The sequence below is a fragment of the Rhinolophus hipposideros genome (assembly GCF_964194185.1).
Source record: "Rhinolophus hipposideros genome assembly, chromosome: 3".
NCBI classification, from domain to species: Eukaryota; Metazoa; Chordata; class Mammalia; order Chiroptera; family Rhinolophidae; genus Rhinolophus; species Rhinolophus hipposideros.
Genome location: NC_138049.1, coordinates 11,465,552 through 11,609,730, shown reverse-complemented (window position 1 = coordinate 11,609,730; position 144,179 = coordinate 11,465,552). Strand labels below are relative to the sequence as shown.

Genomic DNA, 144,179 nt, shown 5'->3' with positions numbered 1-144,179 from the left:
ACATTCCAGCATATCCCATACCTCACAAGCCAAATGTCAATAAAAACTGTGTTAATAATAAATAATGTAGTTGGGTAGCACAGAATAAGAGAATATATAACAAAGTTACTAATTGGTAAAGGCTTTCCTTTGGGGAACATAGTTCCTTTGGGGAACAAACTATTATCCTTTGGGATAATAGTTTGAAAACTACTTCAGTCTCTGGTCTCAGCCCTCCTCTCATTTTTTTTTTTATGTTCATTTCATGAGAAGATAAGAATTAAATTAAATCTATAGAAGAATGAAAGGATTAAGAGTAGATGCTGTACATTTTGACCAGGAATAAAACAAAGTTCTCTCAGTGGCTTCTTTTTATTTTTTTAATTTACCCCATTTTTTTAAAAGATTTTATTGGAGAAGGGGAACAGGACTTTATTGGGGAACAGTGTGTACTTCCAGGACTTTTTTCCAAGTCAAGTTGTCCTTCAATCTTAGTTGTGGAGGGTGCCGTTCAGCTTCAAGTTGTTGTCCTTTCAGTCTTAGTTGTAGAAGGCACAGCTCAGCTCCAGGTCCAGTTGCCGTTGTTAGTTGCAGGGGGCGCAGCCCACCATCCCTTGCGGGAGTTGTACTGGCAACCTTGTGGTTGAGAGTCCATTGGCCCATGTGGGAATCGAACCAGCAGCCTTTGGAGTTAGGAGCATGGCGTTCCAACCGCGTGAGCCACGAGGCCGGCCCCTCTCAGTGGCTTCTTGTTTGCATAAACTTCTGTTTCTGGGACATGCTGCCTCATCTTATCCCTACATTGAATTGTCCTCTAGTTCTCTGCGTTAGGAGCATCCAAAAGTACTAGATGATATTAAAATGGGCTCATATTTATTTTGATGCCATCATCAAAGACATCCTCAAAGGGCCTGTAATTTACAACTATGGGGCCCTGATTGGAGCCACTTAAACTCTTGGAGCATAATCACTTGATTTATAGAAGTGGAATAATCCTCATCGTGGCTGGACTTTCAGTTCAAGATGGACTGATCACAGACTTCTTTTTTTTTTTTTTCGCCTCTTTCCCTCTCTCCCAAGACTCTATTAAAATGATACAACAGGTATAAAAACTATGTAAACCCACAATAACAATAGTGAGGCTGGAGGAAGAGCATTAGAACTCAAGAGATCTCAACAGGTTTCTGGAAGATGGGATTAAGAGAGGAGGAGTGAGAGATGGAGAAGAGCAGACACCCATAGTGTTCTGTCAGTGAGGACACTCTGGTGGAGAACATGGCCATCTGTGATGCAGAATCCCTGAGAGCATCAGCATTCCAAAGGCCAAGAGACCTCAGAAACTCTGAACAAGTGAGGAGGATGGAAATAGGAAGATGAATTGAAAGTCTGTAAGAACCAAGTCTCGCTCCCAGACCCCTCTTTCAAATATCTCTCTCAGCCCAACCAACGCAAGCCTGCAGGCGGCAATTTCACCCCACTCTAGACAATATCATGGAGGATTCTGCTTTAAAGAAATTGAAATTGCGCAGAGATTACAGCCAGTGTGGGTGGATATGGGCACTCTCACACATTCTGTTATGACAGTATCATTGAGCATGTGCTGGGGTAACGTCATGTCCCTGTTAGATAACCATGAAATGCTTTAGAGTGGGGAAAAATGGCTTTCTAATCAGTATCCTTGCAGAGTCTCATGAAAATATTATATCCATAGAAAAGGAACAGGGTGCTAAGAAAAAGATAAATAATCTGAGAACAACAAAGAACCCTTGGATATTATAAATATGCTTGCCAAATAAAATTTATCATCCAAGCCTTCCGTTAAAATCTTTATTTGTCACGTGCCACTTGTGCCTTCTCAAGTCCCTGTCCTTAGAAGAGCCCGTGCTCAGTTTAAGGCTCTGGCATCACCCTTTCAAAATTCTTAATAATCTATGAGTGAGAGCCCCGTGTTTTCATTCCAAACTGGGCCCTGCCATTTCTGCAGCGGTCCTGTTTGTAAGTCTGGCTCCTAACTGGACTGTCAGCTCTTTGAAAGTAGGGATGGGTTAATTTTGAAATTCCAGTGAACTAGTCTAGGGCCACCAGTAAAGGACAGTTGGCCTAACTGATACTTATATGTACTTTACATGTAAGGGCTGTAATTTTATACTCTAAGGTCCAAGAACACAATTCATCTTTCAGGAAAGCTATGATTTATTCTATGCCAGAAGTCCCTCTAACGCCGCCGATAAAACATCTCTGACTCTCTCTAATGCCTCTCTGAAATGCCATAATTACAGTTTTATTCTTTCCATTTTAAGGTGTTTCCCATCTCTTGCACTGTCAATCCTTCTGGGACTATAAACTTCACTAGTGAACTTTAACCAAGATGAATTTGTCAGATTTCTTCAGTTCAGACAGAACCAACCCTAACCCTATGCCAAAAGCAAGAGATTCATGGTAGGTCCACACTTTGAACACATCACACGCAGCTGTATTACTGATTTGGGACTACGTTGGTAAAACATCTATGCAAATAACTCAAATAGCTTCCTGAGCCTCAGCCACTGCAAATCAGTGAAGTGAAAATTTTAGTGTTATACATGAAACTATATCAATACTCTATATTTTTTTGAAAAATATACATTGTCACCAACACCTATCACATCTCTAATTTATGCCTGAAACGTTTTTTACCTTTTCCACTAATCAATATAAAACTTGCCTGGTTACTATTCAGTGTATTCATGGAACATGTTTCTTGAGTGATGATGTACAAGGCACTGTATTAGAACTTGGGGGTTGTGTAGCTAGGAGAGGAGGAGAGCTCAAAGACCCAACTGACAGATGCCATGGGACTGATGCAAAATTAAGGACTATGAGAAGTCAGAGATGGAAGAATTCTGGTTGCCTCTACATGGGCCAGCGTCACAGAGGAGACAGGATAGGTGCTGGTCCTTAAAGCCCAGCTAAAATATTGACAGGAAAGATAGAGTAGGACATGACAATCCATACAGGGAGAGAAAGTTCAGGAGATCAGCAAGTTGATGGTCAGCTCAGTGTTTCTCACTGAGCTGCTACCGCCCCCTAAGGGCCATTTTGGAGACTTGTTGACTGTGACATTTCCCTCCTATAAATAAAGACCCTTGGGCTCACGGGAATTAGCCAAAATAATCCCTTCATTTCAAAATCCTTAACTCAATCACATCTGTGGTCTCTTTGCCATAGAAAATAACATATTCACATGTTCAAGTGATTAGAACTGGGACATCTTTGGGAGGCCATTATTCAGCCTACCAGCCAGCTTCTGGGGTACACATTTTTACCCTCACCTAATTCTAATGGTTTGTAATACACACTTGTTCATATATTCTTTTAGTAACTAGACCTCATCCAGAATGTGAGATGTGATAATGTCATCCAAATCCATAAGTCCATTAATGACACCAAGTACGCCACAGCAGGGAAGATATTAGATTTTCTAGAGCCCTCTCTCTCCTCACAAGTAAATCACCGAATTTGATCACTTTAACCATCCTCCCAATATTTTTCAAACCCATTCCCTTCTTCCAATCCTGCCCCCTCCCTCCGTCTTCAGAACTCATCCTCAGCAGAATAGTGATACTTTTCCAGCCAGTCTTACCTGCCCTGTGGATCTCCCCAACCATCCTCCATGATTCTGAGTAATCTCTCCAACATGCATGTCTGTCACTCCCCAGGAAATGCTCATGGAGCTTTGAGAACATTTGCTGAAATATTTGTTGAACAGAACTGGTGATAATAGATACTTATTTGGAAAATTGTTCGAAAAACAGATCCTATAACCTGGGATCTGCGACTTCAGTCCTTATTTGTAAGGGATTATTTTGATTGGATTTCACCTGCTTCTACCTCATGTGTCAGTTTGGGAAGAAAGCCCTATTACTCTGGTCATTTAGTTCACATGTCATCCACATGAGTCATATTTATAATATTAGACTCCCAAGATTTAGAAGGTAAATCACAGGACTTTGTGATTGACTCCTCAGTCTGGACTAAACTGATCACTGCCACCAAGTGGCAAATGTTGTCACTGGACACAGCAGCCTCTGCATTCACTCATTCTGTTACAGCCTTAGAGACAAAAGGAAGGCCATGAAATGGGCCTCAAGCCTTCATCGGCCCAGTGAGGAGCTAAAGTTTAGAACAGCAATTTGCAGGATTTTTATAGCAAAGATTACTTGTGTGCTTCACTATAGAAATTAGTGATATTTTCCTTCTAATTCCTTTCCATATTCAACTTGGCAAAACACAATAATAAACAATGTTTACTTGACATTAAAAGGAATGTGACGATCTGGAAGGTTATTGTCAAGGTAGCTCAAGCTTATGTCTTTAAGGATTAAAACGTGTTCACATTTTATCCATATATAATGGGCGTGTAGAGAAGGAATCGAAGTGAGAACAAAATGATGTGCCGCCGATGTTTCTCTTGGTGCCGCCGTGGAAGGCCTGGACTGCCAGGAAGTTGGCAGTATAAATCCACCACTGCCCAAGGTCAGGCCCTTCCTTGCAGGCACATGTCTTGGGGTTTCTTGACCACAGGGAGGCTGATTTATCCTAACCAAGCCACACACAGAAACCTGAAAGCTGATGTATTCGTTTGAGATAAGAGACGTAACACATTATATATTGCCATTAGCCTCACTCCTCTTTCCTATAGCTGTATCAGGGGTTGGGGCCGGAGGAGGAGGAACGAGGAAGAGGAGTCATAGACGCACCCTAACAGAGAGAAGCAGACAGCTGGTTTCTGATGCCATTTCTGGTCCTGTTCTAGTTCATGGAGCTTGGCACTACGCCACCTTTTTCTGCGAAATATATGAGTCTCTGTTCCTGGAGGACAAAAGGATGAGCTGAAAATACTATTAAACATAAGAGTCATTAGGGACGGTGTTTTGACATGTTTTGCTTTGTTTTACGGTTGTTTTTAAGTTTGGAGCATTTGAGCATTTTTTGATATTGTTTAAATGTTCACTATTCGTTTCTAATTTTATTGCAAAACAGTAAGAGAATGGAAGCTGTATAACTTGTGCTTTGTAAAATAGATTCACATATTCTTAATGTCCAAGTATAAGATTAATTGTTCAATGAAAACTTTAAAAATGGTCAGTTCTCTGTATTGTAAATCATTTATATCTATTAATTCAACCTCAAAATTATGTCACTGCTCTTAACTAAATCTTATTTCCTTTGTCTACTTGATCTGTCATAGCCTGAGGGAGGTATGTTCGTTTCTATGACATTTGTCAATTTCTCTTTGTATTTTCAGTAAAAGTTGTTTATATGTTTTAAGTTCATGTACGAGAGCTCAGATAGGTTTGTGACTATCACTTATTCCTTGTAGATTCTACCTTTTATCTAAAATGACAGTCTTATCATAGGCTTTTGCCTTGAAATTTATCTTATCTGAAATACTATTGTCACTCCCTCTTTTCTTTGTCTGCATGACGAATTTAACACCTCTAAGTAATTTTGTTTTTGGTTGTTTGTAGTATATAGTTTATAGAAACTACTTTAAAACTTTTATCTGCTTGTGTTTGTTAAAACAGCTGTGTTTGCTCTTCTGCCAGCTTGTTTTATGCCTTCAGCTTCTCTGTGCTCTATTGATTCTAGGGCTAGAACATGTGACTCGGCCTAAACCATTCAGAGAATTCCATGTGTGAGCTGGTCCAATCAACATGATACCAGCATTTGTACAGGAGCTCTAAGGAAGATAATCTTTTTCATGCTGAACTTAAACTTATCAAGCTGTGAGATTTAGAGCTTCTATGGCCATCTTACTGGACTGAGAATGGAATACACACGATAGAAAAAATAACTGAGAGGTAGAAAAAGCAAGAGTCCCAGAGGCTTTGTTTCAACACAAGAATTCAGCTCTACTTGAAGATCTGTCTACCTCCAGGCTCAGCACTGTCCAACAGAACTTCCTGCGATGATGGAAATGTTTTATGATTTGCACTGTCCAATATGATAGCCACTGGCCACATTATGGCTATTGAAATTGAGGCTAGTGCAACTATGGAATTGATAAAGACAGTGTATTATTATAGGGAAAGGCAAACAAAGATTAAGCATCTTGATTAAATTCACAGAATTAATCACAGAGCCAAAACCAGTAGCCAGGTCTCCTAGAATCTATGCCTGTGCTCTGAATACATGCTCTGAGATTTGCAATAATTAGTTAACAGGGGAGCAATGTGGAACTGAAAAATAAGGTCTATATTTGATGTGTAGATTTCTGATCATTTCTTTTCTGTTTTTTATTGCTTATGTACCCTGGCATCAAATATAAATAACAGCCTTTGGAGCGAAATTATCTCTAATTATGCCAAGTATGAACAGATTGCTCTTATTATGTTTCCATCTATAAAACTGATGTGTTAATTGTTGCTTAAGATATACTGAGGGTCTTGTTTAGAAAACTTTACATGACTCTGATGCCATATTCTAATTCCTAATTTATATCAAATGCTTATTCTGACATATGAAATTACAGGATAGAAAATGTGATTCTTAAAGAAATAGTAATGGAATAGCTTCTCTATGCTACTTGGGAATAACTGATGTAAAAAGCTACTAATACACACTTTACATAATATTGACTAAACTAAGGCGCGTATAGTGTCAGAATCACAACATGGTTCATTTTCTCTTTCACACAGGCACTGTCCATTATCTTTTGCCTCTTTGCTTTTCTCTTGTTTAGTTCTATTTAGAGATCTTGAAAATATTTATAATAATATTGTATCTATTTGGATTATAATTCTTGGCAAAATATCTGTTCTCAATTTTGTCTGAGACACAGCTAATAACTTGGGAAATTTCTGGAAATTTCTGAAGCCAAGAATATTCACCTATGACCTCTCAATGATTAAGCTGTTACTGCCCCAAATATGTCTTAAAGGGGTTGCCAAGAGGCCAGGAAATCCAGGGAACAGCAAACATTGAAATGAGCTAAAATGTAGACTGAGTCTTTTTTTGACATGACATTTCTGACTTCAATTTTTGACCCAAGTAAAATGGAGAATATTTTTACATGTTGATGATAATTGGGGGTGGGGAATGAGAATCAGAACCAAACTAGTCAGGTTTAGGGCTCAGGCTGCATAAGTAAGACGGAGAGCAGAGAAGCAGCAGAACACAAACCATGATGAGACTGGCAGCTGGGAGGACAGCGCGCTGCCTGTCAGGCATAAAACACCTGAGACTTAAAGCCATACAGCTCTCAATTGTCAGCAACGTCAATAATGAAATCTCCCTTAGAAAAGTTCTTTTTTTTTTTTTTATATATGGTATTGACTTTAGTTGGGCGGCTTTCATGGAGCTAAACTCAATTAGGACAAGTTAAGACCCAAGGAAAACAAGCCTGTTTCTGCTTTCTCCAAAGGGACAGAAGACTGTCCTCGATACTGAAATTTGCATGAGGAGGCTCAGAGGACAGAAATGACAGGACGTCATGAAAGGTAAAGGGATTTCTTTCTTCTTACAGAAAAAGATAAACTCCTGAGCTCTGATCTGTTTAGACTGGAGTCGACTCATTAAAGGTGTTTGGAAATGTTTCTCAGTTTGGCAAGATTTGGATCCCAGACCTTCCTCAAGCTGTGGATATGTCAACCATTACACTGAAGATCATTGCCAGCCATGCCCCCTCCACCAGGGAGGAGGTACTGATTTAGACTGCTGGGATGACCATCCCCAGATAAAGCATATAGTTGTACAAATCGATCTATGTCATAGGGAATGGAAGCCCAAGGAGGGCCAGAGACCCCCAGATACATCTGGTGGAGGTCATGAGGCTGAGAATCCCGTGATGCATTCCATACTGAGGTACCCCCTCCCCCAGGTTGCTCAATACTAAAAGGCTTAAGTGGTTCATGGTCATTGGCATCCGAAATGCTGAAACTCATGGGACGACTGTTTGTAGAAGTTACAGGTAAAGGGTTCTCTTCCTTCACTGAAATGATCTGGTTTGGTGCTTCCAGTGACAGACTTGGCTGAGTTTGTAGCTGTTGTTTCCTCCTTTTGATGCGTTGGTTCTTGAACCAAGTCTTTATCACTAACTCATCAAGATGAGTAGCTGAAGTAAGTGTCGCCGTGGTAACCCAATATGGGTACATGTTCTTTTCGAATGTACCTTTCAGTATTCTAAGCTGTTCTGGACTAAAGGTGGTGCGATACGGGCAAGTAGACCCTGGCTTTCCTGCCATAATATCTTTTAGAGGTAGAATGATCCCTTCAGCTGTATGTGTTTCTGAGCTCCTGAATTTTGTTTGTGACTAATTCCTCCTTTTATCATCAACTCCCTTGCTGTGGGACAACCTCCTCCAATTTTCCTACAGATTTAATTGTTCAAAGTTCTACATTTCAAGGAGGGGAAAAGAATCAGAGCATCTTCCTCAAGGCTCACTGCTCTCAGCCTTGCACGACCCCTGGGCCGCCCTGCTCTGACATCCTTCCAGACAATAAGAAGGGAGGGAAAAGGAACCAGATATGTGGTGAAACTCACAAAACACAGCCAGGACTCACCAATGAGCAAGAGGCCAAAGTTCTCTTCCCACCACAGAGTATGTGAGCTCCCCAGACTTGTGCGGCCAACAGCAGACAGCCCTCCTGAGTACGGTCCAGGCTTCCTTCTCTGGAGTCTGTTCATCCTGCTTCTGACAGAAGTTTATAAAGAGATCCTCACAGGCACTGAGAGAAGGAAAACAAAGGCCAAAAACCATGGCTCTGTTTGAAAGACTGAGTCCAAACTGAGATTAGAAGTAAAAGGCTATGATTGACAGCAAAGTGCCTTTAGGGATAAGTCAACATAAAGTTGGATGTAGAATTCAAGATCACATCGGTAAGTTTCACCTCCATTTTTGAAATTAAGAGTACGGGGAGACCAAGGCCACTGGGATCATTTTTGACCCAGAGAAAGAACAAGTTTGGGGAGAAATTGCATCAGAGATTAATGAACTTTATCTGTAACGATAGCTTTTTGCAAATAAACTTAAAATTTTATATTAGAATGATCATCTGTAGGTGGCTTTATTATATGATTGTCACTATCAAAAATTAAGAACTAAATTCATCCAGTTAGTGTTGCAAGCTTTGTACAGGTAGTCCACATTTTGCATAGTTCTAATACATGAGCAGACATTTGGTCTTGTCCAAAACATTTATGGAGACATTTGGTCCATGCCAAAATGTTCTTGATATGGGGTCCTGTCCAAAACATTTACAAAGACATTTGGTCCACACAGTTAATATAAGTCTTCTGCAAAATTCAAACTCTGACCCATCTACTTCACCTCATGTGCCAATACCAGTGAGGCTACCGAGTGAAGAAGGGTTATTGTTGGCAATATAGCTGAAACACAATTATTGGACCAATAAAACATGATAGTATTTTTTATGTATTAATTCTGTAAGCCAAAAGTAGAAATAAATGTTATGGGACCCAGGGACCTTTTTTTTTTTTTTTTTTTTTTTTTGCAAGAGAAAATAACCAAATTTAACACATACATATGTATGGGAACCCCACGTGTGTGAGAGAGTCAGAGACCCCCATATGCACAAGAGCTTCCCCAGAGACTTTTGTAAGTTGTGGACACTTTCGACAGGACCAAATTTCGAGGAACTTTTGGCATAGACCAAAGGTCTCCATGGATATTTTGGACAGGGCCAAATGTCCTACAAGGGTACCAATAGCATGAATTCCAGTTACGATTCTTTCGTTAAATGACAGCAGTCATACAACATGGTGCAAATTTCATTTGCCAAAGTACGTTAACTGTGAGAAATTGCATTATGTACAAACTTCACTGCTAGCTTTTCAGTCCCCTAATCACTCCATAAATAGCAGATGAACATTACGATCAGCAACCAATCACGTCACTTCTAGAGTCTATCAGTGACCAGTCACTGTACATCTGTTATTCAGTTCACACAGAGCCAAAGTGCGTACGAAAGTGTGTAGAAAAATGGATAATCAAAGGCGTAAAAACAAAAGTGCAGCAAAGAAACAAAAAGTAATAAAGCTGGAAGTAAATTTCCAAGCAAATGTAAATGGAGTTACAGAATAAGCAGCTGATCAGGAGAATGTGGACACCGCCCTGGTCCTGAGATTCTAAACGTGCAGCCAGAGGATTAGTGAAGGAGAAGCTAGCCGCATACATAAGAATGTGGTTGTGACACAAAACATGAAGATATGCCAAAGGAGGTAATGTGGACAAAACAAACATAATCACATTAAAGAACCCTGAGAGATATTTCTAAGCTATTCCAACAAAGAATAAAATGTTGGAAGCTGACTCAAACTTAGAAAGGAGGGTGACAGTTCTCCCAGACATAGAAAGATACGAAAAATTGCCAGCGCCATACAAACTCTTCTTGATAAGTTTTTTACAAAAAACAAAAAACACTTTCATTCTCAATGTTTCTAACATTTTAAATTACATGGTACTAAATATATATCAGTTTTACTATTGTTTTTATTTCCCTACACATTTATCTGACAGATGATTTGATGTTTTGACAAAAATTTTCAAGTTCACACAAGAATGGTAACTTTTCCCATTGATTATTAAGATCACTGCAAAGTGGCAGCTTGCATGGTCATATTTATGTGCAAAGAACATGAATTCCAGGGGTTGATATAAGAAATGTTCAAACCTGTAAAGAATTTTTGTAAGATTTTGATTTGAACCAAAACTTATGGCAGTTGCTGGGAAGCAAGCTGTCAAATGCTTCAGAGAGTAACAGTTTTGTAGTATCTTTTATGCATTTGAGATTAAGGAGAGAACATAAGGAAAATGGGAGAAAGCAAGGCAGGGAATGGATTACAGAATAATTAACAAGATTATGTGCTCTCCTGAGGGTGGTTATTTCAAAGGTATATTAACCTAGATGCACAAAAACAACGGACAGGTGTAATTATGCTAAATATTGCCAAGTTGTCCTCCATGAGGGTTGTGTCTTTTCACATTTTCATTAGCAATGTATGTGACTAAAAGGCGATTTATAGAAAGGTTTTATGTAAAAGTGATGTAAAAATTCTGGTCTTAGAGCTGTACTCTAGCAGCCTCCATGAGAAAGGACAGTGTTAAAAAAAGTAAAGCACTAGGAAGTCAGAGCTGAAGAGGCTGAATTATAAAATCAGGACATTTATTTAAATGGATAACGTGAAACAGAAGAATAAACAATGTTTCTTACTTCCTTTGTCATGTAACAGAACAAAAGAAAGACATACCCTCTCCTGAAAACTGTGGGGAAGTGAGAACCTATCAAGCCAAGTGAGGGGGAGTAGAAGGAATGAAGAGTATATTACCCATTGCTAACAATTCAAGGTATCTCCGTTCTCCAACACCATTTTTCCATTCAAATAAATTTTGCAACTACCAACTTTTTCTATTCTAGAAGTTTTCCAGATTTTTACCCTCAGTTAGAGAGCCCTGTCCACTCTTTCTGCTTCTCCCCAGACCCAAGGGTCCTGATTTTCCCTGACAGCAGCAGCGTCACTTCAAAACTTTGAAATTGGAACCAGGTAACCCAACTCCTAGGCCGGATTTCACCTGCCCAAATTCCTAACTCTGTTTTCTGGGCTCTTTGTGGGAACAGGTCAGGAAGGCAGGTTGTGTTCTTTTATTTATTTTTCCATTTTGGTTTAAATAAAAATGCTACATACTTATGAAAATTACATGTAAGTTATGATACGAACACAATCCACCTGGTAACTTAAGAACTAGAATATTACGATATCCTTGAAGCTACCTGTGTGTCCCTGCTTCGTGCCATCTCCTTCCTTTCCCGAAAGCCTGTTCTGAAGAGGATGTGTTTGCATTGGCTGAGAGTTCGGTGATTACTTGGGCCACTGTTACCTCCTTTGAGTCCTTATGGGTGAGACCTTGTCTTGTGTGGGCAAGACACAACCTCCACATCCCAGGGCTGAGGTAAGAATGTGCCCTCAGGACCACTTTCCTGTCCATTTCTGACTCATTATTACTGGCTCGCTGTTGGAAGTTCCACACATTCTTAGAAATCCAGCAATGCCTCAGAAAATATCTTCACTGTGATTAATGCAAGATTCCGTTGTCGTGTAGCAGGGGGGGCTCTTCACAGGACCTTGCAGTCCGCGTTGTGGTTTCAACATTCTTGCCTCTGGTCTTGTGATAGGATCCTCCCTTCCTTGCTATAGTCTAAGGAAGGATTACAACAGATCCTATTTCAAGCGCTACTACCCTTTACAGTTTGATTATCTATGATAGTTTCAAATAGTTGGTAGTGGTTACCTGAACTTCTATCTTGAAGTTGAGATTTTTTTTCTAAACTCTTCAGGAATGCATGTTCAGTTTCTACCGTGAGCAGGCTTGCAATGAGTGACAGCCTAGCAAGAATTTAGTCTTGACCACCTAAGGCCCAACTTCTGCATTTTTCAGATGAATATATATTGCTTGGTATTTAACTCTTCAGTGATTAGTCCTTGATTACCTACATCGACCTTCTGAACCTTAGTCATTATTAGTAAGGTCGTAGGAATTTTGAAAACAATTATTTTCTCTTCCTATCCCGTTTCTTATCGCATCCTTTCCTCATTCACTCCCAGCTATAGCTCATGCAGTCTTTACAACCAGCCTCCCCAAACTCAAGCTCTTTGAATCACCTTGATTTCCTAAATCCTAGCAGAAATTATGCAATAAAGAAACACTTCATGATCTGAACTTGTCCCTAATCTCAGGTCTTCTGATCATTCTTAATGGCTAATTCTGATTCCTAATTAATAATCACCATTTGATAAGTTGTGTAACAAATACTCTAAATTATAACAGTTTGGAAAAGCAATAAACATGTATTTTCTCACCCCGTTTCTATTAGTCAGAAATTTGGGGATGGTCAGTTGGTAGGTAGGGGTCTCCTATGAGGTTCCTGTCAGGATGTCAGCTGGGCTGCAGTCCTCTGAAGACTTGATGGAGGAGAGGATCCACTTCCAAGCTGGCTCACTCACAGGGCTGGCAGGTCGATGTTGAGTGCTGCGGGAAACCTCAGTGTCTTGGCACATGGTCCTTTCCACAGGACTGTGAGTGTTCTCACAATGTGGCAGCTGGCTTCTTCCACATTCAGTGGTCCAAAAGAGAGCAAGATGGAGGCCTCAGCATCTTCTGTGACCTACCTCAAAAGTCACACGCTGTCATTTCCACATTGTCACTGTTGGTATCACAGGTCCTCTCTATTCAGTGTGGGAGGAAATTACACACGCAGATGAACACTTGGTGACAAAAATCACTGGAGGTCTTTCTGTAGGCTCACTACTGTACCTGGCAAACACTTTCCTTTGAAAGGGGTGTAACACCAAAGGTCCCCAAAGCCTGAAGCTTGATAGTTTGTAAACTATTGCAATGTGCTGAGTAAAGAGCAAAAATAAGCTTTTACATTTCCGGGGCAGAAGAAAATGATTTCACATTTTTGCAAGAAATGTCATAACTTTGGGGCTCATCACCATATGTCTTTTTTGAGATTCCAAAGATGAAATTACATTTCATGGCTAAAGAGTGAGGAGCAGCAGAGTGGATAGAAACAATGCATGGGGTCATGGCAGAAAGTTGTTATTCAAAAGTTCCTAAGTATTCCTCTTGAGAGTCATTAGATTTAGTTATTTTCCACAGAATAATAAGCTCCATTCAATGAAAACTTTTTCTGGCCCTTCTACTTCTGACAGTAACTGTCATCATAAGATAATGGTAGACTACCTTTTGTTTTGTTTTGCTTTGCTTTCTGGAATGCGTGATATGACAGCACCCACAGAGTTTCTGGAATTTCTTCATAATCTTCTAAGGAGGTAGAAAGCCATATGTCTAATTATAAAACAATGTTAGCCTTGTCACTGCTGGGTTAGCAAGCCAGAAATCTGGTGAAGTTCAACAAAGCAGTGGTTTAAAAATATTTACATACAGTAAAACTTTGTTTAGTTGCCAAACCCCTGAAGAACCAGTGGGTTTTTCCACAAGGTGCAGCATCATCACCAGATAATATTTTTTAAGCCCTCTCCTCTTGAATAATCACATTCAAGAGATGTTTATGAGAGAATCTACCACCAGAATGTGCCAGACATATTTCCAGGTTTCTAGAAGACATCCACAAAGCTCCTATCCTGCCCTCCAGGACCTAGCAGATCTGTGCTCACTCTGGGGAAACTCTTAGGCCAGCAGTGGGTTTTCATGTTACCCCCTACCCTTTAGCCACTTGTGATAGGACATAAAATCCAGTGATACAGGAATTCAACTAGGAGGCCTCCTCCTTACTCTTCCTTTTCTACCTCCCTTCACCCCCTACTTTCCTGGGCAAAGCACACCTGGTTCTAGGAATACTCTTCCCTCCCAATCTTACATGTTCAGAGTCTCATTCTGTCTAAACCTTGCCCCAAATCCACTCAACATGTATTGTGAGCCTACTCAGGCATTACTTTCAGATTTTAGACCCTTCATCTTGCCAAAGTTGGAGTTTGATGATGTGATAACAACCGGAAACAAATCTCAGCCCCTGGTGACTCGCGCAGAACGGATGTGTCTGTCCTGGTGACAAAGAGGGACAACAGGACAACCTTCAGAGGGAAAGAGAGCAAGAGTGGCAGAAGCAATAGCTTTTTCAAATGGACTCTGAGCTGACATACATCCTACGAACTTTCTTCTTTTCCTGAGGAAGACAAAAGGAATCCTACCCATCCAAACTAAAGACTCACTCCAAGATAAATTTTAAAAACTGGCTCACTCCATTTTTCAATCCTATTTGTATGCATTCACATCCCTTCTCCTGCTCTTATTTATCCTTCAAATCACTCAGAATTCTTTGACAAGAACAGGACACAACGCAAAAGCACCTCGGTTCATGAAGTAGATTACTTAGTCTATACCATCTTGAGATATCTAAATTTCCTAAAGACATCTTTCACTTTTTTAATTGAGATATAATTGACATATTATATTAGTTTCAGGTGTACAACATTATGATTTGATATAGGATATATTGCGCCATCATCACCACAGTAAATCTAATGAACATCCATCACCTCACAAAGTTACCATTTTTTTTCTGGTGATGAGATCTTTTAAGTTCTAGTGTCTTAGCAACTTTCAAATACACAATACAGTGTTATTAATTGTAGTCACCATGCTGTACATCCCCAGGACTTATTTATTTTATAACTGGAAGTATGTATATTTTGACCTCCTTTACCCATTTCATCCACCCTCACTCCTGCCTCTGGCAACCGCTAATCTGTTCTCTGCACTTATGAGCTCAGTTTTAAGATTCTACACGTAAGGGAGATCATATGGTATTTGCTGAAGACATCTTTCTACATTATGGATTAACAATCCTAAAACCTTCCATTTAAAAGCAATTTTAAAGCACTTGTGGATTTCATAAATACAAAGATTTATACAAAGTTTTTAGTATTCCTCCCTCCTTTGTCCCTCTTCCCTAACAAGGGACACATGCTTCCTATACCATCCTTCCACCTGTCAGTCCCTAGGATCAAAAATGACAACAGTTGTGCCACCCCCCAAAGGTCCAAAGCAAGGTTCCCCTGTGAAGCTCTTCAGTTTTTAAATGGGACTAAGTTATCAAAACCTAACGTTTTAAAGGGCGGGGAAAGAAAGTCTCTGGACAAATATGGCAATTATCAAAACATGGAGGGTAAAGTACTACATTCCAATGGAAAAGAATGATTAAAAATGTGCTTACCACTGTAACAATTGTCCTGTGAGTGTGCCAGATGTTTTCTGTTTGTCCCTTCAGATCTACTCGTCACTCCCCCGAAGCTCCTCATCCCCCACTTCCCCTGCTTTGGGTCACAGGAGGCTGCTCTCCTTGGACCACTCCATCCACAGGGCTTTCCTGCCCTCTGGCTTCTGGCTGTGTCCTGTCAATGGAGAGGTACTGACAGAAGGAGAGAAAGGTCAGGACACATATTCTCTTCTCTTCTCTTCTCTTCTCTCTCTTCTCTCCCTCTATCCCTCCCTCCTTCCATCCCTGCTATGCATTATCAGAGATCTTCCACCAAAGATCATGGCTCCTAAAGGAAGTCCCCTCCCCTCTTCTACTGCCACATCCTCACTGGGTTCCAGTCCTTCTTGCTGATCCCATCATGCTTCGCCATCCCTTGTGGAATTTCTGCACCTGCTGACACTTTTATAAATTACCGGTTCATGAGACACTGATCGATGACCCTTTTAGAGGGTGCTATCTGTTTCCTGCAGTGACCATGACCAGTACTGCACTTGACTGACGTTTTTAGCCTTTGTAGCAATGCATCAAGCACTTCACTCTTTCCCTGATGAAAAGTAAATTATAAAAGAAAAAGACAGCTAACCACAGGGTACACAACTTTACATAACAAACAAAATAACTTAGGCATTGTTGCAAAGAAAATTAAAGAAAGATGTTTTATTGTGTACATTATTTAATTGAGGCAATAGGAAAGGAATGTTAGAAAAGCAAGAATGCTTGTCAAGTTCAGGGTCCATGATAACCACAGCTTGCTGCATGTTGTGGCCATATGCGTAATTCACAATGGATATGAACACACGTATGTGACAATTCTTCTACTTTTAATGAAACATAAGAAACTGGCAAGCCTTGGAAATTAGAAACATATGTTTTCAATTATTTTATTAGGACTTATTTAAAAAGAAAGTTTTCTATAATCAAATGTATGGTACATTATTTTGTTAATGTCTGAAATAATAGCTTATGCATAAAACCGGTTAGAAATTTAATAGTTGAATTTTTACAAAAGAGTTGATTCTTTCTCTCCACTGAATAAGTTTAAATTAAATTTTCAAAACAAACGGCTAATTTCCTGGATGTAAGGAAGAGTATGGGTTTCTCAGAATTGAAAAGCAATTGTTATTCTCTTTTGTATAGAAAAACGAACAAACCCATTGAGTGAATCAATTTAATCTTTGATTATTTACACATCATCTTAATCATTGATTCATGCTTGTCCTCTATGTTTTTTTATTTTATTTTAAACATAAAATGAATACCTATGTACCCACTACCCTAACCAAGAACCAGAATATTACTGACCGGTCACGAATCTCGTGTGCCTCCTTCCATCCACTGAACACAACCCCGACCCAGAACCCCCACCCACCACCATCTCAGACCATCGTCATTTGCTTTCCCTCAGCCCCTGCTCATGCCTGACCAACTCACCTGGGCTACCTGGTTTCCTGTCAGGGCTGATCAGGGCAGGGTGTCCCCTTGACCATCAATCATGCAGCCAGACCAGCCACCTATACACCACGGTTTCTAGCTCCCCCTCCCCTTTATGGACTCAGATGAAAGGCCACTCTGCACAGCATGAGTTTGGGTGTCTTGAACAGCCACCTAAGAGGCTAGGTGACGCAACATGAAAGTACAGGGAATCTAATTATCCATGAGCAAACCTTGACCAATGGGAGACAGGAGAGGGGAGACACCGGAAGACAAATTCCTCTTCACCCTCCCTCTTTACAAGTTTCCACAGAAGCCCCACTCAGTGGGACACAACGGCCTGATAGCCCACTGTGTGTCTCTTCATGGCTTGTCTTGAAGTGGTAGCTGACAAGGTTGTGCTTCACTTGGTGTAGTAGTCTGCTCGGGCTGCTGTGACAAAGCACCACACACTGGGGGACTTAAATAGGACTGTATTTTCTCACAGTTCTCAAGACCAAGGTGTCAACTGGGTTGGTGTTTTCTGAGGCCTGTTTCCTTGGTTTGTAGATGGCCGTCTTCTCCCTGTGCCTTCACACACATCTCTGGACAAATGTCCTCTTATAAGGACACTGGTCATACTGAATTAGGGCTCATCTTAAAGACCTCATACCTCTTAAAGACCTTACCTCCAAATATGGTTACATTCCGAGGTACTGGGGGTTAGGACTTCCACATATGAATTTGGGGGGGGGGCACAATTCAGCCCATAACGCTTTGTTTTGCTTCACATCTTCTTTTGCCCCACTTCCCTTTTTTCTCTCTAGTTGCCCTGGGTTTTTATCTTCCAAATAAAGCATTAATACTTTTATCCTTGGCTCCAGCAGGAATCGGGCTAACACAACAATCCATTACATGTACATCCACCAGTGGGTTCCTTCCTTTCCCACACTCTTGCCAACACACCAAATATAACCAACATCCTGAACTTGGTGTTTACCATTCCAGTTTTGTTTTGTTTTTTTCACTTTTCACTTACATGTTGTATCAATAATATTTTCTTCAGTTCTTCCGGTTTTAGAATGTTATAATCAAATATATGGTGATGGAAGGAGAACTGACTCTGGGTGGTGAACACACAATGAGATTTATAGATGATGTAATACAGAATTGTACACCTGAAATCTATGTAAATTTACTAACAATTGTCACCCCAATAAATTTAATAATAAAAAAAAGAATGTTATAGAGTGTTATACTTTATGTGGAATTTTGTTTCCACTCAACAATATGTTAATCAAATTCAACTCTTGAATGTGAATGGCTAGAGTTCATTCATTTTCACTTGCGGCACATATTCCATTGTAAGAATAAATCATAATGTAAACATTATTTAATTGATGGATATTAGGTTGTGTTGTACAAACAAAGGCAGATGGCTAAGCAGTACAAATAGGCCTCCTAGAGACCATTGGTTGGGGAGACTCAGGAAAAAAAAAAAAAAAAAGCCGAGGGTGTGCCGGTCCCCTGTTGTCCATTTCATCTGGCGGTAGACAGGTCTACCTGAGCCCAATCTCAGACTACTGGAGAGAAGCCTTGTGGGACTTTTACACTGCATGATTAAGGAAGCACCAGACCCTCCCCTGGAATGAACAGCAGATGTGTTTATAGCTGAATGACACTGCCTAGTATGAATGAATATTCAATGCTAATTTAACCTCACACCAGCAATACATATGAGGTCCTACTGATCCTCCTCGTACTTCCTCCTAGTATTTTCTAATTATTTCATGCCAGTCAATTAGGTATGGAAGAGAATCTCCCTATGATTTTGATTTAGATTTCCATGATGACTAATGAGTATCTTTTCATATGCATATTGGCCACTTGCTTTCCTTTTTGTGAAATGCTTTTTGCTCATTTTTGTATTGATTTGTCTTTCTCTAGCCAATTTGTAAGAATTATTTACTCTTCTTGATTTATTCATAATAAATGTTATTTATTAATTTAGAATTATTAATTATTCTTGATGCTAATCCTGAGGATTTATCTACTCTCAATTTGTAGCCTTATTTTCTTTGGTGTCTTTTGATGAACAGAAGTTCTTAACTTTAATGTAATTGAATTTATCAATCTTTTCTTTTAGAGAAAAGATGGGCCCTTTTGTTGTCTTGTGCGAGAAATTCTTCCCTATCCCAATGTCATAAAAATATATAAACTTCAAAATGGTGCACAGACCGAAGAATAAATCATAATGAAAATTAAAAATTAGTTGGATTGAATGATAATAAAAATACTACATTATCAAACCTTGTGAAATATAGCAAAAGTAATGTATTGAGGGAAATTTACACTCTTAAGTGTTAATATTAGAGAAGTTATCTATTACTGAGCTAAGTATCCGACTTAAGAAACATGGCAGAGACCATTAGTCCTCACCAATATTCCTTTCCCAACCTCTGTTGCAGTGAAGGTAGCTATGATTGTCATTTCTAGGCCAAGCTGTTTATGCACTTTCACTTTTCCATGTCCCACACAGCATTCTACCAGATGGATAATGCCAGGGTAAGCTTGAAGCCCCAAACTGGAGAAACCATAAGATAGGAGTGGCCTGAGCCCCTGAGTCACGAGTTGGAGAAGGTTCATCATGGGGCGTTGCCCAACCTGGAACATCCACAGTAGACTTTGCATGAAGAAAATGTAAACTTTTAGTGTGTTACATCACTAAGATATTGGAGTTGTTATAGCGTGAGCCTAATACAGGAAGTCAAAAAAAAAAACAGAATAAATACAAAGGAAATGGAAGGAAGGATAAAATAAAGGAGCAGAAAGCAATGAAATGGGAAACAAAGAAGCAGCAGCAAGGCTCAACAAAGGGACAGCTGTTCCTTCCTGACCTTTAGAAAAGCCATCAGATAACCTCCCAGCTCTGGTCTTAGTCTCCTTTCTAAATGTGTTTTCATCTCCCCACGCTGTCCTACAGAGGAACGCACTGAGAGCCTACGTATATAAAGCTGTATGGGCTATCACATTATATATATAAAATTATAGTTGGCATTCATTAATGTTTAGCTTCTGATGTACAATGCCATGATCAGGTATCCACAGTATCCCTGAGGTGGTCTCCCAAATAGGACGCATGTCCATCGGATACCCAACAAAATCTTTACAACATTATAGAATACCTTCCCCAAATTAATTTTCAAAAGAAAAACCCTGAGGCCATCTTGTGGTTACCAGCTGCTTCCAAATCCCTTCACCTTTCCCCTTATCCCCAACCCCCTCCCACACACCCATCTAACCACTCTCGGTTTTTTCTCTGCGTCCCCAAAACTGACTCTGATTAGTTCATTCACATAGTCTTTTCTTTAGATTCCATATATAAGTGAGATCATATGGTACTTGTCTTTCTCTTTCTGACTTATTTCACTTAACATAATGTTCTCTAGATCCATCCATGTTGCTGCAAATGATAAGATTTCTTTCTTCTTTATGGCTGCGTAATACTCCATTGTATAAATGTACCACAGCTTCTTAATCCAGTCATCTACCGATGGGCATTTTGGTTGTTTCCATATCTTGGCTATTGTGTAAATGAACGTCTAAGTATTACCTTGTTTTGTACACCTGAAACTAATAAATAAATTAATTAATAAAAAAAAAAAATAAAAAATAATATATGTGACATAAAATATACAATTTTAATAGACATAATATGTTAGGATATGTGCTTATATAAGTAGATGTATACATACCATATAAAATATATAGAAAATGTGAACATGCATATACATTGTAATATACTATGTGTACTATAGAAAATATAAAATACATGTTAAAAAAAAAAAAAAAAAAAAAAGCTGTATGGGCTAGACTATTTGCTGCTTATTCCTCCAATTGCCAAATAAATGTGCTGGGTTTTCTCCCATCACAAGAACCAAAGGATGGGAGATGGACTACACACAGAGAATAAATCTGGGGAACAGGGGCGACTGTGGTTTGAGCTGCATCAGGAAAACACAAAGGCAAAAGAGCAGAGCAAGAGGCCAAAAGTCAGAGAGTAAAGGTCAAAAAGGGAAAGAGGAAGAAAAGTGCACGGAGCAGGGATGCAGGGCTTTCTGGGGCACTCAGGACACGTGCTCCCCATGCAAGAAGAAAAGACAAAATCAGAATATTGTCATTGGTATGCACCACATTTTCATTGCCAAGAATAGAATTTAATCCCATTTCCCATGTCAGTATAGTTGACACTTTAAGTTAATTCTACAAGCATGCTTTTGATAAAAGCACCCAGATGTATTCATCAGCGAAAAGCAACCATAAAGAAGCCCAGTGATTGTCATCATTAACTGCAATTTGCAAAGGAGTTTCTTTATTTAAACATCTGATATTTCTTCCTTTTAATCTTTTGTTTCTTTGTTGAACTGCATCATAGGTGAACGTCTCCTGCTATTTGTCATCTATTTGGAGTGCAGGATGCCTGGGGGAGCAGAATTCCTGCTTGTTTTCATACATCAACCAAGTAGAATCCCACAGGACAATGACCAAAGGACAACATTATTTTAAAACTAGACTCTCATGTCGCAAGCAGTATCAGGAGCATTGTTTGTTGTCTCTAAAATGCAGCAACAATATTCTCAGTGGTTCCATCACGCAACCCCTTGGGATGAAGGTTCTTAGCAATATTTCACTATCTAGCCAACCACCTTAATATGTACACACTTGGTTTTCTCGGGTCCAAATTGCTCTCTTTCAACCAGACATCATACAACTGGAATGGTCCTCCAGCTTGCCCGAATTTATAGAAACATTCTTTTGCCCTACTCCCCACTATTAATTTTTCTATGCCTAATTGAAACTGCCTGTATAAGTCTTAAATGAGTCCTCTGTAGACTTCTGAAAGGGCTTATATTCTCAGCAGTTACTGTAATCCTGTAACCAGAGAAGCTGTTGTTGATGGCCAAGGTTTATTCTTCCTATAAATATGATTGACTTTTGACACCTGGTAAAAAAATTTTCTCTAGAATGAGAGCCAATGTAATGAAATTGTAGCAGTCTGAAAAAAGAAAAAAGAACCTTAATATAAAATCATTTTTTTCCACAGAAAACTCTAATATTTTTTCTAATTTTTTTCTGACTGCACAGTCATTGATTTTACCCTCTAGTTACTTCAGTAATATTTGCTCTACCTGCCATGTGAGTTATACAGAAAGGTTTTAGAAAGGCTCTTAATCCAAGCTGAAGAGCCAGACATCTAACAGGATGAGTCAATGCTTTAGAAACACAGGAGAGATCAATTAATTTTGTGCAGAGTGTGGTCAAGGAGAGAGAGCCTCACAGGGATGACCTTGGCAGTCACCTCGGTGACAGGACCTAGAAGGAGGAGTTCATCCTCGGGATTTAAAAATCCAGAACTAAGTGCTAAGGAAGGGATTAAGGAAGAGCATTAGCTAAAAATAACTAGTTGTTAGTTAAAACTAACACACAAACCAGCTCTTGCACCCTGGTATCTGTATTTCAGGCTGTCTAAAGCGTATAATTCAATGAACATCATTGAATAGAATACATTCTAAGGAGGCTTTAGTGGCCTTCCTTCATTAGGGAGAAATCTGAAAATGTGACACTTCCAAGTAAAAGTCCTCTAAACAAAATTAGCTTAAATGTTCTTCCACTCATTTAAATGCCCTAAGAGCAAAAAGAGAAATAAATCTTGAAAAGTCTTGGTTTAATTCTTTTCTTCTCCAAAAATCAAGGCCTAGTTTTTTTGTTGGTTTGCTTGCTTTGTTTTGTTTTAATTGCTAATCTGATCTGACCGCCTAAGGCCAGTCATTGTCTAACTGCCATGAGCACAAATAATATAAATTGCCAAGCATCCAATCCACCCTGTTTGTCCTCCCTTTTTCCTAGGAATTAAACAGATTATTTCCTAGGAAAGAAACAGATGAGTAAAATCAAATTTGAGGGTTATTAGGTGTTCAGGGAAGTGGGGGTGAGCGATCCAGGGAGGGAGACAATTAGTACAAAATGCAACTATGATACAGGGCACAGAACAGAATTGAGTTTTACTAGGAGAAAGGCAGAGAAAAATATGATCTCTGTCCTCAAGGCATCTGCAATCTACTAGGTTGAATTATACAGGCTGCTGATTATGTAGGCTTTTAGTTTAGTATGGCTGAATATCCACATATTCAAATAGTCCCACCTAACAGAGGAAGGAGACAAACACAAGAGCTGAAGCTGGAAAAGGGCTGGGAATTCACCTTAGAAAGTAGAGCTCTAGTTCCACTCTATTCCCATGGCACAGATACATAAACCACGACTCATGGGAAATCATAACCAGACTCTGCTCACAAAGTCTTTCCAGAAACAACATTCACGACTAGTGTCTGCATTAGCTAACATTTGTTGGTCTCAGTCTGGCTGATACACTGCACATGCCCAAATAGTTGAAAGTCAGGCACAACTCAATAAACCAAATGAAAGCCAAACCTACCAACCATTTTCCAGCTCCCTTTGTCCCTCTCATAGTTTCTCTCCCTATTTTTCCCTGGACCTACCCAATCATTAGTTGGGGGAGACATCCAAGGACAGTTGTTTTCAGCTTCTGCAAAGGCAACAAAATCGGTTAGTGTTATATTTACGGAAGAGTTCTTTTTCCTGAGGATTTCCAAAATAGGTACCAAGCTACATGATTCTTTTTTTTTCTAACCACGTGAAACACAGAAGTAAGTTTAGGGGTAACACTTCAAGCCGGGGGTGGGACACAAAAGTCATTCAGCCACCTACGAGACGGGGGAAATGCTCAGATGTTTCCATACATCATTTTGTTGAAGAACGTTGGGGGGAGGAATTAAAGAGAGAAGATATGCTGATGATAAGTCAAGTCAATGTTAAAATAATACTCTATTATTCTGAGTGTGTCCAATCATAGACTTTCATCATTTCCTGAGTTCTGACTCAGCCAAAACCTCTGGGTAGCTCAGATTTGTACCACTAAAAACCAAATTTCCAGGCCACAGACTACAGAGCAGTCTTCTGATAGTGTGACAATGGCATTATTTTGCTGGTTACAGACAAAAGAATGAGCAATTCCCTGCTGACTGGTTCTGAGGGCCTTATTTACTAGAGGTTAAGATGCCCTAAACAGTACTACTAGAATATTAAGTTCTGTGAGCTAGACTACACTCAGGGCCTTGCAAACATTATCTCCTTTAATCCCCATAAGCACATGAAGTAGAGTCTATTATTATCCCCATTGTGTAGATAACTGGGGAACAGAGAGATAAGTAACTTGCTTCAAGTTGCAGAGCTTGTAAGTGGTAAAGTGGGACAGCTGGATTATCTGACTTCAAAAGCTGAGCTCCCAACTGCTTGTAACTACTTGAAGCCAATTTCCAAAAATCAAAGACTTCTAAATTATCGTGTTTCCCTGAAAATAAGCCCTACCCCGAAAATAAGCCCCAGTTAAGATCGTCAGCCAGATGGACGCATTTAGTATGTTATGACGATGTTCCAGAAGATGACATGACTGTATTTGAATAAATGTAGGTTGTTGTAGATGAAAAAATGAGACATCCCCTGAAAATATGCCCAAATGCGTCTTTTAGAGCAAAAATTAATATAAGACCTGATCTTATTTTGGGGGAAATATGGTAGTACTAATTCCTGAAATCTATCCACTCTGATCCCAGCACAGCCTCAGCTGGAATGACAGAGAAGTGACTAGGAAAACAGAACACAACACCCTCAAAATTAAAAGGACAGCTTCTTAGTCGATAGACAATATTACTTTATATTAAACTTCATTTTTAAAGCTCTTTCATGTCTAAAATATATCAAAATGTTCAGACCATAAATCAGACCAAGATGTCCAAATGGTGAAAGACTATCTTAAAATCCAGTCTTTGTCACCCTAAAAATAAAGGTACATAATAAATCCCTTAAATGATTTTTTCCCTTTTTCTCTCCTTTTAGTCATTCCTTCACAAACGTTTGAGTGCTTACAATGCTCCAAACCAGGGGAGAAAAAATGATGAGAATATCCGTATTCCTAGCTGGCTGGATTTCAGGAGGGCAGTACCCCTTCTTCTTAAAGTAGCTCTGAGGTTTCTATCTTCATTTTCCCCTACAGATTCAGTTTCACAACTTTTCAGAGAAACCAGCCAGCTCAGTAAAGGAGAGTGTGTGTGATATTCGGCTGTAAGCCTGACATGAATACTCAAGCTGTGAACTGTCTTCCTCGGAGCAGTAGCGGTGACTCCAGAGAAGTCGGTGGGGTTCCAGGAGACGATGTAGGATGAAAACCCACCTTCTTCAGTTGTAGCCTATGAACAGTTGATTGACTCAAAAGATGAGTTTCAAAACATAGCCATACATTTTCTGATTATGCCTAGGGATGATCAGGTTACAACCAGGATCTAGTTCCTAAAAACCCAAGACCACGTGCATTTCTACCTAAGGAGAGCAGAGTAGGTGCCCCAAAGATTCTGAAAGACTATGTGACAGCTTCCTGGCTAAGTGACATTATTTTGTTGATTGTGGACAAGATCTCTCTCCTCTTTCCAGATCCGTAAGCCATAGGACATTATTACAGAAAGGCTTTCGTAGTAAGAAAAAAATTCTCTTACACACACACACACACACACACACACAAACACATATGGTTTGGGGCAAATCTCACATCCCTAAAACTAGAGAAAAACATAGCCCTCTAGCAAATCTGAATTTGATGTAATAATCTCTTTTTCCTTTACTTACTCGTATGTTAAACCTTACGTTTCTCATACATTTGTCAAACCAGCACACTCACACTTCCAGCAATAATTCTGTCCAAAAATAAACAAAACCCCAAGGCATAACTTAGCAGCTGAGAAATATCCAGAAAATTATAAGGTGAATTTTATAGTAAGATCAGTATATTTTCTAATCCAATATCATACAGGTTATAAAACCTATGTTTAAGTCCCACTAGGTATCACCAAACATGTACTATGGTCTTACTAGGCTTCACCATGCAATGCCTCTCACATAGTTGAAGAAACATCAGAAATGTCAGCTTCTGTGTACACTTTAAGCCAGTTTTTAACCAACAGATTTTTAAATACTCACCTTCCACGTGATTCGCATGAATGTATAAAAAAATTACACAAGCAGAGTTAACTCCAAACATGAATAAAATCAAGCATCATTGGCCAAGCCCAAACGTGGCCGTACCAGAAATAGTTTATTCCTCTTCAAGGCGTCCACCTCCCACATAATCTCCAAGGAAATAGCTGGCGATAGTCTCATCCCAAAGGAAATGATACAGTGATTCCATTCACTAGGGTGGGAGCAGAAAGGGAACCACTTGTCTGTAAAAACTAATCACACATATGCTAAGTGAAAACATCTCAATTCGGCCTCTAGGACCATCGCATTCATGCCATGGTGGCAAAAAAAAAAGCAACACGATGGTTATTCTTTTTTGTGTGTTTGTTTGTTGTGTTTTGTTTGTTTGTTTATGATTGTTATTCTTTGCTCGTAATATTCAAATGTCAAAGAGATTTACTTACTGGAGCTTTTTAGAGGATCAAAATTTATGTGTAAATATGTCTTAGGATTCTCTGAAAGCTAACAAACTGAAATTTGGGGATATTCGTGGTCTTTGGACCAGAGGAGGCAACAACTTCTTGACTTTCACGGGGGGAACAGTAACAAAAACAACGCCCACAGTTCATTCTGCAACTTCCGGTTTGGTATGGAAAGAACTAAGCAGAAAGAAACAGATTAAAAATGGACAAATACTTAACAAGAAGACTGAAACCCTACTTAAGGACGGTAACAGGATTTTTCAAAAATCATTTGTTCTCCAAGGGATGGTACTGCTCCCTAGAGGCAGTTTGGGAAATGTGAGGGCTTTTAAAGTGCCCGTGACTGGGAGGGCCACGAGTTGCTAACAGATGGAGCTCAGATGCTGCCTAAGCCATATGGGTTAGACCCTTGACCCCCATTAGAAAGAGGTCCCCCATTAGCACAATTGCCCCACTGAATGCTTCTGTAGGTGGAAACCCAGTTTGGAATTACAGGAGGCTCTAGACCTTATTTTATCTATAACCACACAGGGGATTCTTGGTCCAGTTTGAAAATGTGTTGGATTTTACAGGAACGCTATTATTCTGTATGTTGAGGGAAGCCTAAACAGCAGTGAGTATGCACAAAGACACCAGAGCTAGTCTGCTTCAGATTGAATCCCAGCTCTGTTGTTATCAGCTGCGTACCCTTGGGTAACTCCTGACATGTAAAACGGGAATGACAGTGGCACCCATCTCATGAAGCTGTTAAATATTTATGAGGTTGGTGCAAAAGTAATTGCGGGTTTCGCAGTTTGTTTTTGTTTTTGTTTTTTAACCTTTTAAACTGCAATTACTTCTGCGCCAACCTAATAGAATGACGCCCAGCACCCAGCAAACACTCTATGTGTGTTGCTATCACAGACTTCTGTTTTGTCTAGAGCTTTATCAAGAATTTGCCACATTTTAGAAAATCACATTGTTGATGTCAATCTGTCCCTGGTATTGAGATGCCAATATAGCAGGCCTCTACTGGTCTGCATTTGTAGCTGCCACATCCATGGTGATTTTATACATAGATATAAGAATGAGCCTTGTGTCATTATTTCACCATATCTTGTAACATAATCATGCTAGAGCATTTACATATTGAAATAATTATTTCATTATAAACTATTTATATATTTATATCTGTTTATATTTCCATTAGGATATTAAATTGACATATGTGTACATAGGGCAGTTATAATCCCTATTAATTTCATTTTGGAATAGTAAATGGGGGCGACACTTTTGTGTGCAAAGGTAGGTTTTACCATCCTTGATTTTCATTTAATGACTGTAGTGGTACTATAAAACATTTATTATAAAAAGGGGTGAGTGTTGAATTGGGTCTGGTAGTATTTTTTTAAATCACTGTTTTAAAGTATCATGTCAAAAAGTGTGATTCTGCATCTTCATATGTGAACACATGTCCACCATTAAACCTGGCTTACTATTGAGGCAAGCACTTTCTATTAGTTTCTAAGAAATCAGTATTAAACTATTATTTATATATCTCAGCAGTAGAGAAACACATAAATTTTTTTAAGAAGCAATCTATTTCTCAAACACTATTCAGGAGAAAACCCCAAATAAAAATAAACATAAAGCTGTGGAGGCTGACTGAAGGTAGAGAACCCAGAAACTTTTCTGGCCTTCTCATAAGGCTTCAGGGAACAGTCTGAAAAAAACACCCATCTGTTACAGTCATTTAAGTTGGGCACTGCCTATAGTTAAGACTGACTTCTGAAAATTCATTTTCAGGATGGTCATTTGATCACAAGTGGCATTTTCTCCACAGAAAAGGAGTTAATCTCCAGTTAAAACCCCAAAAGCTATTTTACTCATTACTCAGCCAAACTACAGCGCTTAGACACCTCCCCTAAATCCAGGGAGTGAGAGGAAGTGCTGCCGCCCCATTTTCTGGGCATAAAGCCAGCTCAAGCTAATAGTAAAATGGGCAGGGGCTGGCTCCTTTTCCACAGCTCCCTCCTAGTCACCAGGGCCCTATTACCAGACCTCCTGGCCCCCACACTTGGCCCTTACGTTGTGTTAAGCACCTGATGAATCACAATCACACATGCCAGCCTCTCCTGCTCTTGGTTTACCAAACTCCTTTCCAGCCCCCATGACACATTCATTCTCACTGCAGTTCCCTTAGAGGTAGACAACATGCTGCCTGACTGAATTTAATCACACAAATACCTGTTCCCTTAACCCCACCAGAAGCACTTTAAACGGAAGATGTTTACTAACTCTAGGAATCTCCGATGCGCTGAATTTCAGTAAGTTCAGCAAAGTAAACAATTCCAGTGGTATGAGGTGTGGTAGTGTGGCGGGGGAGATTTTTGAGTAGGGGATACCAGCTCTGCCTAGGGAGATACCTCAGAATAATTCTCCAAATGTAATGTTCTCTACACATGTTTCCTGGACACTCCCATTTCTAATCCATAAAATCCCAAAATGCGTGGAAGGGTTTATTTTGTTTTTTAACAATAGCACCCGTGGTGGCACCATCTGTGGTGGTGGCTGGTAAATCTGAAAACACCTTGAACACTTTTTTTCATTAGCTTCGCGTATGACGCAAAACAGAAATATTTCAATTACATGTGACTAAGAGTAAGAAAAATATACAACTATATTTAAAACACTTTAAATTAATGAGATAGTACTTTTCCATTCTAACAAAATATCATACATTCAGTTTAAACAAGAGTTAATATATCCAGACACACTTTTCCAAAATACCTGATGCTAGTTGAAAAGTTGTGACCGTGAGACTTCCCAAGATATTTCTCATTAGCAAAACGTATACAATTTTGAAGACCTGTCCGCTCTTTTCTGGAAGATAGACATTGAATAGGCCAATGTGCAAACTCATGTATCTCTCATCAACCTAAGACTTGTTGCTCCACTTTTCTGAATAATACTTTGGCTGCCAGCAAATCTTACAGCTTCTTCTCCTTTGAAGACAATAATATATAACAAAAACAACACCCCTCAGAACCATCAAATTCTCTGTGTGTAATAAGCCCTATCTCAGTGTGTTCCTGTCTTTCTGTATTAATTGACCTACATTGAGACTGTTATGAAAAGGGAATCAACCAAGTGTAACATGCCTACACTTACACATGTGTTCTGAAAGAGAGGCAGACACTTCCACATGTTCTTTCAAAGTCAAAGCTGCTACACTTACAAATGTGGGGTGTGGCTTGAAAAATCAAAACCAAAATGCTTCTCCACTGCCTTTTACAGGTGAAGAAGTTGGACCGCAAACCAATACGTCTGTGTGACAATGGCCACCAATTTTATCTTGCCCCCAGAATGAACAATACCCCAGTTCCTCCTCAACTCCTGGCAGAGGCTCAGGTTTGTAGAGTGTGACTCTGCGTCCCCACTCTAAGGAAACAAGAAAAAAGAGACCCTACCCATTTCTTTCCTTCGGCCTCCACAAGCCATCACCTAAGGCTCTCTAGATTTGTTCCCACCCAATTAATTCAAAATTCTGAGAAGGGTGGCATACAATTCTCCCCGCAAAAAAAAAAATTTTTTAAAGAATTTGCATATGGTCTCTACATAATACTGTGGATGAAAATGACAACAGGTAGTCCACTGAAGAAGCAAGGCACTTGGGAGCCGGAGACAGTGAGGGGGTCTCCAGGAGGGCAGGGCTCAGTGAGTCAACAATTTCAGGCGAGTAAACCAGCTGACCAGCAGGGACGGTTCTGTGGAAGACGACTTGGCCCCCGAGGATACGGCTTTCTTTTTGGTCCCTTCCTCCTGGAATGGAATGGTGGCGCTGCTGTGGAGATCTGAACGGATGTAGCACCTGCTCCCTCGGATGTAGTCTGCGCCTCGGACCAGCTGCCTCTCCGTTGTGGGCCTTGAGAAGCGGTATGGGGAAGAGGAGCTTTCCTCGATGATCGGAGGGATCCGTTCATTGCTGAAATACCGGCAAAGAGCATCCTCACCTGTTTTCAGACAAAGCCCGTAAGTCCATTAAAATAACCATCCGCCGCGTGGCGCTGTTCAGCGAGCAGGCTTCTGATGTCCCCTGAAAGTGGGCGCCCTACCCTACCCTCCTCCCGGGGATGGGCTACAAGCTTCACTGATGGCCAAGCCCTCCCCACTAGGTGTTCAGAAAGCAGAAATGGAAGAAGGCCATCATACTTCAGGCTGCTTTTGCACCTGAGAAGTGACACAGGGCCGAGCAGATCAGAGGGCCTGCCCTTCGTTTACCACAGTGAGAATTCTTATAATTTCACTTGAAATCAAAACACAGAAAGAAAGCTATATAATTCTATTATTCCTTCCCCATCTATCCTTTCTCAGTGCCTGCCACGTTGTAGCACATGCTTCTAGAGCAGTGGTTCTTACCCTGGAGCGTCCCTAAGGACCATTTAGAAAGGTGGGGGTGCCTTCAGTTGTCACCCTGAATGAAGGGCAGGCACTATTCACCTTTAATGGATGGGGTCCAAGTCCAAAGATTTTAATGCTCTGCAATGCTTGGGACATTTCGGAACAAGGAAGCATGAGCCTACCCTAGATGCCAATAGACCCCCTGGGATGGGGGTGGGGGGTGTTTACAATACTGAATAGAAACCCACAATGCATAGCATTCTTTTGACCCAGAAATCCCACTCCTAAAAATGTACAAACATCTATGTACAAGGGTGCTTACTAAAGCATTATTTACAATTGGGGGAAAAAAAACAGAAATAACTGAAATGTCCAACAACAGCAGACTGAAGAAATAGGGGCTATACCCATAAGATGGATCACTAATGGAGCTATTTAAGAAAATGTTCTAGATAATATTCACCTTACATAGTATTACTGAACATCTATTTCTTCCATTCTGCACATTTTTTCTAAGTGTATGATATGTATGTATAGGAACAACAGGAAAATACACAAAACATTCAGAGTGATTATTTCTACATTGGGGATGCAGATTACAGCTGAGTTTTATTTTCTCATACCTTCTGCATGTTTTTCAATGTACTGGTTTGGTTTTGTAATCAAAGAGAAAAAGCTACTTTCAGAAAAGGCCCATTGTCAAAAAGCCACATATTTATATGAAATGTCCAGAATAAGCAAATCCGTAGAGACAGAAAGTAGATTAGTGGTTGCCAAGTGCTGAGATAGGAAGGAATGTGGAGTGACTGCTTACGGGTCTGAGATTTCTGTTTGAGAATGATAAAATGCTCTAGAATTAGATAGTGGTGATGGACACACAACTCTATGACTATGCTAAAACCACTCAATTATACACTTTACCAGGGTGAGTTTTATGGTGTGTGAGTTATATCTCCATAAAGCTGTTTTTTTTTTTTTAAGTGCCCATTGTGCAGACACCTTTTTCATTCTAAAATGATCATACAAGAAAAATATGGAAAGTAGGACAGGAGGGTCAAATATGTTTCCATTTACTGATTTCACACTCCCCACCCCACCCCATCTCTCAATATGTAAAGGAAATAAAAGGCTAACTCGGGGCTTAAAAGCCTAACAGAATGGCAATGAAGAGGTTGACATTTTTAGATCAAAACAAAGGACAGCCCTGCCACCTGCTGACTGCTCCACAGATTTTCACACGCCAACTAGAGGTATCGTGGACTTAGACACTTGTCTTCTCCCTTTGCCACATTAGCATAGACCAGGTGACATGGGTACTTGGGTGACACACTTTATTTACCAAGTCCCAGGGAGATGTCAAGGTTGATCACTTTGGAAGTTGGACCTCCAGAACGTTTTTCTTCTTCCTTTTACTATATGAGGCCTGCTGGACTTGAACTTTTCACCTGCTTTGTTTCAGCACTGCAAAAGCAAAGTTATAATACCCTGCCAGTGTTGATAATCAAATATAAACTGGCAAAAAAAATTATAATATTTATAAATTTCCCTCAAGACCAGTGTAATAACCAGTAACTGATTCCAGGGTGAATTAAACACAAATTTCTTTTCCAACAGTAATTACTCTCTAATACAACAAGGATTTGGGAGGGGAAAAAAATCCATATCTGGTCATAAAAAAAAAAAATCAGACTCCAATAATCAGTCGCAAAATTTGGGATGAGATGGTTTAATGAATAATTTCTTTCTACTTGCTTAGAAATGGGACCGTTAGTGTCTACGGCCTTTTCAAAGCACACAATACTAAATTAGGAGATTTACAATCACTAACTAGGATTGCATAATTGTGCCATTCTAAAAATAAGTAGGATCCGAGAGACCTTCAGCATTTGAGAAGATGGGACTCAGAAAAGCTAAGTCCTCTATCCAGTTAGCATACCTTTAGGAACAGGGCTGAAACTAGAGGCTGGGTCTTTCAAAGCCTTATATGATGCTGTTTGCTTAAACTTACCTTTCTTCCCATGACCTCGAGGTCTGGCGAAAGGGTCCACAATCCCCATCCAGCTCCCATCCGCAGGCATGGACAAAGGCCGGGGCTTGCCTTCAGAAGGAGTAGAAAGAAGGTGACAGAGGATGAGTTTGGGGACTTAGAGAATCCTTCCTTTCATTTGCAACTTAGACCGCCACCCCCGCAATCTCACACTCACTTAAGCAGAAGCAATAACGTATTTTAAAATAAGGAAAGTATTTTAAAGCATCGTATTTCCTTAGCAAGCAATCAGGACAGGGGCGTGCTGAACTTGAGTCTGTGGGTGTACAGAGCAAAGCAACTCCAAAGTTAAAAACGCAGCCTCTGAAAGTTAAAACTGTAACATGATCTCACCCACTGGGCTTTGGGGCCAAGCAGAGCAATGACTCAACAAGGCTTTGCTTTAGAGAGATGAATAAAGGTCTCATACTTAGAATTTCATTGAGGTTTATGTTTTCCTCGGATTACCCTTGGAGTCTGCCAAATTCATGCAACTATTCCAAATAAGGAAGGGGGTGGGGAAGAGAAGAACAGCAAACAGCAGAACAAAACAAACACTCAGAAACACACCGTAAGATGGTGTTTTCTGCCTCATTTTTGTGAGCAAAACATTGGTTTCCATCGAATAGCCAGGCAACTGATCAGAGTCAGCAATGGTAAATCTCCGTCTTCTGCTTTCCTGGTCCAAGAAGGAATTTGGGGACTCCGAGCCCTTAGGACCAGGCAATGATTGTTTACATTTACTGAATCCGCCATAAACAGAACTCCCATTCTCATCCCTGGAAGACAGTAGGCAATAATGAAGTAGCTTACAAAGCTCCTCTCTTACTGAAGAATTATAGGAGACACAGACATAAGAAAATGTACATCCCCTTTTCCACTGCAGGGAAAAAGCATTACTTTCTCAGTCCCAGTTGCCCCTCAAATACATAGAGATCCTCTTAAATAGGACTAAATATCACGATCCTACTAAATTAGGGAAAATGAAATTATTTTCGTATGTGTTCAAATGGTACTAATATGTCTTTAAAAGACATCCTTGGTTTCCCAGTATAACTGTCCTATCAATCAATCGCCTGTTTACTACAACTGAAGGGGTGATCTATCGCGAGAAGCATCTTTGCCAAGGTCCAGCAAAGAAGACACTTGATGCATAATGAAGTTGTCAGATCTGAAAATTGTCAAAAAAGACAAAGGGGCCTTTATTGTCCCCAATGGAGAGTGTCTGTTTTCTGAACTAAGTACGGAAACTGGCAGAAATTGGATCATCCATTCCAACTTAATTCTTTCTAAATGTCAGTTTATAATAAAAAGTTTAAATTAATTTTAGTTGAGTCCAACTTACCAGTTAGTACAATTTTCTGCATCTAGTAAATTCCTTTCAATGATCACTGTAAAAACTGCTAGACAGAACACCGAATCGACTGCGTTCAAACACAATCGGAAGATCCGCCTAGCCTGTGTGGCATTCCCAGCGAGCCAGCGGCCTGCATACCTCTCCCCCTTGAGTGAATCTCCTCCTACACTCTTAAACCTGGCAGACGACTTCCCCATTCACAAAGCTTTCATGACTCACCACACTCTGTACTCTGTAACCATTTGCATTTTTCAATCCTCAGAAAATATCTTTCACTAATGGTGTGTGTGTGTGTGTGTGTGTGTGTGTGTGTGTCTCCCCCAGGTAGATAAAAAGCCCCAGTTCCACTTCTCCCTCACTATGAACATTACCTTTTTTTCTTTACCACTGCTTCTGTGACCCATCACTGAAACCCAAATAAGAACATTCAGGGTTGGGGGATGTCCCCCCCGCTACAGTTTCTGATAGAACAACCCACAGACTGGTCATTGGTGAAAATGTCTTTTCCATATGAACAGGCAACTACCTATCACTTTAAACACACTTAAGATCCCATTGCCACATGACTCTGGTCTGTGACCAAGAATGGCCCTGATCACCTAAGGTAACTACTCTACACACTGTAATAAGTTCTGGGCAAACCCAAGACTCAAAGAAGAAGAAAATGACATTAATTCTTCTTTGTGCCCAGAGCAGAAACACAGCAGAAGCAAACAGTTCAGCTAACAACAAAAACAAATAAAAAACTCCTCTATAAAGTAAAACATCATTCTAAGTTCTGCCTGAACTTTGTCTTCTGAAATATTATAGCATAATTACGTATTTCTCAATTTATTCTTGACCAGTTGACTAAGACATTGGCAGTTCTCTGGGGGCAAAAACTACATCTGTTTTGTGTAAGATGGTAACCCAGGCCCAACACTAAATAAATGTGTGTTGAATAAATGAGCCAGATTCTCTAGTTTTACCAACATCTGTAAATATGTAAGTTGATATAAATAAGCCTATTATTTCATACCTAAACCATCCCCTAGGTACAACCATTCTCATTATATCATATCACATTTGAGATAGTCATTAAGAAAGCAATGATCTTTAAGAATTTAGAATACACACACATAAATATACATGCATGTGCAAATATAGTGCCCCCACACCTACATTCACATGGTTTCATTCAGTGCTATGAAGAACACATGTCCTTCAGCAAAATAAAGCCACAACTTTAGTTAATCTCCCCAAAATATTTATTATCTTCCTCCCCAGAGATGAATTTACTACGTAGTTCACGAAACTTCAGCTTTAGGGACCCCCAAACAGCCTCTTACAATGTCAGGGAGAAACCAAAACAATTTCCCAAGAGTACTTGCTTTCATAAAGAGCCCCTGTAAAGCTGTAAAGCTTCAGGACCCACGAACCCCGGATCTGTTTCCACACTACCCCCTAAAGGATCACACTTTCATTGAGATATCTGTTTCATTGAGATCACCGTTTCACTGAGATATAATTGACATAACACTGTATTAGTTTAAGATGTACAACATAATGATTTTAGATATGTATGTGTTGCGAAATGGTCACCCCAGTAAGTAAACATCCACCACCTCCCATAGTTACAAATTCTTTTTTTCTTGTGATGAGAACTTTTAAGATCTACTCTCTCAGCAACTTTCAAATACAAAAACACAGTATTGCTAACTACAGTCACCATGCTGCCTATTATATTCCCAGAACTTACGAATTGCATAACTGGAAGTCTGTGCCTTGGACCACCTTCATCCACTCCTTCCACTCCCGCACCCAACTTCAGGATCACACCTTTTAACAGCCATTTCAAGACTCAACCCTGTGACACTGAAAATTTCCTCTCGAGATCCTCGTGATCTTCACACCACCCTTAGAATCTCCACGGACAGGAGACAAGCACACCACGAAAATGGACACTGACATACCGGGGAGAGTAGGGAACGGCTGGTGGGGGAGGGATATAAAGATCCAGGATGGCCGGCTTCTCCTTCTTCAGAGAGGTATCCATGGTGCTTTCAGGAGACTGGGTAGTCGTGGGAGGAGGCGAGGTCTGAAACGGGAACAAGTATGAAAGGGTAGAAGTTACCTCAGAGATTACTCTTGGTGCACGTCTCCCCTTCCCCAAAGCCAGCACCAGCCCTGTGTACACAGGTACACAGGTCATGCCCATGTTTATAGCTATTAGCAACAGTCAACTTGTATTCTTTGAGACACTCAGCATTAACTGGGAGTTCTGAAAGACTAGATGCATAGTGAGAAACAGAGGGTTGGGAGCCAGGTGCCCGGGTTAAAATTGTAGCTCTGAGCAAGTCATTTAAACACCTGTGCCTCAGTTTCCTCCTCTGAACAGAGCCATACTGACAGTACCTCTTGCATAGGGTGGCAGTGAGGATTAAATAAGTTAGTGCATACAAATTACTAACCATGCGACCACTGACCAGGAGTGTGGGCTCAGGACTTGGGATTGCTGGATACACTCCTGGCTATGCAGCAGTCCCACTTATATGTGGGGGGTACATTCCAAGACCTCCAGTAGCTGCCAGAAACCACGGATAGTACTGAACTCTATATATACTATGGTTTTTTTCCTACATATACATACCTGTAATCAAGTTTAATTTATAAATAAGGCAGAGTAAGAAATTAACAATAGCTAATAATAAAATAGGACAACTGTAACAATATGCTGCAATAAAAATTAAGTGAACGTGGTCTGTCTCTCTCCCTCTCTCAAAATATCTGATAGCCAATCAGATAACCGAGATGGGTACTAAGGGACTAAAGGGCAGGTAGCGTCTACAACGTGGATACGCTGGACAAAGGGATGATTCACATTCCAGATGGGAAGGAGCAGGACAGCAAGAGATTTCATTGCACTACTCAGAAAGCGAGCAATTTAAAACTGAAGAATTGTTTATTTCTGGAGTTCTTCATTTAATATTTTTGGACCACAGTTGACCACAGGTAACTGAAACCGCAGGTAACTAAAACCACAGAAAGTGAAACCGCAGATAAAGGGTAACTACTATACCTCTTACTAACTGTGTATCTCTGGGTAAATCACTGAACTTCTCTGTGCCTCATCTATAAAATGGGAATAAATGGGGGCGAGAATAGCACCAACACAGGGTAGCCATGAGAATTAAGTGAGATAATATATGTAATGGGTTTAGCATACTGCTTGTCACGTATACTGTTTAATTTAGTATTATACACATATACACATACATACAAGTTAATTTTTAAAATATGAAATCCACACAGCTTAATGTTAATTATGTTATTGGTGTCAAAAGACCTATTTTTTTAAAATCCCATATGAGAATCTTTTCTGTAGACTAACAAAAACAATGACAAACTTTTTCTGGTTGGCAAAGAAACAGCAAGGGAATCTCAGAGACAAGGCATGAAGATGTTTGGTGAAGGCCAATGGCAGGTACCACATGAGAACTGTGCTAGGCCCTGGGCAGACGTAAAAAGGCACCTCAACTCTATCTAGCCCAGATGGTGATGGATGACCCCAAAGTCTCCCCAAAGTGAGCTAGATTCTACGCACTGGAAGGACTGGAATGGCCAGTGCATTCCACTGCCATTCCAGCCAGAGTGGCAGCCCCATTCTCAGGGGAGACACCAAGGTGGAGAAAAACGGGCTCAGTCCTTCGCCTTCTGTAGCGTAACACCCCATCCTGGATGCTGGCCATCAATTGATGTTAATCAATTACATATTGAGTACATCATCTGTCAAGTGTACTCAATATTTAATTGACTAACATCTCAATCTGTTAATCTCGAACAATGTCTGAAAACACGGGGCCAGGATCCAGGCCCTCAACAAGTAGAAGAAAAGTAAACTGGAGCATTTTCCCAGACCAGACACTCAACAAAAATTTCAACATTGATGATGACCTCTGGATTGATAGCTCATTTACCACGACTGTGACCTAAAAGCAGAACAATGACAGTGGCAGGATAATACTAATGATGTTGACAAGAATTAAAGAAGCTCTCTTTACTTGAATTTTCCTCTATCACTTCAAACTCCGTGATGCTCAAAAGACCTAGTATCATCTCTGCCTTCCAGATGGCTCTTTTTTGACGTTCGGATATCACCACCCAGGTTCACTGCCACGTTTCACACCTGCTGTGCTTGTTTTCTCCACCCCCCACCCCAGAACCTTTTCTAACAGTCAACACTGGTAATTAGAAAGATTAAATACCTTGTCTAAGGTCCCACAGCTAATAAGTGGCAGAGCTGGGATTTGAACCAGAGGAGTTCACCTCTGAGCCGCCCTCCTTATCACTATGCTGTGCTGCTTTGTGAGTCTTCTTGATCCATCTTCTAAATAGCCTCTTGCATTAGTCTTTCACTGTTATCACCCGTCACGAGCCTTTTCCAGAACCACATCACCCACCAAGTAACGTGCAACAGCTCCTACCTGGTGTTTCTTCTGTTTAGATAGTGTCACCAGCTGAACTGTGACCCACCCCCGCCCTCAAAATTCCTATGTTGAAGCCCTAACCCCAAGTAGCACAGAATGTAACTGTATTTGGAAATAGGATCTTTAAGACATAATTAACTTACAATGAGGTCATTAGATTGGGCCCTAATCCAATATAACTGGTGTCCCTATAAGAAGATGAGATTAGGACACAGACACACTGAGGAAAGATCATAGGAAGACAAGGGGAGAAGGCAGCCGTCTGCCAGCCCAGGAGCGAGGCCTCAGGGGAAGCGAATCCTGCCAACACCTTGATCTCAGACTTGCAGCCCCCCAAAATTGTGAGAGAATAAATTTTGTTTTAGTTACCCAGTTTGTGGTTCTTTGTTGCGGCAGCCCTCGCCAACTAATTCAGATATAATGTAAAACACAACAGTCAACCTATTACCTGTGGAATGAAGTGCATGCTCCTTAACCTGGTACTCTGTATGGTCTTTGCCCACCAGTCTTCTCTCCTACCCTCCGCCCTGGGAGGGTCTCATCTACATGTACCTGCAGTAGGACTGTGGTGCCCATATACCACAGCCCCTCTGCCAGCCAGGGAACCCGGCTGCCATGAGTGTCAGTTGCTGAAAGCTCATAGCTGTCCCCTTCTCTGGAGAATAACCCTCAGCTGACAGCTGCCCTCCTGAGTACAGCTACCGTGTTGCCCCACAAATAAGACCTAGCCGGACAGCTCTAATGCGTCTTTTGGAGCAAAAATTAACATAAGACCAGTATGTTATATAAGACCCAGTATTATATTATGTTATATAAGACGCAGTATTATATTATATTATATATTATATTATATTATATTAATTATATTATATTATATTATATTATATTATATTATATTATACTATATTAGATCCAGTCTTATATTATATTATATAAGATCTCGTCTTATGTTAAAATAAGATGGGGTCTTATATTAATTTTTGCTCCAAAAGGAGCATTAGAGCTGATGATCCAGCTAGGTCTTATTTTCGGGGAAACATGGTACGAGAGCCTGTTACTCTGTGTTTAATACCTGTACAACAGGCCAAGGCTAGACTTTACCTAAGACACCACCTCGCTGGCTTCCTGCTCCTTATTCTGCCTCTCTCCCTCCCTTATAAGTTCTACCTGAAGGACACACCCTCAAAAATCATTTTCACAAGAATCTGTGCCACAGCTGCTGCTTCTAGGAAATCTAGCCCAAGACACCACCCTTCCCTGATGGCAGCGTATAAACGGTTTGGGGCGTGTGTCTAAAGAACTGCATCCAACTCCTCCGTGCAGTGCCTTCCCATCTGCCAAATCCTACCCTGCCTTCCAGACTCTAAAGTGAGGATTAGAGCAGGACATCTTTGGACGTCACCTCCAAGGGAAGAGGTACCTTCACCTACCCAGTTCACCCCTATCACTCCTTCAGAGCCCAACATTTACCCCGTGCACTGGGTAGCTGGAAGAACCAGCATGTAGCAGGCACTCCCTCAACTACTGATGATGAATTAAGACATCTACGATGCTAAGTAACACCTTCTCCCCAATTTTAAAGATGTCACACCTGCACCGAGCAAGCAAACAGAAGTAGCTAGGGCATGATCGACACACGCAGTTATTATTTAAGAAAAGTGATTTTAATTCCATGTCCCTCCTTGCTGCACCCTCCACCACTAAGTTACACAGGTAGGCGTATTTCTAGTGCTCTGTGTATTAGGAAGTGTCCAAATAGATGGCTTGAGGTTACCCCTGTTCTTTCCATTTGAAGATAGCCAATGAAATCACAGACAGTTACATATAAACTGCAATCACAATCTTACAAAAGGGCATTAAAATGTCATGGCTTTTCATCCAATGGTTTAAAAATAAACACTAAGGACCAAAGGCATAACAAAGCATTGGTCAGTGAGCATGGTCTACCCAGGTGCAGGCAATAAAGGAGTAGACTGTTTGTAGAGAATTTAAATAATAAACTCATTAAAAGGCAGTCTGCGTTTTATCATCACCCAAGACTGGCAATTTTAAACAATGTCTAAACAATAGCAATAACAAAGAACCACTCGCTCACCCCTGTGTGGATTATTCCCACTGTCCCAAGCCCCGCCTCGGTAAACCAGTGCCAAGACCTCAAGCCCACGTGGTCTCTCTAAGGTTAGTGTTCAAAGTGGATACATTTATATAAGTATGGGTTTGAAATGAAGATAGGAGAAGGACTAGAATGAACTTTCTGAAGTGATGGCAGCTACTAGCCATATATGGTTACCAAAGATCTGAAATATGGCCAATGAGACTGAGGAACGGAGCCTTTCATTTTATTTAAATAGTCATAGTCACATGTGGCTAGTGGTTACCATACTGTTCAGTGCAAATCTAGAATGTATATTTTCATATAAGTAGGATAATAGGAAAATAATGCATACATAAATTCCTGAAACCAATCTCCTTCCAATTTTTATCTTTCTTTTTGGAGATCAATCAAACATTTGACATTGTTTGTGCACTGATACCAGAACACTTATACAGATAGTGGAAATAGACCAAATACCTGCACAAGCGGTGGCTTCCACCGTAGGTTTTTCAGGGGAGCAGGAGTGAAGTTGAAAGAACCTGTGGGGCGCTTCTTAAGCAGTAATACAACTCCTGTGGGATTCTCTCTCAATTTTCTCACCAGATTTTTTAGCTGCCATCCCACCTTCAAAGAAAGAAAATGAGGAGAGGGGACTCGCTCATGAATAAGGAAAAATCAAACCTGTGACTATATCTCAAGGAAATCAGTCGTGAGCAAACAGGTAGACAAATATAATACAAGTATGTTCATCTTAGCACTGCTTAAAATTATGGAAAATTGGATATAAACTGCAAATTTTAAAAATTCAAGCAAAATGGTGTTGGGTTTAGTCAAAATTCTCGAGGGGACTATTAGGTCTTAAGTCTCAATGACAAACTCACCACAGTTTGCCGATTAACCTGAATGACTTCATCACCAGCATGAATCTTCTGAGATTTGTCTGCAGGAGACTATTAGAAACAAACAGAGAGACCTATCTTAGTTTTTAACCTTCTATTTCTTTCTGCTTCTATTTCTTCTTCCTTCTATCTTCTGTAGACAATGAGCAATGGAAATATAATTTTCTCAAGAAATATTACAAAGTGTACATGAGTTCACTGAGACTACCTAGTTTGTAGAAACCTGTTATCTATTTAATTAGTGGTCTATTATAACAGATAATCTGTCAATTGGGACAGCGATTTCATCTCACCTGTCAGGTGAGATGTCAGGGAGAGTGGGACACACTGTCGCCAATGATGAACTGAAAAAAGCCACTAGTTCATCTAAAGATACCTTATATGAACCTTATCAAAATTAATCTTACAGAAGCTGACCAACTGTTTAACATGTAAAGACTCACTGTAACTCTGTCATCCCATTTCCTTTTAAGCAATTATTAAAACGATCTTCTTTTATCACAATGCTACTAAAATAGGTAGATGGTGAAAATAGAAATTATATTTCTTTAGAGAAAATCAATTTAAAATTTTTCCATTTCAGGTTGAATTTAAAATAAATGAGTTTTCAGTAATAAAACAAACTTCCAGACGTTGTGTTCCCAAAGAATACTTTGCAACAAATTTGCAAGTAGACGTAGATATAGATATATTCACATGTATGTATATATATAGATAGATAGATAGATAGATATAGATATATTAATGTAATGTATTTGTCAAATATTTTTCCCATAGTATTCTTGTTCATTTAGTCAAACTACAACTCTTTATGACTAAGAAACCTAATCTGAGCAAAAGAGAAGGAAAGGATAAACCTTTGATTTCAAACTATAATCAAATGTTATCTAGGCCAGACTATTTTATTTGGTAACTTATATAACTGGCTGAATCTTCAATTTACAACTATCCTCAAACAAACAAACAAAAGAAAGAAATAGCACCTTTGAACATGTTGAGGGTGGTAGCAATTAAAGCCAAGATACACTTGCTGAATTTTCTCACTCAACTGTTGTGACAGTCTCAACAAGAAGTGAGCAAGTGACATTAAACTGTAGAAACATTCCCACTGATTTATCTAGGTCCAACACAAAGCACAGGTGTGACTGTTATTTTTAAAAAACATTTAACCTGCCTCCATAACAACCAGCAGTGCCTCATCTGAGAGACTAGTATCATGGGTGCCCCAGGGCGGTGGCCTAACTCAAATCTCTCTCTTAGACACTTATAGAAACAAAAACAATGTGTCAGTGCTCCTTTTCGATCCTGTGTGTCAGATACTTAACCCATAGTTTTCCAGTTAATCTTCCTGGACTACAGATTCATTTATGGTTGGCTTCACATTATAAAAGATGGCCCCAAGGCCAGGAAGTCCCTATTTACAGATGGGCAATTTGAAAAAAAAAAAAAAAAAAAGCCCCAGTGTCCTGAATTGACTTCCTTTCCTAAGGATCCTCATGCATTCATTTCTCAAATGTCCTACCAAGCGATTAAGAGTTGTGCTTGGCAGAACACTGGTAAAGAGAGACCTTGATACCAAAATTCTCCCTAGGGCAGTAGCTCTTGCCTATCTTCACCATGAGCCAGACTACTGAAAAATGATGCTCATTTTGGTTTGGGGCAGAAGGGTGATGACCTGGAGAAGAATGTATCCATTCTTCAGAGGCTAATCTAATTCCCACCTCATCTTGAGGGTAGAGGATGGCAGAACGGATCGGATCCTGTCGAGATCCTGTCAAGGTCTTGAGCATCATCAGAAAAAGAAGCCAGCGAGAGGAGAATCTCTAGATACTGTTTACTCTGACGTTGGAATGATCCTAGCTTCTCAGATAACCTCAGAAAACAACAAAGAAAAAAGAAAAGGACCAGAGGACGGAAATGGCCTCTGGCATTGGTTCAGCCTACAATCCAAGACAGAGGATATGCAGACAACTGCTTTGGCAATGCAATGACTGATTTCCCATCCACTACCACGCACCACACTGGGTTTCCATGAAGACATTCTGACTCTGAAGTCTTAGCAACCTTAAATGACAACTGGAAAGCTTTCCTGGTTCTGGCATTCTCTTTCGTCATTTAAGTGTAAAATATCCAGCATGAAATATAAAACATCCAGGTTAATCCCTGGATAGGCTTAGGTAAGAAGTGGGTTCTTACCTAACTTCCCACCCTCATCTATGAGACTTAGCAAGAGTTCAGCATATTCCAGGTACTCAATGAACACAGCTGAATGACTGAAAGTATGAGTAACATTTTCAAATGGATTACCACAGGCAATAAGTTTTCCTTTTTCTGATCTTTAACTGGATGGAAAGCACCTTCCTCTGGGATGACTTATACACAGTCCTTTCTGGGAGTACCAGAGTCAACTACATTCAGGTCAACCCTGAATCTCTCACCCAGTCTTTTAAATCTGGTAGGAATTCTAGGAAATGTATCATTACATTTGACAGACATTTCATTTGATTCAAAGCAGCTTGTCTAGTCTCTCATTCAACTCTCGTCTTTAAAATAAAATGGGGGGTAGGAGGGAGGGATGTTTTGAAGAGGAGAAATCTGTGTGCCTTCTGATAGCTATATTAGTGTTCTATACATTTGCCAAAGACGGAAATTGCTTCAAGAAGACCAGCGAGAGTCTAGAACCACAGAGGTCTGCTTATTCATACAATCACCAAAAATTGCTAGATACTTATTCATGCAATCACCAAATTGCTAAATGACATTCACCATCTTTTTGAATCCACCCAACTCCAAAATAATACACTGGGTGGCTACTACGTATGCATATTCTTGTCATGGTTCAGCTGAAATATATTAAGTCTATGACAAGAATAGGGGATGAACTGTGTAATGCATTATGCATTTTTTCTTTTACACCATCCCCAGCTTAAGAGGCTATTATTGCCTCTCAGGTGAGGTGATGTAAAATTTCCTCGTGGTTCTCAGTGTGTTCTCACTGTTGAACAACAAAGAATGCTTAAGGACAATACCATCTACTCATTCGTCTGCCACAACCACACAACTTATTTATAAGTCATTGACTGCCTTAAGCAATGTCCTTTTTTTCTTACTACAAAAATCAAGTGTGTATAACAAACCCTCATCAAAGATCATGCCCTTTTATTTTATCAAAAGACCAAGCAGCTGAAGCTCAAAATGCAACACGTATTTCCACCAAACAGATTAGAAAAGTAGGTACCAATTTCTTCTATTTTAAGGAATTCTTTCCTCTTGTCTTAGTTGATTAAACAGATTAATTCCACAGACACATGCTTCTTTGACACAGATCCTGGAAACTATTCAAACATTTTAAGCTTCATATCAATGTCATTTAAAAGCTAGCCATATTGCAGGTTGTAAAAAGAAAGCACTTAATTAGCTCTACTTTTCACAAATTCAAAGAGCCAGGAGAGCAGTTTCCAGGCTCTCGACCTCACGTGGAAAGGTGCTGGCTCCGTTACTAGATGGCCATCAGCTGTGGCTGGGAGGCATCAGCTGTTGCCAGTTCGCCATTGGCCATTAATATAACTGCCGTGACTACGCTAGTTGGTTGGTTTGGTTGGTTGGCAAAGAAGCAGACTGAGGATCGAGGCTAGCAAGTGCGGTTAGCAAGCGGATTATGGATTGTGGATCGTGTTGATCCTACTTCCTGTGTCTCGCCCAGCCACCAGCGAGACGGGGGTGCAGGAAGACCCCATGTTGGGGTACTGGCGGATGTTTGCTTTTGTGTCTCCACCAGCCGCCATCGAGAATATAGTAGTATGACTCCCCTATCTGTGGCTCCGTTGTTGTTCCTTTTTGGCCTCACTATATTCTGTGTCCACCCGCTGAGAGCGGGACCAGAGACCCTGCATGACACACACCTTTTGTGTAGCAGAATTTCCAAAAGACAACAGTCTACAAAGTGTCTCACCATTCAAACAGCCCTGCTTTTTTCTATTCAGAGGATTAGAGGGGGGAAAAAACTAAATTTCAATATCATGCCAAATATTATGAAATACAACCCTACAAAAAGAATCTATGTCATGCAAAAATCCTAAAATAGTTGCTCCGGTGACACATAAATTCCATGAGACAAACAAACAAAAGATATTTACACATTTGGCTAACAATTACAGTTCTTCTAGGAGTGATTCTCAATGGCAAAGAGATCATTGTTTTTGTATTTATGGACTAACACTTCTGGGGTGCAAAAGGAATAATTAACACAAGGGTGGGGGTGAAAAGCTAGGCAAGGTGCATGAGCAATAAAGGACAATTTAAATAATAAATTGACAACAGCTGGTGATAAGCAGTGTCCTAGCAACAGAAATAAACAAAACAGGCACCCTCGCTCTCACTAAGGATAATAAAACAGCATGCATACATTTAAATGAAAAGCATGGGGACTCTGTGTCAAATTTGCTTAAACATCCAATACCTTTTACATTTAACGAACGAACAGGCACTTACATTCTCTGTGGTTCCAGTAATCACGTGCAATCCATCATAGGTTGATTTGATGTACATGCCCTAGAGTGAATCACAAATATTATTAACTCTTTACACCACCACGTAGAAATACAGCCACCAAGTGAGACTTGAACTTATAAAACATTAAAGGCAGAACAATACTCATTTTTAAGCCGCCTAAAACATTGTGAAACAAGATCCAAAGAGAGGTGAGGGCGAACTCAACAAACCAAAATACTAGTGAAAGAAATCAGAAACGAGATCTCTTTGATATTGTCATTTGTGTGCCAGGCACACCGAATTTTGCCATAACTCTGGGGACTCAGGAGGCATCTTCTCAGCCCTGAAGAATGAATGAGGCCTTTCAAACAAGGACTGTTCTCTTCTGACCATCTCTTTGTCTAGTGACACAATATAATCAGTTAACTTTGGTATCAGCAGTCATTACAGGGTGAGTTATTCAAGCCACTCACAATCCAGACCAGGATGTATGAACGAAGGTTGTTAAATAACACAACATAGGAAATAAATTAGAAACAGGTACTTTTCCCTTTTAAGGGAAGCATAAGATACATACGCTGCTTCCTAAAAGGCCTGATAAGCAAACTCAGGGGTGAGTGCCCTATCGTCGAAGAAATATTTCTGTACTCTGGCATATCATGTATAAAAAATATTTAATAAATTTTTATAAGATGAGGAAAGATAGCAAAAAGTAGATTGGGCAAAGAGTAGTTGCTCACCTTGGTATCAATATCACAATAATGCATTCTCCTAAAAAATCATTTTGACCCCGAACTTGCCCCTACACCACTCTACGATGAGAATCTCCTCACATACTGACACCTTCAAGGTTCTCCTTCTTCCTCTCCTTTCCGGTTACCTTCATTGCCAGAGTGATCAGATTCTCCCTCCATGCAGTACTCCTCTTCCCTGAGCATTTGCTTGTACAACTTTACCATCTGAAATGGCAACTCTATTTCTGCTCACGCAGGCATTTCTCTGCTTCTACGTGACTATAAACTCACCTCCCGAAAGCCTTCCCTGTCGAATCTATTATAATCTATCATTTACTTTGAAGCCGAGCAGCCTCCATATGCATTTCTCCACTTACTACGAATGCAGCCTTGTCATCATTTCGTTGCTTTTTTGTCCTGAGAGCAGAGACTGTCTTGACGTCTCCCCATAGCTACTTACATGCTAGGCATGCCCCTCATCATGCCCCTCATGAAAGCAGCTACAGCAGCTGCGGCCACCAATCACTACTGCACATGTCCTGTGCTGTCCCACATCGGCCACTCAGCATCCATCATCTAAATTAACACTTTCATCAACCCTGTGAGACAGTTATTAGTATTCATTTTTGACGGATGAGGAAATTGACACATAAAGCGGTTAAGTCACTTGAGGGCTGAGATTTAAACCTTAACTCAATGCCTCTAAGTTTATCAATGGGCCTCACAGCTTCTTCACTTAAATTTCAGCAAATTCATCTCATTGGCTGCATGCTAGGGACTGGGAGAGCTAGGTATCTGGGTGCTGATCTAGGTAGTTAGGTTTCTACCTACCTGTATGTATTCTCAGGGCTTGTTCTCATAGAGCTCGTACCTTACTAATGAAACATTTCTGAACACTTTCTCAGAATCATTTCTTCCAAGGAGACTCTTCTCATATTCTTCCAAAGTGCTAACAGAGACTTTCAGAGCAGATGTTCTTATGTACCCAGAGACCATCTTTCCTTTGTGTAAATGCTTTATATTTCCTTCCATTGCTAAGTCCTAAAAATAAAACTGTTACGATAATTCCTTCAAGATATGAGTGTACAGTTTTTAAATTGTACTTATTTTTATACTTTGAAGACATAAAATATGTCAACAGTTCAAGATGGTAAATTTCTCACTACATGGTGGAAGACAGCCTAATATCATGCTATTCAGAATTACAGTGAAAGCAATAAGGAATTATGGGGGGAAAAACTTTAATAAATGACGATGTGTTATTATTTGAAAATAAAATATGCGTGGGTCAGAATTCTTACCAGGCCTTCCCCAGGTTTAATGTTTGGTAAGTGAACTTCCTCCAGACAGGCACACTGGCTCATAAGAGGGTCCCTGGTAGAGCGGATTGTTTTGTCACAAATGCCATTTAAAACCTTGACCTAGAGTTGGAGAGGCAAAACGTCAGGAAAGGTTCAATCATTAATGAAGTTTATCTCAAGCTGAATTTTAAAGAAATGCACTTGACTTATAATCTCTAGCTCTGGCCGGCAATCATTTTGATAATACTGCTCAACGAATGCATAGCACTTGGACTCCATATTTGCAATCTGTACAAATGGTACCAGGCATTTCAACTTTGTTTAGAACATGCAATTTTTATATTATCTCATTTACGACCACTGAAGAGCACAGGCAGGGCAGAAACAGAAACCTCCTTTGTGACAGTTAAAGAGAATCATGGATTCCCAGCCACCTGTATTTTTTGTAGTGATCACTCATATTCTCTACATACCAAATATTGACAAGATTATCTTGCCTGCACCTGTCTTTTTTTTTTCAACAGATTTTATTTTTTAAAGCAGTTTTAGGTTGACAGAAAAAATGAGCAGAAAGTGCAGAGTTCTTATATACTTTCTATCCCACCCAAACACAGTTATAGTATTATAATATAGTTAATAATAACAAGATATTATTAACACTTTGCATTAGTGGAGGTACGTTTGTTCAAGTTCAATTGTTGTAAAACCATAGTTTACATTAGGGTTCTCTTTTGTGGTGTGCAATTCTATGGGTTTTGACAAATGCCTCCTGTCCTGTATCCACCATACAATGTCATACAGAATAATTCTGACACCTAAAAATCCCACGCTCCACATGGTCATCTTTCTCCTCCTGCCCCACTGTGAATCCCTGACTTTTTTTTTTTCTTTGTCTCTGTTATTTTTGCCTTTTCCAGAAGGTCAAATAGTTAGAATCATACAGTATGTAGCCTTTTCAGATTGGCTTCTTTCACTTAGTAACATGCATTTAAGTTTCTTCCAGACCTTTTCACGGTTTGAGAGCTCATTCCTTTTTTTTTGGTGAATGATATTCCATTGTCTGCCTGGACCACAGTTTATTTATCCATCACCTACTGAAGGACATCTTGGTTGCTTCCAAGTTTTGGCGATTATGAATAATCGTGCTATAACACTCTGTGCAAGTTTTTGTGGCTATAAGTTTTCAATTCATTTGGGTAAATACCTAGGAGTGAAACTGCTGGAATGTATGGTAAGAGTATGTTTAATTTGTAAGCAACTGCCACGCTGTCTTCCAAAGTGTCTGCACCATGTTTCATCCCCACCAGCAACAAATCAGAGTTCATGTTGCTCCACATCCTGGTCAGCATTTGCTGTTGTCATGTTTTGAATCTTAGTTATTCTAACAAGTGTATAGTGGTACTTGTTGTTTTAATTTATAGTCGCCTAATGAAACATGATGTTGAACATCTTTTCATATACTTGTTTACCAGTTGTATATCTTTTTTGGTAGTGTCTGTTCAGATCTTTTGCCAACTTTTTAATTAGATTGTTTGTTTTCTTGCTATTGAGTTTTCTGATTATGGAGTTTTATATATTTTGGACACAAGTCCTTTATCTGATATGTGTTTTGAAAATATCAAGGCTTATTTGATATAAGCCTGTCTGAGGCTTATTTTTTCCTTCTCTTAACAGTACATTGCATGGAGCCAAGTTTCTAATGTTAATGAAGTCTACCTTACCGATTTTTTTTTTCAATCGATCGTGCTTTTGGTGTTGTATCAAAAAAACCCATTGCCAAACCTAAGGTCGCCTAGAATTTCTCCAGTTTTCTTCTAGGAGTTTTACAGTTTTGTGTTTTAAATTTAGGTGTACCATCTTTTCAGTGATGGAGATGTTCACATTCTCTGAATGCAAACACTAACAAAGTAAAACTTTAGAAACGATGTGAAGACCCTTATTGAGTAGTCTCTGTGTAGAAATCACAGTGGTTACGTGTGGTTACTTCCGCCAATCAGATTCATCTAACCTTTCAAAATTAAACACCCAAAGAAGTCAGGAAATTCCAGAGTGACTTTTTTTTTCCGAGGGGGAGAAACCAAGAAGTGACATTTTGCACATTCCTCCAATTTGTTTAGCCTCCCTATTTATGGAAAATATATTTATAGCAGTTTCATTGCTAAATTCCTCAACATCAGTAGGAGGAAGGCCTTATCAAAAGAGCACAGGCTGGCTTATGTCAAAAGGAGGAAGCGATGATGAATAGTTATAAAATGCCTTTAAACAGTCACAGTACATCCCCCCTCCATCATAAGGTTTTTGCCAAGAATATTTTTTTAATCAAAATGGTCCTGAAGTGAAATTTGCAGATCAGTTCATCCTTGATTAACAAGCTGGGTATCAATTTAAGTATAACGGCACTCTAATGAAATGTTCAGAGGATGAAAAAAAATAAAGCAAATGAGAAACCCCAATATATCCTATTTCAGCACAGGAATTTTCACAGTAGTTGGTCTTGTTGTTAAATGACTTTATTCTTCCTTTTCTGTCTAAATTAATAGACCCATATCCCAAAAACCAACATTTCAAAGTATATCCTGAAGTAATTAACCACAGTGAATTTACTTTAAGTAATGTGATTCCCACTGGTTTGGGGAAAGGAATTTTACGATAACTTTCAGAACATATACTTACTATGGTTAGAACTTTATCTTCCATTTCTGCTACAGGACAATCCTAAAGAAGGGAAGGAGAAAAAAATGAAAACTAAATTTAAAAGCTTAAAACTTCCAAAAATTGTTGGCTTGCCCGTCTGGATATTTCCTGGAGCCCAAGATGGTCCCTGACATGTCCCCCACCCCCACCCTGAAGCCTGAACAGTTCTGGATGGAAAGAGACCTGGACAGAGTGCAGCGTATCAATGGAGCCGCCATTTAACTCCTCCTGAGGCTCTGCTCAATCCTGACCCCAGGAGTTTATCATCCCAGGAACCCATCTGACCAATTATTTAATCTGAAAACCTACAAAAATCATCAAGCTGAAATCCACCTACTCTCCAGACTGTGCAGAAGTTAGTAAGCCAGCAGTCAAAGTCCAAGAAACCTGACAATGGCTCCTAAATGGGATCCCGGGCTTCACAAGCACTGGACCAACATGCCAGGCGTCTTTAGCTCTGGACCTGCTTATAAGAATAGCTTTCAAATGAGGGCTTAAATAAGCTCAGCCACAAAAGTTTATTTTAAGCACTACTGAGATTAAATCAGATATTTCAGTCCTTAATAGATGAAAAAGATTCAACAAAACATTCATTTAACACACTGCCAAAAAAGTGGTCTTGAGGTATGCTATTGATGACACTAAATAAAGGGCTGGAACGCAAAGCACTATTTACTCAGCTTAAGAACAAAAGACTGGGAACTGTTAGCTGATTATAGGAATCACCATTGTCCTGTCTAGAAGCAACCAAAGCAAAACTGCCCATGTAAAATTCTCACAGTTAACCTAGAACTTGCCTGCAGCAGAAGAAAAGAGAGACTAACCACATTCTTCAGAGTTTTTTTAGCACAGTTAAGTATAATCCTAAACTGGGTCTTTCCAGAGAAAATGCTGATTATTTTATATACATGAAGGGTATCAATCAATTCTGTTGAAATTGTCAGTTTCACTTCAATCAAAAAGTCATTTTAAGTCATGAAGGGGGGTAGAAATAGCTAACAATTTCTACCCTATGTGATTTTTTATAATCAGATTTTCAGTGTCTTTAAATTTTTTTTAAAAAATTCTCTACTAGGTAAAAATCTGAGAAACAACTGTAGTTTCTCACTGCTCCCAAAATTTACACTGACTCTCAGGAAAAAAGTAGGCAAGTAAGAAAATGCTTTAAAAAAAAGTTATAAATTTAAACTACAGAAACCTCTTCTATAAAATATGAGTGATAAAAGCTCAAAAACATGCTTTTCTTCCTCCAACTTGGCACTAAACCATCAACTACCATGATGGCTCGTCCCCTATTAACACCAACTGAAGGACAAATTTATTAAACAAATGGCAACTTGAGAAAAACAGAACACGACGGTGGTCCTGTGCTAAAAATAAAACTAATAATTTGTATTTATGATCTTTCATTACAATCCCCGAATGATACGAGCATTGTCATCGCCGCCAGAGAGCTCCAGGGCCCAAGATTCAAGGTGGATGTGTGACCTCACTGTTCCTGATACTGGAGTCTTTGATGGATCCAAGTCACTTAGAAAACGAGTTCCTCATTGTGGCGATGGAGGCCCTGGGTGAGGGGAACTCTGCTGCCTCCCTGAATGGTTCGAGTCAGCATATGAAAGGGCTCACTTTTTATTTTACCTTCCACCACCATGAACGTGGAGATTCCCACACCCATTCCTACCAGCAGGAAGCAGCTGCAGGAGTGACTTAGTGTTGTTTGGCATGAAGGCCACGGAATGGAAAAAAAGGAGCCCTGGAAATAAGTCACCCCCTCATGAGTCAGATGGTAGGAGGAACTTTGCCACATTCCTTGGTCACCCTGATCAGCACACTCAAGCCAGCCTACCTGGCACAGACCTACCCTGGGCGGCTATGAGGTACCGCTTCCCTCTGCCACTGCTCTTCCTTATTCTATCTTCTTACTACCTAAGTAGCCCTGGACAATCCATTTAACTTCTCCATGCCTCTGTTTCCTTCTCCATAAATTAGGGATGATCAAATCTACCTCAGAAAACTGCTGTGAATTAAATGTGGTAACACGTGTCAGCATGTAACACACAACCGATTCATAATCGGCACGCACGGCTTTTTCCTCGTCTACTTTCATGGCTATCCTTCTTTCCATTCAGTTTTCGTGGGCTTGACATTGCTCATTTCCCTCATTTCTTTCCACACTAGAATTCAGCACCTACCACTGTCTTTTTGTCTCTTGCCATTGCGATTCCAGTTTTCATGTCATTGCAACTTTAGGAGGAGAGATTAAAGATAGAGACCATGGTCCCTTCCCACCTCGGTTTCCTTCATCTGAAATTATAGCCTGAAATCTGGACAGAATATCAGTCCGTGGACTGAATGTGAGGCTGTGGCAGAAGCACGGTTAACAGCAGTGTGCACTTTCCTCACAGGGGAGAAAAGCAGCAAATATTTACCCTTCCAATGGGGAGACTTACATGTTATCAGCAAAGGGAAAGGAAAGTGACAAGAAAGAAGTAGGGGACAGCACCTATGTTCTCTGATTACTACAGAAAACACATGTTCACCAAGAGCTAAACATGTTTTTTCAATCTAAGTTCATAAAATGATATTCCCACATACCGTGTTTCCCTGAAAATAAGACCTAGCCGGACAATCAGCTCTAATGCATCTTTTGGAGCAAAAATTGATATAAGACCCAGTCTTATATTATAGTAAAACAAGGCCACGTTTTATATTAATTTTTGCTCCAAAAGACGCATTAGAGCTGATTGTCTGGGTAGGTCTTATTTTCAGGGAAACAGTATTTTTATATATTGCCAATCTTAATCCTTAAAAATTGTTCAAATTTAAATAAACCAAAAAAAAAAAATACCAGAATGTAAGAGTAACATATTTGTTAACTTCTCCTTAAACCATCAAGTCTGGTTCTAGAAAACTAATACAAGGCAAGATTTTTATATTCCCTACTATCAGCTACTGTTTCACGGTGCTTTGCGTATGTTATATCGTATTTAATCTTCCTAATGATCTTTTGAGGTAGATATTATTTTTTTAAAGTTTATATTATTTCTCTATTTTTAATTTTACATGAATTCACAAATGTGATGATCCACACACTTTTTGTAAATGAAAAAACTTTTCCTTTTTTTTTTTTTGGCTTGGTGCTCATGTGCGTGCCTTCCCCACTTCTCTCCCTGCCAAGGTAAACTCGTTCTTCTTCCAAATTGTCCATTGTACTTATGTATTCCTTTGTGTATGGTTTTTTTGGATGTATGTGTGTATTACAAATACTTACATACATACATTTAATATTTTTTGGTCACCACTTGTCTTCATGTTATACTTTTCCCTCTTTTTTCTTTCTCAACAATAACTTGTAGAAATCCCACCAAATCACCTGGTAAGGTAAATATTAGTATTTCCATTTTATAGATGACAAAATTGAGACTCATAACTTTTCAGCGACTTGTCTAAGGTCCCAGGGCTAATTAACGGTAGGGGCAGGATTTGAACCTATGGCTGTCTGTCTCTGAAGCACATGCTCAATGAACACCAAAGGCAAAACAAAAACAAACCACAAACGAACAAAAAACAGGGTTAAATTTATCCGAAGAGACAAATTCTCATCAGCGAATTTGTCAAAAGCATTATCTCATTAGTTTAAACGCACGTTTAAAAATCACCATTAATCATGTGCCAGGTGTCGTGAAAACCCCGTAAGCAGGGGCATGATGAGATGGTGCAGTGGGTACCACGTGACTGGATCCAGATCTCCACCTCCCGGGGGTAGATTTTCTTAATCATTATTCCTAACAATCAACACCTTTATGAATACAAGGAAAACATCACCTGACAACGCAGTTAAGCCCATTCCTTTGGGACAAGCACTGAGTCACACCGGTCAGATCACTCAACATCACCTTTTCAATGAGGGTTATTCTAGCCACATATCTAAAACTAGATTCCACTCTGGGTACTTCCTGTACCTTCCCTCTTCAGCACTTCTCTAACTTGATACATAGTTGGCTTATTTATCTTTTAATTTTCTCTTTCCCCCAAAGACTATATGTTCCATGAGGTCAAGGATTTTTTTTTTCAATCTGTTTATTCACTCTAGAATCCCCACTGCCTAGAAGAGTGGCAGACACATAGTAAGTGCTAAATAAATATTTATGGAAAGAATAGTCCAAATACCTACACAGCCAACATCAACCTGCTTAGGCAAAGCAGATTGATCTTGTGAAAACAAATACTACCACCTCCACCCTGGACTTCATCACTTTCTCCTCTTCTCCCTACACTACAGCTGAATCAGTCACACGTCTAAAGACCCTTTAAATAATACAAAGAAACACCTGTGAGCAAAACTTGCCCGTTTAACTCTTACACTGTCCTTTTAATTGATAGCAAGTAAATTCTTTTAAAAATCAAAACAGAAAGCAGAAGGAAGAAGAGAAGGAAAGCTCAAGGTATCAGAAAAATAAATGCCTTCCACCACAAGTGCTAGGACTTGGTGGCTGTCTGATTAATGTGTCACTATTGGTATCAGACGCTTTTGGTGAAAATTTCTTTACGCATCATAAAAAAGCAGAAACGCAGATCCACTTTGGTTGCTCTGAGGTTTTTTTCTAAGAACATGGCCTCAAAAGCATGTGATGAAGTCACATGTGCCTTAAGTTTGATGGCTGCTCAGGACTGGACCTCAAACAGCTGCCACATGCAAAGCCAAACTTCACTCTTCATGTTCCAGAAACAGGAGGAAAGCACATGGCTTTTCAGAACTGCATGTATTATATGGCATGGTCAGGATTGAGGAAAGGACATTCTTTACTTTCTGCCAAATCGGCAGTGGAAACAAATGTGGGATCACAGAATTTTGGAAGCAAGTGGGATGTGAAAAAAGAACAAGCTCTTCCTTATATTTTATAGCCTCAATTCAATTCAAAACTATTTTACAAGTGCGTGCTAGGTGCCAGGTAATGTGACAGGAAGTGATCTTAGGAGCTGATGGTCTAATAAGAAATATTTTTAAAGTTCAGATCACAGAAACTAGTTAAGTTACAGGTTGACTAATATCAATCTTCCTGGCCCTTACTAAGATACTTGGGGCTGGCCAACGAGCTGCAAGGGAAATTTACAAACCAGAACATTTGTCAATGTTAGAACCTCCGAGTTTCTTGTCCCTCTGACATGGGGACAGGGAATGAGATACTGTTTGTTCTGTCAGCCTACATCCTAAACAAAGATTATAGTGATATTTCGTTACTCCAGAATGAATTTCTATTTTAAAAAAAATTAGGTGCTGTTAATATTTTAGAGAAAGTACAGGACGATTAGCTCAACTATTTTAAAACCAAAGAAGGTAATATTTCAGATAAAGGCCACTGGTCATTTTTCAGAAACCATCTATACAACGCATCTAATTTAAAGCCTTTCATCTCTCCCGAGTTCTGCTGGGAAGGAAAATGGAGAGATAGAGAAAGAATGGCACTTCATACCTGCATGTAAACCCTTTGATGAAGAGGAAAAAGGGAAAAAACGTTTAGGAAGCGACAATAATGCACTCACCTTCTGGACTGTAGTGGTCAGGTCCAAGCAAAGCTGAATGATTTTGTTCTTTGTTACTGAGAAATCGGTGATCCCTGTAAATGGAGCCCTAGAAAGCAACAAAATTCTCTTTAAAAATAAGTGTAAGGGGGTGGAGGAGGAGAACCCATCGGAACCCACACTGTCTGCTGACAAGCATAGATACACAACGGGCTCATTTAAATTATTTGTTATGTAACTGTTTCCTCTCATGTAACACACAAATGAGGAATCTGAATGAGACAGAAGTGCTAGATTAAAAATTAAAAAAACACATTAAATAAACGAGCCAAGAGAATGAACATCCCTTCAGGAGCTGACTAACCATCATACAACCAAATGATCATTCACATCTAACCTCAGTAAAACATTTTTAGCAGTCTTGCTCTTCTCTAAGCTGAGGTTAATTTGTTCCTGTGAGTCACTTTTCAGTCACTTCCAAAGAGACCCTACAATCTACCACTGATGCAGAACTACTGAAAAGGCCCAGTGGAAGGGAAAAGAAAGAGACGATGGTTCATTTTTCTGAGACAAAGTACAGGCCTCTGTGCATCTCGGGCCCTCCTTTTGTGGGACAGTAGAACACACAGCAACTCACCGGTCCAGCCAAGATAGCAAGGCCTTGGCAGCGCGTATAAGCTCCATCACAGAAGTCAGGAACTCATTGGGGGGCTTGTGGGACGTGTTCCCATCATAAGCCGGACTTTTCCGTCGACTACTTATGTAATTCTGTAAGTTGTGGGAAGACGCTCTCAGTTTCAGAACCAGGTTCTTCATATTATCAGTTTCAAGGCTATAATTCTGTGGGGGTAGGGAGGAAATCAAAGAGAAAAAAATCAAAACAATGTCCAAACTCATAATAATTCAAAAATCCCACTGAGTCACTTGAATAACTCCTACAACAGCCACAAAACCCTACATGATTTACCCGCAGGGCTGATCTCACCCACCATGGCCACACTGGCCTTCACTCTGTTCCTCCCACAGCCTACTCTTGCCTCAGGGACTTTGTTCTTGTTAGTTCCTTGTCCCAAAATGCTCCTCCCACAGATTTTGGTGCGGAAAGCTCCTTCTCATCACTTACATCCTTATTGGGCCAAACATCACCCCTCGTCCTTGAGGCTTCCAGGGCCATTTAGAGCAGAGGTTCTCAGCCTGGACCCTACTGACATTGAAAGCTCAATAATTCCTTGTTTGGGTTATGGGGGGAGGATTCGTGTACGTTGCTGGATATTCCTTCTACTCATTAGGTATCAGAAGCATCCCCTCCCCAGCATGACAACCAAAAATGCCTCCAGCCATTGCCAACTACCTCCTCGGGTCACTCTTTAGCACCTCACCTATCTGTCATCTCCCCGAACCATCTCGCTTGCTGCTGTCTGCCTCGCTGGGATGCAAGGTCTGTGAGGGCGGGGCACTGCACATCGCTCACGACTGCATCTCCAGCACAGCAGACAATAAAACAGTGATTGACTAGATGGATTTCCATCGGATGAGATTCACACAGAAACAGAGCAGAAGTGACTGCACATCAATTCACCTAAAATGTAATTTCCATCTTGGGAGCCTCTAACCTGTGTTCTTTCTGAATAATGTTCAACTTACTTGGGTGCTTCCAAAAAACCAATTCCATGTGACAATATTGCCTAGACTCACTTTCAGATCAAGAACAAATCCCAGGAAACGACACATAGATCTAAGATGACTTTGACGGAAGGCGGGAGGTGAATTTCTGTGTTATCATCTGTTTTATCATTTTAACAAAAAGAGAAGCTATTTCTGGGGTATATCATACTGTGTCGGTAGCATCCCAAAGCAAGAATGTGGTACCATTTTAAAACTGGGAATAATACAGTGGCCTACGTGAACACAGGAACACGTCCTCTATGCCGGGAAGTGGGTTAAGCGCTGGACAAGCATTGTCTCAGGTAAATAGCCTGTGAAGCTCATAATGATATTATCTCATTTTATAGGTGAAAAATCTGAGACACAGAGACATTAATTCTCCAGACTTCCACAGCTAATCAGTGATAAGGGTGGGGTTCTAATCAAAACAACCTGCACTGAGGGCACGAGCTTTGGATCACAATGCTATATGTCCCTCCTTCCACACTCCCTGCCCAAGGAAAGGCAACGTGATAAGACAGAAACCAGGGTGGGCAGTGGACAAGAAAAAGAAAAGTGGCCAGTGAGCCTGGAGCTTAAACCAACAAGCGGGTTAACTTCCCCGAATTCCATGCTGACCTGCTCCATGCCCTGTGAAGTGTTAGCAGCTTCTTTCAGCTGTCTTTAGCCATCCAGACCTAATTTCTGAGAGGCCAGTAGGTCACAACTAGATCTGAGCACTGCTTTTGTCCCTTGCATGTAGCCTGTCCCTCAGCCCCTCCTTTCTCACAGCCCCCATCTCTAAGGCCCCAGGGAGGGTGAGCCATGTCCCAAAATCAAGATATATAAAGCATATCGACCTGAAACATAAATATAAATATACCATGAATATACGAGGGAGTTTGGGAGAACTTTTTTGGGTAGGGAGGGGCAAGATGTTAAGTAATAACAATAACATGTTAAACCTAATGAAAACAATCTTCACTTTAAGTAGATTTTATCTGAAGTTTAAATTTATGTTGCTTCCTAGCATAATAAAAAAATCTTTTTTTAAAAAAATTTAGATAGACATTTTTTTAAAGTTAAGTTAGTATAAACATTAATAAAATCTTCCCAGATCTATTAACTGAAAAATGTTTTCTTCAAGCTTTAAAAAGAAAAAGGAATTTCATTAAAAAAATGAGTGTCCTGTATGTATGTTCTACCTAAACCTTATGTTTCTTTTTTTTCCTCACTGTCACTTTCTAGAGATTAAAATATAGGATTGTCCTCCAATTCAGAGGTAAAAATTTAAAACATGGATTTTCATCATGGCGTTTTCAATTCAGAGAATCAGACTCTCGAGGGAATGGATAAAGGGCCATGTGACACAGCTTGCTCTAAAAGACTGGTGCTATGATTAAAAGGAACTGTCTCCTCCTTCAGTATCACGCAGCCTGTCAACTTATATCAAGAGTTCTGAACTAAAAGCAGGACAGACAGCTTTCTAGATAGTCAACGTCACCACAAATTACTTGGAACTTTCATTGCTATACACATTTACTTCTTGAACTCAAATAGGATTACATGCATGTCAGTGTTGCTAGAACATTTAAACTTCAATCTACAAACCTACCACTTTTAATATTAAAATAAAGGGGAATGTAGCTTCTTATTAACTGGTTCTGTTCATTTCCACTCAATTTGCTCTGATTCTTTTTATTTTTCCCCCAAAACAAATCATGGGACTGGAAAGATGGATAGATATAACTATAATAAAGAATAATTTTTAAAAGGAGGAAGGAAGGAGCAAAGTAAGGAAGGAAAATTCCTTCCCCTTGCACCCCATTCCACAATAACAAGGGAACAAGAAACTGATTATATTAGCTCAAATAAACCTCTACTGTAGAAACATAATCAGGAAAGGATTATTGACTTAAGTGCCCCACAATGAAAGACAGAAAATGAATAATTTCTCAGACCAGATTTGATTATTTTCACTAGTCTTTTCCCTTCTGTCTCCTTCAGAAATTGCTTTAGGATAAGGTATCAAGAAAATACAAACTAGGTAAGAAATGAAGTGAGTCTCCAAAAATCTACAAACATACGAAAATTTTCCACCGAGATCTCACTTCATGAGAAGTCAGCCATCAGCTGACTAGGTCATTTCCTGGTCTAGTAGAGAAACAACACAGGGGACAGGAGAAAAGGAAACATAGATTCTCCCCGTTCTGGTACCTTCAATTATACACATTTTAGCTGAGGACGAATCTTACACAACTTCTCTTCTACCTTCTTCTCCCATTCCTCCTAGCTCTGTTCATTATCTAACATATGCAATTAAGAGACCCACAATCAAAACCATCTTATTGACTTAGGTCACTTAAGTTGCAACCTAAGAAATACACTTCACAGTTTTCCTAAAGGCATTTAATTAGCTCACAAGCAAGATCAAGTTAAACACAAATTGCCAGCAAAGATTATTCCTCCTGCATGGTTTCTCCCCATAAGAAACAAAGGATAACAGTTTTCAGTGATTTGCCATGTGGGTAAATGATGAACAGTGAATACTCTTAAGGGTACAGAGTGTACAGAAGTACTCTGGGCAGGTGGATACATTACAGGTATTTCATTTAATTACACATTTACGTGGCATCACTTAATACATGGACTGATTCAACCTTGATCACTTTCTTAGACTACTTCAACCTGAAAAGCACATCTGCCCCTGCCTTGGTCTTCAGGTAACTAGGGTCTGGTTGATTTGGCAAAGAAAACAGGTGCCAATTATACTTTCTTAACTCTCAACCACATCCCCTAGACCAATGCTGTTCCACAGACCTTGCTGCTCTGATGAACACATTCTCTCTCTGCACTGTCCAAATATGGCCATCAGTAGCCATAGGAGCTACTGAACACTTGAAATGTAGCTACTGTAACTGAGGAACTGAATTTTTTTTCCATTTTAAATAGTCATATGTGGCTGATAGTTCTCCTACTGGAAAGAACAACTCTAGAGTCTGTCCCAGCTGGCCACTGCCCCAGAGATAGAGGGAGAAAAACTGGGCTCCGACTCTGAATTTAATCTTGGGAAGCGGTCTTGGTTCTGCCTCACGATACAAGTCACTGTCTTAAGCCACCACTCCAGCCCTCCAAGGTCAACATTCACAAAAGGCAGTTTCTCTCCTTGCTCTCCACCCATGCATGACCAGCTGTCTGTGGTCCATCTGCTCACTGGTTTCGGAATCTTAACCAATAGCCAGTCCCTATTTTAGGTTCCTATGCATTCTATCTGTCCTTTTCTTTCCAAAACTTTCCAATGGTTTTGTTTTTTCCTCCCCCTTCCTTACTTCTAACTCTATTCATTTCCTGTACATCATAAAATTAACATCCGCTAAAGTCAGTTTACATAAAAACCTGTTTTATGACACCAGGACCAACTGCAATACACATTAACTACCCAGGGGATGGACTGTTCAAGGCAAAAAAATATCACACACACACAAAAAGATTACCAACTTACATATACAAAGATCTATGTGATCTAAGTGGATCAAAGAGACAGTGTAATTAATATATGCATTATAACAAGACTATTTTAAAAGATTAGATCAAGACAAAAAGCTATTTTAGTAAAACTCTCTAAAATCCTCCCCAGCTCAGAAAAGGCGTATTCGTTCGCGAACCCTCCCGTGACCCTCCTGTCAGATGCATTCACTGGCACTCTACTGCACAAAGCATGTCCAGAACGAGTCTGAGGTCAAAACTTTGTCTACAAAGGAAATGAGAAGGAAATTGTAGGAGATAAAACACAGCTTTAGGTTCTGGCGTTTGTCCAGCTTTGTTCATTTTAGTTCTAATATTTTAAGAGGTAGGGAAGGAGGAAAGCAAAGAGAGGCAGCTGTTACATGTATTATCCCACTCGCTGTACACAGCTTGCCTCCTGTCTGCCCTTCCTCCTCACCTATTGTGGATTTCAAAGTAATTTACCTGTCCTCAGAGTCCTAGCACAAAGTTGAAAGAGACGATTCAAATTAGCAGAAAAGACCAAAAGGCATTGTTCCCAGAGAGCATAATAAAAGTCAACTCAAACACGTTTCACTGTATAAAAGAACATACAGTTTTAAGAATACACTGGACTCTTAGACATCTTCTGGGCAGTGCAAAACACTTGCACGCTAGTACACGGCCACTTCCAGGGGAACATTACTGTACAGATGAGGAAAACAGACACTACCGTTTCCCTGGAGGTCGCAGAGTGAAAAGCGTGTAGCAGAGCCAGGATGAGAACGCAGAAAGCCTGCCTCCAGGGCCAGCACTCACACCACTTGGCCACAGCGTCTCCCCTGTGGCAGCTCATTTATCAACCACAAATAATTTCCCCATTACTTTCCTAAACAAGAGCAGCGCATCTCAGAGCCAAAGACAAGCCTCTGTCCATTTTAAGAAAAAGAACACGCACAATGCAGCAAGTGTTATACAATCAATGGAACGCAGACCAGCAATGGCAAAATAATCGGGGGTGCATTCTTTCCCACCATTCTCAGTGATGTATTGTCTAGACCCCTGGCTCAGGTTCATGGCGTTACTAACCCAGCTTGAATGCTGCCCAGTCTGTCCAAATCCTGACAGTTTAGGAAACTCCATCCTTAGCATGGCACCATGACAGGCAGAGTGGATCCCACCCTATGCCAACCAGTTTATAAACACAATGCCCTTACAGGTGTTTTTTAGCCCACAACTACAAGAGCTACACCTACAGCCACAGGTGTTCATACACGAGTCTAGAATCTGGCAGGGTTTAACTTAGTCCCAGTCAAGCCAAAGCTCAGTCATCTGCGAAATGGAACTGAGTTCACATTTTTCCCCACTGAGCTACCATTTCATAGGTTGATTATTTCAAGCATGAGCATCAGTTATTTAAATATCACAAATAGCTGTGAAATATAAAAACGCTTTTTATAGTAACAAAAACAGACACGAAAATCGGAACCCGTTTCTCATCTCAATTTAAAGGATATTTTCATTGAGGACTAGTTCCACCTTTTTATTTTTTATAAAAGATAAAGAAGACTAACACAGAGTTTTTTCCATAAGAGGCAAACTTTAACCATTAAGGGCAAGATAGAAAGCATTTTAGGCTTTAGGAGACCATAGATCCCTGGTACAAACTACTCAATTCTGCCATTGTGACACAAAGCAGCCACAGACAACATGTAAATGAATGGACATGGCAGTGTCCCAATAAAACTTTATTTACAAAAACAGACAGTGGGCCAAATTTAATCACAGGCCACAGTTTGCCAAATCTTAATCTAGAAAATGCTTTCTTTTCTTCCCTTCCTATGTTCTCTTCAGCTCACTTCAATGGATCATTAAGAAAATGATGATATGTTCAATTGCAAACGATGATTTAAGAGCAAAAGTTTTAAAACACGTCATCATGGTACAGAAACCCTTGTCCTGAACTAACCAGTGCACAGAGAAGGTCGACGGCCTCCAACACAAGTTCCTGGTGTCCAATTCGTGTGACACCCAGCAACTCAAGATCCTGATGGGAAATCTGCAGCAGCTGCTCTCCATTTATCTTCTCCCGTTCAAACTTGTGGACATACTGCTGCAGGCAATCATCTAACCCTACCAAAAAAGCAAAAAAGGCCATTATTGTAATTTTGTTCCTTTATTCCCAAAACTGCCCACATTTCAGTCAACCTAAGAAATCACCAATTATGTTTCACTATTTGACTGTCTGCATAACACGTATCCCACCTTATGGACACCATTCAAGTGTGTCCTCATCTTCTAATTTCATACAGATTTTAAATGTGCAGCTTAAAATTTCCAAATGGATTTGGCAGTTTTGTGAGTTACATTCCCATTCCCTTTTAGCTAAATGAATGAACACCAAACCCCTGTGGACTTGAAATGTTAATTTTCTGTACTAGACATATATGACTGTTTGCTAAGCAACTTTTCCCTTGGGAAACCATCCCTCTCCCAGCCCATGTGATGCCAGTGGGCCTACTGTCAAGATGCTTTGCCACAGTGGTTGCCCCAGTATTTCATCTACCAGACAGTATTAGGTAGTTGACCATGTGACTCAAGCAGAACCAATTAAAATCTTCTTGATATTTGATATATGGACACAGGAAGACAGAGGCTCTTCCTTTCCAAATGGAAGTCACAAGGACACAACCTTGGCAATGCTGGCAGTCATTTTTCTGATCAGTTTTCTGGATATAAATCCATTTGAGAGAGAAAAAAAAAAAGCCCCAGTAATGTCCTCTATATCTGTCCCTTGCACCTGAAAAACTTCTAATGTACACAAAATCTAAAGAGAAGGTACCAGCAGCAGTACACAAAAAGACAAATTAAATGGGTTAGCTTGTGGGATTTTTCCAGGCCACATACTACTGCCAACAGTGTTGCATTCTGGTGTTCTTACACAATTATTAAAATTGGAAAGCCATAAACAACTTAGGAATCTGTATTTCTATACAGGGAACTCTCTAGTCAACATGTTTTAATGGTTTTGCTGGAATAAAATTTTATCTGAATTAATTGAACTATTGATGTCTAATAATAAAAGCCATCATAGACGTCATCAAAATGGCGGCATGAGGTGAGCCTCAGTAAAGCTCCCCAGGAATTTATAACTAATCGAACAACAATAACTCTAATAAGGAATCCCTGCACAGCAGACAGGCAAGACGAAGAGGCCCACTACTAAATTCACCTAAAGGAGGGAGAATCGTGGGAGCCGGAGAGGATGGAAGGAAAAAGTGCAAAGACGGAGCCGCGCGGGAACAGGACACAGATCAAGCTCAGTGCTCCAAGCTCACTACATCCCGGAACTACCGCAGCTGCGGGAGAGGGAAGGACTCGGACTGCTAGGGCTCCGCTTACGGCCCACAGGGCTGAGGGGGCAGCATACAAAACCGCTGAACCCAACTCTCGCTCACGGCAGACCTCGGAGCAAAGACTGAGGGAAGAGGGCTGAAATCGGTGGTTTAAGCCCTCACTGCCGAGCGGAGAACGGAAGCCTTAGGCACGGAGACTAGCCGCCCTCTCCCAACACTCCCAGAGCTCGACCCGCCCCCACCTGCCCGGTGCTAGAAGCGGAACAGTAAACTGTCAGATCAAAGAACAGAATATTTGCTGTTCTGAGAACTGTGGACCGCAGACACCGATTCGCAGCACAAATAGTTCCGGCAAAGGGGAGGGAGCTGTGGAAGCGGGACCAGCTGTGGTGGTGGTCGCAGCCATTGCTCTGGGCCACCTCTCACAACTCACCCCGCCCCTGGCCCCACCTATCTGGGCGGATTCCTGCAGGAGTAAACAGAACTGCTGAAACATACGGGCTCTGAATCGGGTGCAGAAAGAGCTTTGGAACTTCAAAAGCTCTCCGGATACCTACACGGACACTGCGCCCTGTGACCCAGGCAAACTATTAACAGGGGAGAAGCCCGTCTCCCAGGGAATCCCCCCATTGTGTAAGAAGCTGGAATACTGCAGAGAAAACATAGCACTACTGTGTGAGAGAGAAAAAAAAAAAGGCTGCAGTCGGAGAGAAAATAAAACATTCTACCAACAAGTATTGGAAAACAAAAGAAAGACCTCTTCCTATCAACCTGTTGCAGAAGCCACTCCTGTAGATGTCTAGAAAGAGAAATAATAAATCAGTAATTGCCATGAATAACCAAGGCAACAAGACAGCTCAGAAAGAAAGTTAAAAGTCTCCAGAAAAGGAACTTAAAGCTATGGAAATATGTGACTTAAATGACAGAGAATTCAAGATTGCAGTTCTGAAAAAACTCAACGAAATGCAAGAAAACACAGAAAGTCAGTTTAATGAACTCGAAACACAATCAAAGAACAACATGAGCATTTTACGAAAGAGATTGAAATTTTAAAAAAGAACCAAATAGAATTTCTGGGGATTAAGAACTCAATAGAAGAAATTAAGAATGAAATAGCCAGCTTAGGTAGTAGAGTTGACCAGATGGAGGAAAGAATCAGTGACATCGAAGATAGAAACCTGGAAATTACACAGATGGAAGAAGAAAAAGACTTGAGATTTAAAAGAAATGAAAGAACTCTACAAGAACTTTCTGACTCCATCAGAAAGAGCAATATAAGACTCATGGGCACACCAGAAGGAGAAGAAAGAGAGGAGGGAACAGAGAATATATTCAACCAAAGTGTTGATGAGAACTTGCCAAACTTCTGGACAGAACTGGATCCTCGAATCCAAGAAGCAAATAGAACACCTAATTACCTCAATCCCAACAGGCCTTCTCCAAGGCACATTGTATTGAAGCTGTCTAAAATCAACGACAAAGAAAGAATCCTCAAGGCAGCCAGGGAAAAGAAGACGGTAACCTACAAAGAAAAGCCCATTAGATTAGCATCAGATTTTTCAGCTGAAACTCTACAAGCCAGGAGGGAGTGGAACCAAATATTCAAACTATAGAAAGGGAGAAATTATAAGCCAAGAATAACATATCCAGGAAAGATATGCTTTAGATATGAAGAAGGAATAAAGACCTTTCCAGACATACAGAAGCTGAGGGAATTTTCTAATACACGACCTGCACTACAAGAAATACTAAAGGAGCCTATTCGACCACCATCAATAGGGACATTTTGTGACAACCAAAACAAAAAAAGAGGGAGAGTAAAGACCTGAACCGGAATATGGGAGTGGAGAAAGTAAGCATGCTGAAGAAAATGGAATACTCTAAATATCAAACTTTTTTTACATAAACTTAAGGGTAACCACTCAAAAAACATCCAGAACTGAAATATATACTGTAATAAAAGAAGAAACAGAGGAAAACATCATAGAATACCACCACACAGAAATAACAGACAACAACAAAAAGGCAAAGAAACAATGGAGACACAGCCTTACCAGAAAACTAAAGATAAAATGACAGGAAGTCCTCACGTATCAATAATCACTCTAAATGTAAATGGACTGAACTCACCGATAAAAAGGCACAGAGTAGCAGATTGGATCAAAAAACTAAACCCAACCATATGCTGTCTCCAAGAGACACATCTCAGCTACAAGGACAAGCATAGACTCAAAGAGAAAGGGTGGAAATTGACACTCCAAGCAAATGGTACCCAGAGAAAATCAGGTGTAGCCATAATGATATCAGATGAAACAGACTTCATGGTGAAAAAGATAACAAGAGACAAAGATGGATATTTCATAATGGTAAAGGGGACTATACAACAAAAAGACATGACAGTCATCAATATTTATGCCCCCAATCAGGGAGTACTGAAATATTCCAAGCAACTACTAACAGAACTAAAGGGAGAAATTGACCAAAACACAATTATACTAGGGGACTTAAACATATCATTGACAGCTATGGATAGATCATCCAAACAGAAAATAAATAACGAAATAGCAGCCGTAAATGACACATGAGATGAAATGGACATCATTGACATATATAGAGCACTTCATCCTAAAACATTCTGGAACATTCTCAAGGATAGACCATATATTGGGACATAAAATCAGCCTCAGCAAATTTAAGAAGACTGAAATCATACCAAGCATATTCTCTGATCACAAGGCTTTGAAATTGGACATCAACTGCAAAAAGAAAGCAGGAACAAACACAAATACATGGAGATTAAACAACATACTTTTAAAGAACGACAGGGTCGAAGAAGAAATTAGAGGAGAGATCAAAAGATACATAGAAACAAATGACAATGAAAATACATCCTACCAAAATTTTTGGAATGCAGTGAAAGCAGTTTTAAGAGGGAAATTTACATAATTACAGGCCTATCTCAAGAAACAAGAAAAATCCCCCCAAAAATAACCTCATGTTACACCTTAAAGAACTAGAAAAAGAAGAACAAGGTCAGCAGAAGGAAGGAAATAACAAAAATCAGAGCAGAACTAAATGAAATAGAGAACAAAAAGACAATAGAAAAAAAATTAATGTGACAAAGAGCTGGTTCTTTGAACAGATTAACAAAATTGACAAACCCTTGGCTAGACTCACTAAGATAAAAAGAGAGAAGACACTAATTAACAAAATCAGAAATGAAAAAGGTGAAGTTATCAAGCACACCACAGAAATACAAAGGATCATCCAAGAATACTATGAAAGACTATATGGCACCAAATTCAATAACCTAGAAGAAATAGACAAGTTCTTCGAAACATATAGCCTTCCCAGGCTGAACCATGAAGAACTGAAAAATCTAAACAGACTGATCACCAGTAACGAAATTGAATCAGTCATCCAAAACCTTCCCAAAAGCAAAAGTCCACGACCAGATGGCTTCACTAGTGAATTCTACCAAACCTTCAAAGAGGATCTAATACCAATCCTGCTCAAACTCTTCCAAAAAATTGAAGAGACAGTACTCCCTAACTCATTTTATGAGGCCAATATTACCCTGATACCAAAACCTGGTAAGGACAACACAAAAACAGAACACTACAAACCAGTATCTCTGATGAATACAGGTGCAAAAATCCTAAACAAAATTCTAGCAAATCGAATACAACAATGCATTAAAAAGATTATTAATCACGACCAAGTGGGGTTCATTCCTGGGGCACAAGGATGGTTCACATCTGCAAAGCCATCAATGTGATACATCACATAAACAAAATAAAGGACAAAAATCATATGATTATATCAATTGATGCAGAAAAAGCATTGGACAAGATACAACATCCATTTATGATTAAAACACTTAATAAAATCGGTATAGAAGGAAAATATCTCAACATAATAAAGGACATACACGACAAGCCCTCAGCTAATCTCATAATTAATGATGAAAAGCTGAAGCCCTTTGCTCTACATTCAGGAACACGACAGAGCTGTCCCCTATCACCTTTGCTTTTCAACATAGTGTTGGAAGTCCTTGCCAGAACAATCAGGCAAGAGAAAGAAATAAAAGGCATCCAAATTGGAATGAAGAAGTTAAATTGTCACTCTTTGCAGATGACATGATGCTATATATAGAAAACCCTAAAGACTCCACCAAAAAGCTATTAGAAACAATCAATGAATACAGGAAAGTTGCTGGCTACAAAATCAACATACAAAAGTCCATTGTATTCCTATATACTAACAATGAAATCTCAGAAAAAGAAACACAAAAAAACAATTCCTTGTGCAATTGCAGCAAAAAGAATAAAATACCTAGGAATAAACTTAACCAACGATGTGAAGGACCTATATGCTGAAAACTACAAGATACTTTTGAAAGAAATTGAAGAAGACAAAGAAATGGAAAGACATTCCGTGCTCATGGATTGGAAGAATCAACATAGTTAAATTGGCCATATTACCCAAAGCAATATACAGATTTAATGCAATCCCCATCAAAATCCCAATGGCATTTTTTGAAGAAATAGAACAAAAAGTCATCAGAATTGTTTAGAACCACAAAAGACCCGAATAGCCAAAGCTATCTCAAGAAAAAAGAACAACACTGGAGGTATCACACTCCCTGACGTTAGCTTGTACTACAGGGCTACAATAATCAAAACAGCATGGTATTGGCAGAAAAACAGACACATAGACCAATGGAATAGAATTGAGAACCCAGAAATAAAACCACATAAATATGGACAGATTATTTTTGACAAAGAAGCTAAAAATATACAATGGAGGAAAGACAGCCTCTTCAATAAATGGTGCTGGGAGAATTGGATTGCCACGTGCAAAAGAATGAAACTGGACTGCTATCTGTCACCATGTACCAAATTAATTCAAAATGGATCACTCAAGCATAAGACCTGAAACAATAAACTGCATAGAAGAAAACATAGGTACTAAACTTATGGACCTTGGCTTCAAAGAGCATTTTATGAATTTGACTCCAAAGGTAATGGAAGTAAAAACTAAAATAAACAAATGGGACTATATGAAACTTAAACGCTTCTGCACAGCAAAAGTAACCATTGACAAACTAAACAGGCAACCAACTGAATGGGAGAAGATTTTTGCAAACAGTGCCTCCGATAAGGGGTTAATATCCAAAATATACAAGGAACTCATGAAACTCAACAACAAAAAAACAAACAACCCAATTGAAAAATGGGCAGAGGACCTGAACAGACATTTCTCCAAAGAGGACATAGAAATGGCAAATAGACATATGAAAAAATGTCAACATCACTAATCATCAGAGAAATGCAAATAAAAACCACAATGAGATATCACCTCACCCCAGTTAAAATGTCTGTCATCAACAAGACAAATAGTAACAAGTGTTGGAGAGGCTGTGGAGAAAAAGGAACCCTCATACACTGTTGGTGGGAATGTAGATTGGTGCAGCCGTTATGGAAGGCAATGTGGATGTTCCTCAAAAAATTACGAATAGAATTACCATATGACCCAGCAATCGCTCTCCTGAGTATCTACCCAAAAAATCTGAAAACATTTATCCATAAAGACACGTGTGCTGCAATGTTCATTGCAGCTTTGTTTACAGTGGCCAAGACATGGAAACAACCAAAATGTCCGTCGATAGATGAATGGATAAGAAAGTTGTGGTATATATACACAATGGAATACTTTTCGGTGGTAAGAAAAGATGATATAGGAACATTTGTGACAACATGGATGGATCTTGAGAGTATAATGCTAAGCGAAATAAGTCAGACAGAAAAAGCAGAGAACCCTATGATTTCACTGATATGTGGTATATAAACCAAAAACAACAAAAGAACAAAACAAACAAATGAGAAACAAGAACTCATAGACACAGACAATAGTTTAGTGGTTACCAGAGGATAAGGGGGGTGGGGGTGGGAGATGAGGTTAAGGGGGATCAAATATATGGTGATGGAAGGAGAACTGATTCTGGGTGGTGAACACGCAATGGTATTTATAGATGATGTAACATAGAATTGTACACCTGAAATCTATGTAATTTTACTAACAATTGTCACCCCAATAAATTAAAAAAAGAATGCCAGGAAACTCACCAAAAAAAAGCCATCATAGTGCTTTAAACAACTAGATTTATATGAATCAATCCCAACACAAAGGATAAAAACATAATTTAACTAGAACAACGTATGTAGAAGGCATGCTGTAGTATCTTCCCCGCCTCAAACACACACACACACACACACACACACACACTCCATTTACCCCGCTGCTATGTAGATACCCTCTGGACTAGGAAAAGTAGACACAAGTCTAGCACTTACTTCTGGCAATACTGAAGTCCATGGATCTTAAAATCTGATGCTAGGCTAAACGACATCTCTGTCCCACAAACCTTCCCCATTTGCCTCCTGGTAAGATATAGGAAGAGGAGCAATTTCCTGATAACCATTTGGGGCTATTAAATATCGGAAGAGGAGGTAAGAAATAATTGTATGGTAACCAGATGAGTTGGAACCAACTCATGTTCCCTGAAGTCACATCTGTCTAGCAGAGGGGCCCTGTCAGACACTCAGCACGTGAGGTTGGGGACATTGATATAAACCCAGCTCCACTTTGATGGCCTTGAGCCACAAGTGAATTCTATGGCACAGGAGTCAGGCAGGCACTGGAGGCCACACAAGTCACCAAGTATTGACAGCGATGCCCCATGTGGACTGCAGAAGCTGGGTCTCAGCACCCGGAGCCAACCAGGGCGTCTGCAGAAGGCCAGTAGCCATCTGCACAGGTAACAGTGACAATGGCCAAGAGCCAAGGAGAGCCTCCTAACAACTCTATTCCTACTTCATAGATGACTGAATTAGGGCTACATAACCTGTCCACATTCACAGAGCTTGCAAAATGCTAAGAGAAGGATTTTTATAGCCGTTTTCTTCAGCTTGATAAGGAAGAAAAGAGATCGAATCCAAATCAAGGTCTGACACAAGCCCTGCTCTTTTGCATCCCAGCTGGCAAACACAGGATTATAAAAATGCCTCTCCAAGTATCTCCCCAAACAAGCAGTAAGGTCTAATTATAAAAGTTATTAAAACAGAATCATGGAATCTTAGAGGTATTTAGAAGGTACTTCAGATCTCACTGAGTCCAAAAAAATGGGCAAGTACGGACAAAAGACTAATTACTATGAATTTTGCCCTGCAACACTTAGGCAGTTCTGAGCCAGATCACAACAATACCCTACACTCTCCCCGCCCTCAGGATGTTGTCTTCCCTTGCCTACTTTTAACCCTTGTTACTGGGGCTGAATTGTGTCTCCCCAAGATTCAAATGTTGAAGTCCTAACCCCCAGTAGCTCAGAACATGACTTCTGGAAGTAGCATCTTTAGAGAGAAGATTAAGTTAAAATGAGGTCCCATGGGTGGACCCAAATCCAATATGGCTGGTGTCCTTATAAGAAGAGGAGACACACAGAGAGGGAAGACCATGTGAAGACACAGGGAGAAGATGGCCATCACAAGCCAAGGAGAGAGGCCTCAGAAGAAACCAACCCTGTCGACACTGTGATCTTGGACATCTGATTTCCAGAACTGCAAGAAAATACATTTCTGTTGTTTCAGCCACCCAGTCTGTGGGACTTGGTTATGGCACACCCTAGCAAACCAACATAAACCTAATAACATTTTATTTCATATTCATCCACATGTGATAAACTCTTTCCTAAACAAAATAAACAAGGCCCAATGACCAACTGAACTGAAATTCATGTTCCCTATGCCAAGCAAGTTCATTGCTCAAAATACAAACATAAAACTAAGAGACCCATATTAGCTTTCATGTGCTATTAGTCCATTAAAATTAAAGTGAAGAAACCATGCACAGTGGATGTTCATTAAACTTCATCCCTTTATAATAAGTAGAAATAAAGATGAGGCCAGATTTCTCTTTTAACTAACTGAGGAAAGTTTCACCAAAAAAGCAGGATTTCAGAAGTAGCTTTACAGCATTAAGGAATTATTTTAGACAGAAAAAGGTTGAGATGGGAGGTCTGGTGAGGATTCTAGATAGAATGAAGGGTGAAAATTATCAGAGTTTGAAAACTGAAGAATACAGAACATTTCCCCGAAAAAGAGGCCAGAATCTCCTTGAGGATTCTGAGAGAATATAAATGATCTAACCTCAAATAATCAAAAGATCTCTGAGATGTAGAAGAATTATCAAGCAGAAATATCCTGGTGCTACCTAACTAAAAACAGAATCCAGAGTGGCTTTTTAAAGACTTTCCCCTTGAGGGACACATATATTGAGTATGCTAAGTTTTAAATAGTATTGCTCCCAGTTTTATTATTCCAATACATTATGGTCCATTGTTCAGTTATCCTATTGTTTAGAATACAATTAAAAATTTATAAACAGCTAAATCAAACTATTATGCAGTCCCACAAAGGAGGGGGGAAAAATGCCAATTTCAAGAAAGCCAGTTTTAGAATTTGCAATAAACCAAACACTTTTAACTATTTGTCAAATGTGCCTACTTGCCTGTTCTTTGCTTCAAGGGTAACTTACAGAAAGTCTAGCAGGACCAAGAGAAAAACAAAATGAAATCAAATGAGATTTAACACATTCCATTTACACAAATTAAGTTCAACAAATAATTCAATGTGAAAAGAATTGTGGAGGAAAAGGAGAGGGGGCTCCCACAGAATGGGAGGCAGAGTAACAGAGGGCACAGACTCCCTCCACTGTCACCAAATCAGGCCGTAAATAATCCTAAACTTTCAAAGAAATCCCAAATGCAAAAAAAGATAAAAAGAAATCTTTTATGGTTGTAAAAAATACTGTTTTATGATTTATATCAGAAAGTGGCCGGGCAGTGGCTAAGAGCCTGAGTTCCAATCCCAGTCTTAATTTTTACTAACTGCGTACCTACGTAGGGCAAGTCACTCATGTGTGGCCTCATTTGTAAAACAGAGATAATATTACCTACTACAAAGATCTGTAATAAAAATTAAGTAATACTTATAAATGTTAATATTCATAATATTTATAAAGCTTAGAATACTATGAAGCACATAATGCTCTATATATTTTGTGAAATTTAAAAAAATATAATTGATTCAGGTCCTCAATTTCCTAAGTGTTCAGAATAAAAGCTGCTATAGACACAGAAACTCCCCCGAACGCTTAGGTAGCCCCCTCTGGAACAGAGTAAATTGGAGATAAAACAAAATCTCAACCACCCATGGTATTACCTTCCCCAGAAAGTGTTCCCAGATTTGGTAACTTGCCATAATCATTGATTCCACGCAAAAATGTTGTAGGATTAAAAAAAAAAAAAATGTTGTAGGATTTATATCAGGATATAAGCTCCATGAAGGTAAAGACTTCTTTTTGTTTATTGCTTATCTCCCAGCATCTTGAACATTGCTGCTGCACAATATTTGTGAAACAAACGAATGCATAAAAAGGTCAAAGAACTTCACATAAATGTTTTCAAGGTCCATTAAAGCCTTCTTAACACCCGGTCACTTAAATGTCATTCCCGTGCTCCAATCTCTGCTAGTTTCCCACTGCACTTGGGATAATATCCACAGCCAGCAAAGTCCAGTCTGGTTTGTCTGGCTCCTGCCTGCCTCTCTAACCTCGTCTCATGCCACATTCTCCTTCAACCACCATACTGGATACTGGTTATATCTAGTGTTTTGAGACCTCAAGCTCTTTTCCACTTCAAGTCCTGATGGCACAATGTTCCTTCTACCTAGAAAGTTCTCACCTCCTCGATTCTCAGTCTCAGCTCAAATATCACATCGCAGGGAGGCCCTGGCTGATCCCAGCATGTAAAGGAACCCCATAACCTCTGCCCTCCCTGTATGTCCCGTTGGCTCCCTTCACAGGACTCAGCAAATGTGTGAGTATTTATTCATGATCCTGTATGTGCCTCTCTCTTTCTCTAATACATAGGACTGCGACCGTGCCTATCTTGATTATTCATCATTACACTTTGTGCATTACATGGCACAGAGGAGGCACTCAAATACAAGTTGGATGAGAGAGAAAAAAAAGAAGGAAAACCCAGCTGAGGTTGAAGACTATAGTTTAGAAGCTATAAATCGATGAGGTTGTATGATTCCCCCCCCCCAACCCGTCAGAATTCTTCCTAGTGAAGCTGTCCAACTCTCACCTTCTCCCTTTCTTTCATTAACCCCGTGACAAGAACTGTGGACATTCGCAATGGGAAATTAGGAAGGAAGGTCCCAGCCCTCGCAGCTGCAGTGTACGCAGTGTCAGGGGAAAAGTCATTTACATTCCTCAACACAAAATTCCCACAAGGTTGACATAATCATATCTTGATAGGCCATCAGCTCTCATTTCTGGAGTGATTAAAGTGAAGCTTTTCCCTTATTTTCCAGAAAGCCCAGGCTTTACTACACTCTAGGGGCCAACACATGCCCAATGTCCTATGCTACTTGAGTGACATTACCCTCACAAGTTCTCTCCTCTCATAAAGTCACCTTTATATCGTGCAGGAGGAAGAAGAGCATAGGGGCCTATGGCTCGAATTCTTTCCAGCTATATGACCTCGAGCAGGTGACTTCACCTGTTCACTAAAGTGTGAAATGTGGGGGCTGGGAAGTTAATCCCATAGTCCCACCAGTGCAACATTTCTATGATTCTGCAATCTCAGGGTACTACCTTCTTCCCATCTTCAAATTAATAAGACACCACAGTCACCCAAAGCCCTGTAAACAGAAAGGTCAAGGGCTCGAATATGAAAGCCAGCTTCCATCAACAGGACAGGTAATTGGCACTAGATATGTATAGTCACTGACATGTAAAAAATAGGACTTCTGAGGTTATACATTATAAGATCATAGAGGCCCAGGATTAGAGCAGAATTTTAAAGATCATACTTTTGCTTTTTGTAATCATACTTAACAGAAAAACAGGTCTTCTGCTGACTCAGCAGAGACTGACTCAGCACGCAGAGCCATTGGAAGAGCAGATGAGGAGATGTCCAGAGAGCTTTCTGAGCCACTCAAAAGAAAAGAAAAAAAGTTTTACATGCAGAAACATTCCCATTGACATACAGTACAAAGTATAGACTTTCTAAGTACACTAAAGAAAGTCAAAGGCCTGAATGAATGACAAAGTCTAAGCTGCCAACATCCTCGCCTGAGTGCTATCATGGTACCGGAGCAAATTCAGGTGAAAAACCACCAATAGTTCTTCATTGGGTGAAAAAAACATGAGAGTTTTGGTCTTAGACCTGCAAAATTGATGGCTTCAAATACATTCTAACATCTTTAATGCGAAAATCAATAGGATTGGTAGAGTGTACAAAATATTATGGATAAGAAAAAATCACTTATATGTGGAATATAAAACTGAAAGCAACAACCAAATAAGATAAACAAACAAGCAAAAGCTCATAGACACAGACAACAGTTTAGTGGTTACCAGAGGGTAAGGAGAAAGCGGGAGTGGGAGATGAGGGTAAATGGGGTCACATGTGGTGATGGGAGGAGAACTGACTCTGGGTGGTGAACACAATGCAATATATAGATGACATGTTATAGAATTGTACACTTGAATCCTATATAATTTTACGAACCAATGTCACCCCAATAAATTTAATAAAAATTTTTAGAAAAGAAAGAAATCAAGTTTTCTGTGATATAAACTTAAGAATAAACTAGAATATAAGCTAGGGGAAAACAAAAATATAAAATGACACATATAATAACAGCAAATGGTTAAATGTTACTTACTACATAGCAGGCACCTGTCCAAAACTGAATATAAACGCCTTAATCTTCCTAATGTCTCCAGGAACATGTACTATAAGGTCCCACACTGGAGATGAAGAGCTGAGGTACAGAGAGGAGACGTGACTGGCCCAAGGCCACACAGACCAGGGCTCACACCCAAGGGGACTGGCGCCGGCGTCTCCGCTCTTCACCACCAGATACTGCCTCTCCATCCTCCATTGCAGAATGTTCACAGATGTCCCTTTAACTCATCTAAGGAAAGTACAGTTTTATATAACAGGAAATTACACAAGTCATTAAGCTGACTTAGTTAACGGCCTATGGTTGCCCTCAGAAATTTTAATGGCCATGTAAACACCAATGGCTCTCCCACCCAGATGGGTCAAATGAGAAAATTAAGCACTGGAGACACAACTCCTACACTCAGGTCGTATATTATCAACAAGCCGTCTGCAGGAGTTGGTGGCCCACGTTTCTTAGTAACACTCTTAAGTATAGGTGAGATGGATTCTTTCTTTTTTTTCCCCCCAAGAAATCTGAATAGAATTCTTCTCTAACTCTTTCACTTTTAAATGTGCCTCTAGAAACTGGTCCTTTGGGCCAGTGGAGACCATATAGGGTAGCAATACACCAATAAAATTGGCTGCCTTTAAAGGATTGAATATCTGTGGAATTCATAAAATTCGCTACCCACATTTCCCAAAGTTATTTTTTAAAAACTGGAATTTAGAAAAAGACAAGTTTTCTGTATGCACTAGCATCCCAGAAAAAGATGAAGGCAGAGAGAAAAAATACTACAAAAAAAAAAAAGGAGAAAATGAGAAGTAGCTGACAGTGCAGGTCCACACCTATCTGTATATCCGGAGGCTACAAGGGGGAGAAAAAAGAAACAAACAAACCCTGTCTGTGGTTTGCTGCCTAAGCAGAGAACAGTCCAGTTCCTGCAGCTCATGTACCAACTTGCATTTTACCACAAACAAAAACAAAGGACGCACCTGCCCTCCAGGAGCACACAGAAGCACGGGCAAGGAGGCTGCAAAACTGGGAAACAGCATAAAACTGGAGGATTCACTCTACCACAGTCTGAGACCCAGGTTTTGCCCTCAGAGAAAGAACTGAGAACTCCCTGAAAGAAAACTTGTGCAAGGAAAGGGAGAGGAAGGGTGAGTGAAGAAAGACGTCTTAAGCTTTTCTCCTCCACTTGTTTGTTTTATTTTGTTTTGTTTTTTTACAGAGGGGAAGAAAATGTGGGAGGGCTGCTCTATGAAAAAGAGTTAACCAAAGAGAGAACAAACAGGATAAGAATGTAGGAAGCAAGTACAGAACAGCGAGGAGGAAGGTAAAACTTTGGGGAGAGTAAATGCAGACTTGATGGCTACTCTGTTTCCACTGAGAACCCAATGAACCGTGACAATCATTACCAAGACCAGTCCTTAAGTGAAACAGCTACTGAAGCCTTTGCCATGGAACCTCCTACCCTACCCTCACCAAACACAACCACCACCACCTCACAACTCACTGATATCTGCCTCAAATCACCCCCATCCTTTTCTCTGTTTCTTATTTTGGAGAAGCACAGCACTATCAACAAAACAAAAGCTTTCTGGTTGGGAGTTCTAAAGAAAAGTGACATTTTCCCCATAATAAAGAATTCATTCCATCTGAACCAACTTCAATATATTTATTTAGCCTCAACCAGACATGGCCCTACAGCACTTGTGTGTTTGGGGGTGGGAGGACTTACAAAGGGCCAACAACTGAAAATGCCATCTTCTTCTTATGATCATCAAAACATCTTATGGCCTAGAAAAAACCATAGGTCATATTCCCAAGAGGTAACCTCGCAAAGTAATTTTGCATGAGGTTTATGCCTGATAGGAAAAACACACATCTAGAGTGATATTTTTCTACTGAAAAAGAAGTATTTAATTTGAGTTATTTTTATAATTTATCATTTATACTATATGTAATATAGTATATGTGTATGTAGATACACACCATACACACACACAGTCAAAAAGTAGAAAATGACAGTGTGTATACAGAAGACCAGAGCAATGGTTTAAACTCAAGTCTCAAAATTTGATCCTGTAAGGAACACTGGATATGCTGAGGGTATGTTCATCTTCCAAGAAAAGTCTTCAGCCAGATCTTTGCCTGGCTGACTTCCTCAAGTACATCTGAAAAAAGTCCATCTTGTGTATCAACCAATGATTGTTGGCACCAATTCAGTGCCAACACGAATCCCCAATTTGAGATGCAGTGCAGAAGGGAACTTCATTCAGTAGAAACAGCATTTAAGTGTGCTACAGCAGAACTGTGAGAATAGCTCGGCTAGGGAACAGCTCAATAGTGTTACAGCTCAATTATGAAACAGCACAGCTGTGGAACAGCATGGGCTGTGAGGCGGCTATAAGACGGCCCTCAGGCAAGGGTCCTCTCTGGCTCGACAGCTCTGCTCTGTTCTGCTCCATTTCGGTTTGCTTCAGACTTGTCTGGTCTGCTCAGCTCTGCCTGCTTGCCCTGCTCTGGCAAGATGTCTTCAGTGTTTCAGTTCGAGCCAGTGAAACACAGTCTTGAATCTTCAGTGGACGGGCAAAGTGTGCTCCCCAAGACAGAGGGAAGCTGACTTATAGAGAGAAGTCTCTGCCTCTGGTCCCTGATTGGTCCATCCTCATGCAAATGAGGAATCCAAATTCTGGAAGTCTGATTGTTCCAAAAAGCACTGTCCTTACTAGTCAGAAGGGAGCCCCTCTGATTGGTTGATGAAGATACTAATAAGGATATAGCTGCGCAGCTCTGAATGGACAAAGTCTCAGTCTTATTGGTGCAAATAGAATTCCAGGAAGTCCTTTATAAGGGTTGCCTCAGTCGGTAGGAACACAGTGCAGGCAGGTCTAGCCAGAGAGGACCCTTGCCAGAGGGCCGTCTCATAGCTGCCTCACAGCCGTGCTGTTCCACAGCGTTTCATAATTGAGCTGTAACACTATTGAGCTGTTCCCTAGCCGTGCAGGAGGCAGGGCAATTCAGTGCAAGCAGCAAGCAGACAGTTTAGTGTAGTCTTCTCCCTACTAAAGTGTGGCTTGCTTGAGAGGTCCCTGTTTAGAAACAGCTGCTAGGCTCTGTTGTTAAATTTGAGCCAAGTTACCACCAGGAGCCCTTCTTAGTAGGTGTCTTCTTTATTGGGGTCAACATGCATCACTTTCACTTCTATCATACCACCTTTTAATTTCCTTCTTAGAGGAAATTACTATTTGAAATTACCTTGCTTATTAAACTATTAGCCTCCTGTCTGTCTCCTCCCTCGAAACCAGGGGTGTCAAAATTGCAGCCCACGGGCCAACTGCGGTCCGCAATCCATTGTTAATTGGCCCGCAGCAAATTCCAAAAATATATTTAGTTTACTTAAATAAACCAGGTGAGGCAATACGTACTTCACCTCGAGTGAGTGGCCCGGCTGTTTGTGTATTTTACCGCATGTGGCCGTTGGTGAAAAACGTTGAAAAAAGTTTGGACACCCCTGCTCTAAACTGTCTGCATGGTAAGAGTTAAGAGTCCTTATCTATCTTGTCACTTTCATATCTCCAGCTCCAAGAACAGATTCTTGCTCATAGGACGCACTCAGGAAGTAACTGTTCAATGAATGAAGAATGAATGGATCCACACCCTCCAAAACAACCAGAGGGTATGATGACAGAATGACACTAAGGTAGACGTGGCATCAACAACCTGGTTTAAAATCCAGTTTGACTTCTTAATTTCCTATGCGTCTAGGGACAATTACTTACTTTTAGACCTCAGTTTCCTTAGCTTTCAACTAAGATGACATGAAGTACTGTGTTTGAGGGTGCTTTTTAAATTATGAAGTACTTAATGATTGCTATTAAAGACATCTTGAGTCAATATTTGTAAGTGGCATCAATGTAAAAGGTAAACTGGAATACATCCTTAAATAAGGGAAGTAATCTGGCGAGAGTGAACTTTCTCGTCTTCAACCCCATTCTGCAACTCTGACCTTGGTCGGCTGCCTCCCAACCGTGTGACAATTTGTTTACAAATTATTGTAGAAAGTGTAGTATAAAGATCCAGGTTCAAGGCCGTATTCTATCATTCGATTTCTTTAAGTCTCAACCTCCTCTCTTACATATGAATAACCCACATACCTTAGCGTACTAGTGCAAAGATAAAAACATACGGTTATGCTTTGCACAGCAGGCTAGAACCTGCCCATGTCAGTCCATGTCAGACTCTGGTTCCAAAGGCCATGTGGCACCACGGGGAAAAGCACGATCCTGATAGCAAAAAGGCAATGGCAGGAGTCCCATTCCATTGGCAGTGGTGACACCGCCACATAAAGCCTTCTCTGACAAATCACACGTTTTTATGCTGCCTGATTTTTGTATTAAGACATAATTCCTATACCATAAAATTCACCCTTTGAAAGTGTATAATTCAGTGATTTTTAGTATGTTCACAGTTATGTGACCACCATCTAATTTGACGACATTTCTATCATCCCAAAAGAAACCTCAAACCACTGGGAGTCATTCTCCATTCCCCCCTCTACCCAACCCCTACAATAATTAATCTACCTTCTCTCTCACTGGACTTGCCCATTCTAGACATTTTCTATAAATGGAATCATACAATATGTGGCCTTTTGTGTCCTGCTTATTTCACTCAGCATAATGTTGTAGTACGTACCAATACTTCATTCTTTTTTAAGGCTGATATCTGTTGTGTGGGTCTACTACATTTGTTATTCCCTTCATCAGCTGATAGAAACTTGGGTTATTTCAATTTGGGGGCTTTTATAAATAATGATGCTATGAGCATTTCTGTACAGGGTTTTATGTGACCATGTTTTCAATTATCTTGAGTATATACCTAGGAGTAGAATTGTTGAGTCAAATGGTAACTCTATGCTTAACTTTTTGGGGAACTGCCAAACTATTTCCCAAAGGGACTGCACCATTTTTCATTCCTACCAGCAATTTATGAGGGTTCCAACTTCTCTATATTTTCACCAACACTTGTTATTATCCATCTTTTTTTTTATTAGAGCCATGCTAGTGGGTGTGAAGTAATATTTTATTGTTATCAGATTTTAGTAACCAAATTTTAAATAGGTCCTCAAAAATAAAAACCAAATGCCAGCTAGCAGGAAAAAAAATCCAGTTACCAAAGCATTATTCCCAAACTGCAGTTATTCCAGAACTACCTTTACGATTTTTCCAAATTTGAGTGTCATTTCTACTACACTTAGTTTTTAAAAATCAATTCAATTTTAAAATCATTTTTGAAAGAATCTTTAAATCACGGCTAAAAGTAGTATCTTGCCATAAATAGAATGTATCATAAATATAAATATAGTGAAAACAAAGCAAAGTGAGCTAGATATAATTCCCAGGACCTCCCAGGGCCTGCTTCTTCATGTTAAAAGAAAAATCACAAGTGGCAGGTGTGGAACAAATGGTAGCTACAAGCAGTCTTCCCTTGACCTAGTCAGATAATCTAAAACCAACTCTAGTTTTATCACAGCCTGCTCACTTTGGAAGTCTCGACTATAACATTTTAGGAAATACTCTTCCTGAAAGAGAAGGTCAGAAAATGAATTCCATAGTGATGATTATACTGGGGGGTTTCAAAGGACAATGCCCTAAGCAGCTGTCATATGTTGGTAGCCTGTTACACTTGGCTGAGGGGCGTCCCTTCCTCATGTTCAAATTTCCAATAAGTCAGTCCATACTCTAGCTGCAAGCACCTGGCCCTTCAAGTTTCAACAAAAACAACTTTCAGAGCAAATATATGTAATACAAATTAAAATAAAGTGCACCTGCCTTTGGGTAGGCAAGCCCAGACAACATGACCTGTAATGTGACAAAGTGCCTGGATGGGCCTGACTGACAGCACTGGCCCCGAGTGTAATAAATAAAAAAAAAACAATGCCTGATTGTGCTCAAATACGTTCAGCCTCCCTCACCCCGCCCGACACACATACTATCTGTATACAAGTTAGATAAAAACAATCAGTGACAGCATATTTGGGCATCTCCAGAGTTGGAGACTAATTATCATCCGTCATCATCCCAGCTTCGTAAGATACTAACTAGTGTCTTACATTAAGAGAAAAGGGGTGAGTACTAAATCTGAAGGTATTCTATTGCCTCTTTATTTGGGCACTCCCACTCAGCCCTCAGCTCTTGGTTCAAACATCCCTTCCAATGGGAATACTTCCTGGCTCTCAACGCCCCTTATTGTATATCTCATGGCACCTATGCTTTCCCTTCATAACATATCTCGCTTTATAATTTAATATTTTTATGGTTGGTGTCTGTTTCCCCAACACAGCAAGCTCCATGAAAACCACAGCCAGATTGGTTTTATCTATCATCATACCCTCAACAGCTAGGTCAGTTCTTGGCACAGCGCAGGTATTCAAGAATGATTTGTTGAAAGAATTAATTCAAAGGATGTCTAATTGCATTATACAGTATAAGGGTTGGCCATGGTTATGGTTTGAACGACCACCAAGAGTACATTTCAAAAAGGCAAAACCCCACAGGGCGAGGCTCTTCCACTTCACGAGTTTCCTGCTGATGGACCACAATCCCATATAACAGAAGTCTCCCTTTCTTCCATGTAACTTCCAAAGACCCAAGTAAGATACTTGAGTCTATTGATGAGCTTTTATGGAGTGTCTGCTGATTAGGGGAGGAGTTGGTGACAAGGGAGGGGAAAAGGAAAGAAAACTAAAGTTTACTGAGTGCTTAGAATGTGTCACATAGTCCTTATTTAATCCATAGAAACCCTTTTTTATCACCATGATACAAATGAGACTTGTAAAATTCAGTGGCTGGCTCAAAGTCACACAGGTAGTAAGTGATCAAACAGGAAAAAGTATCTGGTTCTTTGTGAGTCGAAGAAATTACACAAATGCCATAGAGACATACAAGTTGGAATGGAACAGACAAGCCTAAAAGAACAGACAAAAGCGAGCTGAAAGAGGCAGGGGAGGACATTATAACGCAACCACTTATAAAAGCTCACGTTCATTGACCGTTTTCCATATGTTAGACACAGAACTAAACCATCTGACATGCTTCATATAAACTCTTTGAGGTGATCATTACTATTATCCCCATTTTGCAGAGTAAAACTGGCTTAAGAGAAGCAGATCACTGCTAAGTGTCTGAGAGCTGAATGCCAGGCTGCGTTAGTCACAGGAGAGCACTTACCCCTTCCTCCACCTCCCACCATGCACTAGGGTTCAGAGGAGGGATGAGGAAGTTATGCAGTACATACATTTAGTTAAGTGTGTACTGTAGGTCAGGAGTGTGGTGAGCAGAGATGAATGGCATAGCCCCTGCCATCTAAGAATTTATATGGATGAAAGACAAGAAAGACAGAGCAGGTCTTAAGAGTGTAGGGTCTGGAGCCAGGCTGCCTGCATTCAAACACTGATTACTTGTGTACAACCTTGGGCAATCACTTAATTTCCATGTACCTCAGTTTCCTCCACTACAAAATGGCAAGAATAATAGTACCTCATGGGGCTGTTACAGAGAAAAATGGGCTAACACAAATAAAGGCCTTAACACATACCTGCCACACAATTATCACAAATAAACATTTCCTATTACTAGGCTCAGAACTAATGAAAAACAGGGTTAAATGGAACAGGTATGGCCAAGTCAAAGGAGTGTGGAAGGAGAGAGGAGTTCTGTAGTATCTGAAGAATGTGCAAGATATGGACAGGGGCTGACTAAAGTCACAGAGTCCCTCAGGAAAGCGTCTGAGCAATCCTTTCGTGAAGTGATGTGAGCCCAGTGCAGATGGCATCACAAAAGAAAGCAATGAACAGAATCAGATGACAAACTAGAAACATCACATAAAAGGCAAAAATTAATCAAAGACAACAGCAAGAGTTTGAACTAAGTTGACTATGATAATTCAAAGTCTAACGAGACAGAAAACGGCAACATAAAAGGGTGAACATATCTGAAAGGGAAGTGTAGGAAGAAGATGAGGTAATACATTTCCTCCTGCACCTGCTGAGCTGACTGTACCTTTAAGTGAGTCAGTAAGTGGGCACAGCCTGTGGGCATCACAGGCTCCAGACGGGCTCTGAGTAAGGGCCAGTCCAAGGAAATTACCATTTACCGAGCATATACTAGATTTATATAGTGCATGGTCAAATACAAGTCTCATTTATTTTTCTGAAGAGTCCACAAGATCAGTCTTATTATCTCTGCGCCTTTTATGAGGGAGTTGATGTAAGAGGGACTAAAAAAATTGTTGTCGATGACACCACTAGAAAGTAGTAGAACTGGTCTTAAACTCCACGTTCACCCAACTCCAGAACCCATTGTCTTCCCACCGGGAGGCTCAGAGGGAGAAGCCGGGTAGGTGAACATGCTTTCTCGAGAGCAGAACAGATCAGAGTTACATCACACACCTGGCCCTTTCCCTCTTCTCCCATCCTCAGCATTATTGTCCTCTTGCTCAGCCCTCCCACACCTTCTCTAACACAGCAATTGCACTCTTCAGACAAGATTCAACACTAATCCTTCCCACTTCAAGAACCGCCCATACCCACGTGGAAGTGATCACTTGTCCCGACTCCCACTGCCCACCCCACCCTTCTGACATGCACAGACAAGTTTTAACTTAGATTTGCTGATCTGGCCACCATGTGCCACACCTCTGACAAACAGAAATGACTGCACTGTGGCACCTTCCCTGGGCTCGCTTCCCCTCAGTGGCATCTGCATTATCTTGGAAGCTGTCCCCTCAATCCAAGGTCAACCTCCCAAAGGAAGAGACTCCTGTTCAGCCATGGGCAACCTTAGGGCTGCACTGCTCTCCTGCGCCCTCTGACAAATTCCAAGGACTGTAGCTCTCTCCTCTCCATTACTTCCAATTCCAACCTAGAACTTGAATTTTTAGGAAGAAGCCGTTTCCTGTGTTGTTCACAATGCCTTACATGTGGTAGCTGCCCAATGAATAATCAGTATTGTCAAAGATGGTGAAAAACCACCTTCAGTATAGTAACACCTCCAGCGAGCTCACCTCACACACCTTGGAAGCCAAAAAGGTAAGCGAAGAGCCATCTAGACAAACAGTATGACAGGCTTGGGGACTTTTTTTTTTCTTTTCACTCTGCACACCCAGCAACATGCCCAGTAGAAATAATGATATTATAATCTTTTTTTTTTTCAGATATGGATGCTTTAATATTAGGAAGATTTGAAAAATGTAAAATGAGTCCTCTTTCTTCGAAATGTTAAAATATAACAAATTCTATGTGATCAAGTTCATTCGTTTGTCTTACACAGGATGTCTCATACAGAGACTCACCCAAAGCCTATTTACTCTCCTTTTTTTTTTAATTAAAGTTTATTGGGGTGACAATTGTTAGTGAAATTACATAGATTTCAGGTGCACAATTGTGTATTACATCATCTATAAATCACATTGTGTGTTCACCACCCAGAGTCAGTTCTCTTTCCATCACCATATATTTGATCCCCTTTACCCTCTTCTACCACCCCCAAACTCCCTACTCTCCTTTTAGAAAGCAAATAAGCTACTATATTTCCCAGCCTCCAAAAAGACAAACTGAGTAAATTCAAGAAAGGCACACCAGGCTATGCTGGTAGAAGCATCTGCTACCTAAAAACCAGGGGCATTTTTGAGCGCACTTTGAAAACATGGCATTCTGGGCTCACTTCCCAAGAAAGTCACAAGTATCAATAGCTGATACACTAATATCAAATGAAATGAGGCATATCTTGATACTATATATAGTCCTTCTTTGAATGAAGATTTTAAAAAAGTATAAGGAAAAATTTTGGAAGGCACATGTTTAACTCAAATGCAGGTTCCCCTCCCCCTTGTCAGAAGTCAGATAAATATAAAATATAAGGGTTAAAATTCCTACCTCCTCCGTTTTTGTTTTTTACGATAGTTATGTCTATTGTGATCATCTAGTCATTTTTTTCTATTTATTATGAACACGTTACTTCAATAATACAGGAAGCAGATGTCCTACAGATAACTGAACAAAGCGTTTTCTTTTTAAAAACCTTACGTTTAAGTTTAAAATTAAGGGTTTAGGTTAAGATGATTAAGTCTTAAAGTAATAAAGTTCGGCTATCAAGAAAATGTACATTTGTGGAACAGTTCATTCCTTCATCAAGCCCCGTAAACAGGATGAGACAGCATATCAGTTCTCTCAAAAAATTTTCAGAATGTCCACTTTCTCATCTTTCTTAATTTTGCAGACCACTTAACAGCAAGACGCAACTAGCTATGAGGTCAGCTGTCTTGAAGCCTATGAAAACCTATTTTTACGTTAAAGAACCCATTTTATATCAAAGCATTCCATGCATTTCAAAGAAAGATAATTCATTAAGATTTCTCAAATCTTTCTATTACTGAACTAATCAATAAATGAAGAAAATGATTACAGTCACCATGTCATCAGTGGGATACGCGCTGAGAAATGCATCGTTAGGCCATTTCTCATTGTGAGTGCGTCGTAGCGTGCACTTACACAGTCCTGGATGGTACGGCACCACACACCTAGGCTATGTGCTAAGCTTGTGAAGCACATCACTGTACAAAACAACCGGAGATTAAATCAAGAACAAGAGATAATGATGCATTCCACAGATGTGGTAAACAGGACATAGATGGATATGGGGCTGCTGCCGGCATAACACAGCATACTGTGTTACAGCAAACATTTCTTATCTGAGTAGAAACAATCACATTCTAAAAGAATGTTAAGAAGTATAGTATAGCGAACACACAAATCAGTAATATCATCATTTATCACCATATTGAGTATTATGTTCTGTACATAACTTGCTATACTTTTATACGACGGGCAGTGTAGTAAGTTTGTGTACACCAGCATCACAAACACGTAATACATTGCCTTACAACGTGACCACAGCTATGACGTCACAAGGTGACAGGAATTTTTCAGCTATAATCTATGGGACCACTGCAGCGTATGTGGCCTGTCGTTGACTGAAATGTCGTTACATGGTGCAGGACTGCATAACATTATGACATCATGACGTCTACTGGAATGCCTGGGCAGCTATTGGCTTTGGTGAGCAGGATAAACAAATTCTCGGAGCGTCTCTTAATTTTCAGTAGTTTTAAAACACCGCCAGTAGAATGGGATTGATATGAGCTATTGAAAATGAACCAGGTAAACAAAGCTTGGGCCCATCCACCGTTGTCTGAGGAGCAGGACCACTGACATGCTCCCTTCCCTTGCCCTCCACATGCACCACGGAGCTCCTGCCCTAAACACCTGCCGTCAGCTCTATGTGTCAGTCACACTGCTCATTCTAACACCCAAAAACACTCATGTGACCCCTCACCTCGATTTAGCACTCAGAGGATCAGGTCCAAACTCTGTAACGTTACTCAACACCAGACACTGTTTGAGGCACTGGGGATACAGCCAGACCTGAAGAAAGTTTGTGCTCTCGTGGGCCTTCCACCCTCATGACAAGACACGGGCATCAAATAGACTAACCTGCAAGAGATCAGGTGCTAAGTGTTATAGGAAGAAAGCTCAAGCAGGGAAAGGACATAAGGAAAGATTCTAATCAGAGAAGGCCTCTCAACTGAGGGGAGCGAGGTCTGAAGGAAACAGCATGACTATGTGGCATGCAAAGGCCCCCCAAAGTTGGCCACAGGCATCCTGGCCAAGCTCCTCACCTGCCTGCCTTTTTGCCTCCTGCATTCTCCTCTGCATTAGGATTCGTTCTCCTCACACACCTTGCTGCTTCCCACTTTCACGCTTTTGCATTTGCTTTTCTTCTGCCTGCAATGCCTCCCACACTCCTGTCTGACCTGGCAAACTCCTCCTGTTCCTCCAAGACTCACCTGAAGTTTGTCCTCCTTCAGGAGGCCTTCTCTGCACACCAGCCACACACCACTCCCCACCTCAGCCCTGCTTTCTGCCACGTGGACCGTGTGCTTTTATTGACGTGGACCGTGTGCTTTTATTGACGTCTCTGACTCCTGGGGAACATGGAGCTCCTTAAAGGTGGAACGTGAGTCTTGTCCTTGTGTCCCCAGCACATGGTCCTTCAAGACCGCGTCAGTTAATGAATGAATGAAATGCACGTCCTCTTTTTCTAATGCCCTCTTTGAGAAGACCTGCCCATGAAGAAAGCATAAACCCATGAATGCCCTTATATTTAAAACTCTCTTTGTAAAACTGACTCTTTTCTTTTTCCTGAAGGCTGCATGTTTTCAAAGTCTTTTTGAGTGTTTTTCCCCCTATAAAATTAACTTGACAGCTAGCCATGTGTCACGGAAGCAGCTATAACTGCAGTTGGAAAAACACCGTGCTGGGAAGGAAGAAACCTTATCTGCCAAGACACTAAAAGGATTGCTCAAGATATAATGAAAATGTAGTGCTGGACGCAATGAAAGCAGCTTATACTCTCTTTTTATGGTCTGGGATCATTTTCACAAAACTTTCTTTTTTAGGAGGATAAATTATTTAAAAGCGGGGAGGAAACACACTCGTTTTTGGCTTTTCTTTTTCTACAGCTGAACTCTGGACCTTTAACCACTCAGCCTACACCTTTCCCATCCTCCTGGGACTCAAGCAGAAGAGCAATCAAAGGAGAAAAAGAGAATGAAAAAAAATAGCAGAGACCAGGACACAAGACATATGGGTCTCAATAAAGGAGACAAATTCCGGGTAAGAAATTCTTCCTTCAGGATCGAGTCCTCTACCATTATTTTATTTTGTTTTCAGTGTTGGGCAAGTCAAAGTGTTGGAAGGGGGAGCCTTGGCAGTGGAAAGATGCTGGGTTCACAGTCAGGTTTTAACTACAGGAATACGTGAGAGCTCGTGAGGCCACGCTACCAGCTGTCCCTCCTCATGCCCGAACTAGAGTTCTGAAACTGAAGATCCCTTAAAAATAACAAAGGAAAAATTCAGCTGCTCCATCCAAACTCCAGCACAAAAGAAAGAGGGGGGAAAATCGTTTCCATATTTCACATAAACACAGCTCTTACTGCAGCAGCAAGGAATGCATGAGTCAAACAAGGGCTGACAACGATTACCGCACAAATCGAGCCCCTGCTAAAAATTAATACAGGAATGTACAACGTAGAACTATAACGATGGTCAACCCTAGTGTGAAATGTTTGTGTTTACGTATTTCAAAATGGCTTTTTTCTGTTTTTTTTTAATAACACGTCCTTTCCCATGGAGTTCTAACTTTTCTGTTCAAAAGGAAGCACCTGGAAGAGACTTTCAAATGTAAAACTGGTGCCAAAGTAATTTGAGATTTTGTACTTGCGACTTACTGTAACTGTATATTGCGGCTGCTCCTCCTCCAGCCCACCCCCCTCCTTCACACTGTGGTCAAGATTAGTTCTGCCTTTGAACAGATCTGGGTTTACTGCAGTGCAGTGGTCATGATGGGGGAGGAATGGAGGCAAATAAATCAGAGAATGGCTGCAACTCCAGAAGGTTAGTTTTCGGAGAAAGTAACTCTCTCTTTGTTGGCTGTCAGCAACAGAAAGTTATTCCTGGTGAACAGTGTTGAGAGCCAAGCACCAGCACGTCTGGGGCTGGGACCATCTCATTTCATGAATAGGAATACAAAAGAAAAAGAAATAAATGCATCACAACTATCATTTCCTGGGCCGTTCTGTATTGCATAACATGAGCTGGGCACTCACTCCCAGTGTGTCATTAACCTTCATAATAACCATGTGATGTATCATTAGCCCCATTTTGCAGATGGGAAAGCAAGCGCTGAAGGGCTAAGAGCTCAAGGTCATACCACCAGTAAGCAATGGAATGAGAACTCCATGGTTTTCTACTCTGCCCCGGGCGGGCTCTGCCTTCTCGCTACTGCCGGTGAAGCCATTATGCCCCAGTTTTCTTGAGTGCCAGATTAAAATAATGAACTGTGTGTATGGCATCATACCCAGACATGATGACTTCTTTATAAAGCCATGATAGTGATAGGCCCACACCTGCAAGAAATTTGCAGTTCCTTCTAAGGCTTATTTGATAACAGTTCCAATAAAAGTCCATCTCCTCTCTAGAATTTTCCTCTTTAAGGCAGCAAATGCCTTAAATGCAAAATAGAAGAGACCTGATGCCTTCCAGAACAGGAAAGATTAGGAAAATCATCACATATTGCCATGTGGCCTTCATATTTTGTTTTTGTTTTTGTTTTAGATTTTATGATTTTGCGCACTTTTAAAAGAGATCTGAAGACCAGGTTCTGGTCATTTTCAAAGCACTGAAGATAAAGAATGTCAGCAGGTGACTGGCATATTGTCAAGCCATTAAGGCGTCTTCCCCCTTTGTCTAAACAGTATGTACTGAGGTCATCATGACAGCATTCCAACAGCAATTGCTGTTCCTGAGACAACTGCTATCGCACTTGGGGAAGTAGCTTCAAATGCCCAGGGTCTGTTGGGGTTTGGTAAGCTCAGACACACAATACAATTTTAGCAAGCTGTCATCAAATGCTTCCCATGATGTCAGCAGGCTACAAATGTATCACAACAATGGCCTGACCCATTTCCTCTTCCAAAGGTCCCCTTATCAATTCTGGGTCCCACTACTCTATGTTAAAATTCAAAGTCACCTTGATCCTTTGAGTCAAAAATCGATCAATCTCTCTCAGACTTTGCAAAATTATGAAGCAGGCTTTGGAGAAAGATACAAGTCCCACATTCTCCCGACGTCACAGAGATCTCAAAAATTGTATATGTCAGGCCTCGCCCTTTGATATGATCCTGGCATAAGGAAAGGCTAACTGTCCGTTTGAAGCAGAACTGGTGACACAGTAATAAGCTCTCATAGCAAGAGATGAGCTCTCCCTTGTCAGGCTGACCCGAGGTGCTCTGCCAGGGGCCAGGGGCCAGCCCGCCTGCATGACACATCCTCAGTCTGCTGTTAAGTGGGCGAACGGCAGAACACCCAGGTGAGTGGAGCAGGACACGCTCCTGTTCCTAAAACGCACCCGGATTTCCACACAGCCTTTCGTAAATTCCTGGTAAAGTCAATTATGTCTGATTGTATAAAAATCACTTGTAAAATGTTTGAGGTTTAAGTAACTAGAGTGATGTGAAGACATTGTTACGTTTTACATCGTTAAACGTAAAAAACAAAAAAAACAACTATGGATCAGATTCAAGCCATGCATGAATCCACTTACATAAATGAAAATAATTGTATATGAATATGTATAAACTTTTATGCAAATGCTTAGGAAGGGTTCTAGGAGATGCTCACACTCAACTCTGAAAAAGGAGAAGGGTTTAGCCAGGGAAGAAAACATTAGGTAATTAATTACCTAAAGGTATAATCTTTAAATTTTTTCACCAAAAAAATGTATTTCTGTATTACTGAACAAATAAAACTAAAATCTGCAGGCAACGGAAAGACAATGGGGAGAGAGGTAAGTACATGAAAACAAATCTTATTCCATAGCTCCCAAATGTTTAATCAGAGAGGACTTTCCATTAATATTCTTGTGATGACCAAGTTGCTCCATGAGGTTGCATTCATTTCCGCCTGCCACGTGAGACGCAGCTGTTTCCTATCATTCCTTATCTGTTTCCTCCAAGGCCATGAAAACTGAAACGCAATTTTGTCTGGTTCCAGAAACTGAACGTGTAAATCTGCATCCACACCTTCTCCCCAATGGCATCCTGGAGGAAAAGCAGGAAGGCTTCAGACACAACCTACTGCCTTTATATTTCTGAGGCCATGGCAAAGCATTATTCCTGAACCTTCCTCCTTGACCCGATCTGAGCCACGGAGCCCCCAGGCACTTGACCATCCACACTTATCAGGACCTCTGCATAGTCACATCAGCCATCATATTCAAAGACATTAATATCCTTTAGCCTACAAGAAAACAGAGGCTCACTGACGCACTTTCGACACGACACCTCTTTCCATTCCGAAGCAGGCTGGAGACGGTGGACAACGTAAGTACAACCTATTGATTTCTGCAACTGGAAGGGTTCCCACTACCAACTTCCCCTCCCAGCACTGCCAGTGAACTGTTTGGTTGCCTAGATCTCTTCACCTAGAGGGCCGCACCCTCAACTCCCATCTGGTTGGCAAACACCCCTTTATCCTTCCAAACCATCCTCAAACAACTGTCCCCTGAACTACACACACGCACACATACACACTGCATTCTGTGCTCCTCTGAACGGCTCCTAGACCTGTAAACACATCCACTACTGAATGGAACACACCATATTGTGTAGTAATTACATAGTGCTGGCATCTCCCTGCTAGATAGACTGAAAGCTCCTGATTGCTAGATCTCCAAAAGCTGACAGTGAGTCGCGTACGTCACAGACGGCTACCACAGGCTTATGTCTGGACTGCAGCACAGACGCAAAAAGAGCTGTGATGCCCACCCTACTGCTGGTGAAGGGGACCAAAAAGGCCATAAATTTTAGAGGATTTGGGGGAGGGGGGCCATGACGGCGAGGCTGGGAAAACAGTATAATCAGAATCATTTAGAACTGGGAGTCTGGAGAGTTCAGATCTAACCTAGGTCCTGCCACTACATTTTAGCCATGGGCCAGTTTCTTTAACTTAAAAAAAAAAAAAAAAAAAAAAAAAAGAAAGAAAAAGATAAAAAAGGAAACAATTTATTCACTCAAAAGAACATTTATTTGGACGGCACGATCTCCAGTTTTTACCAACCCTCAAAATTACAGTTAGTGATGGGAAAAGATATGGAAATCACAGCACTTGAACCACAGTCCTAGTAGAAGTCAAGAAACACCCCAATTTTCCTAATACACAGGCCATCTTCTCGTTCACAAACCTTAACAGGAGTAAAATCTAAGCACTGTCAACCACCTAATGTTCCTTCATTGTAAGGATCCCCCTGGTCTCCCCGATCTCAAACCTAATATGACTTTTCCCTACACCTTCCCCCAAATAAAAGGAACAAAAATGTGAAAATAAAACTAAGTAATTACCTTAACTGAGGCAAAGGTATCTGCTGCAAACTTAAACATCGAAGGCCATTGACAGCACACGCTGGGTGCTTTAGGTTTGTGAACAGGTGGTACTGGGGGGGGTGGGGGGGGCCTGTGGCTGCTCCTGACCCGACTGCTTCAGGCCTTCAGAGGCGGGATTTTCAGCTCGGCTCATCACCCCTGCTTTCTTAGAAAGCAAATATGCCAGTCCCACTGAAGACAGTGCTGCCAATTAGCTTGGATTTTTAACTCTCTCCTAATGGAATTTTTTATGGATTTTTTTTGTAATTCGGTGTAGTGATTTGTTTTTCATTTTTTTCAGTTTGAAAATTAATAGCATCTAAAATATACTGTGCCCTTAATCCATTCCTTACGGATCACATCTCTCTCTACGGAGTTCTAAAGCTGTAATGTTGTGAGAGGGAGGGTATAGATCTCTTACAATTGTAATTTTTAAAAGTAATGACACGTGTACTCCAATGTTCATTGCAGCTTTGTTTACGGTGGCCAAGACATGGAAACAACCAAAATGTCCTTCGATAGATGAATGGATAAAGAAGTTGTGGTACATATACACAATGGAATACTATTCGGCGTTAAGGAAAGATGATATAGGAACATTTGTGACAACATGGATGGATCTCGAGAGAATAATGCTAAGTGAAACAAGTCAGACAGAAAAAGCAGAGAACCCTATGATTTCACTGATATGTGGTATATAGACCAAAAAGAACAAGACAAACAAATGAGAAACAAAAACTCATAGACACAGACAATAATTTAGTGGTTACCAGAGGGTAAGGGGGTGGGGGGTGGGTGATGAGGGTAAAGGGGATCAAATATATGGTGATGGAAGGAGAACTGACTCTGGGTGGTGAACACACAATGGGATTTATAGATGATGTAAGACAGAATTGTACACCTGAAATCTATGTAAATTTACTAACAATTGTCACCCCAATAAAATTAATTTAAAAAAAAAAAAAAGTAATGCATAAACTGATTAGGCAAATAGGTGACGTTGGAAACTGATCTAGAGGAAATTGGGTGTCAGTTTCTCAAGGGGGAAAGGATCTTCTTTGGCTAATACAGATTTATCAAGTTTTACGGCAACTTTCCTACATCGTTACTGCTGAAATCCTACTCTGAAAGCAGGCGCACATGGACCAAAATATAAAAACTCCCCTCCCCCCCCACCACACACATAAAGGTGCCTTACAAAAAGTCGACAAATCAGGTAAATGCTTCAGTTTTTTATTTAACCCCCCCATGCCGCCCGGCATAAGCCTCAGGTGTGATGTGTTTTGCTCCTCACCCAGATCTTCTCTGAGCACTGAGAAGACCGGCAGGTAGGCATGTCTCAGGGAGGTAGGTAGGCAGGTGCCTGCCTACCTGCCCAGGTGCCTCCTTGAGACCTGATGGGGATCATTCTTTCTCCGCTTTGCTCCTGTAAACTAAAGTCCTCTGAGAAGTTTGCAACTTTCTGTGACTTTGAAACCAAGGGAAGAGACTCTAGTAAAGAACAGAAGTAATCCCCATTATGATAGCTATTCCCACAGTGCTTACAGGAGCAGCTATTACGAAATAACTTCTTGGCTCCCCAGAAGAAACCGGACGGATTTCCATAATTGGGCTCGGTGAGACCAAGAGCCTTCCACGTGGGGCTGATGGGCCAGATGATGACAGCAGAGTATTACTCAGTGGAATACCGTGGGCACACCCAAGTTTGATTGTCACACCCACCAGTTATCAAAAGCCACAGTAAAGCAGGAAATGTGACAAGTGGTGAACATTAACTGTGATAAAACAAGAAATATGACCTTGAAGGGCCTGCCTTGGTGACAAAAAAGCCCTCTCGCTTTCAAGACTATACAGATCACTATTTGCATCTGTCAAGTCTCAGAACACTGTTCGTGGATTTAAGAAATCGTCCACATCTGGAAGTTTAACAGGTAGAGTTGACATCTCTGGTCAATGTCATTTTATATGAACACACTCCCCAAAGGATGTGATCCAGTCTTCTCTTTACCATTCTTTGTACCAACTAGTAATTTACCACTTGTAAAAGGCAGGGTATCTTTGTTTAATTTGAAACTATTCTGTTGGAAATGTGAATTCCTCCCCACCCCCAGGATATCCCTATAATCTATGCAACAAAACAACAGCTAGGGTTTTATTAAGCACTTAAATTTACTGTGGTAAATGTTTCACCTGCATTCTCTCACTTAATCCTCAACATAAACCCTAAAAGTTTAGTAATAGCATGACTCCAAATTTCAAAATAAGCTAGCTGACTAAACAATGTACAAATTGGCCAACATCACACATCTACTAGTAAGTAATGATAAAGAATCCAAACTTACCCCAGTCTTAACCACAGTGTAATACTATAGCAGCCTAAACTAAAGGTTTAGAATGAGGAATGGCCCACACACAAACACATAAATGGATAAAAGCATAACAAAGACAGACAGACACACCATTTATGAATGGATACATGAATACATTTTCTTTCCAGGCAAAATCCTTAGGAGTAGAACAATTATTCCTCTGTTGCAGGCAATTAACTATAGGCATATGCTCCTACCTTCATCCAAAGCAGATACATTCCTCGGAAAGCCATAATTTTTAAATGCTGATTTCAACTTTGTCAGAGAGTCATTCAGGTAGTACCTTTACTGCATAACCTAGCCTTGATTTGAGTAGATAAACAGACACGATCTCTGACCATCTCAAGTGCAAATGTTAATCCTATCATTTGGCTTTGCGATAAAAATGATCTTTTTAAAAAGAGATAAAAAATGTTAACTACATGAAGCAAAAAAAAAAAAAAAACAAGGAAAAACCAAAACTCTATTCCTTACATCTCATTGCAACAATATGTCACTTTCATTATAATTTTGGATCTGTAAAAAGCAAATAAAACCAACAATTACAGTAATACACAGTCTGCTTTTATAAGAAAAATAGTTTTATGTCTTTGTAACATTATAGTTACATAGTTATCTCCAGGGATGATAATTACCTACCTACCTTAACCTACAAAATTGTTTTCATATCTTGTGATGACAATTAAAGTCATTACAAAAGACTGGTTTCCCTTCATTTATTGCTTCCAGGAAGTCTACCACAATTGCATTTAATAAGACAGATTTTTCTCGGATCCTTAAACTTCTCCCTGAATTCCTAACATAGCTTATAGGCATTTATACGTGTTTTTTTTTTTCCTTTTGTTTATTAATTAGTCTTAGAAAAATGTTCCTTTTCTCCTTAATTCATTAGAACATGATTTTAGGAGACTGAATTTCTATGGCAGAACTGGAACAAGATTTATTACCTACAGCAAATTAAAGTTAACTATAAAATCAGAAAATGGAAAAAGGTACCAATAGGCATGCTACCTTAATAAAAATATTTTTGCAATATCCATTCTGGGGCTTTTTAAGAAAAGATGAAGGAAAAAAAACGCCCTCAGGATGTGAAACAAGCCCACTGAAAGAAAAAGTTACAAAACAGAATTTCAAATTACTTCAATATACAGAGAAGGGTATTAAATTGATGAAGGTAACAGCTATAATTGTCCCCAAGGGATCACATACTCTGAAATCATGGGGTGGGGGAGGGTGGAAAAACTGGCTGGTTGTTTTTTTTTAAATGGTAACTATTAAAAACTAAAATTTTACCATGTTCAATTATTTTAAAAGCCACATTCCACTGAATTATAATTGTGGACTGCGGACGATGGAAGCGTTCCCAGACTGAGTATGTGTTTGACCCTGAGAATGATGTGGCAATCTCAACCACCCACAACCAGATGGGAAACAATGCAAAGCAAGAGAGAGGGCAGCCACACCCCGCAGAGGTGGGTCCTCATTTTGTTGCTTTTCATCCTACCATAATCAAGTTCCATTAGTTTTAAGTATAATCTGTGTGTTCTTCCCAAGTTCAGGACCTCAGAAATGAATACCCACGTGGCTGCTTCTGGAGCTGGTATAGCAAGTATGAGTCAGCTGGGCCTGGGTCTGAAATGTTCCCTGGTATGTGTTCTCAAGATTTACGGAGAAACTGCACCAAGCTAAAAGTGGAAATGGGGGGAGAGGGGGGCAGCATGTCTTATGCTTGCTCAGAAGTCCTTCTGGGGTTGGGGGATGGAGAGGCCTCCTAACCCTTGAATGGTATTTCTGACCACTTCTAGAGCTACGCTCTAGCTCACCGGGCTAGAGTGAAGACTCTGAACACATAAAGACGACATTATATGCAGAGCTAGAAACAATGATTAATGATTAATCAGCTACGGGGAGCAGATTACACGTGATAACACACAGAACACCCACAGCTCAAGGTGTGACCTGCAGGCTACACCCCCCTCACATTTATTGCCTCGGTCCTCTGTCCTCCCTTCTCCCCCTCCTGCTCCTCTCACTGCCTTCCTTTCTCTCCCACTACCCGGCAGCCCAGCTCCAATCTCCTTTTCAACTCCAGTCAATGTTTTAGTACTTGCTTCTTTTTTTAATGAAAAGTTTTTATGGTTCCTTGTGCTAAAAGTCCTATCAATGTCACATTTCACAGATCAAAGGAAATAAATAACCAGGAAGTCAAGTTAATGTTTGCTCAGAGCCTTTAACTATTTCTCTTGAGATTCAGAGGCTCCCCTGCAGTAGTGACAAGTTCACTCTGGGTTTAAAACCCCACAAATGCTGTGTTTCCACAAAGAGCGGCACAATCATCATTAATGGACTCCTGAAGCACGTAACATATAGCAACCTTCAAAAATACACACACATATAGGTATAGTTATATGTATGTGAGTGTGGATACATACATACATATACACATACCGGGGGTACCAAAAAATTGTACACAAGTGGACACTTGGGTCAACGCTGCTCAAGCAGTAGGTTGCCATCATCAGAAGTGTCTGGACACTGATGGTAACCACTTTGAGCAACTCTTGTAATTGCAGAAGTCAAAGGTGACTTGTACACATCTTTTGTTATCAGTATACATTGAGTATTACAATTTTAATATTTTTCCTATCTTAAAATGTGTATACATGTTTTTGGCACCCTCTGTATATGTATATATTATGTACACACACATATACTTCCTCCACATAGGAAGGCCACTCAAAGATATGTCCTTCACTGGTTTCCAACTGCTCAGAGGCACCAACAGGGCCCTGGTGATCCAGCCTCCTCCCCACACACCATCTCTCCAGCCTCATCTCTGTTCATGCCACCTCATGATAGATTTAGCACAATCAAGTTCTTTCAGTTGTTAGTATACGCCATGCTCTCTCTTGCCTCCCAGTTTTCTGACCAATATGTTATTTCCCCTACTCTATGCCTGACTTCCTCCTGCTCGTCCGATAGGCCGCAATTTGGATGTCACTTCCTCCAAGAAGCCCTCTAGGCTGCACCCTTTTAAACCTGAGTTAAATATTCCTGTTGTGCACTCCTCAGATGCCCTGTAGCTTAAACACCTGTGGATGTGTCTGTGTACTCTGTAGTACTGTGTAGAAGGTGCCAAAGACACAGGGACCCTGTCTTGTTCACTGCACCTGGAAAAGACATTACAAATGGTAGGTGCTCAATAAATATTTGATGATTTATATTTAAAGTTGACTGGTTTATCTCTACTTGCACAATTGTCCTGTTAACAAATGGCTTCCACTCAGGGGCTGTAACAGACATGATTTATATATGATTTCATGGCATTCTGAATATTTCAGGTAAATCTTAACAATATTTGAAGGTAAATAGCAAGAAGGGATTCTTCCAAAGATTTGGATCCATCCATAACAAATCTTTTCTACCCAAGTGGGTAAACTATGGGATAACACAGAATTCAGATAGAGATTGGTTTATTCTCATTTCCAAAAGAAGAAAAATGTAGTAGAGGGAGAGAATTTCTGCTGTATAACTCTCCTCTGTAGAAACCACCAGTACACAGTCATTCACTAAATGAATGGCTTTGTTAGTATTAAAATAAGAGATTGCATAATCTACAGTATACTGTTACCCAGTTCAGGGAGGGTGTAACATGTCCAAATTTATCAAATATTTAATTGCCAAACAGTTATCTATTTCAAAAGTTGATTAGTGATCTTAAGCAACTAAAGTAAAATGCACTCAGTACTTAAGTCCTACTGAGAATAAAACAGTGCCATCTGTGTTCCTTCACAGATATGCTTTAACACTGGGTGGCCTCTTGGAACATCAATTCCTCTTCTCCCATTTGCTCTTGAATTTACTTACTTTGTCCCCTGCAACCCACCAAAACTACCCTGTCAAGTTCACCAATGTCCTCCACACAGCTCAACACAACGGCCCATTCTCAGCCCTCTCCTCATGGCCTAACAGAGTATTCGGCCCGGTTGATCACGCCTCCTTCTGAGGACCACAGTTTAAGAGAACCACTGACTTGTAGGAAGCTTATGCTTAATTCACTGGATTTTAGGGAAATAATATAGGGGTTTGAAAGAAGGCATATTGCTACAGAACTCTGGAAAGTGGGACGCAGTGAATGCAGGCTGAGGGACCAGCTCTAGGAAGCGTTTGGGGTGGTCTCTCCGTGGGAGGTGAAGAGGCCTGAGCTATAGCAGAGGCCTTGGGAAAGAGAGGAGGGAGGAAATGCTGAGAGAGGCAGCTTCGCAGGGCCTTAATGTCCAGGGTTTGTGCCTCAGTGTCTTAGCACGACAGCACCATTACAAAAGTGTTGAATTTTGGGAGGAGCTGTTTTGCGGGTTCAGGAATGGGCACAACGATAGATAACAACCTCAACAGCTGGTCTAGTTTGTAGACGATACATCTTACGTGGTACCAACATCTTGCATGATTTAAACACTTAAAAAAACACCCTTTAGAAAGTGCCTTCTCTCACTGCAGCAGTATAATTGTCTCATGTTTTAATGAGGTGCAAATATCATGCAGTTTGGCACACGAAATGTGTTAAAATAGGATAGTGTTAGATGAAATCCAGGTCCTCACCCTTGAGTGTGAAATGATGCAATATGCATGAATATGACACCCAGAATTATTTCCCCATAGCGCTTTCTAAGCCATAGAACACAAAATAGAAAGGATTGGAGTCCTACAGGATAGCGTGTAAGTGGAGATAGAAAATCAGTGCTGATAAATGCAAAATGCATCTTGGAATAAGCCCTGGAGTCTTGTCCGGTACTTGAGGAGATAAGCAGTTGTGGCTTGCAGGTCTGGCTACAATTGCTATGTGGGTGGGTGAACCGGTTCCCTGAGATTAGTGCCTCCTTTGGGTTGCCAAAACAAGCGGGTAAGTAGAAGGACAGACCAGAAGAGTGCCAAGGGTGTGTAGGGCTCTTCATGGGCTTGGCATGAAAGGGAGGGGGTGGCAGGTCCTTCCTGAACAGCCATGACGTGGCCCATTTTCTTATTCATCACTGGCCCAACCAACCCTTAGAAGGAGATGCGGGTTCTCCTGTGAGTTCCCTTAGGTCAAGTGAACCTGATTCTTTCATTCATAGTAACAGGATTCTTTATTCAATAGGCTCAGCTATAAAATGATAGATTATTTTTCTCAAAAAAATCTTCCCCAGTGCTCTGCACAGCAACATTTCTATTAAAACTTGCTAATTTCTCATCTGTAATTTTTAAATCAGTAGTAACTCCATATACCTGGTATTCTGAAGTAATGCCACTTGTCTTTCACACTGATTCTAGCCCTGGAAAAGAAGTTTTCCAGGAAGCGCTGTATCCCAGGCCCCATTAGGATAAATAGAACTAACTCTTTGCAACTCTCAGTCTGTTCAATAGAGTGACTTGTTAACTGTCCCCTCTGCCAAGCCTGGTGAGGGTCAATAGTTGCCATGCCTTCATTCAATCGGTATTTGTTAAGTGCCTACTGTGTGCCAGGCACTGTCCCAAGAGCTGATAAAACAGCCGTGAATCAAACCAGAAATAGTCCTTGTCTTCCTGGTACTGATATTCTGATGGGGGCAGTCAGACAGTGAGTAAAATTCATAGCACACAGGAAGGATCTGTGCTATGGGGAAAAGCCACGGGTGGGTGCAGGAAGGGAGTGGGGATGCCATTTGGGTGGGAAAGATTTCAGTGAGCAATGCGGCTGACATGTGGAAGAGTGTTCTTGGCAGACGGAGCAGCAAGTGCAAATGCCCTGAAACAGGAGATGCCCGGCACACCGAAGGAGCAAGGAGGCCAGTATGGCTGGAGCGAGTGAGCGAAGGGAAGGGCAGCAGGAGAAGAGATGGAAGAGGAGAGGGAGGTCAGACAATGCAGAGGTTTCGGGCTCTTCTATGTATTTTGGCTCACATTTCGTGTTTTGGGGAGCTGTTGGAGGGTTTTGAGATGAGGGGTGATACCAGATTTATATTTTAAGATTACAGTGGTTGATATGTTGAGAAGACTGAGGGGACAAAGGTGAAATCAGGGAACCAGTCAAAGTGCTGTATCAATAATCATATGAAAAGTGACACATCGGACCAGGCAGCAGCTGTGGCCACTGTGAGAAGTGGCCATGTTCTGAAAGGCCAATAGTATTTACCGAGAGATTGGATATTGCTGTGAGCGGATACACATAAAGTGTCTGGTCTGGGGAGCTGGAAGGATAGATTTGCCATGTACAGAGAGGTGGAACAGTGTGGGAGGAGGAAGTTAAGGGAACATCTGGATTTTAAATTTGCAATGCCTATTAGTCCACCGAGTAGAGTTTTATAGATTGTATATTGGAGTGAGTACAGCACTCCAGTTTCAGTGCTTTTCTTGTTTGTTTTGTTTCCCAAGTCAGAGCAGCAAGAAGACAGGAAGACCTGAGTCAACTGGTAACTTACTAAATCAAACAGGACCCCACAAACTAGCACAGGAATTTGGAACATCTACCCTAATTTCAGTTACACGTGAAATCTTCCTGTTACAAACAGAACAGTTCTGCCAGGGGCCATTACCACACAACGAATGGCAAAGTAAACTCAATCAAGAGAAGACTGTTTCTACACTGAAAACTAAGTACCCAATGGTCTGCTGGGTTCATCAACATAGATGAGTATTTCTGCCTTAACAGTACCTTCATGGAATTACATATTGCAATTTTAGAAATAATGGAATTAAACAGCAAAATAAAATTATAGATAACAAACAGATTTCCTAAATAGTTGATGAATTACTACACAGCTTTTTAGCTCTTTGTAGTCATAAAAAGGTATCTTTATAGGTATGTTTCTCTCTTGGACAACTAACACCTAACCGTGGCTGTCCATAGAGGGAACTGCAAACTGGCCCACAGATATATTTGTTTGTTTTATGCAAAAAAAAAAGAAGCAAAAACTTGACGGTTTTCTAAAAACTGGGAAAATGTCACATCGAAATCCAGATTTCCTGCTTCATTTAAAAACAGCAACAAACAAAAAGCTGAAGACCTGGAAATGGTAGGTCCAACCATCAGCAGAAACTGAGCAATAAACATGTTTTCTTGTATTTGCCACAGTTTTCACCATTCCCTGTTATCTCTAATGCCCCACATTTAAATTCCTGACATTCTGGCCACTGAGTACGCAACTCTTGTTGCAAGTCTTGATGCCATTCCTGGTCTTCAGCAATGACTTCTGTAAGTATCTTTTTTTATTTTGGACTCTCTTGGCTTTTGCCAACTGCAGAGGGGGGTTGGGGGCGGTCTTAAGCAACATCTGCACTGATCCAATGTCCATATACTAAAACAAAAGAGCTGTCACCTTGAGCTGCAACATACTGTGTTTCCCCAAAAATAAGACCTAGCCAGACCATCAGCTCTAATGCATCTTTTGGAGCAAAAATTATTATGACTCGGTATTATATTACATCATATTATATTATATTATATTATATTATATTATATTATATTATATTATATTATATTATACTATATTAGGCCTAATCTTATATTATATAAGACCTGGCCTTATATGATATTATGTAAAGCCAGGTCTCATATTATAGTAAAATAAGACTGGGTTTTACATTAATTTTTGCTCCAAAAGACGCATTAGACCTGATGGTCCGGCTTGGTCTTATTTTCGGGGAAACACGGTATTTGCCACTGAGTACTTCTCTTTCCTGTTTTTTCTTTCCCTCACTTCTCTTTGCATCTGCATGCATTGTTCAAAGCCAAAACCTGAGTGCTGGTGAGAGAGAACTATCCACCCTCTCTCAAAATGGAATGGGGGAGGGGGTGTTACATTCTGCTCCTCTACTAGACCAAAGTCTGGAAATTCCACACAAACCCTAAACAGGTCCCTTCAGACCCTGAAACATTCCCCTCTTTCTGTGCTTTCCTGAGGCTGAACACTCACAGAAGAACACAACCAGAGGACCCCAGGGCCTGGGGTGGAACAGCTGGCTAGGAGATCCTGGGGTGGGTGACAGCTTTAACTCCTACCTGCCTGCTTTGTGGAGAGGGCACTTACAAACTTAGGTGCATTAACTCATCCACCGAAATACAGAACAGCTGTCCCTACTGGAAAAGTCTTTACTAATCAACCAGTACACATTAGCTAAAATCCAACTCTCGACAGGAATTATGGGGGACAGTCTGACTTACACCATTTACTTTTGTACACTCCACATGAGGTATAAGCCAGTGGTTCTCATATGTTAGCCAGTACCAGAATCACCTGAGGGACCTGTTAAAACACAGTGTCCTGTGTCCTACCCCCCGTTTCTGATCCTGTGGGCCTGGGGTGGGGCCCAAGAATTTATATGTCTGAGTTCCAGCCTAATGCTGATGCTGAAAAACTAAGTTCAAGAACAACAATGACAAGATGTTGGGACATCTTGTGGATGGGAAGGGGCCTCTTGAAAATCTCAGTTTAAAAATATCAGGAGTCGGGTACAACAGTCGTATCTTTATAGGTGCCCATTAAACATCCCAATCAGACAGTGCCAAGGAAGAAGGAAGAATTTCTCCACTTCCAACAAGGGTCTTTCTTTACAGATCAGCTTTTTATAATTCTCCAACTTGGCCTAGGGGTGCTTATAACCAAACCACTTCATACTATATATCTCTAGACGTCTTGCTAACAAGGAATATTTATGGTTTTTTAAAAATACTTACTATGAACAATTTTAGACTTCAGTGTTGTCAGTCATTTTCACAAGTGCTACTCACAGCCGTGTCATCTGCCCATGGTTAGTTTAAGACTCCAGCTGGAACTCGTGTTAAGACGGTGCTGACAACTTGAACAGGTGGTACCTTACATGAAGTCTGGTCTACTCTACACAGTAGGCTAGTTTTCCTCTATGTCAAAGATCATGTTCCAACTAGTCTTTGAGACATTGTCATATAAAATTACTCTGAGAACATAAAGGACTGTTCGATTAACACAGGTTAAAGGTGGAAACACACACACACACACACACACACACATCCACTCCTAAACCCAAAAGCACTGAATTTCCCCTCTGCTGCAAATCTCTGAAAATAGGAAATAGAATGTTTCCTTTCACTAAAAAGGCTTTCCTCAGGAAAGCATGATTCAGATTATCATAATCACTGCCTTTGCTGATAGATAACATGTAGGGGTTTTCCTCTAAGAGGGCTGACAGATATTATTCTTAAGGGGGGGAGGGGCTAGGTGTGTGTAGTGAGAGGAAGCTTCCAGGTTATTCTAAGCCTACCTACCTTCAATTCTTCCCCGCTCCCACTTCCCCTGTTGAGAAGTGACGCATGGTTTAAAAAATGTGTTCAACTCTTACTTATTGAAAATTTCTCCAAATACCAAAAGTATTGTGGTTCTGTTTCCTAAAGCAAAATTAAGACAGTCTGTTAATGGAACAAAATATTTTAAATCAGATCTATCTATCGGTTCCTTTGATTCACATGTCTTTTAAGTTTTCATATAGAAAACGTTTTCTGATGTTCCCAACCTACGAACTGTATTCTAAGGAACTGTTTTGCTCCAATAAACACAACTGCATTTGCCCTTATGATCCCAGGTTAAAAAACTGTTCAATCAGCCATTTGATGTCAAAGAAAACAAACTAGGCTAAGTCCACTTTCACAAAAACCCTATTCATAGATGAATAAACAGCTTCAGAAACTGTAGCTCCCAGTAAAATGTGCCAGAAAAGAACAATGACGTGAACAAAGCATGTGAATGCAAAAAGACAGATTGCCGCTTTCTGTTTTAAATGACAAGAGAGTATCAGGATGAGGGGAGGACGGCAGGGAGCTCTCTTAACCCTGGCAGAGAAAGAACAAATCTATATACATGTAGCTCCATTCCCATTGCAAATATAATTTGTATAATTCCTTGGATGCGAAGCGACCCATGAGCCAACTGTACTTCGAACTTGCCTTCTCAGATGCTGGCACCATCACGACCTTAGACCCAGATAGCAGCACCTCCAGAAGACTGCAGTGCCTTCCTGCTGGACTTCCTGAATTCATTTCTGCCCCAAGAATCCAAGTCAGATCATGTAATTCCCCTGCTTTCCAAAACAACTTAAAAAAAAAAAAAGAAAAATTGCAAATGCCTGACCAAGACTTGGAACACCTCACATGATCTGGCCTCTGTGTGTCTGTATCTCACCTCCCACGTCCTTGCTCTTCATGCCTCTGCCACCGTTCCTTTCCTCAAACACTCCAGGCTCATTCGCACCTCAGGGCCTTTGCACTAGCTGTTCCTTCTACCTGCAATGCTCTTCCCCCTCATTTTCTGATGGCTGGTTCCTTCTCATCATTCATGCCTCAATGTCCTCTTCTCAGAGAAGCTTCCCTGATGACACCATCCAAGAAGCACCCCCACCCAGTCACGCGCCTTCACATCTCTGCTTTACTTTCTTCTTCACACTTATCCATAGCAGGTGTTTTCTTGTGCATCTGTTTTGTTGTGGTGGTTATTGTTTTTGTTGTTTGTCATCCCCACATCTACCATAATAAAGCAGGGGTCCAGCTGGTCCCCTGCACCTAGGACACAGCTAGATTTCCAGCACCCAGGATCATACCTGGAACTCAGTAGGTCCTCAGTAATTATTTGTTGAGTGACTGAAATTCTCTTCTTACTACAGGGTAGAATTTGTCATCAACATAAGTGTTCCTCCTAAGCTCTTTCCAAGAGAGCTACCACTAAACCTTTCTGCAACTCGACCTTCATCTAAAACATACAAGGTCCTTAATGGACGTGAGAGGAAAGTGTCAAATACTGAGAAACACAGAAAATGAAGTTGATTTAACTTACCACCTATATACTAATAAAAGGGAAGAGAGAATTGTCATAAAATTTTAGTAAGTATGTGAAAGGTGACGATCAGCCAAAACAGTGTTAAATATTTAAGCAAGAATAATCCAGTTATACTATATATTAACTTGGAGTTATTGTGAATTAATCAATAATTAGTTTGTGAACATTTATATGCTGTGCATTATGCAAAATGCTGCCCCTGTGTTACCTCTTTTAATTCCCACTAAAACCCTGTGAGTTGGTTATAATCAGTCCCATTTTACAGATGAGAAAACTAAGGGAGACTTGAAGACGATGTTACCCAAGGTTTCAAAGAAGTTAAGTGTCAGATACAGAATTTGAATCCAGATCTATTTTATTCCAAAGCCTATATATTGTTCACTATAGCTGCCTGAACTTCTCTCCCAAACAGTTAAAATGAAGAAGTTATGAAGAATCAAAGCCAAGCAGGAAATAGGGCCATAAAAATTGCCAGTGTTGTTTAAGAAAGTTAAATATATTTGTGTGTGTGTGTGTGTGTGATTCTACTAAACAGAAATGTTAATTATATCAGAGAAAAAATTATAATCTGACACTCAAAAATAAAAATTAGATTGTCAAAATGATAAATAATTCATTCCATTACTGAGTTGCATTCTGAAACAATTAAAACACAACAAGCTACAATAAAAACAAATAATTGGCAGTAAGTATCTCAAATGCTAAAAGGTCGGGTCCAAAATATGTAGGGTCCTGCTTAATAATTTAAAAAAAGAAAAAAAGAAATAAATATAAAAAAAAGGAAAGGTATGAGTCCCATGAGTATAAATCCTGAAGAAATAATCAGGAAAGACAAAAGTCTGAAGTTCTTTAAAGTTGCCCTTTCCCATACTTGTCCATTACGAGAGAACTGAATGCACCCACCTCACCCAGAGGAAGAATGAGGAGCTGGACAGAACAACAGAACAGAAGCCTGTGGAGTCTGGTCCCAACTTCTGGCCTTTGACCTTGGACAACTTATTTAACTTCCAAAAGCTTCAATACCCTCATCTGTAATGGAGATGCATCTCTTGGGCTTATGAAGAGTCAAATGGGAACAAATATGAAAGACCTCTACAGAGCTCATATAACCAAAACTTGCTTTATTCATTAACAGTCTAGATTATGGCTAGCTAAGCCAGTGGTGAAAACTGCAGAAAGACACGAAATGAGAGTAAAGAGGGAAAACAAGGTGAGAACATGAATGTCCCAGAGCTAGAACACAACAGGCTAAAAATGGTCAAAAATCACAGCAGCGACACACAAATAGTGAGACAGAAAAGAGAAGCCCTCACAGCTCTATGCAATGAGGTGGACACCAAAGGGAGGCATACAGGTAACGCCTGCGCATGAAGAGGTCACCTCCCAATCTCCAAGGACAGACAACTGAGACACCTGGCCTCTCGGTACAATCTGTTCTTATACATTTTGAAAACCGCCCTGGTTATTTATTCCTGAAATGACATTCAGTGTCATTTTCCATCATCAATGAAATCTCCCCCCCAATCAGCTAAGTGTGGAGAACCCCATGTAGTCACAGGAGAGTGTGAGTAGCCAAAATCCCATCTCCTCCTCCAAAGTCCACCTGAAGACCCTGAGACCAAACTTCAACTGCAGTGACCATCCCACAAAACACCCTTCTTACTATGTGTCTTTACAAAAAAAAAAAAAAGAAAGAAAAAGAAAAGAAAGAAAAAAAGGAATGGTTGTTATAAGAATACTCCAAGTCCCAACAAATATGTAAGAACAATCTCAAGGGAACTGTCTCATTTAGTTTGCTGAGAATTACCTGACACTGTAATACTGTTGCTAGGTGGTGCTTATAAATATAAGCACACACCCTCAGATTGCCTTTTTGCTTTTATTAGTGGCTAAGTCAAGCATCTTCAAATTAGGTGTTGTCACTGGAGAACTTAAATAGATTGCACCCATGTCATACCAGATAGCAGTACCTACCAACAAAGTGTGAAAAGGTGTTCGCAGCTGTGTGCTAGAGCAGTGCTTCTCAAACTGTCATGAGCACACGGATCACCTGGGATCTGGTAAAAATGCAGATTCCAGTTCAGCTGGACTATAATTCTGCATTTCTAACTATCCCCCAGGTGACACAGATGCCCAGTCATGGACCAGGTGCCAGACAGGGGTCGGCCATCGACAGCAAGAGCCAGTCCTAATGCCATGCTCCCTGAAAGTCCAGTTACGATAAGAAGAAAGTTGAGAAAATAAGGTTTAAATTCATTTGCGCAAAGAAGGTTCATGAGGAGCGGCCAGATGGCTCAATTGATTCGAGCGTGAGCTCTCAACAACAAGGTTGCGGGTTCAATTCCCGCATGGGATGGCGGGCTGCGCCCCCTGCAACTAAGACTGAAAACGGCAACTGGACTTGGAGCTGAGCTGCGCCCTCCACAACTAGATTGAAGGACAACGACCTGACTTGGAGCGGATGGGCCCTGGAGAAACACACTGTTCCCCAATATTCCCCAATTTAAAAGAAAAGAACGTTCATGATACTAGCAACAGGCCTCTGTCTCTGAGCTAACCAAGAACCCTCCTGACCATCTCCTCTGAGTGGCAGGAAATCTCTTCGGCACTCACTGGTGCCCCTGAATGGTAGGAATCAAGCTTATGACAGACCTGACTGCTGGGAGAGAATAATTTATGTCCTGGAGCTTTAAGATAAATGAGGGGAGGAACCAATAAAAATAAGGAGTGGTAATTTATTAACAGCTTACATAAGATCGCACAGTCAGGGGTGACACTGGGATATAAACCCAGAGTCTGCTTCCAGAGGCCACATTCTCACCACCAAGTTCCACTGCCTGGTACAGGGCATGGAAACAATGAGGTGACAGAGAGGACGAGAGCATTTAAGAGCTGCATCGCTTATAAACATGGAACCCTGAGCACATTTTCTCTCTCTCTCTCTCCTTTAGTTTGTTTTTAATATGGGCTCATAATGGTTCGTACACCTCATTGGGTTTTCTGAGGATTAAATGAAGAAGTTTAAATAAAGCACTTAGCCCAGTGTCTGACACATAATGAATGCTCAGTGACTATTTTTCAATTTTTATAATTAGGAAAATTCTGTGGATGGAGCCTAGGAGATAGAGTAGAACTGGGAACAGAGTGAAATAAAAAGAAGAGTTCTTGACCTATGGCCAAATGGTGGATCTAAAACTGAAAAATACCTTCCTTTTTCAGTGACTATAAAGAGGAAAGGAAAAAATATAACCTAACTGGAATCAGGATGACAGAAAGAACCAGCCTCCATATGGATGACGGCAGGAAGCGTGCAGGAGCAAGGTGATACACCGCAACTGGCCTGCAGCGTATCAGTTAACATGGAAATTCAAGCCCCTCCGTGACCAAATACTGAGGCTGCTGACGTGCCCCAAAGTAATAGACATGACACGGCCAGATTACAGAGAATGGGCAAATACCCTGAACCGCACAGGCACACACCTTTATTCTTGGTTGGTGATGGGGAAATGGTACCCACATTAGCAGCGCTAGAAGCTGGTCTGAGAGACTTCTGTTCTGGGTCTAAAGCCGGTTTTATAGACATGTTCACTTAACAACACAGTTACTAAGAGAATGCCCGTTCCAGACAAAAGGCAGGATGGATGGGGCTGTTGAGACAAACCAGTAGCCTTTCCTCCTTGTAGAACACACTCCCCAGTGGCCTGAAAGTAGAAACACAACTTGGGTAGCTGCATTTTACAATGCAACTTCTAATATTTAAATCAAGCTTAGAGACGACGACCTCATATAAGTTATGGTTTTGACCTGAGAACGAGAATAGAACACTAGTTCTAAAACAGAACAGGATTGACCATAGGCTCAATGTAAGTAGGAAAATGTGACATGTGTTCAACTTTGAGAAGTAATCTATGACTATCAGTACCTGTATATTACTGAGTGTCGACACTACTGGCTACCTATGGATATCTAGTCTCCCCTTTTTCCTCACTAAACAAACTCCAATGTTTTTCAGGGCCACAGTATACCCAACTTAAAAAAAAAAACTGCAGCATGAGATGACCATTTGACAGCTCTGGCAACAAAAATGTAAGTCAAGTCACTTGATGGAATTTCTAGAAGGACTCTTTAAAGGGGAGATGTGGCTGTCCCCAATCCTTTGGTCTTCTCTGGGTCTCCTTTCTCCTGCCTGGAACAGGAAGTGATCCTGGAGGTGGAGAAGCCATCCTGCCAGGAGGCATCACTATAAAGATGAATACCAAATGCCAAGAAGTGCTGAACAGGAGACAGAAGGAGCTCGGGGCCCTGACAGCACCAAAGTCCCCACATCGTCCTGAATTACCAATTTCCAGACTACTTTTACAAGAAAAGTCAACACTCCCATTTGGTTAATCCACTGTAAACTGCGTTGTCTGTCATGTACAGCTGACCCTACTCTTACCTGATACATATTATAAGAGACTATCTGCTTTGCAAAAGCCTTTACTGAATTATTTGAAAGGCAAGGCACTATGAACTATGACTTAATTTGACTTACAAATTACTTTCCTGCCGTATACCAAATATAGCGGATGACTCTCCTCCACTAACCCATGGTATGAACAACTCATTATCATGGGAATCCTGAAGGTCTATTCATCAATGTGGTGAAGATTCTGAGTCTTCTGGGCGTGACCCTGGTAAGAACCTCCTGAGAAGATGGAATGGAGTGAAGCCAAAGATCCTGATGTCAAATGCTGCTCTGTCACTTCTCAGCTGTGTGACATTGGTCAAAGTACTTAACCTTGCTGTACCTCAATTGTAAATGGAAAATAGTTCCTAGCTCAAAGGGTGGTTGTGCATATTAAACGAGCTAATACTGGAACAATGCTTAGACCTGTGCCTGATACATTGCTAATAGTGAGATCTACCAATGTTATGATAAATTGGTGACAGTATAGCTAAAGACTAACACACACAAATCATAATACGAATAGTAAAAGTCCGAGGAATTAATTCATTCTGTACACATCAACCTTTTTCCTATTGCAAGCATCTACCTAAATCAACATGAGAGCAAGCTGTAGACTGTGGTCAGATTCGGATCGTTCTAAATTGAAGGCTTTCTACAGCGCTCATAATCACCACAGCCATACTTGGGCGATACCGAGAGTGGCAAAGTCTACGTGAAGAGCTGCTTATCAGTAGGATGTATTTATAAAATGCGGGTTGAGTAGAGAGGTTAGCAAAGACAGCTAAAAATAGTCCTATAAGCAAACAAGTTTGCATACGTCAGCAGTTAATGTAAAAGTCAATACTTTCACTTCATTACTATGAGAAATATTCAAGTAATGTATCACGCAACATGGGAGCATGTAGCCTCTTGTCATCCAAGAGTCAGCCACGAACTTGCTCCTTTTATCTTTTGTAGATTCTGACACAGAAAGTATCCAGGTCATTCTATGAGGCTGTACGTAAGGGTCCAAAAGGGCACGAGCCTTCAGTATAAAGTTGCCGCGTGCTAACCACAGGTAATGTAACCTAATCAGTATCCAGTGCTCCGGGCACCAAGATACGGAACCACCAGTAATCGCTCTGTCAGGTCAGTAGGAAACTTTCCCTGATGAAAGAATCTTGGCCAAGTCATAGCATCAAGGCAACTGGACACCAAAAACATTTTAATCTGCTCTTCCTTTTAAATGCTAAGCAAACAGAACAGGATATGAATTTACATTTCTCTCCCAATCCCAAGAGGGCCTCCCCCCACAAAAAAAAAAAACAGACAAATCTTGAGGGTGTGACGATCTCACTCCATATCTCCCTGTGTGCCTGTTACCATTTTTCTGGTTGTACATTATCAGGTAGGCCGGCAGAGGTTCAGGAAAGCCAAAGTGATAAGTTGTAACCCTTTCTTTTACTGGGGAGCAGTACTGTGCAATAGCAGTGTAAGCCACCAACGTGCGCCAAAGGTGTAACTTTTGACTTTTGTAGGAGCCACATTTATGAAGGTGAAAATAAACAGGGGAAGTTCATTTTAGTAATAAACTTTATTTAACCCAGTATGTCCAAAATACTATCATGTCAACATGTAGTAAGTATAAAAATGTACTAATGGGATAGTTTACATGCACGTCCCATGTGTACTTTACACTTACAGAACATCACAACTCTGACCAGCCACTTTCCAAGGACGCAAGAGCCGCGTGTGGCTACCATACTGGGCAGAGCAACTCTCAAGGCCAAAGATTGCGGAAATCATCAGTTTCTTAGGTTGCTTCCATGATGGGCTTACAGGTACAACTGATCAACAAACTCAGTCTGGACAAGTCCCTAGATGGGGACCTGGTAGTATCTTGAATGGGAGAACAAACCCCATTTCAAAATAGGGCCTGGGTATTTATAGCTTAAGTTAATGTTTTGTACCAAGCACTGGCAATGCTATTAATATCTACTGTTTTACCCAATGTACAAGTTTCATTTTTTCATCTTCATTTTAAGTAAGTGACCTGGAAATGTTGGTCCCTGGACAAACCTCTTCTCAGGAGAGTGTATCCCTTCCCTTTCCCAGAGGAGCAGGAAATGGTCAGACATGCCCCACTGACACGTCCCCTACATCCCATTCCATGTGGTCTATGTGGACCGCAGGCAACAGAAACGAGATGCAGAGATGATCAGTGTTCCTTATGCTCCAGCCAATGGGGAGACAGTTTGACAGATGACCTCATCTTACCAGTGTTACCTACCTCCCAGGCTTACTGTGATGACCAAGGGCAATAACAGAGAGTTCTTAGCAAACTGTAAAGCGCTACACAATTTTAGTTATTATTATTGAGAAAGAACATCATTCCTCACCCGGAAGCGGAGACATAAGAAAGAAAAAAAGCAGTAACTTGAAACATAGATGCTGAGCTGAGGGGGTGGGGTAAGGGACCCATGAAATTATTGGTTGTTCTTGGTGGACTTCATTCACTTGGGTGTTTATAAAGAATTTTGAGGAACCTCTATGCCCTTTCCCTCAAAATCTTGGGAAGTAGTAAAAAATAAGGGCGACAGCTCGGTACAAGCTTCTACCCCAGGCCAATCACCCATTACCACCCCATCCCACTGCTGTTCCTCATCCCAAACACAGCATAACTCAGGACAGTTGGTTCCAAATAGTTAGAGTTCTCCCTCCCAGGGTTTCAATGTGGCCTAAAAATGCAGCGCCACTAGGGGTACTGGCGCCTTCCCGGAGCCAAAGTCACCGAGTCCCGGGGATTCTGGCTCAGGGTTTCTCGCCGGCGCGAGAGCCTCAATGTTTGGCTCTTGTGCTGCCCTCTCGCCTTCTCCAACAAAAACAGAGAGGCTGGGCGAGCCGCCGGAGTCTCCCTTTACCTGTCCAACCGCCCCGTCATGCCTGCGACGACTCTGGGCAGGCGGCATTTACGAGGTCCGAGGGGAGTCACCCACACAAAGGCGCCTTGTGCCTCTGCGCTCCAGGACCGGCAGCCGGAGCGTCGGGCACCGCACTCCGGCAGGGTAGGGAGAGCGACCCCCCAGCCCCGAGACCAGCACCCCCAACCCTCACCCTCCACAGGGAGGCCATCCCCACTCCCGGGTTTAAGGATGGGGCTCCTCCTGGCTTGCCACGACCCGCCCCCTCGGAAGCAGGCACAGGAACTAGGGGCGCACAGACACTCCGAGGAAGTTAGCATCACCAGCGCGCTGCGCTCTCGACGCTTCTTGCCTGCAGGAGGGGCTGAGCACCCCTGACCCCAGCTCTCCGCCTGCTCCATCCCCGGGGCTGGAGACACCGGCGCCCAGGCTCACTCACCTCGAGTCCAATCCACCACTTGTTTGGGGCTCCATTTGGTCACGGGTTCCATGGTAAATGGCTTCGCTCCCAGCTGGGCTACAGTCGGAGGTCAAGTCCTGCTGCCTGCGTCTGCTGTCCTTCCCGGGAGGTGCGCCCCGCGGCTGTCCCCGCGCGCCGGAGCGCCCCGTCAAGGCTGCATGGCCGCAGTCCGCGGGCTCAGCCGGGGCAGGCGGCCCTCTCCCGGCGCACCGCGCCGCCGTGCGGCTCCTCCTCCAGCTGCCACCGTCCGGCTGCAGCGCCCCCTCTCCCGGCGCCGCCTGGAGCCCGACACAGCTGCTGCTCGGGGGCGATCGCCGCTGCGGGGAATCGGCGTGGCGACCCCAGTCCTCTCGGTCTCGGCTCGGGACCCCCCCGGCCCGGCTGCCCCCAGCCGCTCCTCGGCTCTGCGGGGACCACTTCCTCCGGTTCTCCCGCCGCGCGCTCCGCTCCAGCTCCAGCTCCTCCTCTTCGCAGCGTGCTCCGCCGGGGTCCCCGCTCCGCGTGCGCTGGCGTCCCCAAGCGTTCCCGCCCGCAGGTCCCACCTCCTGCGCCTCCCTCTCGGCCCGCGCTGGGGCTGGGAGCAGGGCAGAGCCAGCGCGCTCGGGTTACAAAGTTTCAGCTCCCGTGGCTGCTCCAGGAATAAAAGAGGGGGCGGGGTCGAGGACCAGTGAAACCCGTGGAAGGGGGTGGGTCCTCCCGAAACGGGCGACTCCGGTTACTTTCCCTCTCTAAGCCCTGCACTCACACACCCGCAGCGTCCCGAGCCGTACTTTCCTTTTCAAGGGGCGGGTTGTAGATGGTGCGTTCATCCCCGCGAGCCCGCTGGCTTGGGTGAGGCCCGGCTCCTATTGGTAACAGAGCAGTCTGTCTCGGTGCGAGCAACCATACACTTGAAAAAGAAAAGAGAAAAAGGATCTGCGTGTTCTGGTTTTAATGGCTTTGTATCGCTATTACTCTGCAAGGAAGCCTTCCTTATTTTAAATTTCGTAAGGTAAAATTATATGACTTTGTATTTTGGATGACAGTGGCAATTTATCTCACTTCTCTTTGAATGCTATGGCAATATCTCAACTTCGCCAACAAAATGAATCATAATAAAGTAGTAGCTGTTAGCGTTATATCTTGCCATATTACCGTATTCATATTTGCAAAGTGAGCTAATGCTCATTTGGAAGTTGTTAGCCACATACTCCCCGCCAAAAAACAAAACAAACAAAAAAAAAACCGCGTGTGCACAATTTCAGTGACTGACAGGAGGCGGGCCTTTCCACATTTCACGGGACTCGCTGTGGGGACAGAGTTACCTTTGATCTGGGGGGGAATCCTAAACTCGAGTATCTACCGCTCCTCCTTCAAGCCTGTTTTGCATCCGCTCTCTAGCCCCAGGGAGTTTTGCCGTCCCTTCATAGTTAAAGATTCTTTTGGCACTTATGAATGATTCCTACTTACAGTCCTGGTTATTTATTTACATCTTCCCCTTGGACGCTGTTAACCCCTTGAGGGCAGACCCTACCTGATACAGAACTTTCTCTCCTCGCCCTCTTCCTACCACCTGGCTGGAAGCACCTGGTACAACTCAAAGGGCAGGACTCGTACTTAGGCATTCGATAAATATCTGTGAATGCCTCCTATGTGTCAGCCATTGCACTCATTCAGTATTTGGGTTAACTGTGATACGTACTGTTTATACATGTCTGTTTAGATGCACATGTTGGAAAGATCACTAGCAGCCGTGCTAAGCGTCTGTTGTGTAGTGTGATGAGCTAGAGTAAACAAGAAGAAACATTTTTAAAAGTAAAAGAACGTCACACCCACCTTCCATGCAACTATGCAACTTATCTACAGGACTATTTATGTCCAGGAACCAAGACAACAGAGATATATGCAGTTATCAAATACAATGATTTTTGTTTGTTTTTTTGTGTTTTTGTTTGTTTGAGCAAGGCTGAGAAATTTAGCACAAGCAATGACAAAATTCCTGATAGAGCAGTTGTCCTTTAAAAAAAAAAAAGACCTTTGAAACTTAATAACATCCATGGGTAACCATCTTTATGGCAGTAAGTAGTGAGAAAGACCTTGACATTTGTCATGGGATCCCCGGGAAAAGTCACCAATCTTCCCTACACCTTTAGTTTCAGCAATCACTGTATATTGTATCACTTTTTATTATGATTAGAGCAACCACATCATTTATCTCCAAACCAAGATATTCCTGAATATGAAAGGGGATCTATCAACAGATTAGAGCCATATGGGCCGTATGGTCCCTGTAACTATGAAGACAGGTCAAGTGCTAATAATTTTGCCATAGAATTTTACTTGATGTTTTCACAATGCTTTCAAATGCATTTGCATTAGCCATTATTAGAGAGTTCAAAGCCAGTATTCTGGGAGTCAAGCAAGAGTTTGCAAAATTTCATCCCAATGAGTCAATACACTGTACTCAGTATAGAAATACATCATAGCTAAAAAGGAAGGCCACGCTAAGATCTCTAAACAGAAGACCAATTAACTATCTAAATGAATTAGTGTTCTGTTTACACTTCAAGTCCTGAAGGCTAATTACTATTTAAATAAAGCCTTCTACCTTAATTACAGCTGTTAGCATGTGAAAGTTTTAGGGAGGCCTGCCTCCCTATCTGAAAGGCAAACTTGAAGACATCCAAAGTTACTGATTGCATATAAAGGCAGAATCTTAGTAAACAGCCTTGGAAATTAGAGTGGATACAAAACTTTGCTAAATTTTCTTCTCTGCTAGCTGTAATCTGTAACAATACTGTTACATTGCATATGCTTGAGTAACATGCCAAACTGTTACCAAACTGCCGCTATGCCACCTCCTTCAGACACAGACCTTCTCATTGGTGCCTTGATGTTTATCACAGTTCCTGACACATAACTGCTGACTAAATCCTTTTAAAAATTTCACTGAATTTGTAGACCTGTTACTACAGCCCAGGTCTCCTAGATTTCTCTTTCCAGCTCCTTTCTTTATCTTACTTTGGGTCTCCTTGTACATTTAAGTCACATATTCAATCAATGAAATATTTATTCAGTATTTGTAAGGCACTAAACTAGGCACAAGGAGGATTCAGAACAGACAAGGGAACTTTAATGATTGATGTGATAGTCACCTTTTGAGCCAGTCCATATATTATTAATTTTTTTTCATTTGAGAACTTGGGATGGAGCATTTTGGATTAGTGGTTATGACTATAATGTATTCGATAAACACAGGAGCAGCAAAATAAGCAAACTTTTAAACAAATTATTAATCTGTAAAGACCCAGTCTCCTTCTGCAGTCCAAAACAATGTTTTCCAAAATGAAAGAAAAAAATGAATAAATAAAAGAAGATACTCCAAGTATTAAACTTTATCTCACAATCTAAGATGATTTTCTTCCCATCATATTGCTTTTTTACTATTTTCAGAACATTCAAAATTACTTAATATTTTCTTCACATATAATTAATTGTCTCATGTATGTCTCTTATGCTATCTTTTATCTTGAGATATAAGCATTCTTATCTAGATATTACCTCACTGCAAAGTCATCAGTTAACTAAATTATCCAGGCTGCTGTTGATCTTGTCTTTCATTTAATTCCATTTGGTCTGAATTCTTCACACCACAGTAATGTAGTTATCTTTCTAAATATGCCAGGTTTCCCATCAGATAATTTCAAGTAGTAAATCCGCAATTTTTTTGTTTGTTTTCTTAAGTCTTACAAGTGCTGCCCTACTTATTCTAAGTCCTTTGATCATTCAGTCACATTAATGACATCATCCTACTATGGGAAAGCTGATATTCAGCATGGTTTTATTTTGTTTTGTTTTTTGTGTGTGTTTTTTGTGTTTTTTTTTCCCTGAGCCCTATCTGCAACTCAGAGATCAATGTCAGTTGGGTAATTGTTCAAAAACCTCACAAGCTAAATCAGATTTGGAGAAGTTGATTAAACTTTTCTAACACAAAAGAGAAACATTGACACCGTTAAATCCCATTTTCCAGGATTTGTAGCTATATTTTTGAAGAGTTGTCACATAAGGCAATACTCACAGAAGAGTAGAGCTCCCTTACCTGAAAATGCTAAAAGAGCTAAAAAGGCACATGCTGTAGGCAAAGAAGGAACAATCAATCCCACATTTCCCCCAGGATTTATGATCCTTTGTGTTCCAGCTCTCAAGTTACAGAGTGACCAAAAAGAACCCAATGCCATTTACACCAGTTGTTCTTACAGTTTCCTTTTAACTTCATGGGATGCATGCTCTGCAAACAAGTAGATGTAATACTAAGAGTTTCAGACTCAGTAATTTTTGGTTCCGACAGAAGTTCCATGTTGATAATGACAGACAGAAAAAAGATTAATGTAAATCATTCTAAACCTCAAAATAAAACTATAATTGAATTAGGCCAAGTAAACTTTTAACATTAGAAATAAAACACAGTTTTGGCTATCATAAACACAGTAACCTGAAATTTTATAAAATTCTCTAAAATGTTAACAAGAGGAACATAAAAATACTTGTTTATTTACTGTTTGTATTTTTTGAATTTGAATTTGGCATAACAGAAATATATATGCAAATGCTCCCACTATAATTAAGCAGCTTTAATGAACTTTGGGTTCCCTCTGAAAGGTCTTTGCTCTTTTATTACTTAGCTACAATTTCATAAAGAGAAGGAAACTTTCTCCTCGTTTTCATCTAGTAAGGGTATTTGAATTCTGCAGCCACAGCTAATCAACACAACCAGATTTTCAGTAAAAGTACATTCCTGCCTCCTTGGACATTTGAGCTTGTAATAGGACCCTATCCCTTAATTTTCCACAACTAGACCCTTGTATTTGGAAATACTATAATCATTTGGGAAGTGGGAAAGGTGGAAAGAAAAAGAACATACGAGAAAAGCAGGAAGTGTTTCAGTCCACTTCAGCACCAAAAGGGAAAGGATGAAAATTAATACCAATCAATGTTTTCCTAGAGGGAGTCAGATGATTCCATAGAATTTTCAGAGTATTCCCAAAGGCCTAATCGAAGAGGAAAACTCACACATGCTGCCAAAAGTCAGCAAAATGGTTGTGAAAACCCACAACCAGCTCACAAATGATAGCAACAGTAACTGTTTTACAGCATGCATTCCACTCTGGAAAAAAAACTCTCAGATCGAATCTCTTTTTTTCCATTTGAGTTCCATATACATTTTGCTTTTAGTTAAACAGGAATTGGGTTGCAGCCATTCCTTTTTCACTTTTTTCTCCTCCTGAGCTTAGTCTCAGAGAAGCACCTGTGGAGTGGTGGAGGGGGAGATTCCAGGAGCCTCAATTTAGAGGCCAAGAGAAGGCCTTTTGGTGGTTAAACTGAAACCCAAATCCCAGAAACTCCCTCCCGCTGGATGGAATGAAACAAAGGGGGTACCAAATGACACTGGAGAGGTAAACCAGCAGGCCTCCCTTCTGTTCTGTTCCAAATGACATCCCCTGTGGATGTCACACAGTGGCCAGCCCAGTGGAGCAGGCAACAAGAACAGGAGAAATGCAGTTATAATGGTGGCCTCACTCTGAGGACCCAGGCTACACAGTCAAGGAAGCCAGGTTGGCGTTCAGTATCACCTCCCTTTCCAGGACTTCTTCCTCCCTCTTTGTGCCCATCTCCTCTGGTTAGATAACTTCATCTTCACTAAGGGGTTGGCCTAAGATAGTCCTGTTCTCAGAGAATTCATGTTTTAAAGCTGAACTCTACGGTCCCAACTGACTTTATTATCCCAGTCTCTTAACCAGCCTAAGGTCAGCCATGTAACCTTGAGAAAGTCAGCCTCTTTGGGACTAGATATTTACAATTTGGGCCCAAAGGAACTTTAGGGATTCTCTGAGCTTCAAAATTCTTTCTATTAGTGAAATATCAGTTGCTGAGTACAGAAGAGGGGGAAAGAGGTTTTACAGGAGGGGCTTGATGGATTTCTTCCGGTCTGCTGTAACTCTGCAGGGCTCCCCATGGTTGTTGTATAGCCTCACGGAAAATAGGAAATGGAGCAGTAATGGAGAAAAGAGGAGGAGATTCAGAATTGTGTGTTTTGTTTATAGATTTTAACATAGAATAAAGATATACAATTTGCCAAAATCTATCAATAATGTAATGATAGCAAATTATACTTTGGTTGTCAAATAGGGTTTCACTTATGTCAGTATTGAATTAAAATAAAGAAAAACATTAAACGTACAGAAAAGCATTCATGATTATTATTAGTCATCAGATGCCAGCTCTGGCTCCTCCTTGAGGGTCTGGCTCTCCAAGAAAAAAATGTCATCTGGAATGAAGGGAGGTGCCCTAATTTCATTTAGGACCCAAGCTACTAAGTCACTTCCAGTCCCGTACACTTTACATTCCTCTCCACCCGGGAGATCTCATAAGCAAACGTTATTTGAAAATTAATTTCACTGGATTTTTTTTTTCACATCTTCTATTTAGTTCTGTGGCACTTATCCCCCCCTTTTGTTCTCAGATAAAAGCATATCCACAAAATGACCTATGATTAAATTACGATTTTACAAAGAGTAAAAATCAATGGTTTTGTGTTTTCAAAAAAAGGAAAAATGTACTGGAAGTTTCTAGCATTAGCTCCACCCACATCCCTTCACCAAGTAATGATTCACCAAATCATTTCATCTCTCCGGGATCAGAACCAAACCATCTACAAAGTGCCTCTCAGTTCTATGTCGTCATAAATTTAACCTTTGCAACACTGCTTAACATTGTTTAAAAATCAGTGTAAATACATCTGAGGTTTGCCTCCTCCTACCCAAAAGAATTTTCAGATACGAATATGGTTTTAATCAGCACTTGATTTTTTTTTTTCATTTCACACTCACTGTGTAAAATGTGATGCCTTCCTAAGTCGATGAGCTTCATTCCATCCCCCTCAATATGCTACTCTGTATAACTAGCTGTATCTCAGGTATTTATGATGCTAAACTCCCCAGCAATGCAATGGATGGGGAAAAAAAGTGCCTCTCCTACGCCCCCTTTTCTCTTTAACATCAGGCTCCATCAACAGCTTCTATTTAGGGCAAGATCTAGAAGTAGAGATGAAATCTCCACATAACCGACAAAGTCTGAAATTTGAATACCTTTTCTATAACTATTATTTTCTTATTTCTTCTTCTGATGGCATTTGTTTCTACAGTTATTTGCTGTAAAAGTGGGAACAATTCAAACAATGGCATTCTCTTTAGTTACTAACTTACTAAGAAATTTAAAAGCATTCCCTTCTGGGCAAGGGGGCGGGTCTTATATAGTTGGCAAGAGTCCTTTATCTTCAAAGGTTCAGAGGCTAAATTAGGGTCAACATCCTGTAAAGCTGCCTACTTTCAAAGGTTCCCTAAAGGCTTTCGCATGGAAGACTGCCCAAAGGGGAAATCGTCATAAAGAAAAGTTAAACTTGATGAATTCCAAATTTACCATTTCAGTCATTAAGAGATAGCCCTGGAACTGTCACCATACATAGGTTACAAAGGGGAGACTCATGTGTTCTCATGGCAAATATCATCGCCAAATAGCCAAAGAATTACCCCTCCACCCTTGTTTCTCTCTCTCTCTCTCTCTCTCTCTCTCTCTCTCTCTCTCTCTCTCTCTATATATATATATATATATATATATATATATATATATATATATATATATATCATATATATCCTCTGAATAACCATACACAGTTTCTCACCAGGTTTCCAGGCTAAAGTGTAGCTGACCGCGATTTTAAATTTTCATCCCATTATACCACATTTATGTACAGACAAGCCTAGTGGGTTCCACACAGAAGCTACATTTCTGTGGACTATAGATGTCCAACCAAAAGTAACTTATTTAGAACCAAAGGGATTTTTCTTTCATTCCTGGGCCATGTAATTTCAGTCTCCCAGTCATTTAGACAAATCATGTCCAATACAAATGTGAAGTAATGATAAATAATCTTAAATTCATTAACTAATACCAGAAATTTTTTAGAAGGCTCAAATGTTTTCATTCACGGAACTCTACACAGTGTTGACACCATAGCAGCAAAGCAACCAAAGCAGTAAGAAAGGAGTAAAGCTCAAGAAACCTAAATTTCCAAATGGTTCATACTAATACATAGTAAAACAACAGTTGTAAAATAAGGCATTATATACTAACAAATAATGTGTATAAAACAAGGCATAACTCATTTAAAAATATCTCTGAAATATACCATTTAATTTGTTTAATTTGTTCTTAAATGTGTCAGAGTAACTATGGTGGTTTTTAAAAACATCTGCAAATTCTTTGATATCTCCCCTTCAAGTGACAGAACCTAATTCCCATCTGCTTGAGTGAGCGAGTCACTTCTAACAGAACATGGCAGAAGTGAAACTACGTATGTCATTTTGAGACAATGTCTTAAAGATCATGTGACTTCTGCGTCTCTCTCTTGGGTCACTCCCCCTGGGATAAGCCAGCCTCCATGTTGTGAGAAGACCCAGGCATCCCTGGGGAGTGGTCCACATGGTGAGGAACTGAGGCCCCTGTCGAAGACCAGCAGTAACTTGTCAGCCAAAGGAGTCAGAAGCAATGCTTAAACCCTCATCAGCTTTCAGGTAAGTACAACCTTGGCCAACATCTTGATTGAAATTTCATGAGAGACCATGAGCTGAACCATTAGCTAAGCTGATCACGGATCCCTGACTCATGGAAAGTGGGTGAGATATTAGACACTTATTGTCTCAAGCTGCGAAATTTGGGGGGTAAGTTCTGCAGCAATCGATAACTAATATATAATAGAACATTTGAATCATTTCTACAGTTAAGATTTCTATCACATAAATGTATACCATGCCACTATCTCAAACATTATTAACTTACCCATTGTCAATCGCATCCCACTAGAATGGGTGAACTGCAAAGAAAAATTTCTGTTTTGTTTAGTGCTTCACACTTACAGTGAAAAATGGTGCATGACACAGAGTACGTGCTCAGTAAACATTTCTTGAGTGTCTGAATTATTTCATGAGTTTGTTATAATTTCTATTAGAGAAAAGAGTAGAGGATTAACAACTTTTCAACTATTGATTCATCAAGAGTAAACTAAAAAAACTTCAGCAAAGGAGCTAAATATTAATAAAATTTTTAGTAAAGATAGAGTAGTAACTTTTCTAATGTAATGTTAAGATAATTTTATGTAGATACAGTTATCTGTGAAATCTATTTGTTGGCAAAAAAAGAAAACACTCAAATGGAGATAAAATTCTATAATCTCCACATCGTGTTAACCAACAAACAAGTATAGGATGAGAGAGTTCTATAGAAAATCAAACAAAAATCCTAATACACACAGGCACACACACACACACACCAGAATGTGGAAGAATAGACTAAAAGTTCTCAAAAGCATGTGATTAACTCTACCAATAACTAGAAAATGTTGAGCGATTGTAATGTGCATACAATGTGGTAAGTCTTCTAAGAGCCAAAATGAATAGCACGATTTTCACTTTCAGCAGTTACAAAGCTGGTGTCTGTCACTTGGTTTTCGTTGTTCCAGCAGCTTTCCTATTTGCATCTAAAGATGCATATAATCAATCTCATTATTTTGCACCCATGTCCAACTAAATCCTTCTCTACTAAATTGACTCTTTGTTCATGTCATACAATTCCTCTGTGCTCTTCCATGGCACTCATTGTGTCTTTTGCTTTCTTTGTACTCACTGGACATTAAAGAAATGCTTAGTAAATGACTACTGTATTTCACCATTCAGGTCTAAGACTGCTTTAACAAGTCTGGGATTATCTTGTTATCAAGTCAACAAGGAGTTGAGTATCTACCACAAGCTCCTACTGTTCAAGCTGAGGTAAATGAAATAACATTTTTAAAAATTAGATGATCTTTTCTAAAAGAAAATATAACCCACCCCCCAAAAAATGTTACCATAGTAGACAAAATCATCACAATAGCTTTATGTTAGGCAACTGGGGGAATCGTGTATTAATTCAGCTTTCTGGCTGAATTGTGTCCCAGAGATGGAAACAATGGAAGTTCAGTGAAGTCAGAAGCAGGTAACCATTTCAGAAAGAGAAAAGTTTAATGCCAGGTTTTGTATTGGTGCTTTGAGCTAAAACCAGATTGGCTTACATGTCCTGACAAAGCTAATTCTAGAAAATAAAAAGAGAAAAGGGGAATGAACAAAAAAAATAATAATAGTGCACAAATAAATCAGTCATATAGAACTGACTTAATGGGTTTCCATCTTTAATAGAAAAATGATGATTGATTCTTTATGAATTATTGGTCCCTAGAAAAAAAACTAAGTCATTGGATAATCTTACGTTTGAAAGAGGAGAGAGCAGGGAGGACGAGAAGGGGTATGATGGGCCCAGGTGGGCAACATCCACATTTCTCCCTTGGTCAATTGTTGTGGAAATGTAAATACTGATAAACAACATGAGGCAAGTATACACAGCTCTCACATAATCATAATACTAGTGGGAAGAAAAATCACAGTAAAACGAAATAAGATGCTGAAATGCAGCATCATAAGTAATCTGAAATTTGCCTCCTAACTCCTCCCCTGCCCCGTGAGTGCTGCCATCCTTTGCTCTCTTATCCTCCAGGTTCCCAAAACCACTGCTCACATGTGCACACGTCAGGCCCTGCCTGTGTTGGCCTGGGCATACAGCAGTCAACTGAACAGACACAAATCTCCGTCTTCTTGGAGCTTACTTTTTAATATGGAGGAAACAGACAATAAATATATACAGAATGAAAAACATATATATATACAGAGGGTACCAAAAAAATGTATACTCATGACTTGTATTCATCTTTTGTTATCAGTATATGTTGAGTATTACAATTTTAACACGTTTTTTTTTTTTTCTTAACGTGAGCATACTTTTTTTTTGGCACCCTCTGTTTATATATATGATAAGTCAGTGTTAATTTTTTCACATTAAACAAATATCTTTTAATAAAATTTTAAAATAAGGGGGAGAAAGTCTTTGATATTAATTCACATATTTACCCTTACCTTAGAATTATTTCTCACAAGGAGTGAGGGAACAGAGGTCTTTTTGTCCCAATCATCCTCAGTCATGGGTTGAGGGCTGCTCCCAGGGGAGTGTCAAGTCCCTGACACAGAGCAGGCTCCTTGGGCAAGAGAAAGCCATCAAGTGGATGTAGATGCTGGCGGTAGGTCAGAGGCCCAGCTTGCTTTGGAACGCTAAAGGCTGGGGAAAGAGTAGGGCTGAGTTTGTTACCCTTTATAATTATATATGCTACATTACAGAGAGCATTAGAAGAAAGAAAGAAAGAAAGAAAGAAAGAAAGAAAGAAAGAAAGAAAGAAAGAAAGAAAGAAAGAAAGAAAGAAAGAAAGAAAGAAAGAAAGAAAGAAAGAAAGAAAGAAAGAAAGAAAGAAAGAGGAAGGGAAGGGAAGGGAAGGGAAGGGAAGGGAAGGGAAGGGAAGGGAAGGGAAGGGAAGGGAAGGGAAGGGAAGGGAAGGGAAGAGAAGAGAAGAGAAGAGAAGAGAAGAGAAGAGAAGAGAAGAGAAGAGAAGAGAAGAGAAGAGAAGAGAAGAGAAGAGAAGAGAAGAGAAGAGAAGAGGAAAGAAAGAAGGGAAACAAGAAATGGAGTGCATTACTAATGGGCACACTTCCTGGGCCTCTGTGGTCCCCCTCTGGCTATGGCCCTCCCTACAAGGGGAAGGCATCTACGCAGCTAAGAAGTCATGACCATCTGGAACCCATGTGACCCCTTCTAGACCACACTCTAAATAGCTAGAATTCCAGAAGTCCTGCCTGGGAAGGGTAGAATTGTGTCCCCCAACTAAAAATATGTTGGAGTCCTAATCCTCAGTACCTCAGAATGTAACTTTATTTGGAGATATGGTCTTTATATAGATAATCAAGTTTAAATGTTATCATTGGAGTAGGCCCCACTCCAATATGACTGATGTCCTTATAGAAAGGGGAAATTTGGACACGGAGGCAGACACAGTAGAGGGAAGATGATGTGAAAAGACCCATAGAAGATGGCCACCCTCTAAGTATGCTGTCTTAACCAGACCTGTCTCCGCTAGAAAACACAGTATTTCACATGTATCAGAGACTATTTCTATGTTCTCCATTGTTCATCAAGCCAACTAATTTGCTGTTCATATAAACTGATACATTATTGGGATAGGAATCTTTAGATTTGTTAGGCACCAAGAAGTAGCAGCTAAAGCTCAGACAGACACTTGTGAAGGGGCCATCAAGGATCAAACCCAAACGCCAGGGTGGAAAGCACTCAGGAAATAATCATATGCACATTACATTAAGCAGGAAGTGAGTCGTGCTTCAGTACAGGAACACACAGAACCAAAACCAGAGTCAGAACTTGGAAATTTATCCTAGCTGAGCAGAATAATCAAGAAGTAAGAAGTTTACTAAAAATAGATGATTCCAAATTCAATACAGAAATGTCGGGGTAGAATTAAGTACATTCAAGCATAAAATGGGCAAAAGGCCAAGTCAGACTGCTGGCCTAGAGCTCAGGATTCTGCCTCAGGGTGAAGGAGCCATGAACCTTTGAATCAGAGTCAGACCTGGGTTAAGTTGAGCTTGGACAGGTGTGAGGTACAGAAGTGCGATTATGGAGGTCTAGCATGAATGATGTTAGGCAGGAAAAATAAGCAAATGCAGTCAGAAAAATGATAGAATAATCTAGATTTTTAAACAACCGCTCAATGGCAGATTATGATTATAATGGCATTACCACAGTCGTCTAATAAAACTTCAGAATCACTCAATAAAAGGTGAATTAAAGAATGATTATTAACTTTCAAAATAAGCCTTTGATTTATAAAGTGATGGCAATTAAAATGATTAAAAATAAATAAGACATATGTTTCTATGGGCCAAGAACAAGCTATTGTTTTATTTTTTAATTTAATAATAACACTAATCTTATGAGGTAAATATGATCAGTAACTTCAATTTACAGGTTAAAAAAATGGATATCAAACAGGTCAAGTAATTAGGCCAGGGTTACATAGGTACTAAGTGGCTGACTAAGGATCTAACCTAAATCTGATTCTAAAGGTTTTGTTGTTTTTTTCCATTTGTTATTAACTACGTATTTTAATTGAGAAATTAATACATGCAAATCATGAACTATAAGTGGTTTGAAAACAAATCATGAACTATAAGTGGGTGATAGCCATTCTTTTTTACTCCAGATATTCTGCTCCCCAGTCCTTACTCCAAAAGGAACCATTATTACCAGCTTTTTAATGTATTCTCCTAGAGTGTCTATAAAGCATCTCTTATTCTTCATTTTTAATGCACATGATAACACACAGTACTCTGTACCTTGTAAAGCTATTTTTCTTGACCACTAGTTTATTTCCATATGTTAATTTCTTCTGATGATATGTAAATGATGGAATTTACCCCTCCCCCCAAAAAAATCATATACGCTCATATGAATGCTGTTAGAAGCATAGTCCCAAAAAAACAATCTGCAAGTGTACCTGTAGATAACCAACATTTAAGTGTGACCATGCCTATTAGCAAAAGCCTTTCAGTCTCCTTTAAGCCTGATGATAATGATTTAGTGTAGCAATTATCAAAATGTGGTTTGGGAACGTGTCATGGTCCCTAACACCCTCTCGGGTGCTCCACAAGGTCAAAATTATTTTCATAATAAAACTAAGATGTTATGTGTCTTTTTCGCAGTGGTGTTTCCCAGAGGCTACGTGATGTGCAATAATGCAACCAACTGCATGCAAAAACAGATATGAGAATTCAGCTGTCTTCTATTAAGCCAGACATTGAAGACATCTGCAAAAATGTGTTATACAACAATGCCGTTCTTCTCATAAATTCTTTTTTTTTGGGATAGTTATTTTTTATCTGAAAAGTATGTTATTTCAGCCACCACTATGAATGCTATTTTAAATGAATGATAAAGAACTAGTTCACAATTTTCTTAGTTTTAATTTCTATGATGGGGGCATACACCTCACATAAACCCACGTAAGAACCCCCTGGCGTTCTTGATAATTTTTAAGAGGGTAAAGAGCTCCTAAGACTAAAAAGTTTGAGAACTACTGATTTGGACATTTAGAAACCTGCTTGCTGCTGCGTTATAAATATCGTAAACCTGCCTCCACTGGGAGAAAAATGATCTCAACATGGAAGTCCCAAGGCGAGAGGAAGAAACAAGAAGCACAAAAGTCCACAAGATCAATAACTCTAACTGCTAAGCGTGGGCTAAGAGTATCTTGTCACCTAAAAGCAACAGGTTTCTTTTGTCCCATTTAAAACTTCTTATTTTAGAATTAGAAAAGAGCAGGATGAGCAGCGAAGCAGTTCCATACTTAATCATCTATGGAAAAAGATAAAACAACAGAACGCAGCTATTCCAAGAGCAAGACAGCTTCCTAAGATTTCTCATACAAGCAACATTTGACGCCGGATGTTTAAGCCCAGTTGAAGGATTTTCATGGTCCCTTCAAATTGATTATAAATGGAATTTGATATTAAGACCAGAATGAAAACTGTACGTAGGGATTTCCAAAAATAGGATCGGTTTCCTTCAAGTTTTCGAAATTGTAGCTAAGAAGTCTTGCTGATATGAAACAGTAGACCCTCAAGGGGCCCAATCACCTTTGTGCGTAGCTCTGAGCTGACTGCACAGAAGGGCACATAAACCCAGTCCAGCACTACAAAATGGGCACGGGGGGACAAGTGTGGCTTCCAGGGCTCCCACCTGCCCTTTTCTCTTTCTTCACCTTCACAGCATCAACCCCCCACTCTCCTCCCATTTCTACCTGAGTTCACTGCTTTATGTCCAGTGTGCTCTGCTTTCTTGACATGAGTCAGGGTTCTGGCTGGACCACCAGCTAGCTGTGGGATGTCTCCTCTCTGGCCTCAATGTACCCATTTAAAAATAAGTATAATTGAAATTTGCTAAGATAGTAGAGCCTAAATGCTCTCACCAAGGGGGAAAACATGAATATGTGACTCGATAGAGGTGTTAATTAACTAGATGGGGGGAATTCTTTCACAGTGTATCACATATCAAATCACCATGATGTATACTTTAAATAAATTACAATTGTATTTGTCAGTTATACCTCAGTAAAGCTGAAATTTTAAAAAATTATTTTTTAAAGGAGAATGCTAAATAATGCCTAATACATAGGGTTATTAGAGTTAAATGAGAACATTTCGTAAATTATAAAGCTCTAAACAATATTAGCTTATTATTGTTATTAACACGCTAAAAGTCACATCGATGTGACTATTCATAGTAGGCTATTCATAGTAGGCATACTCCACACTAGCTGGGGGTGTCAGATGCCCCTAATACCCTGTGTGTCTTGAAGGGGACCCAGGTTAGAAGTCTGGCTTCAGGAGGGTGGCTGGAAATACCATGTTTCGCTGAAAATAAGACCTACCTAGAAAATAAGCCCTAGCGTGATTTTTCAGGATGATATCCCCTGAACATAAGCCCTAATGTGTCTTTTGGAGCAAAAATTAGTATAAGACCCAGTTTCATTTTCGGGGAAATATGTACTTGGGATGGGCCCTCTCGTTTCTTCTTCTCTCCTTCCACACAGCCGATCAATCAATACTCAAGGATTCAGGGGAGCCAGCCCTTAATCTCAATGGATCCTTCGACTCCTATATGACTGGCCCTGAGCTTTGGCCTCCCTTCCCTTCAAATTGTTATCTTCTTACCCACCCACTGTTGGGATCCACAGCCCTCCGACCTCATGCTCTCTCTCTTGCACCTGGGGACAGGGAGCATGGTGTGGGAGGATGGAGGAAACAGGGCATGGATCCAAGAACCAGGGAGGACTTCACACTTTCTTGGGGGATCTAGGAGGAAAGCCATAGAAGGCAAAGGAATCCCAAGTACTCAGAGGAAATGCAGTGAGATTTGGTGACGATGATGTCAGAGAGGAATGGGAGGATTCACAGGGAACATTCTGGACTGATTACAAATATGCCAAAGCAAGAACTTAAAAATATGTGTTTTTTTGTAAAACTATAATTATAGCAATTATATCAAGTGCTAAACATTTGTGCTTAATTACCATGCATCTCTGTGATGATTGTGTTTATTGCTGGGTCTGTGTGAGCTCACCTGTATTGTTGTCTTTGATAATGACAGTACACAGCTGGGGTGCCATGCAGGGTGGTCAACAGTTCCCTGCCCTGAGCAAGAACAACAAGGCCCATAAAACACCAGCTGAGCCTGCAGGATAGTCACAGAGGCAACCCCTTGTAAGTGTGTGTGTGTGTGTGTGTGTGTGTGTGTGTGTGTGTGTGTGTGTGTGTGTGTGTGTGTATTTTCCTCCTTCTCTGTGTCTCCCATCTCTCCCTTTTAAAGACCTGCTTCAGTTTAACGAAGAGCAAAGGTTGGCAAGTCTTGAATACTTGCTCACAGTAACTGCGTCTGGAGTCGTGATTTAAGAGTTTTTTTAATGGCAGCAGCAAACTAAAACATTCGAACAAAAGGTCCTTGTGTGATTTTTAGTTGTAAAGGAATCTAGAGAGACTATCCTGATTTTATGTCTCTTATGTCTTCCCCAATCTCTTATGCTATTGAAATGAATAATAGGCATAAATTAAACTTTATTTCTTTCTGGAAGTTCTATGCTGACAATGACCTTATTTTTTGTAAATCATCTTCCAGGAAAAAAGCAGTAATGAGAAGTATTTTTCCCTATTAATTTATGTGACAAGTTAAGAGCCGGGGGGAAATACAAAAATAAATAAAATCCAGCCCTTATTTCAAAGGCATTACAACATAGTACAAGTATGGATACTGTAATATAAGGAGATGTTATAACCTTTGCCCATTTAACAATTTACTAGGAAACTAGTAGAACAAGTTTTTATATTTTCATGAAGGGTTTAGGTTTGGGGGGCAAAAAAAAAGAGGAGGACAAAAATGCTTAGATTACAAAATATTATCATAATCTGCTGAACAGATGTAGCAATAATCAATGGTAATTTTTTAAGAAGCAAATCCTATATGAAGAAGCTAATCTGTGAAACAAGGATTTTTGTTGTGTGCATTTATTTGTTCATTCACTTTTAGCTTTTAAATAACAGATTAACCAACCACACATTTCCTTATGCCATTTTCTGATACAGTGGGATTTACTTTCATACGACATTTAGATGATAGCAAAAATTGATACTGTATATATGAATTATAAACCATTGTTTTGGAAATAATTAGAAAAGTAGATACTATAAATTAGGAATAGAAAAAAAAAGGGAAATAAGAAGCTGAGGTTTTTGTAAGACAGCCCTGTACCAATCATGGATGTAATTCGGAAACGCAAAGCTGATATCAGAATTGTCCTGAGAGCAGTTGGCAAGAGGTGATCATGGACAGAGCTAAGGTTACACAACCTTGCTTGAGTCCTGGTAGCCGTGAGGATAGGGGTTTAGGAAACTGAGAAATGCTTAGCTATATCAAGTAGCTTAAGGAAAGTTTTCTCTGAACTTTTTCCATTGTAAGCATTCAGGTCTGCCCCTCCTGGGACCATGCTGGAACCTAGGAGTCCTAGGAACCACATGAACAACTCTGGGTGATAGAACCAGAGATGCAAGAACGTGTGGGTAGAGAATGGGAAAGGGGGAAAACTGCTCGTAGGGTCTATTACGTTGTAAGGTGAAAATACTTTATATAAGAGCTTAGAAAAGTAGAGAAAGAAAGCCTCTGGCTGTTGTATATGACAAGGAATGGTTCCTTACTCATTATTATTACTTGAACACGTAAAAGTTATGAAAAAACATTTTTACTTAGTGTGTTCATTTTATTAAATGCAAAAATATGCATGAGACTTTGTAAAGGCTAAGTATACTTTTATCACACAAAGACTGTTACTTAATTGGATCTTTGTCAGCTTTATACAGAATTAGTCATGCTCTATGCAGAAAAGCTGTTTCTGGGACTCTCCTATAGAGATGGCAAGCACGGACATTCCAGTTTTCACACAATAGTGGTGAAAATGCCTACACCGTTTAAGTTGAAAGCAGAATGTTAATACTTGGCTCCTTTGCCCAGTATCAGAGTTACAGGACTGTATATAGGACTCTATATATATTAGTACTATAAAGACACACACACACACTCCACATATATATGTATTAGTATATATATATATATATATACACATATGTACATACATATGTGTATATATATATATATATATATAATATATACGTATATATATTCTCTAAGTTCTAGAAAATACCATATATATGTAGGAGGAATTTTAAATCAAGAGAGGTACAGCCTGCTTCTGTGATCACAACCTTACAGAACTATAAAAACCTAAGCGTGAGCCCCGTAATCATGAGACCTGCCCAAGTTAGTTATGATCCAGGGACCAGGGAAAATACTCCCATTGAATACATTTTAAGAGACAAGTGTAAGACAAAACTAAAGTTGTATTTTTGAATACCTTCTATGGTCAGTGTACTAATCTTCATTGTTTTGAAACTGGAAGTAAATTGGCCAGGCATGAAATAAAAGTTTCTCATGATGATCCAAATTTGTCCACCTGAAACATAGAAGAATTAATATTTTCACACATAACACAATATTTTAGAGAACAAAATTCATTTCACAATTACTATCTCAGGCGGCCACATGACTCAGTTGGTTGGAGCGCAAGTTCTTAGCAACAGGTTGCCGGTTTGATTCCCACATGGGCCAATGAGTTGTGCCGGCCACAACTAGATTGAAAACAACAGCTTGAGCTTGGAGCGGAGCCATCGGTGGGCGGCTGGTTGTCTCAGTGGTTAAAGCTTGGTGCTCATAACACCAAGGTGGCCGGTTCTAGTCCCACATGGACCAGTGAGCTGTGCCCTTCACAACTAGATGGAAAATGACTTGACTTGGAGCTGAGCTGCACCCCCCAACAACTACACTGAAAAACAATGACTTGACATGGAGCTAATGGGTCCTGGCAAAACACACTGTTCCCCAATGTTCCCCAATAAAAAAAAAATTACTGTCTCCTTGATACTAAAAACTGGGAACAAAACTTGACTAATCCATGATTCTAATGTGCTTGGCTGATGTGATAGGTTCACCTTTGTGTATTCTTCACACACCTAGGTCTCTTCCTTGGCTTTTATAGATCTTTCCTCTATTAAAGTGAAAGTTCTTTATGATTTTGAGGCCAGGGACCACATCTTAATCATCTGTAGAGATGCTGCCCACATTACATGGTACAAAGTGCTGTGTAGTCAATTTTAACAACATTTCGCTACATGAATTTTCTTTAATAAGTTGTTTTGAGTGATTATCACTCAAAAGTGTTATGCGCTATTACTCTCCTATTTCACAGATGAGGAAACTGAGACTCAGAGAGGCTGAGTAACTAAAGCAAGTTCCCGCAGTAAGAGTTGGGCCAAAATTCACACCAAAGTGGGGGTAATTCCAGAGCCTGTGCTCTTCTTAATGACTTCACTGTATGCCTGTCTCACTGGTTTATTCCATTGAAAATACGTAGGGGGCCTACTGTGTGCCAAACTCTATTCCAGATGTTGGAGACAGACCTGAAAGCTCAGGCCTGGACTCTCATGGAGATTACACCCTAGTGTGGCGAGTCTGGAAGAATGGAATTGCCTAATCATTTGGTAACTGGGTTTAACCACTTAAGGAAGGCCAGCGCTTTCCCAAAGCAGCTGCACCCTTTTACATTCCTCCAACAATATATGTGGGTTCCAATTTCTCACCAACATTTGTTCCTCACCAACATTTGTTATTATTTCCTCACCAACATTTGTTATTATCTGACTTTTTTTTTACATTATAGCCATGACAAGCCTCATTTTTAATTTCTGACATGATTACTTCTAAAAGACAACCATTGGATGTCACAAATCAAATAGATTAAGAAGAAAAGAAAGTCTTAAATTTTCGAGTCCCACTGAAGCTCAACACCGGAAACAGAACTCTTGTGTGTTACCGTAGGGACAATGGTTGCCCAGGCACTCAGTGTCCAGGACACCCACCAGCTTTTTGATGCAAGTTTCCCAGATGGCCTTGAAATGATCAGTCAGGCTACTCTTCATCATTGCAAGACCCTTCCTCACATATCTTCCTCTCTGCTGTGGCCATGAAAAAACCAGGTAAAACACTCACTCTCTTATACAGTTAACAGAAAGCAGTCTGAGAAGTATGTGCTCATTTTCTTTCTTTTCTACAAATTTACATTTCACAATGGTCACATTTCATGAAGACAAGAGTAGATTCCAGTACATTAGATCTTTACCAGAAAAAGAAACTCACATATTTTTAAGTGGCTTAAATCAGATCTGGGGTTATTTTTAAATTAAAGAAATGTAAAATAATAAATTGTTTTATATTGGGAGTATATTTTACATCCTAAATGCAATTTTTACTTTTTAAAGGACAAGTTCCAACTTTGGGGAATATTTATGTTAAAACATGGCCTAGAACAAATAAACCATCTGTGAAAAGTAAGTGGTTCATCCATTTAGCAATTAAGTTGGGTAAAGTACAAAATATAACTCTAATATCTAAAACCCCAGCATAGCAACCTCACCCGATACATATTCCTGCAGAAAGATTGCTACAGGCGAAACTGTGGATTTGTAATAGGAACATAAAATGACTCTACATTTGGACTTCCCCATTTTTCTTTGTTATGATTAAAGAACTGCCTTTAACTCAATAAACAACCAAGTATATTGTATTAAAGGATAAGAAAAGAGAAAAATGGGATTAAAACCATGGCTTCGTGCCATTTTAACTGTGAAAAAACATCGATAAAACGGAACTGAAAAATTCTCACCTGAAGTATTCTTTAGTGATAGTAGTTATATGAAATTCTTGTTTTGTGGTTTTTCACTTAGTGCTTTGATCTTACAACAATGTTTTCCCATTGGGAACTCCCACTGACTTCAATTTAAACAAATAGGATTTGTTTTGAGATCAGCTTGCATGGGAAGGTACTACTGAGAAGCCCATAATGCACTCAGTCTAGTCAAGTTCTGCCACATTTTCTTTTTTCCAGATGTATAGACTATCTTGCATTCCTTTTCCAACAACATCGGTGACTTTCCACACAGTACAATGTTAAAATCATACCAAAATAACTGTGTCTTTCATTGAAGAGCTCACGTGGTTCCATGGACACACCTCCTGGCCCCATCCCTTCCAAGTGTCATAAAAGCATAAACTTTCATTTGCTGAGAAGGTTAAAATAAGAAGGTGCAGAATTTTTCGTGCAGTAAAAGACCTTTAAGATGGTCTCCAGGTCACTAGTTCTCAAAATGTGGTCCTCAAACCACCTGCTAGCTTATTGAAATGGACATTCTCAGGCCCCTCCTGGACCTATTAAACCAGAAACTTGGGGATTGTGCCCAGACATCTGATTGTTAACAAGTCTTCTGGGTGATTCCGATGCTCAATAAAGTTTGAGAACCACAGAATTAGGCCAACCCACTTATTTTATAATTGAGAGTTCAGTTCTAGTTCTGTCTCCAAATAGCTAAGTGTCCTCAGACAAATCACCTCCTTTCTCTTCTGCTTACATTGCTACAAAAATAAGAGAGTTGTATGAGATTGTATTAGAATTTAAGATTCTCTATAGCTCAGAAATTTCAGGATTCTCTGACTCTGACTTCTAAACAAATTTTCTCATTGTCACTGTGCCAGATGGAAAAAAATCCATCCCCTGGTGATCAGAAAATCTGAATTCCCAATGCTTTTAGTTAATATTTCCTCCATCATAAGCCTATGTTCTTTGAAATACATAACTGCTATCATTGTTCAAATATCAAACTCTATGATGTCTGACAATTAAGTTCACAAACTCATCCTAGAAAAAGTGCTACATACTTCATTGCTGAATATCACTACGGTCACCTTCAAAGTACTCCCCTTGGGAAGCTATGCACTGACACCAGTGTCTAGTCCACCCTTCAAAGCAATTTTGGAACTCTTTTTCTGGAATGGCCATCAGAGCTGTCATCGTATTTATTACCCAAATGTCTTCCTTTCAAGATTTCCTTTATTTTGGGGTAAAGAAAGAAATCATTGGAGCCCAGATTAGGTGAGTAGGGAGGGTGTTCCAATACAGTTATTTGTTTACTGACTAAAAACTCCTTCATTGTGGGAGCTGGTGCATTGTCATGATACAAGAACCATGAATTGTTGGCGAAACGTCCAGGTCATCTAACTTTTTCACGCAGCCCTTTCAGCACTTCCAAATACTAAACTTGGTTAACCATTTGTCTAGTTGGTACAAATGCATGATGAATAATCCCTCTGATATCAAAAAAGTTTAGCAACATCAGTGCAACAAGCACGTGAACTTAATTGTCCAACCTCATATTTTGGTTATGATCATTAAAGCAGAATTTAAAGAATGAATCATAAAACTAATCAAGAGGGAAAAACCCACCAAAAATACTGGATATTTTAACATTATCAAGAATGGAAATTTAACATGCACCAAAGTAAATTTGCATAGTTTACTTTGTGGATTTGACCAGGCCCAAAAATAATACTTTAATACTTAAAACAAATAGTGTTACACTGTAGGTTAAAACATTGGTAATTGACAAATTCAGCTGCTTTTCATTTGCTCATGTGGTATCATATGTTTATAGTCATGGTATTCAATACAACAATTTACAACTTCACTTAAAATGAAGAGGAATAGTTCAGAAGGCGGAATCAACTGGACTGCCAAAGAGAGTCATAGTACCAATGAGAGGGGATTATAGGATCCAAGAACTACAATTACACTGATCTCTGATCATATTTGCAAACCAAGAGTCTGTATAGGATATCAGCATGTGGAGGAGTGCTGATAGATTTCTTAGACCTTAAATCAAGGAGATAGCATCATTAATGCCCATAAAGGGTCTTCTCATCTCCTTATGATTCTCCTAATAGTTGATATTTAACAGGAAAAAGTCACTTTTCAAGAAAGGCCAAAGAGAGCTGCATTGGTGAAGATCTTTTTTCCTACCCATCAGCAGTAGCTTTTGCTTCCTAACTTAAACACAAGTCTAAAGCGATAAATTCATCCTAGATTTTACATTTCTGTGTGAGAAAGCTTTTTAAAGGATAAGAACCTTAACAGTTAAATTCCAAAATAAAGAAGTTGCAAGCATCTAAATTAAATTTGAAAGTACGTGAGAAAAAAGGAAGAGAAGGAAAAATAACAGTACTTTAGGAAATTTCACAAGTTGCTTCATTAAAACAAGCTACAGCAATTTATAGAAAAGAAAAACTGTGAAATCAGTATCACAAAGAATTAAATTATTTCATTAATAGCTCCATGAAAATACTTGCACATTTTATTTTATTTTCATATATACAGAAAACAAGAAGTAGAAAAGAAGTGTAATTCACTTAACAACTTCATCCAAAGATAGTGAACACTTAAAAAAATAAATTTAAAAAAGCACAATATTTTAATGGTGATATTTCAAATATTCGTAGACAAAAGAAATTAGCTAGAAAGGAAATTGTAAGTAAGTAATTTTTTTAGGATAGAAAGGAATATTATTTGCTTTGAAACTATGTTTTTAAATGGAAAAAAAATGAACTGGGTATTTACATCCATCAAAATATACCCTAATTGGACCTTGTGTCATTTAAGTCATATATCAAAACATTGTATATCATGCCTATTCTTTACTCTCTCCTGTTAGATGTAAACAAAGCCCATGGCTCTCTGTAAAGGAAACCCACATATGGATTGAACCTGGAAGTAAACTGTCATAGGCTCCACCGCCACCACCCCAATGCCCTGTCTCCCAAAGTAAGGTCAATTTAGCACCTTCAGACTGGAGCAGACCGAGGTCAGTTGGGGGGATGGACAGGACAACATCACTAAAGGGAGCCTCCTCCCAAGCATATGCTAGGACAGCTCCCTTGGGTACTGTTTCCTGTCAAGTCTTATAATTGCAATGTGGCTTCTGTTTTTCTTGGACGCAGTACAGAGAGAGTTCAGTTTTGGATGAACCCATTGGCTTAAAAAAATACCTCAGGGGGAAAAGATATCACTGAACCAGAGTTAGCAACGACCTTAGAAGTCATAGTTCCCCACCAGTTCAGCCTCCTCAGTGGCAGCTTTCTAAATGTTGTCCTGCTCCTGCCCTCAGGCCCTTGCTCTCAGGGAATTCCCTCTCTGTGTCACCAGGACAATACTCTGTATAGGGACGGAGGCCCTGCTGCTTCCTCTGCCCTGATTCAAAGTCTATCTCTCTCCCTGTGGGCACAGTCTACTGGCTACCTACCTGCTACGGTGCCAGGCATTGCGCCAGGCCCTCAGTGCATAGGGGCTGATGTCATCCCAAGCACAACTCTCTACAAAAAAGGCTCAAAGACGTTCAGAAATTGACCAAAGTCATGGAACAGTTCTTCAATTCTATGTTCCTCTTCTACGTCCCCAAAAGAAGCACCTCATAGTTGATAACACTGTTTAAAATAGAAATTTGTTAAGAGAATAGAACTGAAATGTTCTCACGGAAAAACACCACAGAGTCAGTCCATGAGGTGAGAGATGTGCTGTGTTAACTAATTCAATGGGGAATCTTTTCACAAGGTATATGTACATTACATCGTCACTTGGTACACTTTACGTTACATTTTATTTGTCAGTTATACTTCAATGAAGCTGGGCAAAAGTAAAATAAAAAGAAACATCCCTATCAAATCTTGCACACATACCCCTGTGCTGACTCCCACACGGCCCACCCCTTCTGGAGACTTCTCTATCAATTACTCCTGTGACTTCCCTTTTATTCCAAACCAGCCTTTCCTTTAACCTCCTGTGATGGTTCATTTTCTGCCTCAGCTTAACTGGGCTGAGGGATGCCCGGATAACTGGTAGGACATTGTTTCTGGGTGTGTCTGTGAAGGCAAATTCTTGCTCTCTCTACCTGAGCTGAAACATTCAGATTCTCCTGCTATCAGACATTTGAACTTCTGGTTCTGCAGCTTTTGGACTCAGACCAGGGCTTAAACCAGTACAAGGATTTCCCCCTTCCTTCACCTCTTTTGTTCCATTAGGCCCCCAATGGATTGGATGATGTCTGCCCACCCTGGAGAGGGAATATCTCTTTACTCAGTCTACTGATTCAAGTGCTAATCTCTTCTAGAAACATCCTGCAGGGAGGGCTGCTCACCTTGACCTTTGTGCGGCCATCTCCTTCTCTCTAGTTAGAACTCCGCGCAGTGTCCATGGCAGAGAGGTCTTGACCTCTGGATCAACCCCCAATTTGCATGTTGTTTATAGCATTTCCCAACGTAGTAAAAATTGTATGTATGTTCTGAGTTTCTCTGTCTCCACCCACTAAAATGAGGCCCCACTGAGGGTAGGGTTTTATTCACCGCTCCATTGCCCTGCCCTCCCCCTAGTAACAGTGTCTACACAGAATATTTACTCAATAGACATTGACTGAAATAATGCAATTAACCCATTGGCTTATTCCTCTCAGCTTACACACACGAAAGTGTTTCTCTCCTTAACACATGCCTTCGTTATGAACTCCACTGAGCTCCACTGTTTTCTTGCATTTCACCACAAATTTTCTTGAAAGAACTTTCTCCCTTTCTTCCAGTCACAGCGCAGCTACTGCAGCTTTACCTCTGACCCCATCATTTTATTAACACTACTCAGTACCTTCCTGGTGGCAAAATCCAGGGGCCTTTTTCAAATTCACATCCTATCCAACTTGAGTCTTTTCATCTTTGTATCTCCAGAGCCTAATTCTATACCAGGCACATGATAAGTGCTTAGTATTTGTTGAATGAATTAATAATTGATAATTTGACCCAGATGATCAACAGACTCTTTCTTGAAACTCTGTCTTCATTTGCCTTCCACAACACTGTCTTGCTTCTTCCCTGTTGGCCACTTTACTAACACTCTTCTTTCTCAGTCTTTCTCTTTTTTATCATTTTTTTTCAGTTACAGTGGGTTCAAGATCCGAAAATCAATTAATGTGATACACCACATAAACAAAATGAAGGATAAAACCACATGATCATATCAATAGATGCAGAAAAAGCATTTGACAAAACCCAACATCCATTTCTGATAAAAACTCTCAGCAAAGTGGGACTAGAGGGAACATCCCACAACATAATAAAGGCCATATATGACAAACCCACAGCTAATATCATACTCAATGGGGAAACGCCAAAGTGTTTCCTTAAGATCAGAAACGAGACAAGGAGGTCCACTTTCACCATTTTCTCCGTCTTTTTCACTGGCCATTTTCTTCACCAATATATGCTCTTCTGGCTATTCACCAAGGTTGAGATCTTAGCCATCTCCATCATATCATTTATCATTCATATTGAATACTCTCCAGTCTATACCTCCTGTCCCAATTTCTTGCTTAAGCTCCAAGTATGTATCCCCAACTTTCAAAATATATCTTGATATTGATAATTTATAATTATATCAAGCTACACTTGACCAAAGTGTAGCTCGTAATCATGTTCTCAGCTTGTCACACCAATCTCAGGTGTTAGCTCAACAGGCTCATTCAATCAATTGCCCAAATTTGGAACCTCAAAACATTGTCTTCTGTTCTCCACTGACTTTGTAAAACATTGGAAGCAAAAGAAAGGGGAAAAGAGGAAAAGGGGAAAAGGCAACTGATAATTTTGTATTCTACCTTATACCCTTGCTCTTCTTTAAGCTTTACAAATACAGGAAATATGCAACATGTTTCACAGACTCCAACTGAAATGTGCAGAAAAATGTAATTTCTTTAGCTTGGTCTTTTTCCTAAGTTGGGTTAATAGAAAACCAAATTAAGTTAATGTTCAAGTCTGTTGAAAGCATAGTCCAATCCAGTCTGATAATTTAAACAGACCATTTAGGAAATACCAAGTCTGCTGGAAAAGAAAACAGTCTGTCTAGGTGCCTCCCCCTCTTCTGCTTCTTTCTTTAAATGTTATCCAGGTTGTTGACGTAAGAAATGTCCAAACCTGTAGAGAATTTGTATAAGAGTTTATTTGAGCCAAACTGATGACATGTGCTGAAGAACAAGATCTCCAATGCTCCAGAAAATAACAGCTTTGCACTTTCTTTTATATATTTGAAATTAAGGAGGGACTAAGGAAGATGATATGGAGGTAGCAGAAAGCAAGGCTGGAACTGGATTACAGGATAGTTAACAACCTTATGTGTTTTCTCGACGGTTGTTATTTCAAAGGTTGTTAACCGAGATGCACAAAAAAAGTGGACAGGGCTAGCTTAAAGCAAAGACAAACCTTTAACTGAAGAAGCTGTGTATGCCTGGGGCATGAGAACCCACTATCACCTGCCCAGTTAGGAATGTATGATCAGATCACCCTGTGAGGTTACTTTCCATAGACCTCCCTTTTTTATCCACAAGGTGTATTGGAACACAGGTGTGGAATAGATGTGTCTCTGAGGTTTGGGGGAGAGATACACTGGGTTTCTCAGATCTACACAGCATGATCCAGAGTTCCTCATCATCCCAGGTGTTGTTGGAACCTGTGATCAGGTCCTCACAGCGCCATCAGGACATGAAGGGCTCAGTGGCTTTCTCCACCTCACTTGTTGCCTTGAGCTGAGTACCCTGGGCTTCATCTCGCCCTGCCACAGGTTGTCTTGCCATGCCCCAGAAGGCTCCAAGGCTGACTTAACTTTGTTCCCACATGGAAACTGAGGCTGCCATATTTTTCTGAGGCCGCAGCCTAGGGTCGCTGTGGCAATGGCTCCCCTCCCCCTGGGTGTATGTTTCCTACTGATTTAGTGGGCCCTCTCTCTCTCAGACTTTTGGCTCTCCTCGCTTCCTTTCCCCTTTGCACAAACACTCTCTGTCTCTTTTCTCCATCCTGCCAGTCCAGGACCAGAAAATGAGTAGACGTTTCTTTTACTTCCCTCATGTCCTGCCCTCCTCCTTGCTGACTCTATCTGTAATTGGGGACAGGAGTCTCTCCCTCCTCTATACTGTGGGAGAATTCTATAAGCCCATTTCTCCATGCTAAGTTGTTGGTATGCTAAAAAAAGGAACTAAAAGAATTTGGAAAATGTTTTCTCAAGATAGCCTGGCAAGTCTGATATAAATTAAAGCTGATGAAGTGAACTTTATCCAGCAGGCTGAGGAATTTTGATTGATCCTAAGGCAATATGAGGAGCTGCTGACTGTTGTAAATGTGATAATGTTTTTTTTTTCTTTCCAAGATCACTTTGGCTGCAGTGTAGAGAGTGAATTAGATGCTAGTGCTTCCCAAATTTCGCACCCATGATGCACATGGAAAACAGTAATATTACCAGGCACAATGGGGAACAGAAAGAGGTGGCCCCAAGCCCTGCCCAGCTGCCATAAGAGCTAAGGGGATAAACACACCTGGAGTCCATTTATAGTCATCCATTGATAAAGTATGATGTGTAAATCTCAAAGGTAGGAAGGTCGATAAAAGACAATTACAATAGCATGCAAGCGATGATAATTGTCTAAACACTCATTATTCATAGCCGTGGATACAGAGAGAAATGAATGGATTTGAAAGATATCAACGAAAGAGAAGGACATTTTGTCTGATTGGACAGCTGGGTGAAAGGTCATCCAAGTTCATGACGTTTGGAAGGAGTTTCCAAAGCACTGGGGAAGAGGTTGATGTTCTGCAAAGTCTGAAGCAAGGAAGATAGTATTATAGGGCAAAGGTGTTGCTGACAACATTACATAGAATGTTTTCTAAGTTATACAAGACTCTGGACATCATGTTACCCAACCTGCCCATTATACAGGTAATAATAGTCTTACTGTTTACTGAGTACCTCTTACTTTTCAGGGAATGATCCAGTTGCACTACAAATGTCATGTTATTAGTTCACAGGTAACACTATGAGGTAGCTGTTACTATTTAAGACTGAGGGCCTGGAATCCCTAAGAAATCACTAACTTGCCTGGACAATTCAGAAATTCAGGCACATAGCCAAGATTGATATCTTGACCTGTCAGTTGCCCAAACCAGTTATTTTCCCACTATCCTGTACCTCATCAAAGAGAATTTGATGTATTTTTTAAAGTTGCAAATCTATGTACGTTTTACAACTTCTAAAATGCTTCCATTTTATGCCCAAAGT

General features: G+C 40.3%; 2 protein-coding genes across 4 annotated transcripts; both read right to left on the bottom strand.

Annotated features, from left to right (window-relative positions):
• Positions 1-7,607: 7,607 nt before the first annotated feature.
• LOC308491007 (paired-like homeodomain transcription factor LEUTX) lies at positions 7,608-8,204 on the bottom strand (the record flags this gene model as incomplete). Its single annotated transcript, XM_081033799.1, has 1 exon — positions 7,608-8,204. The coding sequence occupies one exon, from the start codon at positions 8,202-8,204 to the stop codon at positions 7,608-7,610; it is 597 nt and encodes a 198-aa protein (XP_080889925.1).
• Positions 8,205-29,227: 21,023 nt separating this feature from the next.
• On the bottom strand, positions 29,228-115,566 carry CNKSR3 (CNKSR family member 3). Of its 3 annotated transcripts, none has more exons than XM_081045272.1 (13): positions 115,013-115,566; positions 63,807-63,970; positions 57,348-57,550; positions 56,732-56,819; positions 51,164-51,205; positions 48,491-48,610; positions 46,456-46,515; positions 41,947-42,015; positions 41,543-41,689; positions 36,457-36,581; positions 33,718-33,926; positions 33,130-33,219; positions 29,228-30,733 (listed from the first exon to the last, which is right to left on the bottom strand). In XM_081045272.1, the coding sequence occupies exons 1-13, from the start codon at positions 115,062-115,064 to the stop codon at positions 30,435-30,437; spliced, it is 1,668 nt and encodes a 555-aa protein (XP_080901398.1). In that variant the 5' UTR covers positions 115,065-115,566; the 3' UTR covers positions 29,228-30,434. The 3 variants fall into 3 exon arrangements, with proteins under 3 accessions (XP_080901398.1, XP_080901399.1, XP_080901400.1); XM_081045274.1 differs by having other exon boundaries at positions 29,234-30,645; positions 115,013-115,560; XM_081045273.1 differs by lacking the exon at positions 63,807-63,970 and having other exon boundaries at positions 115,013-115,495.
• Positions 115,567-144,179: the final 28,613 nt, after the last annotated feature.

Excerpts from the sequence above, each read along its gene's own strand:
- CNKSR3 (XM_081045272.1), bottom strand. The coding sequence starts at position 115,064 with ATGGAACCCGTGACCAAATGGAGCCCCAAACAAGTGGTGGATTGGACT. Across the intron at positions 56,820-57,347 it reads TTGCTATCTTGGCTGGACCG|GGCTCCATTTACAGGGATCA; the intron begins GTGAGTTGCTGT and ends GTTGCTTTCTAG. Across the intron at positions 30,734-33,129 it reads TCGAGGTCATGGGAAGAAAG|GTGAGGATGCTCTTTGCCGG; the intron begins GTAAGTTTAAGC and ends GTCTGAAAACAG.